Genomic DNA, 129384 nt, shown 5'->3' on the forward strand with positions numbered 1-129384 from the left:
TTTTAAGTTTGAAAGCTGGCTACTTTCTATCACCAGGATCAGAAACACAGTGGCCTAATCAGTAACTGTGGACATTTTGAAACATCCTAATATTTAAAAGGAAATTAAAAGGAAGTCTTGCTTGCTATCATTCCTAAAAATCACAAACAGACACACACATTCTGAGTCACTGTAATAATTCCCTAGTCTTAGTTCACTGAATCTCTGCAGATCTAATTTGGCACCAAATAACAGCCCATTCTTCTCTGCCAGCCTAGTCATTGGGAGCTGATGAGGAGGCAGATAGCACCTTAGCTACAGAGGAGAGAGAGTGCTTTTCAGGTGACAGTTTGTTTTGGAAAAAGTCTGCAAAAGTAAAAGTCTGGTCTGTTTTTTTGTTGTTTTTTTTCTGAGCAACACTAAACAGTATTGGAGAATTTGGTCATGGCATCTTGTATGTATGTATGTATATATGTATTTTTAATCCTCACCCAAGGATATTTCCCCATTGATTTTTAGGGAGAGTAAAAGAGAGAGGGAAAGACAGAGAAATATTGATGTGAGAGAAGTACATTGATTGGTTGCCTCCTGCATGCACCCCGACCAGGGCCTGGGCTGGGGAGGAGCCTGCAACCGAGGTTCCTGCCCTTGACTGTAATCGAACTTGGGATCCTTCAGTCTGCAGGCCAAAGCTGTATCCACTGAGAAAACTGGCTAGGGCCCAAGTTAATTAAATCAACTTAATTAAGTAGAAATTAGGATACCTGAGTTTTCCTCTGATTATGTCCCTGACAATTACAAATAATCACCTTACTGTTTCTCCTTCTATGCAAGTGAAAAATAAAAATGTCCATACCTGTCAAAGGGAATTTCTGAGCCATTGGTGACTGGAGACCAGGAGTTTCAACCTCCGAGATGAAAAGAATGTTCACAATCTTCAGTTCCAGGCCTTATTTTCTTGCAAAAAATGCAAACTGCTCCTCTCAAAAAAGACCTCACTTATGCAAAGAGGACAGCCAGAGGCAGATACCAGATTCACAGTGGGAACCTGGCAGTAATGTCTACAAAAGGAATTAGGTTCCTAGAAGGACACAGTGCACCAAGAGGGATGGATAGCCTTTTATAAGGAGCATGATAAGGCAGTGATGGGGATTTGGCACATCTAATACTATTTCACCTAAAGTCAATTTTTTTTTCTGATGCCAACTTACCTAATTAATTCAGCTAAAATTAACATTTGCTAGAGCATTGTGTGTGTGTTTAATATATTTTTATTGGTTTCAGAGAGGAAGGGAGAGGGAGAAAGAGATAAAAACATCAAAGGTAAGAGAGAATCATTTATTGATTGCCTCCTGCATGCTCCACACTGGAGATCAAGCCTACAACCCAGGCATGTGCCCTGACAGCAATTGAACCATGACCTACTGGTTCCTAGGTCAATTCTCAACCACTGAACCATGCTGGGCCAGGCAAGAGCACTGGTTCTTAATCCTTACTGGATTAGGTAATTCTGACCTAGGGAATTAAAAAAAATCTGAATGCCCAGGCCATATCCCCAAAGATTCAGATTCATTTTGCCTGTGGTTGAGCCCAGGCATTATCAGTAAACAAATAATACAGATAAAACAATAATATTTTAATGTAAATATGTTCCAATTATTGCATGAAACTTATTGCATGAGACACTATAAGAGATACTAAAAATTATTTGCAATTTATCTGAAATTTAATTTAACTGGCTGTTCTATATTTTTATTTGCTAAATCTGGCAATTCTACCTGAGACTTTAGGTTTAGCCAGCATTAACAATCCCACTGTCCTTGTCTTAATATGTTTTTATTGATTTCAGAGGAAGGAAGAGGAAGAGAGAAATAGAAACATAAATGGTCAGAATCATTGACTGGCTGCTCCTGCACGCCTCTTACTGAGGACTGAGCCCACAACCCAGGCATATGCCTTGGCTGGGAAATGGAACTCTGGGTCAACACTGAACCACTGAGCCATAGCAACTGGACCAGGCTTTTTTTTTTTTTTAATCTTCAATCCATATTTCTCTGAACTCTAGACCCATCTATCTGCGTATGAGATACTTTGCTGTGGATGTTCAATAGGCATCTCAAACTTGCATGTCTAAAACTGAGCTCCTGCCAGGCCGGTTTGGCTCAGTGGATAGAGTGTAGGCCTGAGGACTGAAAGGTCCATGGTCTGATTCCGGGCAAGGGCATGTATCTTGGTTGCGGGCATATCCCCAGCAGGGGGTGTGCAAGAGGCAGCTGATTAATGATTCTCTCCCATCGATGTTTCTAACTCTCTATCCCACTCTCTTCCTCTCTGTGAAAAATCAATAAAATATATTAAAAAACAACAACAACTGAGCTCCTGTAAGCTTCCTCATCTCAATTAATGGCAACTCTCTCCTTTCAGTCAACATCAGTAACCCTTGTGTCTTCCTGAGAAAACAAAATCAGACAAATCCATATTGAGGGGAAGTAAGGAGATAAATAAAATAGGACTGGCAAAATGATAATTGTTCAAAGCTGAATCATGGCTATCTGATGGTTCATTGTACTTTTTATTCTAATTTATATATTTGAAACTTTTTATACAATTTTTAAATTCAAAAAAGTAAATAGATGTGATAGACATCCCTAATGAGTGAGGATCAGGTAGAGACTGAAGGATCAAATTATTAGCATTGCCTCAGAATGGAAGGAGTGGAGAAGTGTCATCTTACATCTTTGTAAAGATCAGAAATTCTGACTGGAAGGATCAAAGGACATTCTTCAAAAGAGTTGAACAGTACTTCTCAAACTATCATGACTGTGATAAATAAGTAAAGATCAAGTTATTAGCCCTGAGGGAATGAAGTGAAAAAGAAATACAAAATTATATTACTTTTGGTGTGTGTGTGTGTTTTAAAAATATATTTTATTGATTTTTCACAGAGAGAAAGAGAGAGGGATAGAAAGTTAGAAACATCGATGAGAGAGAATCATCGATCAGCTGCCTCTTGCACGTCCCCCACCGGGGATGTGCCCGCAACCAAGGTACATGCCCTTGACGGGAATCGAACCCGGGACTTTTCAGTCCGCAGGCCGACACTCTATCCACTGAGCCAAACCGGTCTCGGCATGTTGTTGTTTTTTAATTACAAGGGAATGGTTATCTGCAAGTGACCAACTCTTTCTGGACATCTCCCTTTCTGACTAGTAGCCAATAATGTGCATGTTTTCTTGAAGTTAAAAGTTCTTTGAAAACCTTTAAATGTAAGGCAGAAAATCAACTTAACTTACTGTTAAAGCATGCAAATATGAGAAAATAATACATTCAACATGCCCTAAGAAATTTGTTTAATTGGAAAAATTAAATTTTAACCCAAGTAAATATTATGTAGATTCACTTTATGTAAATGATTTATTGCAACATGTTGACTTTCTGAGTTGCTATTGAGTTTTATTTTTTAAATATATCTGTATTGATTTCAGAGAAGAAGGGAGAGGGAGAGAGAGATAGAAACATCAACAATGAGAGAAATTCATTGATTGGCTGCCTCCTGCACACCCCACATTGGGGATCGAGCCCACAACCCAGGCATGTGCCCTGACTGGGAATCGAACCATGACTTCCCGGTTCCTAGTTCAATGCTCAACCACAGAGCCACCCAGCTGGGTGAGAGTTTTAACTATAACCTGATTTTTATTAGAAATGAGAATATGGGTAAGGGTTTAATAAAGATTGTATGGGAAGGAGGAAAAAGAACAGAGGGAAGAGAAAGAGGAGGGGGGGAATGTTGAGGAGGAATAAAAAGAATTAGAGGGAAGGGAAAACACATGAGAAAGAGGATGAATTGGAGAGTTGGGAGGAAAAGAGAAGACAGAAATTAATTTTTAAAAATGGGTTCAGGTGCCATTTTGTCATGTTTTTTTATTTTATTTTTTAAAGGACTTTTAAAAATATATATATTTTATTGATATTTTACAGAGAGGAAGGGAGAGAGATAGAGAGCCAGAAACGTCGATGAGAGAGAAACACCGACCAGCCGCCTCCTGCACACCCCCTACTGGGGATGTGCCCGCAACCAAGGTACATGCCCTTGACCTGAATCAAACCTGGGACCTTTCAGTCCGCAGACCGACACTCTACCGCTGAGCCAAACCGGTTTCGGTGTGTCAGTTTTTTTTTTAAATGGCTCACATTTATTAAAAACTTCCTCTGTCCTAAGATCTTTACAGATATTCTTTTAAATCAGTTATCTCTCCTGGTGTATGATTTAAACAAAATTCACTTTCTTATTATTTACACACATTACCTATTCTTTCAATAAATCTAAGATCCACACAGGACAGGTTCCAGGCCTGAGGGAGTTAGTGAAACTTCTAAACAATTACATGTGGGCTCCTTTTCAGGAAAACCTTGAATGCTCTAGTTTAGTCTCAAGTCACTATGAAGACTGAAGAATTCAACTCTAGAGCAAGGCAACTGGCCCACTATACTCAATGGGTTCTAAGCTTCTGACCTAGCAAGCCCTGTGGGACACAGGCTTAATGCTCCTTCCACTGAAATGTCAAGTCTGCATCTATTACAGTAATGATCCATTGCACAAATATATGGACTGAACATTGATTCTGAGATCACACACTCTATTTAATATATCTACTGAGCCAAACAACACCATCAATTTTTCACGCTGTTTTAAAGCCAAACTTGCTGCTCAGACTTCAAGGCATCTTGTATTCTGGTAAATAATTGACACCTGTTGTGTGCCAGTCTCAACCCATCAATACATATTTTCCGGCGTATAAGACGACGTTGAACCGAAAAAAAAGTCAACCGAAAATCGGGGGCAAAAGACCAAAATTGCACAAAAATTACCTGCAGATCTTGACGGCAAAGTAAGTCTTTTCTTTGAAGTGGGGGGTAGTCTTATACAGCGAATATAGGCCTAAATCTATGTTTTAACTGTAAAATTAGGGGGTCGTCTTATCCGCTGGAAAACACGGTAACCAAAGTTGTGGCTGGGCCGGCCCTTGTGGTTCTTATAATAACAAGATGCCCTCAATAATAACCATCAGGAAACTTTGGGAAGGGGAGTATTACTTACAGATCCTGTAAATTATACAGCGCACCTGGGACCACATGGAGGTTGCAGGAAAAGGGAAGAGAGAAAGAGAGCGCGAGGGAGCGGGAGAGAGCACAGGCCTGGGGTTCTGCTTTTATTGAGATTGCAGGTGAGGGCCTAGGGCTTCATGGGCTCACTGTTTATTGGTGAGTTTAAAACGTTAGAGACTATTTAAAGTGAAAGAAGAGAAAAGGCAAGTGGGCCAAATCAAAGGGTCAGTTACTGAAATCTCTGAAACAGAGGAGCCTGGGGGCTGGAAGGTATGGGGGGGGGGCGGGCGTGGCCTGGTTCTTCATCAAGTCAAGTGGCTGCTAATGTGTTTATTGAGATAGCCATCTTTGAAGTGGCTTTGCTTTGCCAATGGACGCTTAAGTCAGGCACTTGCATTACAAAAAGATAAGCCAACTGTTATAGTTTACACTACAACTCTGTAACGTGCCATAATTATAATCTTCTGATAGAAAAAAATAAAAAAATTGTGCAACTTATGGTAATTAAACACAAATTAAACCACAATGCTTTGCTTATCATATTTTCATAATAATGGCAGATAATATCCATTGTTAGGCAAGGTGTAGAAATTCTCATAAACTATTGGTAGGAGTATACTGTAGTTCCAGGGCCAATTTTGTAATATGCATAAAAAAGTTTAATGTGTCCAAACCGGTTTGGCTCAGTGGATAAAGCGTCGGCCTGTGGACTGAAGGGTCCTGGGTTTGATTCGAGTCAGGGGCCCGTGCCTGGGTTGCAGGCACATCCCCACTGGGGGGTGTGCAGGAGACAGCTGATGGGAATTTCTCTCTCCTGGATGTTTCTAGCTCTCTCTCTTTCCCTCCCTCTCTGTAAAATAAATAAATACATACATACATACATACATAAATACATAATAAAAAAAACAAAAAATCAATAAACTATATATTTTTAAAAAGAATGGTGAACTATGATAAGAAAAATGAACAATAAACTACAAAAATACACCTCACACAGAAATAAGCATTTATATAGGAAAAATTAGGCCTGATCTCCCCCGTAAGTGTGCACACATGAAATCTATTCATTTGAACCTGCAGAAACCTTTGTTCCCTGACTTTCAGATGTCTGATTATTGATGTGGAAGAGCTATAAGAAGACTGGTAACCTGGCTACTTACTTAGAGATCTGGTTATTATTTATAATAGAAATGAGTAAAGAGTTGTGAAACTGATATTACTTATTTTTCTTCAGGAATGGGCAAAAAAGTAGAGGGGTAAAAATATTTTTCTTATGGTCTATGTGGAATTATTTTACCCTCGTTAATAATAGCTATAGATTAAGCACTATGTGCCAGAAGCCAAGATCAACAATAATTAGTATAAATGAGAGAAGTACTTCAGAAGGCTGAATGGGGCTTTTGAAATGCAGAAGGATGAATGTCTGCATTGTTATTACCTGCTGCTGATTCAATAGCCGAAGGCAACCCCCCCCCCCAAACCTGGTGATCTCTTTACTGTTTACTAATCATTACCATTGATATGTCTGTTTGCATTCCTAAAAGGCAATTGTTTATTCTAGTAAATTAAAGGCAGACGGGAACGGAGACTCAGTGGAACTTGGTCCCTTGTACCAAGCTCACAACTGGCTTTCCCCAGAATTTCCAAATTTATATTACTTGTCTTGTGTATTAATTTGAGCATCAACCCTTTCTCCAAGTCTTTGAACTCAGGCCACGCTGGCAGTGACTTCACAACTATGGTGTGCCAGACACCTAAAACCTCTTTGAGATTATCTTACTAAATCTTCCCCACAAATCTATAAGGTCCATACTATAATTATTCTTATGCTAGAAATGGTGAAACTGAGGCTGAAAAGCAGAGTCTCTTGCCCAAGGTCCCCCAGCTAGCAAGCAGCAGATCTATTGTGGTTTATTTCTTTTTTTGTAAGTAGAATCACCATATAGCCAAGTTTGCCTGGAACGGTCCCAGTTTACTTGTATCCTGAAGTAATTATTAAATGGACTCAACAACAAATTATACGGTCACTCTAAAACAAGGTTTCTCAAATTTGGTTCTGAATTTTTGGGCTGAAAAATTATTTGTTATTGGGGGCTTTTCTGTATATTATGGGGTGTTCAGCAGCACTCTTGGCTTCTACCCACTAGATGCCAGAAGCAACTCTCACTCAAGTACCAAAAAACCAAAAATATCTCCAGGCATTTTTCCCTGAGGGGCAAAATTGCTCCCAGTTGAGAATCACTGCATGTGAAACTTATGCTCATGAAAATTTAATTACAAAAGGAAAAGATAGTCAACTTGTTACAGAACATGTACCATGAACTGAACTACCTATTACACTGGCTGGCATATACACTGTATTCAATAAAAGTTTATTTTGGGGGGCCAGGGCTAAAAAAAATAATGAACAAGATGACTGGAGGGCTCTAGTGATAACAATTGGTTTGTTGCAACTCTTATTAGAGAAGACTGACATAATGTGCTGGGAAGCGACCCAGAAACCTTCTGGCTGCCCATTTGAGTAATACTGTGGCATTCAGTTATTGATTTCATTGGGTGTTGTGCCTTCGTAATGAACATAAGAGCCAAGGAGATAGACAAGGAGTGACATGGTAAGTTTCATACTGCAACTTTCCCCAAAAATAGCAGCTAAGGATAATCAGTCTTCTATTTCCTCCTATTCTTATACTTAGAAATGACCACCATTTCTTTCATACCACCATTTTCCATTTATTAGCAATAACAGAGGAAATACCAGTAGCACCAATTAAAAATGAATCCACATGACGTGTTTTATCCTTACAGCTGTAATAACTAGTAACTAACATGGATTGGAAAGCACTTTGCAAAGGTAAAAAGTGCTGTACAGATACATTATCATTATCATCATTAATAAATTAGCCCGATTCTCCTAGTATTCAAAAGGCACGTAAGGTCAGATACATGGGTTTCAGTGGGGCAAAATGATCACAACCTACAATGTAGCAATGGTTCAGACGTGTTGGCAACAAGTTTTACCCCATGCAATCCTGCAGAGCTGAAGTTACACACCCTTCAAAACATGGGAGAATGAAGCTGAAAGTAGAGAAAACAGATTTTTTTTTAAAGACTTACTGCTTTTGTTTTAATAACAGACTCCTACCTCTTTTATGTTAACTTTTAAAATATAATTACTCAAACTTCTAAATTGTACATTTTAACAAAATCAACATATCTTATTGAAGTTGACAGTAAATTTTATTATTCTCTATGAGCTGATATTCCAGACATCGTTAGAATTTCAAAGCAGTCTGCAACTTGAAAGAGGTCAGATTGGTAAATTTTGTGCTTGCATACCCTCAGGGGATATCTTCAGTATTCACCCCGGAATTGTTACTAGAAAAAAACAGCTTTATCCATTCCCTTGCCAGCAGGAGTCTTGGCAAGAGACAGCTCTTGGCTGACCATAAATAAAATTCCTTGAATCACCAATATCTTGATTTAAGAAATAAATTTTACTGTGTCTTACATACACAAAAGCTGATTAACAATGGTTAAAAAAAACATTAGTTCACTTTTCCACAGGTGTACAAAAGGAAATATGATGGAATTACATTCAACAATAAAGCTTAAAGTTCACTCTAGGTAATAGTTGCATTAACATTCACATACACAAGCACAGAGTAGGTATATTTCAGGAGTCTTATAATAGCATACAGCATACATATGGGAGATTGATCTCAGGTAACATCATAGGTGTTAGCAAGGTTAGCAATTCAGAGTGTTAATAGAAAAGGTAAACAAACCAAAGAGAAGGTGTAGGCTAGCGCACCAAGACAAATCACAGAATCAGAGGATTGCAAAGTCTGTTCACTGTGTGTATGAGTAAACAATATTTTTCTTCAATTTCTGGGTCTTGATAGAGTTATTGGCTAGACAAGGTTGTGTATTCAAAGTGCACATAATTGTTTCTTAGAAAAGAGAGAGAGAGAGAAAGATCCTTTTATTTAGTAATTAATACATGCAAGAGGCAGCCCCAGAGTGACCTGAAAGAGTAAAGCTGTGATTGGCAGGTGGCCGGTATAATACAGATGTTCCAGGCAATTCTCTTAAAGCACTTCTGTAGCAGCAATGATCATTTAAATGGCTGTAGTCTGAATTCTTTTTTTTTTTTTTTTTGAGGCGAGTTTAGGGGAATTGTCTTCATAGCTCTCTTTAAAGACTTATAGCTATAGATTTTCTCTGTTTTAAATAAATCTATCAAACAACAAACAGCATCAAGTGAGGTGTTGGGGTTTTCGTTTTTTCTTTTGCTTTTGCATATGTGCTATTGGAAAGGGACCAGGCCTTTTCATAAACACCGTGTGCAAAAGAATTTTTAATAAAGTGATCACAAGGACATGTACAGGAAACACATCAGATCTGCTTCTGTTGCCCTGGCTGGCCCCTGCTACACACTGAACTGTTGACTTACAGATACAATTCAGGTTTTAGGTATAATAACATCACAGCCAACAGACTTTAGGGACTGCTAAAGCCTTGTCCCTGAGGGCAGTTTTGGCTGATAGAAGGTGGCCACCACCTCTTGAGTTGTAAGATTTAGAAAGTCTGGTTCCTTTTAAATTTCGCATTTCCCCTCCTGACTGGTAATTCCCAGGGTTGATTTGCCTTTGTTTCCCAGCCCCTCCTTTCACCAACTAGTTTAATCTGGCCCATCTCAGCCAATGTGGTGCTCACACACATGCCTAATGGCCACAAGCTGCTCAATCTTAAAACCTTTCCGCCTGCCCTGCAAGTGTCATCAAGGCAGGATCCTGGGAGCTCAGGGCAGAGAGTCCAACCTCTCACTGGAGGGGCTGGGAAGCCTCTCCTTTATGGCGGAGGAGAAAGGAAACTTGGGTCTGCTTTTTAGGTTCTGAAAACAAGCCAGAGTGGAGAGAGTTAACACCAGACTTAGTCAAGCTTTTCAGACAAAACCTGTCAAATGAGATCTAGACACACTCAGGGAACTTCCTGCAGATTTCTGAGGTCTATTGAGAGGGTGGGTAAGAGAGAGGTGGGGGAGTTGCTACACGGGAGAGAGTTGCCATTATCACAAAAACTGGCTAAGTGGCTTATTTCCAGGACAGGACCTCACTGGTCACTGTTGTCGGTCGTGCTGTTCCCTTTCTCTTTTTTCTCCTGGGTCTTGTTACCCTTCTTCTTTTTCTTCTTCTTCTTGGTCTCCTCCTTTTTGCCAAAGGTTATGAAGTCACTTTTGTCAATGTGGCTGTTGGCGGGCTCCTGCCGGATGGAGATGATGGCGGGAGATCCTGGGATAATGAATTTGTCTGGCAACTCACTGGGACCAGACTGTTTGGGGTTGCCTGGTCCGTATTTAAAGGTCCAGCTGTTGCTGTTGACACCAGCACCGACTGGAGGGGACACCTCTCCTGCCTCGGGTTCTGAAAGACAAAATATCACAAATCAGTAAGAGAGTCAACACGTGCCTCCCATGCCACATTAGTGGGTAGAATATAGGAAAAGCTACACAGACAGGCCTGGCCACCAAGAAAAAGAGGGGGGCGGGAAAAACACCCTGAGGTCAAGCTACTGTAAACGGGGCATTCCCTGGAGCAATCGGATACCCTGGGACATTTTTTCTTGTAGTTACCTCACAAACCGAAATACCTGAATCTCACCGGATCTCAGGTACCACACTACTGTTTCTTAACCAGTCTAAGGACTGCCAGAGTCTCCAAGTTCTGTCAGAATTTTAAAAAAATACAGGTTCTAATAATGGCAGTAACTTAAAAGGCAGCTGATATGATAAGATTCTGCATCATCTGGATTTAAGAACTGATAGGGGATTTTGGAACCTTGTCTGCAATTGTATTCAAAATGCTTTAATTGTCTTCAGCTAATGGGGAAAAGACACCTAAAAAAAAATACATGATGCAGTTTAGAATGTTTTTTTTTTTAAAAAAAAAAGCAGAATATGTTACTTTTAGTGTATGAATTCAAGAAAACTTCAGCTACAAAATATATTTTGACACCTGTTCTGTCAAAAAAAAAAGAAGAGATAAATGTAGTTAAATTAATTACATTTGAACCTTAAACAACATGGAGTTGTTAAAGGCCCTGAACACCCCCCCCCCCAAGTAAAAATTCAGATACCCTGATTTAACTTTTGACTCCCCAAAAACTTAACTACTAATAGCCTATTAGTATTGTTGACTGAAAGCCTTGCCAATAACATATACAGTGTATTAACACATGTTTTGTACATTATATGTGTTATATAATGTATTCTTATAATTAAGCCAGAGAAAAGAACGTGTTATTCAGAAAAATATAAGGAAGAGAAACTACATTTACAACATTATATTTACTTATTGAAAAAAAATCCACATATAAGTGAACCCATGTGTTCAATCCTGCATGTTCAAAAGTCAACTGTATTTGATCCTAATTCTATCACAATAACCTGTGGGGTGGTGACATGAAGCAGAGGACGGATGGGAATAGTAGTACGTGTGGGCATGGAGGGACACTACACGGCATAAGAGAATGGCATTCCATTGTAAACCAGGCCTGCTTGTTTGGATAAAGCACTGGGAGCCAACCTCACTTGCCAAGTCCAGTCCCCTCCCTCAATGTGCTTACAGTCTGGATGGAACTTACACTTAAGCAATTATAAACCAATTTGGTAACTGTAACAACCAAGGTACATGGAAAGTATTATAGGACTCAAGAGGAGAAGGTTATTAATTATACCTGAGAAAGTCAAAAGAGATGCCAGAGAAGGAGATTAAATTTACGCTGAGACTTGGGGAAGTGATTGTGCGTCCACAAGGGTTTTCAATGCAAGACTTTCCCCAGAGTCTAGTTGGAAGACACACCGTAAAGTACACCCATGACTTCTAGAAGGGGAGAGTTCAGAGCGAGAGAGGAAGAGGAATGGACTGTCTACACAAAGTGATCTCGGTGGCCATGACATTGGAACCTTTGACATCACAGCAGTGTTCTTATAGCTGGCGCAACTCCTTTGCTGGAGTTGTGGAGCTCTCTGGGTAAGAGTGTTGCAAATGTAATTCAAATACCAGCAAGCTGAGGGGGGAGGGAGTAAGAAACTTTCTTTTCTCCCTTAAACTCTTTCCCCTACACCAGGCTTCCCTTGCCAGAGCTCACTGCCACAATAGCTCTTTGGACAGAGGCAATAGATATCTATTCTCAGAGGCTACTTCCTTTGATTCATCTGTAATCAAATCTGCACTTGATCTCTGCCAGGATCTGCCTGTTTACCTTTCAAACACAGGCCCTGACTCTGACAGACTAAGACAAAAGTGGGAAATGTATTTAGAAGCCTCTGATTTGGCATTTGGGGGAACTGGATTTCACTACTCCTCGGTCCTTTATTGCTCTTACAGGAGCCCAGGATGGAAATTTATTTCCAACCATACGCAGAACTCTGCATGTGGCCTTCAGGACTGCCATCTGGAGATGCAGAGCTCTGAGATATCTTTATCTTGCAGAATTGAGGAACATTAATGGCCATGCCTGTTGGCGGAGGGAGCCTCTCACAGCAGGACCACTAAGAGTTAATGAGCAATTTTACCTGTCACTGAGCTTCTCTGTGCTTTGCTGGGAGTCTGAGTTGGGTCTGATTCAACCTAAACTCCAAGAAGCAATGAGATGGCCACTCAGTTGCTTCTGCAGAGCAGAATTAACCCTAACCCTAACCCCTCACAGACCATTATGCCTAACCTGTTCTGGCTGATGAATAAGCAAACACCTCTGATGGCTCTTTCAGGTAAAATAATAGCTTAAGGATTTGACATTTACTGACCTTCTGATCTGAGTCCCTTGGTCAAGAGCACTGAAACCCTGGACCAGCTTTGCCTATAGCTGTGACTCTGGGCAGAATCAATGAGATAACTCCCCTCAGAAAAAGATGAGAGAGACACACCTTTTATGCCCCTAACCCTGGCCCAGCACCTCCGATCCCAGCAAAAGGTCAATCAAGGGAATGCTTTTTCCTTCATTGCTGCCTCCCTTCCCCCATCCTGGGACCTCCCACAAGTCTCCTCCCCTCTGCTCCCAGGCCCTAACTCACAGGCAGACAAAGACAGGGCTGAAAAGCAAGCAGTCAAGACACAAATGAATGGATCGATTAGACTCCTCGAGGATTTCAGACACTCATCAAGCAGGTGTGGATCCCTCACATTCAGATTACAACCCAATAGGATTTTAAATTTTTAATAAAATATGATCATCATAGTAAATGGTTTTGCTTTTTTATTTTTCCACAACAGTTAGGAATACATTTTAAAATCAGAACAGCATATATATAGAACTGCCCTCTGGAGGTAGCTGACCACTTCACTTAATCCTGTAATCCAGTGTGGGCATTTCCCTTAGGCACTGCCCAGGGCATTCTTGGCATCATTCCCAACTTTCCTCTGTCTTGCTAAACTAGCTCAGATGAAGTTCATCTTCCGTGACTGGGAATGATTGGGCTGGAGGCTTTGCCAATGCCAATGCCAGGGAAGGTCCTGAAGATTGTGAAGTATGTGCCAGATTTGTAAACTCACCCCTGTTCTGAACTGCCCTGGACAATCAGCTAAGGCCAGGGGAGGCTTCTCTGATGTGAAATAACTTCCCCTGACACAGCAACACCAAGTCATTCTGGCCACGGAGCTTACTGTCAGGAAAGCTCTTAGAAGGGCTACTGACGGAGGGTATTTTCCTCTCTTTTCCTCTCTTTGTGTTGCTTTGCTCTTCGGAATGTGAGGGCCTGCCCTGGCTCTGCGACTCGATAGTATATAGTCCTGCGCCACATACATACATATCTCTGAGCCTGTTTCCTTATTCACAAAATGAAGATGCTCACCCTTCTGTCTACATCAAGGTTATGGATGTAGTTAGTGTTTACTGGGCCCTTCCTCTGTGTGGCCCCGGGTTGAGCAGATCTGCATGCGATATAGTTTCTCGCTCCTCACCGTAGGAAGTAGATATTGCCATTACCCAGGCATGTTTTATAGGTATATCTGTTTTATATATAAAAAGACTAAGGACCAATGTCACATGGTTATTAAATAGTGAGATCTGGCAACCTCCCTTCAGTTAGGAGACCCACATCCTGAGCTGTATGTGAAGGCTCTCTGAAAACCCTGAAGCATTATACAAATGAGGCAATTACTGTAATTATATCTGTTTCATCACCATGTGGGAAACAGGGATCCAGGCAGGAGCCCTCTGGGCTGGATCCGTTGAAAGGAGCGGAGGTGGGGGGAGGGGTGTGTGCGAGCGACAAGCTCAGGAAAAACACCGCTCAGTCTGCAGGTTCCAGCCCCTCCCCTTCGCTCTTCATTCATCCCTTTGTTACCGTCTCGGGGATTTGGGGGCTAACGTTAATAAAGAGCTTCCAGAAAACTCATCATTTTGATTAAAGCCGGGAACTACTATCTTGCCAGACAGCACTCTGGAGCCCGCCCACCGCCCGCTCTGCTCGGTTGGTGCAGCCAGCGAAGGCTTTTAAAGGATGACCGCCGCTCTCGCCCCGCCAGACAGCTCCCCTGGATGCCGGTTCTGGGGCGCAGATGCTCTGCCTCTGGCGACGCTGGGAAGAGGCAGGACACAGAAGGCTCTGCAGATTCTGGGTTTGCGAGTGAACATCCTGGTTTCTGAGCAGGGACCGCTGCCTCAGCCCCTCCCTTGACTGCTCTCCCGACCCGAGCCAGCCGCCGCAGCCCTTAAGCAGCTCCGATTTCATTGGAGCCTTCTTCGGTTTGAGCAACCATTTCATCTCTCCATCTCCCATCTGCCCTTTCTTCGTGTGTGTGTGTGTGTGTGTGTGTGTGTGTGTGTGTGTGTGTGTGTGTGTGTGACAGGACTGAGCAGATTGTAGAATTACACACGCTCAGCCTAATCAAAGGCAAGAAGCATCCGCCACCAAACCCGCTGAAAGGCCAGGTTGTAAAACATCTCTAGCTCCCTCCCCCTCCCCCTCTCCTGCCGTCTGCGGGGTGTGGGGACTGCTGGAACAAGCTCCGCCTCCCTTCCTCCCTCCCTCCCTCCCTCCCTCAATCCTTTATGAATCGGGCGACGCGAATCTAAGTAATTACAGCCCACAACGCATAGGAGAGCCGAGGTCTGAAACCCAAACCCTGCCTAGATCAGAGAGAGGAGGAGAAAGCTCACACCGCCTGGGCTAGCATTTCCCCCACGGCTTCGTAGTCCTCCGGTTGACAGTGGAAAGAATTTTCCATGGAAACAAGAAGTGTAAAAATATACTTCCTGCTCCCTGTAAGACTTTAAGGTTCTGTAATGAGAATAGTAGGTTTAGATTTAGCTAGTGTGAATTATGTGATGTTTAGAATACGGTATTATTTGATATTTCTGGGCCTCGGTTTTCATGTGTGAAGGGGACAATAGCACCCACCTCATGGGCAGTTTTAGGATTAAATGTAATTTTTTTTTTACATTTAATGTAAATGTCTAATGCTTCAGAGTTTTCAAAGAGCCTTCATATACAGCTCAGGATGTGGATCTCCTAACTGGAGTGAGATTGCCAGATCCCACCATTTAATAACCATGTGACCATTGGTCCTTAGTCTTTTTATATATAAAACAGATGTGTCTATAAAACATGATGGATATTGGCAATTATCCTTAAAGAGCACATAAGGTAGTACCTGGTGCAGAGTAACAACTCATGCATTTTACATGTAGTATGATCAGCACAGCAGCAGATTTATTCATTTGTTTAAGGAATATTGATCCATTACTTATGATGGGTCAGGCACTTTACTAAGCATTTTGCATATGTATGTATTTATTTAAAAATACATTATCTTACACACACACACACACACACACACACACACACACACATATATATATATATAAAAGATTTCCATTTTATAGATAAGGAAACCAAAGGCCTAAATTATAAGGTGATTTGACCTGAATCACAGAGGGATTTGGTAATAAAGCTAAAACAATTATTCTCTCACTGACTCCCCTGCTCTGTAACAGGTTTTTATTTCTTTTTACTTCTTGAAGCTTTGGGGGTGGGGGAGGAGACAGAGCTGAGCTCTATTCACAGGCCTAGTGTTCTGACCCTGGAGCGGCTGGAAAGGGACTATAGAGTGCCTGTGATCAGAAGGCAGGCCTGGTGATGGGGAGGCCAGCATGGTCCCACTCCCCAGGGCTGCCACTCCTGGTGTCTCCCCTCCCCTGGGCGGGCTGAGTGATCTGGGGGAACTTGTGTGGCTGCCTGGTGCCTCAGGCCACAGCTGGGCTAATTTTCAGAAATCTTGGAGAGGAAGAGATAAATACAGTTGCGTATTTTTAAGCCTCAGCTCTTGTTCTGTGCCCAAAATAACTCTGCCATTTCTAGGTTTAGAGTATAAAGACTTCACGGGCTAGGAACCCAGATTCAAAAATCGGAATAGCCTGTCTCAACCTTCCTAGGTCTCCATAGTCAGCTAAAATTTTTTTTTAATGATCACATTCCTTGTTTCTGTGACAACCACAGGGCTCCTTTAAAAAAATCATTAAGAAATTAAAGATAGCTACAGCATAATATGAAGCCACACAGGGCTTTTCTAAGTGCTGGGCAGCCTTGCTTGGACCCCAGCGCCACTGCTGGGTTCCTCCTTCAGCACCAGCTCTTGGCAGTGACTTTTCCCAGGGTCTCACGCTGACTCCCTATCCCACCCAGATCTGTGTATGGCATAACCATTCCACCTGCTTCTGGCTTTGGTTGAGTTTTCAAACTTTTCTTCCCCAGCCTTCTTCCCTTATTCTGCTACAATCTGTGCTTCTTAAATTTGTCAGCAATCCCAGGCTCTGTGCTGCTGTGTCACTTCTCAGCCTCGAGCAACCATTTCTAGACAAGCAGCGATGTCCCTTCACTGAGGGTATAAAATGGAGGAGCTGTCAGAACACTGCAGCCAGAGAGCAAGAGAAACAGTCATGGGCTCCTCATCTCCACCACCCCCCACACTCTGCACTGCAATACCACTCCATTGAAACTGAACAGTTTGAACCTGATTTATCGTGTGCCAGGTATTGTGCTAAATGCCAGAATGTTACATTGAGGAAATGCTAACATGTTTGCGTGCTTAGCATGAGCTAAGCATGTTTGCATCTATTGTCTCATTTAATCCCTCTAGCAGCCTACAGTCTGGCATCTTTCACACATTAATAAACCTGAGGCACAACAATTAAGTGCTACCACGGGGATCTGAGGCACCATGCAATGCCACACTGCCTCCTTAAGCTCACAAATTTAAACAAACCTGCCCTTCACTCTCCATATTTTCTCAGGCATAATCAAAACCAGATCCACAGAATTACCTAAGAAAATTCCCAAAGCCGGTTCTTTTTACAAAAATGCTGCACACACCCCACTTTGGGTGCCACATTTCTAGACACTCAAAGTTTCCAAGCCTTGTATTAAGTAGAGGAAAGCACTAAGTTGATAAGATAGCTCATGAGTTAATCTTCACATATTATAGGTTGTTTTAAAGATTCATAGAGCAAAGGGGGCTTATACGTTCTTCCTTCTTAAAAACTAACAAGTCTTCTAGTGGCTCTCCATGGCTAGCAAATGAAACTACAAATTCTCTAGCTGGATTTTTAAGGAACTACAAAATCTGACGTCAGATTAGCCTTCTGATCTCATTTCCAACAGTCCTTCATCCCTCTCTACTCCTCAGGTGTACTCATTCCATTTACCCAGATTACACACTTCGGATTTTTATTTATTTATTTATTTATTTATTTATTATTTATTTATTTATTAGAATGCATGTATTGTTCCCTTTCCTGGAACTATCTTTTTTCCCCACATCCTACTTGCCATGCTTCAATACCCAAATTACATGTCACATAATCTGACCTGGTCCCCTAAGTCCCCAATTCCATCTTCTGGATTCCCACAACATCCAGTATCCATGGTTATTGCGGGAGCATTAGACCCCAGTGAAAATGATCTGGGGGACTCTCCGGAAAGGTGAACCAGCTTACCATATTTACAGGGGCTTGTTTTTATTACAACACAGATAGAATCTGAGTCCCATTCTGGACTGAGAGGCCTGGTGGCTTGTCTCAGCTTCCTTTTCCATCATTGGCCCTGCCTGTTATGGTCCTTATCGCATAATATGGTAATAATTCTGTTTTATTTCTTTACATTTCTGTTTCCCCACACTATGAAGACAGGACTGTGTTATATTGAATATTATATTTGCATCACCTATAACAGAGATTGGTCTTAAGCAGATGGTTAATAACTATTGGTTCAATAAGTATATACTAGTAGAATATTCCAACAAAATTCTATATTGAAGCCATGCCAGGGAAAATACCTTTGGAATGATATTCTAATATTTTACTTCTTTATGTTTGTGTGTGTATGTGTGTGTGTGTGTGTGTGTATGAGGGAGAGTATATGAATGAATGTTTGAATGAATGAATGAGTGATTTTAAAGAGAATGGTGGGGATGGTAGTGGTTTAAGGAGGAGTTCTAGGGACCTGCCTATGAAGTGGGGTTTGTGAGGATCTTCATAGTGTCCTCCAAATCATTACCGTTTAGAGGCTAGCGTCCTGGAGGCAAGGTTGTGACCCTGAGTGAGAAAGGATCAAAGCAGATAACTTACATCTCTAACTCCCCATATTTAAAGAGAGCTACTGAAGAGCTCAACATCCTTAAAAAATTTCACCAAGGCAGATATTTAGAATCAATTTATATTTGGCCCAATAGAGGGAAGTTGACATGACATTGATCATTGACTAAACAGGACCCCATTCACTGCAGACAACAGGGACAGCAGTTTTATTGACATCTCGATGACACAGGAGCCTGCAGGAGATGCTGGACTCCAAGGAAGCTCTTTCCTGGGTCTCCTGCTTAATCACTGTCAGAGGCATAAGGGGTGGTTTATTCTCCAATCAAAACTGCTGAGAGTCTCCAATCAGATGCTCTAGGTTTTGGAGGTGCCTAGTCTGTTTGGATTCCAAGGAGATAGCTAGTATGAGAATAGTTTTTGTTATGAAAGAAAAAAAAAAAACACCAAAAAAACAACAACAACAACCAAATCCTGAATACATGTATATCCATGGAATTGGCCCAAAATCACCCTCATCCCTAACCCTGACACAGGATGCCTCATTGAGGAAAAGCAAGTGAGATATAAGAATACTGACAAAGCACCTCCTCTGCTCCACTTTCCACAAGCCCCAACACACACACACACACACACACACACACACACACACACACCCCAATCAGGCTCTGCAATTACTTCTTCAGGGAAGTCCTGGGTACATATTTTAATTTGCTTTCACCTAGACAGATACTAGATGCATACAGGACAGGTAATATATGCTGCCCTGTCTCCTGACATCTGGAATGGCATCAATCTCTGCCCTCCTCCTTTTTCTGACTGTGGGTAACAAGCTCCAAGTGCTGAGGCAGAGAGGCTCCTCTCCAATCCACATGCTTCCTTCCAGGCTCCTAGGCCACGAGCTCTCTTCTATGACCCTTCTCTAGAGGCCCATAGTCTCTAGCAGTGCTTGACCTGAATATGTTTCTCCAGATTAGGCAATGACCTTCTCAACTGCAAAGTGACCGCCTCTGTGAAAATAAACGTTTCAAATTCTTTTGGGATCTGGGCCAAGTTCCTCTGAAAATATTTGTCATTAAAGATGCTTGCTGTTGCTGGGACAGGCTTTCACTTCTAGTTTACTAGAATCAGAATGGCTGAGGGCAACAGTTGCTGCAGCTGCAAAACTCAAAGGGATTAAAAGTTATCACTACTCTTCTGCTCTTGATCCAGGTCATAAGTAGGTGCTTCTTGTCCAAGCACCATCAGAAAGGAGCTCCAAACCCACCGATCCCAACAATTCAAATAATCTTTCCTATAGAATGAAGTGTGGAGTTCTACCTTCCTCTTCCTCTTCCCCTTCCCCACAAAGCTCTCACACAGGTAGCCTTTCATCTTTGAATTAAGTCAAGTGGCAGAGTTGGTGACCCCTTTTCCTTTGCCCTTTGTGACACTAGGATCCTCCCTGGAGAAACCTGAATTTCCTTTTTGAGGAGAGGCTTAAAAATTCAGGTGCACAGCATGGTGTGCAGAGAAAGCTGAAGGAAGGGTAACTCAGAATCTTTGCTGTCCCGTGCAACACTCTTAAACAAAAGAAGGATAGGGTGTACCATTTTTCTAAGACATACTCAAAAGTTGTTTCTCATGATGCAGTTTTCAGGGGCCAGCCTGTGCTGCTCCAGTGGTACATTAGAGGGATCAATGATAACTGAAGTAACTGTAATGAGTCTCCATTTCCCGACCCTGCTTTAGCAGCTTCTCTGCATCTGTGGGATTTGAAGGGAACTGCAGACTAAGGGAACAGTTCCTGCTGCCCTTCTCTGCTCAGTCCAGCAGTATGCAGCTGAGGGCACACAGGATTGAATTTTCAAGAGGCACATGATCTCTGTTTTGAACCACTATTAGAGAAGAAATTGATTTATTGTGCATCATGGCCTAAGCCCGGATTGTATTATGCCAGGGCTACCAATTCTGGAAGAGTTGATGCAGGGAAAAATGAGCAAGGTGCATGAACTACAGGGTGGAGAAAAAAATTACCTCATAATCTATATATTAAACAGAAATGTTTAAATTCAGAAAAACCAGAAAGTCCTCACTCTAGTTGTTTATCTCCATGACCATTAAAAATTGAAGGTGTAGCCAAAACTGATTTGGCTCAGTGGATAGAGCGCCAGTCTGTGGACTGAGGCGTCCTAGGCTCGATTCCGGTCATGGGCATGTACATTGGTTGCAGGCACATCCTCGGTGGAGGGTGTGCAGGAGGCAGCTGGTCAATGTTTCTCTCTCATCAATGTTTCTAGCTCTCTATCCTTTTCTCTCCTCTCTGTAAAAAAAAAAAATGAATAAAGTATATTTTAAAAAATTGAAGGTGTAGTGTTCTTCTAAGAAGGAGATGCAGAAAGTTGTGGGTAGATAGCTTAAGTGCAGACTTAAGCTTCATGGCTTCTCCTAGGCAGAGTACTCTAATTCTCCTTGCACAACATCTTGCTCTTGCTCTCTGCAGGCCAAGTCAGAATACACAAAGTAAGCTACAGAGAGAACTCCAACAGACAAGGTGAGCTCCACACCCCACATAGTAAAAGGGCATAGTTAAAGGACTCAACTTTCCTCGAAGCTGTGAGGTGCAAGGTGAGAGGGAGGATACTAGCAGGAGGGAGCTGCCCCACCCACAGAGACTGCTGATCTCATTTCTTTTCCTAATAAGGATATGCACACACCTCCCAGGACTATCATTGCCATGGCAACAGAAATTGAGGGTGAGCGGGTTAGTGGAACAGCGAGTGAGCGAGCGTGATTTCCAAGTTCTCAAACAAGGCCTGAGGCTGCACTTGCTCACGAGGTGGAAAAATTCACGTTGGCAGTTCTAAATGGATTCCAAAATATTAAGGCTCATGACTTCTTACTGGGGAAGAGTCAGAGATGGAGTTTTCGTGGAGGCCCTCGGTGGGGAGTTGATTTTCTCAGAGGGCAAGGAATCTCTAAGACAATTAAGAGCCTGAACCCTCCTTTAAAAGTAGGACACATAAACTCTGTCCATTTTCCACAGAGCAAAGAGACGTGGTAAACCAGGGCAACAACATCCCCCAAGGACACAAAAAAGATAGGCACTTTCAAAAAATATTTTGTATGATAGAGCTTTCCATAGAAGTGACTCAGTACAACTCAGACCTACATTCTGAAGCTGAAGGATACATCTATACCTTGACAAGACATTGATATAGCTACCATTTACTAGGCTCTGTAATGTGTGTGTATTATCACATTTAATTCTTGCAACAACCCTATACAGCAGACAAGGTTATTATCTCATTTTACAGAAGAAACTGGGAATCAAAAAAGTAAAGCAATGGTCCCAGGGACATACAACTGCTGAGTGGCAGAACTAGAATCCAAAGGAGAGTTTCTCTGACCCACAGCCTGAGCTCTTAGTGATTCTCTCTCTGATAGGGAAAAAGGCTTCCTGCTTCTTGCAAGAATCTGAAGCTGATGCTTCCCTGCATAGTTTCTGAGCCTCCAAAGATAGTAGACAACTTTGAGGATATTTACTCTTGACTCTCTAGAGCAGTTTTTAAACTTTAGGGCCCATTGTATCTCATGGAGGGCTTGTTAAAATAGATGGTTGGGCCCCACCATCTGGTTCAGTAGGTATTGTTAGAGATGCTGCTCTGGGAACCATCCTTTGAGAACCACTGCCTAGTCCCTCTCTAAACTAAGGTTCTCTAACTAAGCCTCCCTGCCTTAGTCGCCTCCCCTACCTCACTAATCATCAAGATCCAGTCCTGGATCCCCTGGGGTGTTGCTTGACAACCTATAAAGTTATCTTTGGCAGTGCTGTGTGTTTGGAATTCCCTAAGCTCTTTTGAAAATAGTGAATAGCTCCCACTCCAAAAACAATTTATTTTGCCCTAGGTAAGTCCTGAGCTCCCATGAAATGTAGAAAAAGGAGCCTGGATGAACCAGGGGGAGATGGCAAAGTAGGTTGGCACCCTGAAGCCAGACCAGCTCTCGAAGGCAGGGGCAGTTTTGTTCGTGTGTGTGTTTTTTACAACTTCTTGGGACTTCCTCTAGGAACTAGTCACAAGACTTCATTAAAACTTCTTCAGAGCATTCACATTAAGAAAGTTAGAGTTGTAAACATGAATGGCTGGCCCTTTAATGCCCCTCTCCTCAAAAACACATTCCTCCTCTTGGAGAAGAGACTGTGGCTAAATGCCCTGCACTCCCTATTTAGCCATTTCTTTCTCTGCTCAGTCTCACAGGAATCTGAGTAGAAAGTAAGAAGCTGGAGGGCCAGGTCTGCTTATACAGAGAGCCTGGAGAAAGGGGCCAGGAATCAGGAATAATGGAAGTAATGCTTGAGTTGTTTATCTTGCAGGAAACATCACCTGGTGTTGTCCCCATTGATCCCTGCAGAGCAGGGCCTTTGTGGACTGTGTACATAAATGAACAGTTTAGAGACAAAGCAAAACAATTCATCAATGGAAGAAAAACAACTGCAAGAAACACATGTGAATGGGGATCCCAGCACAGCAGGTCTCTCTCAATTAATGCCATGACTGCAGCTGTTGTGGGCGCCATGAGAAGGTGCTGATTCATGAGGTCTCAGACACCAGAGTAAGGAGATTCAGGAACCAGGAGAAAGCCTTTTGGAAGCAGCTGCATCTTCAACAGGAAACACTGAAGGACAACAGAAGCACTGAAAGGCAGGCTGTACTAGAAACAACCAAGCTTTTTGAAGCATTTTCCTTTTCTTTGGGCAGAATTAATAAATCCCTCTTTCATCCCCACTAGGGTGGCTAGGGATGAATGGACTGTATAGATGTCGGGATGACCCAAAAACTACAGAATGTCTGTTTCTGGGCCTAGAAATGGGAACTATTGAATTCTGGTTACCAGGCTATCAGCCAAGTCCAGCCACATCATATATTGCTCAAAAGTATCTTAGAAAAAAAGAAGTAAAAAGATTAGACATCTATTAATATTATCTGTCAAGCACTATAGTCAGCTCTTTTTTCTTACCATGGCAACTCGATAAGATAGGTGTTATTTTTATACCCAATTTATAGGATAGGTTATTAGGAAAACATGAATTTAAGCAATTTGCTTATGCTCACCCAGCAAGTCAGTTTGGAATTGTGGTGCAGTTCAGATCTGACACCACATCATAATCTTAATCTTTATGCCATATTCCCTCCAAACAGTAAAGAACGTATTTTGAGCCCTAAAACCTAAGAGTACCAAAGGACAAAGCAGAAGGTAGAGGAATATATCTTTAACTTCAGATCTTTGGGATGTAGAGATGTTGAAAAATATGGTTTATGTCACTCAGGGAGTAGCTAGAAGATGTAAGCTCTGTCCAGATTAGTCCATGAGGACTGTGACTCATGAGTCAGCAGCCAAGCACAGTCCTGGAGAAAAGGGATTACACAAGAGGGATTGGGACAGTAGGAAAGGGGAGAAATGGAAACTCCTTCCCTATCTCCTGGCAACAAGATGGGTTCCTAACATTCTTTTGAATCTGAAGGAGAGATCGAGCCATATGCAAATGAAATCATCAGTACACAGTCCCTATTTCACATTTGCCTAGGAATATATATCAACCAGCATCATCAATGAAAGAGGGAATGTATTCAAAGTTAGTTCTTGGCTCACCAGACTGACCTATGAGAACAAGAAAAGCCCTGACATGAAGGTAGCAGGGCATGACTTCGTGTGGCTGCTTTGATTGGGCAGTTCTCACCTTTCCAGAGGCCTCCCCATCCTGCAACACTTGGCAGTCTGAACCCACCTGCTCATCCATCACTTCTTCACTCCATCATTGGCATTGGGGCTACAGATTTGACAATGAATGTTCTTCTCTTGCCATCTGGCAATATTAGCTCCCTAATGAATTGCTTTAACTTGTACATTTGTTTTTTTGACAAATGTGACTTTTAGTTAAATTATGCAACATTCATAAATAGCAAATGCTGGCTGATTAGAATCAATGAAAGTCCTTAGAGTTGCCAGCAAAAATGGGCCTTTAGCTGCACATGTCACTTAGATAGCTTAATCATTTGAAAGGCATCTGAGTATTTTTGGAAAGTACTTTTTACACACAAACTTATGTCATCTATTATGTATGTGAGTATGTACTTGAATTTGGGTACATTTTTGCAAGCCAGCGTGTTCTGAATATAAGTGCTAGATACACTTAACTATGAAGCAAAACACATTTGGGTTTGACTCTACTTCTGACACATGAACCTGGGTATGTTTCTTAACCTCTCTGTGTTTCTGGTTTCTCATATATGAAATCAACATACTAAATCCCCTGCAAGATTGTCATGACAAATAACTGAAATCACATGTAATGTGCTTGGCACTGAGTCTAGGTATATATGGCTCAATAATTTATTAACTAATCATCATCATGATTTTCTATTCATAGAGGATTATAGAAGACACCATTTGCGATCTCCATAACCCTTCCTTTCTGAAAACTGCCACAGGGATGAGCCTCCAAAGCCAACTTTCTGTTATATAACACTGCTTTAGTGATTGGGTAAGAATAAGGAAGCTAAGAAAATGTGACTTGATTCAACCTTGCAGGTCCTTTTTCTTGAAAATTTGAATTAGGAATTTGTCTCCATTGGCCCTCTGAACTAAAAAACTACGAGGCAGTCATGTTTGGCAACATGCATGTTAAGGCAGTAAAGGTCAGTCTACAGAAGGATGTAGTTGCGCAGAAAGAAGCAGATCTGACTTTGATTTTAAGTCAGAGAGTGATGCCTTGGTTCTTATAACTTTCTACTTCCATGAAAAACCCCATTCTATCTATCTATCTATCTATCTATCTACCTACCTACCTACCTACCTACCTATCATCTCCCTTTTGCTCACTATTTTGACTGGGTTTCCATTGTCTTCAACCAAAAGGTCTTTGCTCCCAGTGTCATTTTTGCTCATGAGGCCACCAAATTTCTGTGAAACTCAGAGAAGCTAAACATTTGAAAGTTACCTGATTATTTTAGAAAATCACTCTCACACACATACATACACACACACACACACACACACACACACACACACACACACACCATACACGCATTTTATGGTTATCAAAATAACCATCTATGGAAGGAAGTCATACATGTAAGGAAAAGAAAGAATAAATAGAGAGCCATTAACAATCGTGGTCTTACAAAAACAGGTTATGTAATCGCTTTCCAGAACTCAAGCAAGAAGGGAGGGACACTGGGTCTTTACCTGGTGTTGCACTGGATACTGTTGGCCATTGCTGATCAGCCCCTCCTGGACCAGCCCGTAGAATGCCAGCCTCCTCCAGGTGCACAGAGCTGAGTAAACACATAGACCCAAATAACAATTAGACCATAAATGCCTTTCCAAATCTCATTCCTCCCTCAGAAAGTACTTATACATCTCTGGAGGCAGGGCTGCAGCTAACACATTCTACTCATGCTCGAACAGAAGCAATTACTGCTGAGCAGTCACCTTGCAGAAACTGCAAAAGCATTGCTGACTTACTGCCTGCTATATTTAGGCAATAAGCATGTTTTACTTTTATGGCAATTTTGGTCTTCATTAATGCCATGGTCTTCATTTAATCTAACTGGAAACCCATCAGAGGGCTAATGCTGTCTTAACATCTTAATGCTGAAGCAGATGAGGAGAGCTTGTTCTCAAAAGCACCCAAGCCTCTCTTGCTGGTTCTCTTGTTTCTGGATTCTCTATAGCAAAGAGGAAAACACACAAAAATTATTTGCTGATAACTGTCATATTGTTCCAGTTTGGCTACCCAAGTAATTATTTTTTTTGAATGAATTCCTTCCCCCCCCCCTTCTTTTAAAAAATATATGTTTATTGATTTCAGAGAGGAAGGGAGAGGAAGAAGAGAGATAGAAACATATAAACATCAATGATGAGAATCATTGATTGGCTGCCTCCTAAATGCTCCCAACTGGGGATTGTGCCCACAACCCAGGCATGTGCCCTTTACTGAAATGTAACCTGGAACCCTTTAGTCCGCAGGCTGACGCTCTCTCCACTGAGCCAAACCAGCTAGGACTACCCAATTAATTATTAACCTTATATTCTATTTTACCCTTTCTGTATCTTTTGAAAAAATATTTTTGTTAATTTTAGAGAGGAAGGGAAAGGAAAGAGAAATAGAAACATTAATAATGAGAGAGAATCATTGATTGTCTGGCTCCTCCATGCCCCCTACTGGGGATGGAGCCTAGCAACCAAGATATGTGCCCTGCCCAGGAATTGAACCATGATCTCCTAGTTCATGGGTCGATGCTCAACCACTGAGCCAGTCCAACTGGGCTCTTTTTGTATCATTCATTCATAGACCACCCAACCTACATTTAGGGACTAGAGGAAGGGTAACACCACCACTCATGGATCCCAGTTCAGAAGAGATCAATTCAGCCTTAAATATGGCAGGAAGTGAGACATGAACTGGGAGACTATTAGAAGCAAGCAGAGATAGAACACAAACTGGTCAAGAGTGGAGAGAACATTGTAGTCATTTGTGTATATCTAATGCTAGCACATATTAGACTACCAAATATTTGTAGGATGAAGAAAGAAAGGAACAAGTGGGGCCCTGAGGGTAAAGAAAATCTTCACCAATATTAGAGGACTCTTTTAAACTAGACATTCATTAATTTTGCACATTAAGTTGCTAAAATAAAACTTACACTACTGTTTGAAGGGGTTATATGAGGCAACAGAACAGGTGAACTTAAATTATTGTGAGAGAAGGGCATCAATTAATTTAATATTCTCTTACTCTTTGGGAAATCAATTATTAGGCTCTCACCTGTTGCTATTATTCCCTTCATCTACAACTTAGAATATTCTCTTTTTTCCAAATATTAATATCCTTCAGGTATTCCTGGATTTAAATTATACGGGTTCAATCAGATTCATTCTGAAGATGTAACTACCCTAGAACCAGCTCGGCTCAAAGCAGACTTTTCAAAGTAATAGTAACATGATGCCTGAGGCTGGAAAGGCCAAGCCAAGCACATGCATAACTCTAATATATGGTTAATATGCTATATTGTGAGTAAAAAATTACATTTAGCTTTATTTAATTTTCATCCTACTTAAATCCATATCTTAATTGAAACCTGAATAGGAGCATGTTTGACTTTTTTTTTTCATTTAAAAATGGGATAAGGGTTTGATATGTTTTAGTATTTTAATTTAAATTTTACTTTCTTTTTTTTTTTTTTTTTTTTTATACAGAGAGGAAGGGAGAGAGATAGAGATGCCTCTTGCACACCCCCTACTGGGGATATGCCTGCAACCAAGGTACATGTCCTTGACCAGAATCAAACCCGGGACCCTTCAGTCCCCAAGCCGACGCTCTATCCATTGAGCCAAACCGGTCCCAGCTAAATTTTACTTTTAAAGTGTATGTTATCACTTTGGTACTTTTCAAGTAAAGCACTAACTCAATAGGGAAAGAGTTAGTATGGTAAACCATGCCTTTTCCTATTGCATAGCTCCAACACAATAGCTCAGATGCAGGCAAAAGCATAGCTGGTCTCTAACAAACACAAAAAAATCCTTCTGATATCTACTTTATGGCCTCTGCATAAATGTTTTGGGCCTAAAATTATGACCCAGGTTCCAATGTAACATCTCACCAAGTCAACTACCAATGTTCAGCTCTTCACTCATTGCTTCTCATTCAGAAATAGCAGCCAGTATAATGATTTCTGCTCAATCTGTAATGTTATGTTTAAGAATATATTAATTTTTTTAATTTAATGCATTTTAATAGACTAAAATTAATTTTTCATTAACTCAACATACTTTGTATGCTCTGTCTTCAACAATTGATATAGGCTTGGTGAAGTTGCCCAGAGCCCAGCCAGCATGGCTCAGTGTTTCAGCATTGACCTATGAACCAGGAGGTCACGGTTCGATTCCTGGTTAGAGCACATGCCTGGGTTTCGGGTTCGATCCCCAGAGTGGGGCGTGTAGGAGGCAGCCAATCAACGATTCTCATCATTGGTGTTTCTATTTCTCTTTATCCCCCATCCTCTCTGAAATAAACTTTAAAAAAAAAACAAAACAGAAAAAAAACAAACAGTTGCTCAGCCATAGTTGGTTTGGCTTAGTGGAGAGAGTGTCAGCCTGGGGACCCAAGGGTCCTAGGTTCAATCCAGTCAAGGGAATGTACCTCGGTTGCAGGCTTGACTCCTGACCCTGGTCCGGGGCTAGTACAGGAGGCAACCAATCCATATGTCTCTCACAATGATGTTTCTCTCTGTCTCTTCCCTTTCCTTCCACTCTCTCTAAAAATTGATGGGAAAATATCCTATGGTGAGGAATAACAAAATAAATAAATAAGGCTCCATGGCCTCAAAAACAAACAAACAAACAAACACACACACACACACACACACACACACACACACACAACACACACACACACACACACACACACACACCAACACACACACACACACACACACACAAAAATCAGTTGCCCAGCCCAGCCAGGTGTGGCTCAGTGGTTGAGCACTGACCCAAGAATCAAGAGGTCATTTGTTCACCCTAACTGGTTTGGCTCAATGGATAGAGCATTGGCCTGCTGACTGAAAGGTCCCAGGTTCGATTCCAGTCAAGGGCATGTACCTTGGTTGCAGGCACATCCCCAGAGGAGGCAGCTGATGGATATTTCTCTTCATCAATGTTTTTAACTCTCTTTCCCTCTCTCTTCCTCTCTGTAAAAAAAACAATAAAATATATTTTTTTAAAAACAACACAAAAAACAAAAACAAAAAAGAGGTCACTGGTTCGATTCCAGGTCAGGGCATCTGCCCAGGTTGTAGGCTTAATCCTCAGTGTGGGGCATGCAGGAGGCAGCCGATCAATGAATGATTCTCTCTCATCATTGATGTTTCTATCTCTCTCTCCCTATCCTTTTCCCTGTGAAATCAATAATATATATATATATATATATATATATATATATATATATATATATATATATATGTTTTCTTTTAAACAACAACAGTTGCCCAGATATTCTGAGGGCCTTAAGTTTGAAGTTTATTTTTTCTTTAAAGCAAAATATCTTTGGTAGTAGTGATCACTAGTTTCTTGGCCCTCCCCATTTGGTTTCCAAAGACGCTCACAAATATCATTTCTTTGGCCCCATGGCATAGATACTACATCAGTTCTGGTAATAATGGTTGTTAATCAATTACTGTCAAAGAGACAAAATAGAGAAAGCAAAATTATATTTAATCTGAGTCTCAGAGTAATACTATTACTCTAGATTAATATAAAGTAAGCTAGATTTGGTCTCCAGATATTTAATAAAGGCCCTTCACATGGCTCATCCTCGGAAGAGCCCAAGCCACGGATGGCCATAAGATAGCAACAAGATGGAAAAGATAAAAAGACTCTATCTAATAGGGGTGAACATGAGCAAGAATAATCATCAATTATTGTGGCTGACAGGCCATAACTATCAATGTGTGATAGCAAATCAAGGTAGACAACATGTACATATATATTACACAAAGTACTCAAGTCCAAACATATCAGTATTATTACAAGTTTTAAAAACAGGATAGAGCCCTGGCTGGGTGACTTATGGTTGGAGTGTCATCCTGTACAACAAAAGGTTGTGGGTTTGATTGCCAGTCAGAGTACATACCCAGGTTGCAGGTTCAATCCGCAGTTGGAGTACATACGGGAGGCAACTAATCAATGTTTCTCTCTTACATTGATGTTTTTTTTTCTCTCTCTCTCCCTCTCCCTCTCCCTTCCTCTATCTCTAAAGATAAAATAAAATAAAAACCACACACACACACACACACACACACACACACAACAGATCCTCAGGTGAGGATTTAAAAAAAGAAGAAGAAGAAGAAGTAAAAGAAGGAAAAGGAGACCGAAAGTATAGATAGAGAAGGGATAAAGGAGTTGGAATGATTTCCTCATAGAAATTCTAATGAGAGAATGCATACAGCAGCCTGTCTGCAATTTTACAGGAGGCATTTGCCAGCACTTGAGAGGCATTTGGCACTGACCACTTCCAATGTTTCAAGGAATAGACACAGAGAAAAATAATTGCATTCTCCTGGCAGAGTGTCTAAAGCTTCCTAGTTTTGACAGCTGCTTCCGGAGACAGAGTTTATCTGAGCCATACAAAGTTCAAGGTACCTCTGGGTAAAGGAAGGAGAAAAATACATACCTGTGCATTCCTGCTCTCAGGGAGGCAGAGTAACGCCAGTCAGGATTGGGCTGTCGTGGCTGAAAAATCACAGAGGGAGTTTTTGTTAATATAACCAAACAGTGTTATCTCCCGGTGATGATGTTCATTGATTAGTTGTTTCTTAAATATTTCCATGCATCTAAAAAAATAAAAGTACTGAAGGAGCCATTTCATGTGTCACATTAAGATGATATCCATATATATAACAGTTCAGGAGAAAATTAGATTATCTCGTCAGGGTCCCTGCACAGGCTAAATATCACAGAAAATCAGATTTAACGATGCTGTGAGGACCAGCTTTGGCTCCACCTCACTAAAAACAGGTCTGTATTCTTGAAGCAGCACTTGGGAAGGGCCATCTGTTTTGAGACAGGAAAAGCTTTTGTTACTTTTGCCCTAAACCTCCCATTAGGGGCACATCCCCAGTTTGGCGTTTGAGCTGAATCAGGGCACATGACTACACAGGATCTGCTGGTCTGGCTGGACTGCAGAGCACTGCAATCCGCTGCTGGGTCTGTAAACTGCAGCATGTTTGATCTAGCACGACATGCCCCATCATAATGCCAGCAACTGGTAACTAACTGCCTCTGCTGCAGATTGAAGAGGAAAACAAACCACAGTGCAGTTTGACCTTGTTTTGCTACATAATCCTTTCCATAAAATTCTCTGCTTCTCTGAGTCCTTTACCTCCTCACTCAGCTGCTGTTCCCTACGCTCTAACTGTTTCACAGGGAGTAGCTGACATGTAAAAAGATGGCTCATTCTGCACCACCAAAGTGTTGGAAAGATCTGCTGCCATGTGTCCACAAGCTGTCAATCCAAAGTGGAGGAGACAAAGAGGAAGACATGGGCACATAAATACTGTTTTGGGAATTATGTGCTGAATAGAAGCTACTCAGGAATCAGTGGGTACAAAAATCAATGATCATCACCATAGTGTCAATTCGCAAAAGTTTTATATGAAAAACCCGTGATAGATGTTCCTCTCAAAGTGGCCCTGTCACGAAATACTGAGTTCTATTTGAGTGAAAAGATGAGAGACAGAGATTGTATTTTATATTTTCCTCTGGATTATAATGATCATATTTAGTAGACACAAAGCCACAGTAATACCAATAAACTATTTCAAAATGCCAATAATTCTTGTTCCTATCATTCTTATAGTTCATTCACAGGATGCACAGATTTCATAACCACACTTCTTCCCAACATCTAGAGAAGTGATTAGCAGCTCAACTTCCAGAAAGACTTTGATATGGCTAAATGGTATTCAAAGATTCAGCAAAAGTCAAGACCCAGGAAAAGCTACAGCTTTATGTCTCCATGCATTAACGGTCCTCTCTGGTCCTTTCCAATCTATTGGCAACATATGAATATGCAAGCTTCATCTTCGTTTTTTATTTTAAGTTTACAAAATGCTATGGATGGTCCATATATAGTAGCATAAAACCGCCTACCGACAAAAGAAGAGGGTTCCCATTTATACCAGTGGTGTTAGAAAGAACAGAAGAGAAGCTATTTGCAAATCCTTTTATAAACTTGAAAATAGGACTGAAATACTTTTTATTAATCAGATCATCACCATCTTTGACCTTACTGTCAGCAGCCTTAGCATCAGCTTGTCAGTTGTGAGAACCTTCCTTCAAGAAAGATTTGGACATCTGTTGAATTAATGTTGCCAATTTTTCAATGATTGGGTAACATTCATGATGAAAATTGCTGCAGCTTGATATTTAGAATGAAATCACCAGCCTCATTTTGCTGAATGGCAAAGTTCTAGCAGGACTGACCAGGAAATTCAGTTCATCACACAAACACACTTCCTCAGCAACATTTAATTTGTCATGCTGCTATTTTCTAGAATAGACCATCAGCAGCCAAGATGCTTCTGAACTTCATTTGCCAGAATCATAGTTATGATGGCAGTAAGATCAGGCAGGGAAAAGGTAAGGAAGAAAGCAATAAATGTTTGAAGTATCCACACTAGGCAATGGGATAAGCACTTTTATGTATCATTGCATTTATCCTAACACATTCTTTGTTACACAACATATTTTATAAAGATGATTTATCTGTTTTATTCATAAACCAAAAGTATTCTGAAATATGCATAATACAGAGCTATGTCCTTAAAGCCTAGCAGGATTCAGGTATTTTTAAGTTTTTTTAAAATGTTTTTGAGTAAATAAACTATCATGTAACAATACTGTACTTAAATTATAAAAATGAGAAATATGTTTTAGAGAGATTAAGTTACTTGCCTAATTGATGGATTTGGCTGATAGTTGTTTTAGGTCTCCCTAATGTGAAAGTCTGTGTTTTAAATAAATTTACATGAAATTATATATTTTTTAATTTTTTTCTCTGTTTTACTTCTGAATTTTCCAGATATTGCTTTATATTAACATAGTACAAAATTAGAATGAAATGTATACAGATTTTACCCAATTTTGATTAAACTTGGAAAAATTTCAAGTTGAAAGGCTGATTTCTGATATACTTGACACAGTGAACACATATATTAAGGCCTTGAACTAATTGCCATTATTTAATTCTTGGGTGATACATCACAGGATTATGCTTAATTTCTATTGGAGAAAAGCCCCAGTATGGTCTAATGTTCCAAAGCTTAGTCCTTTAGTAGAATCATGATCACACAATTTCAAATGTGAAGAAACTCAAGTAGGTATTCTATATTAACTGATAAACAAAACTCATTTAAGTTTCTATCCAAATTACACAAAGATTTTACTTATCCTGCAATGATATTTTTTTACTTTTACCATAGCATATTTGATCTACAGAAAAGCGAATCACCTTTTCCAAGACAGATATAAAATAAAATAGGTTAAAAATACCCTATATCTCCTGGCTGGAGTGGCTCAGTAGTTGAGCATAAATGACCTATGAACCAGGAGGTCACGGTTCAATTCCCAGTTGGGGCACATGCCCGGGTTGTGTGCTTAGTCCCCAGTAGTGGGTGTGCAGGAGGCAGCCGATCAATGATTTTCATCATTGATGTTTCCATCTCGCTCTTCCTCTCCCTTCCTCTCTGAAATCAATAAAAATGTATTTTAAAAGTACCCTATGTTGCCCTAACTGGTTTGGCTTAGTGGATAAAGTGTCAGCCTGCAGACTGAAGGGTCCCAGGTTTGATTCTAGTCAAGGGCATGTACCTGGGTTGCAGGCACATCCCCAGTAGGGGGTGTGCAGGAGGCAGCTGATCGATATTTCTCTCTCATCAGTGTTTCTGACTCTCTATCACTCTCCCTTCCTCTCTGCAAAGAATCAATAAAATATATTTTAAAAAAATACCCTATGTCATTCATAAAGTCATAGGTCTACTCAGGAAATAATATGCTTTCTTCTTATCATGAAAATTCATGTTGCAGCTATCAATAAATGGCCCTCTGAAACATGAGACTAGGTAGAACATCTCATTTTCTTTCCTAATAGGACTCTGTTAAGGATTATCCACTGTAGGTTTTTCACAGTGATACTCTGTGAACATTGATATAAACAATGATAGGCAGAATCCTAAAATTGCCCCCCAAGATCCACACACCACAGTGCATATACCTGAATAATCTCCAAGACTGTATATGATGGATCTTACTCCATATTACGTTATGTTACATGGCACAATTGACTTAAGAAAGGAGGATCATCTAGGAGGGAACAGCCTACTCACACGAGCCTTTTAAATCTGGGTCTAGAGATCAGAGACAGATATCAGTGATATTTGAAGCATGAGAGGGATTCTATGTGAGAGAAGATTCTCCACTATAAGATGTTGGGGGCCATGGGCAAGGGCTGGAGAGCAACCTTTAACAGCTGAGAGTGATCTACTGCCAACAGTAAAAAATGGGGCTCTCCATCCTCAAGCAACTGAATTCTGCCAACAACCTGGATGAGCTCAAAAGCAGATTATTTCCTCAAAGCCTCCAGAAAAGAGCTCAGCCCAGCTGCCATGTTGATTTCAGCCTTGTGAAAACCTGAGCAGAGAACCCAGTCACTTCGTGAAGGCCCTGAGATAATAAATGAGTATTGTTTTTAACAATTGGTAGCGATTTCTTACAAAGCAATAGAAAATGAACATACAGACTGTTATTAAGGCAAAAAGGAATCTAACATTTAAAATAACCATTGTAACCTATTAGTTGTCTAGTAAAGCAAAGTAAAAAGATGATAAACATGAGAAGTCTAGGTTAAATATTTGCCTCTGAAGCCATTTACAACCCCCTAATTCACAGAACAGGAAAGTAAAATAAATATGACTTTAAAAGAGACCTAATAGGTTTCAGTACAACAGAAAGTACTAGGTTTGCTTAATTCTGAATGCACAGCCTGCTAACACAGCAGTTACTCTCTCACTCACAGTTTCACTTCCCTGGAGCCCAGAGTTCGGACCCTGCAAGGCCAGAAACAAACTGAGGCTGCTTATGTGCCAAAGGACTAACATTTCTAGTCACCTTTGCAATGTCAGATATTTCTTTGCATTTCTCAAGTCCAAATTCTTGAAAGAAAAACTTGTATAACATTTAGGCTCTCAAATTTAAAACACTAAGAATTTCTGTTGGCCTTTGATTTTTGAAATCATGATTAAAGATTACAATGCTCAAAATGTTACGTGAATAAGCTAAATTTGTACTCACACTATAATATGCATGAGGACAGGTGAAGTCCTACAAAAGTCACAAAGACACCTGTAAATCCCCATTAAATTTAGTTCAACCTCTGGGCATGGTGATGACAATTTTTCCTCAAACATTTACAAACTGATATCATCCTGACCTCCAATTGAAAGCAAAAATTGGTGGCCAACCAAGGCAAGTATCCAGAACTGACTCTGCTCTTCTGTCAAGCAGACAGCATGCCAATAGACAATTTATAATATGCCAGACTGTGTCCCTGCAGAGTGTTCTGAGGTAGACCAGATGCCCATATGACGGCTCACTCCTGGGTCAGAGGAAAGGGTAAGCCAATGACATTCAAGCTACAATAAATAGATTTCTTCATCAGTCAGAATATGTACAAGATAAAGAGACAGAGAAGAGCTCAGCCACAATTCCATCTGGCTCAGCATATCTGCAGAAAAGGGAAAAAGGAGGTAATTTGAAGAAATTATTCTATTATCATACAAAAGAAAATTAGCCTTTTCTCAGAAGAACAGTCCTATAACCAATATGGAAATGGCAAAACAAAACAGCCTCACCCACTCAAGGATGAGACACTAGAATAGAAAGCTCACAGTTACAATTTCTTCGCCTATTCTGCCCATTGTGCACTTCTTACAAATTTGCCACCACAACACTTCACAGTAAGTGTAAATTCTGATCCAGGACAGAGTTACTAGAGAGAAAAGTTAGTCCAGGGGGGAAATAAATTAGGAGCCACTTAACAAAAAGTGTTAATTCTCCAGGTCACTGCATCTAGAATTAAGGTAAATCTGTATACACAGTGGCTGAAATAACTGAAGATTTGGTGACTACTAATTGCTTTGAAAATAAATGAAAATGAATGCAAAATAACTCATTTCTGCTAGTCTTTTGGCAGTTATCACATATTGTACCAACTGGTCCTACTGAGGCCCAGTTAAACAAATCTGCCCAGAGTGCTCAAAGGGATTCAGTAGTAGTCACAGGACCATAACTGCACAGAATTCACCAGAAGATTTTATTCCTTTACTTGGAGACTCTGAAAGCAGTGCTAACCACATTCAGTATCAGGTTTTCAGAAATCTCTGAAGAGAAATTCTTCCCTATTCCCAAATAGTTACTTCAAAAACCTCATTGCACAAGTGGTTCACTGGGGGGGTGAAACTCATCAAGAGATTAGAGTGGGCTGTTAAATGCTGGTGTTTAATAACTGACAAGAGAGGAGTCAGGGAAAGAACCAAGATAAAAGATCTTAATGGGTTGTGCAAATTGTAAAACAAACAAGTAAAAATATATTAGCTTGATAGTAACATTTTTACTCATTGATCCTACCATTTGTGGCCTACTTCTATGCAAGGAATTACTCTTTTTCCAAAAGCAATTAATTTACACTACTAGGTGAACCTAGTAGTAGTAACCTAAATGCCTGAGTATCCCACGTCAGAAGGAGTATAAATATTGGGATTCTTGTAAACTCATGCTATTTCAAACAATATAGTCTTTGTACTCAGACAGACATGAGTTAAAATACTACAAGCAGAGTGAATCATATGTCACAACCTCTCTAAGCTTGCTTCCTCGCGTTATTGATGTTTAATGTGATTTTCAAGTAATGAAACCATACATATATTGCAAAGTAGAATATTTTCATATAGCAGGGTAGTCCGATCCCCATCTGATTTTAATGTAGGCACATGGCCTTCATTGCACCCCAGACTCTCCTGCCATCTGCAGTAACTAGGTATGGAAAAGAGAAAGCCCAACATGGGGATTTAGCAGGTTGATCTAGCAGTGATGGCTTTCAGAGTTGAGTGATTTTTGTTCCCATTTTGCCATGCTATGACAATGCGACACTCTCCCCCCACCACTGCAACAATTTCAGGATCTGTAGGTCTTAGGGCCCTTCACTGGGTTTCCCAGAGTGTCTGGCAGGAATTTGCCTTCATTAAAATCATGCACTCTCCTGCCAAACTCACAAGAGCAAGCACTTTTCTCATAGAATTCACTCCCAAGATTAAAGGGTTTGTAGTCAGACAAATATTTAACACATAGGTCAGTGTAAAACAAATGGTTCATGTAGCCAATTGCCCCCAAGCTTTGAGCCAAGCGATAGAGGGTAAGCATGTCATTCCCTTGAGCTTTCTGCTCACAGCTGGTGGCAAAGCTTGTCTGGCCTGCTCTCCATCCCTCTTCATCATCTGTGGCCTACCCGAGGCCCAAGAGGGTTTCACAGGAATTTGTTAAGCAAATATCTTACAGCATCCTTATTTAAAGTCAATCCCTTTGACATGCTTCCAAAAGCTATGATCTAAAGAATTCTAGAAGTTCCTTGATTTTCCCTCCTGCTTTTCTTAATCTTCAATCTGCCTCCCATGGCTGCTCAGCACTGACTAACATCAGGCTCTTCTGATAAATCTGCCTACAATGTACACAGAAAATTCTCTCAACCCAGCTCTGGTTTGGGTGTGTGTGTGTGTGTGTGTGTGTGTGTGTGTGTGTGTGTGTGTGTGTGTGTTTGGGGGGGGGGAGGTTCTGTATATATGTATTACTTTCCTCAAGTGTAGCATGGATTTAGAATGTGAAACTATGCACATTAAAACAAAGACAGCAAAATGGCAATAAAAATGCATCACAAAATTATAGGAGGGACAATTACTATAAAGTAGTTGTATAAGAAGATAATAATTCATCACTATTTGTGGAGAAATTTCTGGCTTCTGAAATCCAAGTTTAAAGGACCACAAAGCAGATCTCTATTATTTCAGGCATGCTTATTGAGACAAACACCTACGTAAACACATCCACACATGCATGCACTGTCCAATAACTTACAGACATTCTTTACAACAATGAGCAGGCTGGCCTTATGCCCACTTAAAACCACTGTAGTTACAAACACCTGTCTTTCATGTACAGTAAGCCATCCATTTTCCAAGGCATTTGTAGCTATTGCAAATAGAGGCTTCAGAGCTTTTAAAAACCAACACTCCTATAGCATTTCAAAAGAGAACTTTCCCTTTATATAACACTAGAGGCCTGATGCATGAAATTCATGCAAGTATAGGCCTTCCTCCCCCGCCCCCCAACTGCCAGCACCGGCTTCCCTCTGGCACCCATGGCCCAGGCTTCCCTCCAGCCACTGGCACGCACCTGGGACCTGGACTTCCCTCGAAGCCCCCACCCCCACCCCCACTTTGTCCAGAAGGTTGTCTGGAAGGATGTCTGGAAGGACATCTGGTCTAATTAGTATATTATGCTGTTATTATTATTGCTTGGGGGCAATTGGCTACATGAACCATTTGTTTTACACTGACCTATGTTAAATATTTGTCTGACTATAAACCCTTTAATCTAGGGAGGCTATTTCTCCTTGAATCTCCTAATGTTATGCACTATAGCATCATTTTATTCTCGAGCCGATACTATTTCTCTACAGAGCTATATTTTAACATCAAATATTTAAGACTAATCCTTATTTTCCCAAGCAATGTTATGGTCAAGTCTTGATATCTATAAAGAAAATGGAAAGTAAAACAACTGTGTAGGACTACTTTTCTACAGAGGAAACAGCAGATTATAATCAAAGCACACGTGCTATATATATATACTCAGTTTACCAGATAACCCTTGTCCCTGTTTAAAAAAAAAAAAATCACCCATATGATACTGGGGGCCGGAGGGGTGTGTGAAAAACGCATAACTTTATGGAAGACACCCCCCACCCCACAACTACTATCTCACCTCATTTTGAGAAACAGCCTCATTTTTTAGAATAATCAGGTTCCCAGCACTCTGTCCACTTTGGCCCGTGAGGTGCCTGTTGTCATTTGCTGCTGCTTGAGCTCCCCCAGGCCCAGGTCCTGTCTGCGCCCCTGTGTTGTAAAACATGAAAGTGTCACTCCCTGAGCCTGCTGTCAGACAGGCCTTGTAGCAGTAGGTCTTGGTGAGGGAGCCATTCCCTCGCACTTCGATGAAGTGAGGCTGCACTTTGAGGCCATGCGGTATCCTGGCATCAATGTTGTTATTGGCCTGTTTGTACAGTTCTGCAGAGCACCGCTCCCTCACTCCACAGAAGCCTCCACAGCATGGGGTGCCATATGCAGTGTAGCGGTAGCACTTGATGATGCTCAAGACAATGATTGTCAGAAGAAATATAAAAGACACTGTGCTTAGTGCTATTATGAGATAAAGTGTGATTTCAGAGAATGTCTGAGGACCCCTAACACGTCTCTGAGTATCAGGGAGGATTTTGGAAACTCTATCCACCACAGCGACTGTAATGGACACAGAGGCTGACAGGGATGGCTCTCCATTGTCTCGGACCACCACGGTCAGGTTGAAAGTGGTTCCACTCTCATCTCCCATCTTCCTGGTAGTCCTAATTTCTCCTGTGTGCAGTTCTACTTTGAAAAGGTCCGAATCAGAAGTCTGGGCCAGATGGTAAAAGAGCCAAGCGTTTTGCCCAGAGTCTGAGTCCATGGCTATGACTTTGGTGACCAGGTAGCCAGCAGAGGCAGTCCGAGGCACCATCTCAATGGCTGCTGATGAATTGGTTGAGGTAGGGTACAGGATGGAAGGGGCATGGTCATTCACGTCCACCACATACACGTTGGCGGTCACAGTGCTGCTCAGTGGTGGGCTTCCCTTGTCTTGGGCCTCCACGGTCACGAAGAACTCGCGAAACTTCTCATAGTCAAAGGAGTTGACAGCATAAAGGTTGCCACTGGCACTGTCAATGGAGACATAGGAGGTGACGGGCAGCCCTTGAATCTCCCTCTCCAAAAGGGAGTAGGTCACCTCTGCATTCTCCTTCGCATCGGGGTCTGTGGCTTGGACAGTGCAGAGCAACACCCCCGGCAAATTGTTCTCCTGGACATAGATGGAGTAGGAGTCCTTGGGGAAGCTTGGTGGGTTGTCGTTGATGTCGGAGACCTCCACCTGCAGTGTCCTCTGGGACGTGAGCTGTGGCACTCCCCCATCCCTGGCTGTCACTGTGATGTTGTAGGCGGCCACCCGCTCCCTGTCCAGCGGGCCACTCACCACCAGTGTGTAGGAGTTCCCAAAGCCATTCAGTCGGAAAGGCAGTGCGGCCTCCAGGCCCAGGCTCACCTTCCGGTTGGGGCCTGAGTCTTGGTCATTGACGCTGAGGAGGGCCACCACGGTGTTGGGTGCAGCATCCTCGGGCACCGGGCTGTACAAGTCTGTGAGCACCACTTCCGGTGCATTATCATTCACGTCCACGATGTCCACCAGCACCTTGCAGTGGCCCACCATGGGCACCGGACCCCTGTCAGTCGCCTGCACATAGATCTGATAGGAAGAGGCCTCCTCATAATCCAGCGCCCCACTCACCCGCACTTCCCCTGTGCTGGCATCGATGCTGAAGAGCTGCCTCTCCCTGTCAGACGTGTAGCTGCTCAAGGAATACCCCAGCTCTCCATTGGAGCCCTCGTCCGGGTCCGAGGCATTCAGCTTCACCACCAATGTGCCCGGGGGCGCGTCCTCGCGAAGCTGGACGCGGTAGGTGGACTGGTCGAAGGAGGGAGAATTGTCATTCGTGTCCAGGACACGCACGGAGATCTGGGCCGTGCCCGAGCGGGCTGGGCTGCCCCCGTCCACAGCTGTGAGAACCAGGTGGTGCCAGACTGCCTGCTCCCGGTCCAGGCCCTTGCGCAGCACCAGCTCCAGCACCTTGCTGTTCTCCTGCAGGGGTTTCAGGTCCAGCTCGAAGTGCTCGCTGGGGCTGAGCTTGTAGGTCCGCACGGAGTTGGCGCCCACGTCGGGGTCCTGCGCGCTCTCGATGTGAAAGCGCGCTCCGGGAGCCACAGACTCGCTCACCTGCAGCTGGTAGTCGGGCCGCGGGAAGCGCGGCGAGTTGTCATTGATGTCCAGGACCTCCACCTCCACGGCGCTCACCGCCACGGGGCTGTGCGCCAGCACCTCCAAGCCGAGCAGGCAGCGAGGCCGCTGCTCACACAGCGCCTCCCGGTCGATGCGCTCGTTGACGAAGAGCGCTCCGCTGGTCAGGTCCAGCTCCAGGTAGCGCGGGCTGGGCGACCCCAGATGGTTGATGCGCAGGCAGCCGGGCCCCAGGCGCCGCAGCTCCAGCCCCAGCGCGCTGGCCACGTTGCCCACCAGCGCTCCAGGTGCCTGCTCCTCCGGCACCGAGTATCGCAGCTGGGAGGCCGCTGGGCCCGGCAGCAGCAGCAGGAGAGACAGCGGCAGCAGCAGCGGCAGCAGCCAGGACATGGGCGGCTGGAGGCGGACAGGCTCTGTCGCCCCAGATCTGCTGTCCGCCAGCTCCATAGCCGCCGGCTGCGGCGGAGGCAGCCGGGCAGGGCCGGAGGCAGCAGCTTCCCCAGCCGTGCTCCTCGCCCGCCCGGCCCGGCCTCCGCTCGTGCTCCCCGCGGCTCACTCGCTAGCAGACGCCGGGGGCCGCTCCCCTCGCAGGCCCTCCGGAGGGCTCCGCGCCCCGCCGCCCGGCCGACTCCCCGGATCCCATCTCCTCCGCTCGCCTCCCAGCCTCTCCGCTTGGCTTCGCTTCCAGGAGCCACCGCCGCCAAGGGGGAGGGAAAGGAAGCCGAGGGGAGGGGGTAGTGCTCTGCCGGTCCGGGTCCGATTCCACCGAGATAGCGAACGGCGGCGGCGGCAACACGGACGGCTCAGTCGCTCCAGCCACTCCAGCCCCAACTCCCGCACTCCGGACCCAGCGGATCCCAGCAGACCGCGGGGACGTGGCCACTCCCTTCTCCCCGCCCCCACCGCCCTGCTCAGCCAGGCGGCACGGCCCCTCCGCGGATCACCAGGTCTAGTAAGGAGATTACGGCGGGGAAAGCAGTTGTCTCTAGGACTCGGGCTGTCAGCTCCCCTCCTCCCCACCCCCCAGTAAAAAATTTCCAAGTGCAATTTAGGAAAATAAGCGGAAGGCCTTAGCGGAGTAGGGCACCTGGATGGCGGCTCCACATTAAAAGGAAACAAACGCACGGGGGAGGGGGCGGGGGGCGGCGAGGGGAGGGTGCTGGGGGTTACTAATGATGGGGGTTGATTATTCTGCAATACTTAATCGTTTTCCAGGGGAAGTGTTGGGGTCATTTCCCCTGGAAAACCGTAAGTATTGCAGAATGTGTTCAACTTCTAGGGCAAAGGGGGGTGGAGGTGGGGAGAGTGCCGTCTTCTTTCAAACCTAAAACTAGGATCCTGGATTCAGCACTCAGTCTGACCCTAGCCATGACCCTTCCTTTCAGTATGTGCCTTGGCAAAGAGACAATATTTCAGGTTTTAGAATTCTCTCTTTAAAAATTTGGCCCCAGGAAGCTGCAGGCTAAGACTCTTATTTGATCCCCCCCTTTAAAAAAAAAATCATAGTGGGGGGAGGGGGATCTGGTAAAATTTTAAAGAGATTCTTTCCTCAAGTTTTTCCTAATTTTACTTCAAATATTTTTCACTTGTCACCCATGACATTTTCTTTGTTCTTTTCCAGAGTGATTTAGATTTTTTTCTTTAATGGATGACAATGTCCCCAAGAGCTTGCAAAACCATTAAATCAAGAGAGTTACTCTTGATCTCTGGAGCCTGGCTGGAATTCGGGCTCCATTAACGCTTTGCTGTGGAAAGTCCGCTGTTATTAAGCAAAATGTGGAGGCTGGGGTTTATCTTACAATAGCCAGCAATTTCTATAGCTGCAGTTCATCTTCCATAAATACACTCTGAGCTCCCCTCAGACTCCACCATACGTGGCTGCAGAGGCAACAAAAAGACAACTTCTCTTCAGTGAGCAAGGAGGCAGGAGGATCACAGGAAGCCTTTTGCGCTGTGTCATTGCCTCTGCATCTCTGTTCTGAACATACCCTCTACCCAGGCCCTCTCATCTCCTCTACAGAGTGTAAAATCCATTGCCCCACATGCAAAAAGCACTCACTAAAATGTCCTTGCTCTTCTTCATCTCCTAGCATCCTCTCACTTTCAGCATCTTCCTCTGTGGGTCATTTGCTAGCAATGAACTGGAACAAAGCCAGGATAAGACCCGACATTTGGCATCCTTTCCTTCCTGAGGGGATAGCTGAAGAGGCCAAGGCAATGATCCTGACACCCAGATTTCAAAGGCCTGGACTCGCACATCCCTTCCTCCCACCCATCAGGTACCCTCGCTGACAACCTAACCAATTGTATTCTAGAGAAGCTCCCAGCTTCCTCCTATCACTGCTGCTTCTTATTTGTCCTCTTTGCTCCCTCAAGAGAACAGAGTGGGAAGCAACTTCCATCACATTCTATTTCTGTCTTCCTTCTTAGGTCTCTGGCTTCTCCCTTTCTGCTTCCTCCCAAAATGTCCCTACTGTAACTGTGTCTCTGTTTACTGTGGTAATTTGAGCTCAGAAAGCCTTAAACTCTCAAGCTCATGAAATGGCCTTTGTCTTCACCCATCACTTATTTCTGGAAATAAATGGCTTATAAGTGGGATCAAGTTGTAAGTTGTCAGGAAGAGTGACCTTTTCTTCCCTCATCTCCTCCCAGCCCCTCACAGTTGCTGCCTCCCCTGCCCACAACTCAGAAACCTGGCCACTGGATACTGACCATGCATGGACCTGTGCCCCGGGAAAGATCACAGGCACTTAAGGAAGAGATTAAAGTGATAGAGGCTTGGTGGTGTTTTTAATGGAAGTCCTCAAGTGTCACATCTTTGGAGAGAAAACAGGGCTTGTCTTTTAGCCATTTTATCATCTTCCAGCAAGGGCACCTGCCAGGTTGTCCATTTTGATGTGTCAGGGTCATAAGCTTTAACTAGTATTTATTCCCTCAAAGACCGAGAAGGCAAACACTATCCTCATGCTATTGTACTTAGCCTCCTGCCAATCTTACTAGTTGGTGGAATGGGATTGCTTAGACTGCTGGCAAGTGCCCTGTCTACAAATATTGGTGCTAATGCCTTGACTACGCACACCATTATGCATTCCCTTCCCTTGGATATTCAAGAGCTCCCTGTTACAAAGCAGTATAGCTCAGTGATTAGGAGCATAGACTTTGGAGTCAGCCATACCTCTGCCAATGACTAATTATGTGGCCTTGGCCATGTTACTTAACCTAAGCTTCAGTTTACTCATTTTAAATGAGGAAGACAATGTTAAGTAAAACTCATAGGGTCATTATGATTATATGAAATGATATATATGAAATAATCTGCATAGTGACTGACAAGTATAATATTACTATTCTTATTAAAATGCAACACTTTATTATCATCATCAAACCATATCTTAGTTGACAGATACCTATGGCAAGGCCCTTTAGGTATCAAATACAGATAAGCACCTGTAACTATGCCAGATAGGAAGTCAATGGTGATGGGGAAGATGGGCGTGCACCAATGTCATGCTTTCCCAATTATTTTGAGAACTTATCCTATAGTTTGGAAACAAAAATCAGTCCCTTTCTATATTATCAAGCAAAAGGGACTTCTGTCATCAGTATTCCTTCAAGGTATTTATTTCCTCACAAGATATTCACCTTTTAGGATATGTGAAAATACTTTAGCAACAGCTCTGACCAGTTTGGCTCAGTGGATAGTGTCCACTGGCAGACTGAAGGGTCCCAAATTTGATTCCAGTCAAGGGCATGTACCTTGCTTGGTTGTGGGCACATCCCCAGTAAGGGGTGTGCAGGAGGCAGCTGATCAATGTTTCTAACTCTCTATCCCTCTCCCTTCCTCTCTGTAAAAAAGCAATAAAATATATTTTAACAAAAAATACTTTAGCAACAGAGTACAGACAAGTTCCTAAACATGCTATCATCTCCAGCGCCCTGTAGACTTGGCACAGAGATACTTTTTCTAAATACATTTTTATTGATTTCAGAGAGGATGGAAGAGGGAGATAGAGATAGAAATATCAGTGATGAGAGAGAATCATTCATCAGTTGCCTCCTGCATACCCCGCATTGGGAATCAAGCCCACATCTTGGGCGTGTGCTCTGAGTGGGAATTAAACCATGACTTCCTGGTTCATAGATCAACACTCAGCCACTGAGCCATGCTGGCTGGGCCAGAGATTCTTAATTAATGTTTTTTAAACAGAACTAAATTTACATTTTTACTTGTTCATTTCTCTCAAACAGAAATAACTTATTTTCTTTCCCCCTTTCTGAATCTTATGTAGACTTCAAGATCCATCTTCAAACCCACCTAACCCATGAAACATTTTCTGTTTCATGGACTATGGAATCCTTGCAAACAAAATGAATAAAGAAAGACTGTAAGACAGGATAGTTAGGTGATTTTATAATTGTTTGAATAATAATGTCAAAGAATGCTTATTAATGGAATGCTTCAATTTGGAAGGAGAAGTCTAATAGGTAACTGCAGAGATCCACCCACCATTAATCTCATCCATTCAACATTTTATCAATGACTCAAGACAGAGAAGCATTAAGTTTCCAAGCCAATCCAGCAGCAGATTGAGGTCTCTGAAATACAAATAACAACTGCCTAGGTTAAGCCATGTTTCTAATTTACTAAAATTACTACCAATATTCTATTTGAAACTTCATGCATGACAGAAATTTGTAAAGTTTGTATTTCTGGCTTCTAGTATTGCCATTAAAACCTGTTCCAAGTTTTCATTCATCACTTAGGGCCTTTTGTTTTAATAGAAAACTTTGTTTGGCCCTGTTTCTCCTTTGCAATTCTTGGGATTTTAGCCATAGAATAAAATAAGATGGTAAGTTGGCACTAAAGAATGTTCTTGTTCCCAAGTGGGTTTTAGCCAAAGCATTCATTGATTTGAATCATTTTTTTTCCTATTAAAAAAAAAAGTAGATATTGTTAAAGTACCTTGGATTTGAAATATTTTCCAAGATATGACCTCAGGCTAAAGAAGACCATAGTTTCTCCTTTCTATAACCATTGTGCTTGGTGCTTGGGAAAAAAAAAAACTAAACAGTTCTCTACCTTTGCCTAAGAAGGGTCAATGATCAAAAGTTTCTGTTTATACACTCAGTGTATCAAGTAACTGTTGGCTTTAGGGTCCTCCTTACATCCTGATGCCTTAGCACTAACAGTTTTCCTTCTATTTCTATACATATTATTTCATTTAATCCTCACAAGAGCCCAGTGAGGTTAGTATTAATGAAGAAACTAGATCTCAAAAAAAGGCAAAGGAATTTATCAGAATCTCCAGGAAGCTTTTTACCATGTCCCTATTTCTTGAGATTTTAATACAGCATCAGACCACTACACATGTGGTCCTTATCATGAATCATATCATTAAAAAACCAAATCATGTTGCACATCTAAAACTAATATAATGTTGTATGTCAATTATACCTCAATTAAAAAAGAATTATATTAGAGGTCTCAAGCTATTAGTTTCTAAGTATTTTATATTCAACTAGAGGCCTGGTGCATGAAATTCATGCACTTGGGCAGGGGAGGGGGGGCCAGGGGAAGGGTCCCTCTGCCCAGCCTGTGCCCTCTCACAGTCTGGGAGCCCTCAGGGGTTGTCCAACTGATGGCTTAGGCCCAAGTCCCGTGGCACTCCTCCTGTGGAAATGCACTGACCACCAGGGGCCAGCTGCTGCATTGAACATCTGCTCCCTGGTGGTCAGTACACGTCTTAGCAACTGGTCATTCCACCATTCAGTTGCTTTGCATATTAGCCTTTTATTATATAGGATTGTTTTCACAATTTTTAAAAAATACTTCAATAGGATCTTCTATATGTTTTTCTTTTAAAAAAAACATTTTTTAATTGATTTCAGAGAGGTAGGGAGAGGGAGAGAGAGACAGAAACATCAATGATGAGAGAGAATCATTGATTGGCTGTCTCCTGTGCATCCTCTTCTGGGGGTCAAGCCTACAACCTTGGGTATGTGCCCTTGACCGGAATTGAACTTGGGACCCTTCATTCCACAGACTAATGCTCTATCCACTGAGTCAAACCAGCTAGGGTGGATCTTCTATATGTTTTTTTCAATGGCTGACCTTAGCAAAATCATGATGCTAAACAGATTTATATTTCATATCCCAACCTCTTCTTTCAGTACCATCTTTCCACTCACAATATTTGCCTAAGTAATGGGGTTTACAAATGATTTTGACTTTTCTGATATAAATCCCACTCAGGTATTCCTTGTGATAGATTTTGTTACATAATTCCTTCAGCAGTTATGTGTACAATATAAGGTAAAGTATAAATCCTCTAAATTCGCCAAGTAGAGGTTTACTATGTTTTCTGTGAATATTAAAAGTTATTTAAGACATTTTTATGAGGTAATTATTATTAACTAAAACCTTTCTTTACGAAAGCTCATTTTATCGCAGTTATTTAGAAAAGACTCATAAATTATTTAATTTTGTGGTAACCTCAGAATTTTTTTACAATGCATTTTTTAGGTAGTAAGATCTAGAGTTAAATTCCACTGGCAATAACAGGCCACAATCCCACTTCAACGTTTTTAATCACACTGATGCTTAGGTCATGAACCTATATAGGGGCCCCTTAAAGGAATCTCGCTTCACATAAAACCAGACTCAGAAATCAGGCACTACAGTTTATTAATTATGTGTCCTTGGGAAAGTTGCTTAATTTCTCCAAACCTCAGCTTTACAAAATGAGGAAAACATGTACTTAATACAAACAATTGCAGCTAGATATTTGTTGAGATGAAGTATATAAAACTTTCACTATATAAATATCAATAAGAAAGAAAGAAAGTAGTTATTAGCCAGAAAAAAATTCAGATAACATGAGAAGGAAGGAGGGATGAGTAAAAATAAATAGAAAATCCAATATTCTGCATATTCTCTCTCTCTCTCTCTCTGTCTGTCTCTGTCTCTTTCTCTCTCTTACACACACACACACACACACACACACACACACACCTCACACACACATATGTAAAGGAAGCATACTCTACTTGACTGACAGAATTGAAAAGGAAAATCTAGTACTGGCTCTATTTATACAGCATCTCTGAAATAATGGTCTCAACAATTCTTAAATCATTTAACTTGATGTACATACAACTTAAAATTGGTTAATACCAACTTCAGCTTTTCAGTAGTGAATAGGGGGGAAAAATACACAAAACTCCCCAATCAAGTAACGCTTTGCTTTTGAGGTGTGCGTGTTTTTGGTTTTTTTAAAATCTGAATCTATTGGGTAATTCTCCAATAAATCCAGTTAACCCAAGACAATGGGGTATTGCCTTTAACAAAGACATAAAATTGAAGCATAGAATGGTTCAATTGTTTACTAGGAATACAGAGTTGATTTCAGGCAAAACTGGATAAAAATCTCACTTCCTTTCTAATTCAATGTTACATTTATTATAACAGAGTTGTCACCCTAGGATATTCAATATCCTTTATAATTAAAATTTCATCATAGCCTTCCATGATTGGTTTTCTGCAGTACTCTCAAGCTAGACTAGTATTCCTTTGATCCAATTATGATAAGCTCATTTAAAATCTCAAGTGTATATGAAACATTTATTGGTTCATAAATCAATGTATACATAGACTATATTGGACAGCTATGTCTCCTAAGATATGTGGACTTAGTGTGACATAAGCTAGAAGGAATTGTGGGATAAAGGGAATTTTCAAAGTACAAAAATTAATGCTTTGCAAGAGTCAAAGACGATGTGCTAAAAAAGTAACAACCACACTGATAAAGTCAGACTGTGAGTTTTATGGGTACAAGGGTGAATATTGTGTTCCTTGAAAAAGCCAACTATAATTCTGGAAAGTTGACAATTGTAGGTTGGCGGTAGGCACAGAAAATTATCATTGATCATTTCCTATTCTTATTCCCTCACCCCCACCCCAAAAGTCTTTTGACAAGACTCACAGAGGTATTTAATAGTGTTACAACAGGAAATGCCAACTTGAAAATACAGAAGCAAGTAATCACATTCTTCTTCATAATAACTATTTTTAAAACTCTTATATGTTGATCTAATGAAGCAAGATTTAAATTCCAATTCATTAAACATTCATTACTATTTAGTATGTGACAATCCCAGAGCTAAATGCTTTCACGTATGTCATCAAATTCAATTATTAAAGAAATCTTTTCATATTCACCAAGATTATTGAGCCAACATCAAATAACTGAACTCACAGATACAAAGAACAGATTGGTGGTTGCCAGAGGGATGTGAGGACTTGGCAAAATGGATAAAATGTGGTCAAAAGGTACAAACTTCCATTCATAAAATAAGGAAGTCAGGAAAGCTTCCATTCATAAATAAGTAAGTAATGTCCAACATGGTGACTATAACTAATCATACTGTACTAGTATTATTTATTTGAAAGTTGCTAAAGGAGTAGACCTAAACATTTCTCATCACAAGAAAAAAAATGTAATTGTGTGGTGATGGATACTAACTAAATTGATTTTGATGGTCATTTTGCTATATCTATATCTATATATAGATATAGATATAGATACATATAGATAATGAATCAATATGATGTATACTTGAAATAAATATAATGTTATATGTCAATTATATCCCAATGAAAAAAAGTGATTAGATTAAACCCTGTAGACAAGCAAGAGAACTTTATAATTTTCTAACAATTCCCATTTATCTTATAGGCAAAAAAAGTTTGAATGTCTAGATATAGACATTTATATTGTTTCTGGATTTAGATAAATCTAATTGTTTTCAAGCTTTAGTGTACACAATAATTTCCTGGTAGAGTTGTACCAATGCAACTAGGAAAATTGTACTTGGAAACATTTATGTGATTTTTCAAGCTTATTATTACTTAAGTATATTTCACCATACGTACTTACTTTGGAACCTAACCTTTGGGTAATATGTTATTGCATTGTATTTCTCATTTATTTTTACCTTTTCTCTATTTTTTTGTTATTTTGAAATCTCAGGCTTTATAAAGAAAAAAACATTGCCTTAACTTATACTGTCAGAATCTAAATTGCAGAGATAAGTTAGGACCAGACAATTGCACTACATTCTAAAAGAAAACATGTCCTGTGAAAACTAGTTTGGCTCAGTGGATAGTGTCGGCCTGCGGACTGAGAGGTCCCAGGTTCGATTCGGGTCAAGGGCATGTACATTGGTTGCAGGCACATCCCCGGTAGGGGGTGTGCAAGAGGCAGCTGTTTGATGTTTCTCTCTCATTGATGTTTCTAACTCTCTATCCCTCTCCCTTCCTCTCTGTAAAAAATCAATAAAATATATTTTTTTAAAAAGAAAGAAAGAAAGAAACATGTCCACTTTCTGATGCTATTCTTAGAGGTAAGTTTTAGGGAAGAAGGTTGTCATGTTAAGGTAAAATAATAATCCCATTGGAATTTTTATTGACACAGAGTGATAAGAAAAGTGAACAACTGTAGATAACATTTATTATTTTTTAAATATCTTTATTGATTTCAGGGAAAGACAGAGAGAAACATCCGTGTCAGAGAAACACATCAATTGGTTGTCTCCTGCACAAGCCCCAACAAGGGCCCAAGCCAGGTAGGAGCCTGCAACCAAGGTACATGTCCTAGACTGGAATCAAACCCAGGACCTTTTGAGTAGAACCCAGGACTCTTTGATCCACAGGCCAATGCTCTATCCACAGAGCAAAACTAGCTAGGGCTATAGATAATATTTTAAAAAACAAATTCCCTTAGACATTTATGTTGTTTACAAATTTTTCCTATAATATAATGTTATAACAATCATCTTAGTACTTTTAGTTTATATACTGTGGCATTGTTTTGTAGGATCCATGCATAATAGGAATTGTGGATCCAAGTGTATATTTAAATTTTAATAGGTATTATCAAGCTTCCTTCAAAGGGTCTACAATTTCACATTCATTGCAAGTGTTTATTTTATAAAACTTTAAGCTTGAGTATTGTCAGTTTTCATAATTTTTACCAATCTTTATAGGAATGAGGAAATATCTTCTTTTTTAATATTTTAAGGAAGGGAGAGGGAGAGAGAGATTTAAACATCAATGATGAGAGAGAATCATTGATCAGCTGCCTCCTGTATACCCACTACTGGGGATAGAGCCCATTACCCAGGCATGTGCCCTGACCAGGATCAAACCATGACCTCCTGTTTCATTGGTCAACACTCAACCACTGGTCCACACTGGCTTGGCAGGAAAAAAGTCTTTTTATTTTCACTTGTTATATTGTTAGTAAGTTTGGATGTCTTCATTTGGGCCATTACTAATTTTTCCTATATAAATGCTTATTTCTGTGTGAGGTCTGTTTTTGTAGTTTATTATTCATTTTTCTTATCATAGTACACCATTCTTAATGCACATATATATTAATGTAAACAATTTGTGTATCCATATTTTTAAGTCTGGAAATAATTCAAATTATAATAATATCATTAGTGGAATGTATGTAGTCATTAAAATTGTGCTGATAAAGAGTTTATAATAACATAAGACCTTATCTAACAATATTTAGTGAGGAAAGAGCATGAATTTAAAATGTAGATGCTTGCCAAGACCGGTGTGGCTCAGTGCATAGAGCATTAGCCTGTGGACTGAAAGGTCCCAGGTTCGATTCCGGTCAAGGGCATGTACCTTGGTTGCGGGCACATCCCCAGTAGGGGGTGTGCAAGAGGCAGCTGATCGATGTCTCTCTCTCATCGATGTTTCTAACTCTCTATCCCTCTTCCTTCCTCTCTGTAAAAAATCAATAAAATATATATATTTTAAAAAATGTAGATGCTTTCCTAAATTTCACTATCCTATATAATAAAGAGAAAATGTGCAAATTGACCCTCATACCCTCACATCACAAGATGGTCGCCCCCACGTCATCACAAGATGGCCACCCCCACATCGTCACAAGATGGCTGCCACAAGATGGCCACACCCCATGTCATCACAAGATGGCCGCCCCCAAGTGGTCACAAGATGACCAGCAGTGGAGGGCAGTTGGGGGTGACCAGGCCTGCAGGGGAGAGCAGTTGGGAGTGATTGGGCAAAGGGGAGCAGTTAGGTGTCAATCATGCTAGCAGGGGAGGGCAGTTAGGCAATTAGGCAGACAGGCAAGTGGTTAGAAACCAGCAGTCCCAGATTGTGAGAGGGATATCCAACTGCCAGTTTAGGCCTGCAGAGACAGGGCCTAAATTGGCAGTCGGACATTCCCCAAGGGGTCCCAGATTGGAAAGGGTGCAGGCTGGGCAGAGGGACAACCCCTCCACCCCCAAAGCATGAATTTTGTGCACTGGGCCTCTAGTATTCTATAATAAAGATAAATTAACTTTATAATGAAACACAATATATCCTATATATTAAAACCCTAATATGCAAATTGATCAAAGGACTGAATGACTGGTGGAGTGACCAGTCACTATTATGTGCACTGACCATCAGAGGGCAGACACTCAATGCAGGAGCTGCCTGCTGCAGGCGGGTGGTAAGGAGCAAAGGATCCGGACTGCAAGAGCCTCTGGACTGCAAGAAGGCGTAGGCTGGGCTAAGGGACACCCCCCTTCAGTGCACAAGTTTCATGCACTAAGCCTCTAGTTTCTATATAATTACAACTAATTTTAAAAATATACATGGAACATGTTTTTGTGGGGTTTTTTTTAAAGAAGCCATAGAAACATATATTTGTAACTGTACTTGGATATTGGGGTTACGCATAATTTCTTTTCCAAAGATGTCTGCAATGGTAATGTGGTACTCTTTAATGGGAAATTTATCTTTAGATATTTTTTCATCCTTACTGGCTCCCTACTTCTTCATGGTAAAAATTTAAAATCCTAAGCATTGCAATGAAGAATTTTCTTAACCTGATTCTAATGTAGCTTTCTAGCTTCAGCTTCTTCCCTCCTTACATGTTTATAACATGCTCTGGTCAAATAAAATCAATTTTCAACTTTTTTTATGCCTTCTCAATTCTGTAGGCCTTTAGGGTTTTTGATCTGCCTGAAATGTTCATTCTCAACTCTATTTCCATGCTTCCTAAATTGTCCATTAGCATTCTGCTAAACAGACATCTTACATGGAGAGATTTCCTTACCTGCCCCACTCTTCACCAAACACCATGCCAAATCAGTTGCTTCCCTTCTGTGCTTCCTGGAGAGTATGTATTTGTTTCAATTATACCTCAAAACTGATTATATCATAATTGATGGTTGACTTGTTTGTTGTTGGATATCTTGTTATGGATTATAAATTATTTGTTTCCACATTTTGTGTGACTTGTGCTAAAAAATACATTAAATAGAATGACTAGAGAAATATAGAAATTGTTTTATGTCAAGTAAAGCTACAAATACATTTTTATTATCTCTGAATGTTTTACAGAAAGTGTATGCTCTCTTGGTTCAGGGACTAAGTATTTCATAGTAAATATGATCTCTGAATCATTGTTTTCTAAAATTAATAATATGATTTAAATCTCCCCATCAGGCTTTGGGATAAAATTAAGATACTGCTATTTTCAAAGGAAAAATTTTAAAACATACATAGAAGCATTTCTATGTTAATTAGATGTAATCTGCTGATGATAAAACTGTATGATAGGGAATTTCAGGTAATGGCAATTAAATTATTCAGAGCAGCCATCTTACTGAAAGCACCTAAATATTCTGGATAAAATATTAAAACAATTATCTTAAAAGCACTGAAAAATCTGACAAGATAATGGGGAACTGTGAGGACAAATTCTGGTGGGAATTTAAACACAGAGAGGTGATCAGAATATTAAACTTCCTTTTTGTTCTAAAACTATTTGCTGACACAAAGTTGGACGTAAGTTCAGAACTTGAAGGGGGATGATAAAAATTAAGGACCAGGACATACCATGAGATAAAGCAGTGTTTCCCAACCTTCTCTCATGATGAGAATCACCTGGTGGAGTTGTTAAACCACAGATTCCTGAATCCCAACTAAGAAGTGCTAAACTAGAATTTTTGGGAACATATAGGTAAAATTGTATACTTAACTAGTGCTCTAAGACAGAACTTATATACAGAGCACTAAGTTAGGTATGCAATTTTACCTATATGTTCTCAAAAATTCTAGTTTAGCACTTCTTAGTTGGGATTCAGGAATCTGTGTTTTAACAACTCCACCAGGTGATTCTCATCATGAGAGAAGGTTGGGAAACACTGAGATAAAGGAGTCTTACAGTATCTATATTAACTGGGAACCCCAGGACTACACTCTGCAAGTGATGTTATACCAAAACGAAATCCACCTATCCTCTAGCCCAGAGAATGGCTGGGGAGCTTGACTGGGCACCAACCAGGACATAAGGAAAATAGAAAAGTAAAAAAATCCTATAAACTGTACATCCTGCAGATTTTCAGCTGGGTATACACGGTAGTGCAAGTAGACAAAGATCCTCAAGTCTTGAACTTGGTTTAAAGTGGTTTACAACTGGTAGTATTCACATGTAAATAAAAATCTGTCCTGAAGGAAGGCAATTTCATTCAAGATCTCAGGATATCCTGGCAAATATTATTTTCAGGTTAGTGATCATCACAAGTCAAAAATAAAATCTGGCACACATAGAAACAGGGAGCTGTGATCAAAAGCCAGCTGAAGCAGCACACAGGAGAAACATTCTTGAAGACTTTAGACTCTAGGATTATCAGATGGAGATCTAATACACTTAAAGAATTAAAAAGCAAGCTTGAACATATTTAAAGGGAGCAAGAAGTGATTAAAAAAATTTCATAGCAGATGTGAACAACAATTGCTAGAATTTTTAAAATGAAAAATACAATAAATAAATAAAAACTCAAGGGTCATTTTTGGTAGCATATTGGACACACAAGAAAAATGAGAGGTGACAATAGCTAACATCAGAATTGGAGAGGAAAATATTACTGCAGATCTTCAGATGTTTAAAAGATTACAAGAGGACATTATAAACAACTTGAGAACAAACTTTGAAATTTTAGATAAAACTAACCTATTTCTGAAGAAACAAAATTTATAGAAAAAAAAAAGAATAAGAAGATGAATAAATTTTTTATTAATAAAGAAATGTGATATCATCATTTAAATCTTTCCCAAAAACAAAACTTAAAAGTACACAGAGTATCACTAATGAATATCACTAAATATTTAAGAAAGTGCCAAGACCGGTTTGGCTCAGTGGATAGAGCGTCAGCCTGCGGACTGAAAGGTCCCAGGTTCGATTCCGGTCAAGGGCATGTACCTTGGTTGTGAGTACATCCCCAGTAGGGGGTGTGCAAGAGGCAGCTGATCGATGGTTCTCTCTCATCGATATTCCTCTCTCTTCCTCTCTGTGGAAAATCAATAAAATATATTTTAATATTATAAATAAATAAATATTTAAGAAAAAAATCTCACCAATCTGAGCAAATATGTCCTCTAGAGAAGAGAAAAACTTCTAATTTGTTTAATAGGGCCAGCATAACCTTGACCAAACCCTCATAAGAAAGGGAAATGGCAAGCCAATCTCAAGTGATGAATATAGATGCAAAAGTCCACTTATAACATATCTTAATTGGTTGGTTTTATTTTGTATGCACAGTGTTTTGGTCTAAATAAAATAGCTGTATTCTTTGTGCAAATAGATTAATGAATAAGCATAATGCACCTGAGTTCAGAGAGTACATTTCTGAGGGTCTATCATTAGAGCTATGCTATGAAAATAGTATAAATGTAGATGGCAACCAGATGGCTCTGGGAACAACCAAGAATTTGAGGGGAGATACAAAGGTGTTTCTCTTTCTCTGCAGCTCAGAAGACTTTGTGATTACATATGCATTTCTAGGTTCCAAGGTAAGTTCCAAATAAATGTATAATGACCTTCTGTGTTTATAAAGCTTTAGGAGAAAATTATTATCCTAATTCTTCTTCATAAATGCAGTATAAAAGAGACATGTAATTAATTTATTAATATCCCAAACCATCCTCATCTCATAAATTAAAATTAGGAACAACATGAGTAATCACTTTTATCGTTTACTTTTAGATTTTATAGAATAATCCTTGCCCACAAGTCTTCCCATAATACTTTAGTTGAAATCCTAGACTGTGATCCATATTCACTTGACGTGCTGCCAAATGTTATTTCTGATATTCATGTCATATGCATTTGAGCAACGTAAAAACCTTTTAGCGATTTAGTCCACCTTTATCCCAACACAACTAAGTGTTTTTAGTCTTTGAAATATTACTGTTTCCCTCTACTGCAAATACTGAAGACAACAAAAATCAATAGGTCATTAATATTATCAGACGTGTTATTAAAACTTTGCCACTCACACTTTTCCCAGGAATTACTTTTTCTTTCTGTCCACTCAGTTATATAATGCCCTTTTCTTCCTTTTTAATAATTTGAGATTTCTCTATTATACAACAAATACTATTGTACTATCTACATGGTATTTTTTAAAATCTGAATATATTTCATATGCCATGCTTTCTTACAGGACTTTCAACGTGTGGTTATCAGCTTCAGAGTTAAAATAAATATAAGGAAACATCTAACTAGCCTATGGAAAAGTCTACTTATGGAATATTGTTAACAAATAAAAACACAAACAAAAACTTTCTACCACTTGTTAATAAATGACACTGCAAAGAGGAAATATCTTATATGCTCTATATCCTGCAAAAGAAACACCATAATTCTAGAAGAACAATACACTAATATAACACTGGTATGTTCAAGATATCATTTTCACCCTAGCCAGTTTGGCTCAGTAGATAGAGTGTCAGCCTGCAGATCAAAGAGTCCCAGGTTCAATTCTGGTCAAAGGCAAATGCCTGGGTTGCAGGCTCAATCCAAGGTGCAGGAGGCAACCAATCAATAATTCTCTCTCATCACTAATGTTTCTATCTCTCTCTTCCTCTCCCTCTCTGAAATCAATAAAAATATACTTTAAAAATATATGTTCAGGTGCAAATATGAATTCAGTTGTACACCACTGTGTGTTTTGTTACAAAATATTATCTAAAATAATAGTGCCATTTCCAGTGCCAATGGCATTTCCAGTGCCATTGATTTTAAATTCTAAGTAGAAATTTCTATCTCAGAGGCACCATCTTAGATAACTATCTAAAAAAATTAAATTGTTCATCAAGAATCTTAACAGAAAAAAAATTGACATGAGACACATGTTGTCTGCTTGTTGCACAGTGTGCCAATTTTCTTTATAGCTGTTAAATATTATCAATAGAAAAGGCATAAATATAAATCTTTTCAGAACTTTCTTAAACTGATAGATTTTAGTATTTTAAACTAAAATAAGATAGAAAAGCTTAGAATTTGAACAGACTATAAGCACATGAATCAATATGATTCTGTATGACTCAGGCACACATTAAAATTATTACTCCAGCTTTATACAAGTTACTTTACCCATGTTTTATTGCATCACACTTTCCTTATATATCAGGAAATATCCAACCCACAAACAATGTACTGTTTGATAAGTGCAATATCAACAAAGATGGAAAAGACTGTTCCACTGGATGAATGGGGTGACACAATATTCCTGCATGCATGTGTAGTATATTTCTGATACTTAATCACTCATATTAGTAAAAATTTTGTCATGGGGACAGGTATAGTTTTCCTTCTAAGTAGCTGTTTTTCCTTCTAACTTCCAGATCCATTTGTTTTTTCTATCACTTATTTTTATTGCCTTTTGAGTCTAATCAAACTGTGTTTCTCAAACCAGTCCTGACCCCCAAACTTCATAAACATTACTTGTATCCAAATCTCTCTTTGTTACAGAAAGAAATGAAATAAAAGAAATAAATGGTGAGAGTTTGTGCATTAAGTGCTTTGATACTTGAAACATTAACATTTATGCATCAATTTTTCCCTTTAAATTAATTGCATTTAATTTGAATTCATTGCAAATTTCACATGTAATGATGTGCATTCTTACTAATCACTTCGTTATCCACAGAATACAGCATTGAGGTTTTTCATGTTAGCTTTAGAATCATAAAATGCCTTTATGTTGTTTCATTATTATATAAAAGCTAGAGGCCCGATGCATGAAGATTTGTGCAAGAATGGGCTTTCCTTCCCCTGGCTGCCAGCACTGCCTTCCCTCCAGCCAGGAGGCGCCTTTCTGCCTTCTCACACTGCCCAGAGGCCCATATAGCAGCTGAGGTGGTGAAAACATCTGTGTCATCACCATGGCTATCTCCAGCCACTCAGTGTCTGCATATGCATATGCAAATTAACCCACCAAAGATTTCTACTCACTCCTGATTTGTTGGTAAGCTTCGTGGAGGTATGGTCAATTTGTATCTTTCTCTTTTATTAGTATAGAGGATCTTTAAACTATTAGCTATAGATAGATAGATAGATAGATAGATAATAGTATATATATCTATATATACATAATAGTATATATAGATAATAGATAGATAATAGTATATATATCTATATATCTATATATTATAGTATATATATATATATATATATATACATGTAGCATAAATTAAAGTTTTTCCTTCTATGCTGAACAGTGTTAACATCCAATTCATATATGCACAAATTTATTATTCATTCAGCAAGTACTTACTATCATATCATATGTACTGGATTTTATTATATCTTGTGAGAATATTAAATATGCAAAATTATAATGGTATAAATCTATTTTTGCAATTAATATCATTATTTGAAGGAAAATAACATAACCCACTTTTCCCCTTATAACCTGAAACAGTAAAACAAGGATCTTCCATTCCCTCTAATTTCTGCACACCTTTCCTTCTATTCATGATTTCTGTGAGAAGTTAGAAAGAATATTGTAAAACTGCTAGCGCAATTACCATTCCATTTAAAAAGTTTTGTAATGCCAAAAGGCACTAAAGATAAATGGAAGTATTTAAATAATTAAATATTCAAATATCGTATTTATTTATTTCTAAGTATATTGGCTTCTAAAATAATAAGAATAGTAAGTTGAATGGACTTTGAATGGTAAGTGTACCTTCGAAAACACCCGATTTTGACATAATAATTATTCATCTTCCTTGTGAAATCCTATATAATAAAAGGCCAATATACAAATTGTCCTGGGAATTTGACCAGGGGGCAGGGCCAGCCTGTCAACCACCCTCAGCCCCTCCCCAGGCCAGCCTGGCCATTCAGCCTGGCTGGACCCCACCTGCACACGAATTTGTGTACCAGCTCTCTAGTATATCAATAAAACACAAACAAAAAGTTGTCAAGTCCTATACATAATAATGCCATCATCTTTCTATCATGACAAATAGGTGTCCTGAGACATGCTTGTAATTTCTATGGACTTACTCATACCATATGTGAAGCTATTAGCTATGTTGTGAAGTATTGTTCTCAAAAAAGACTACTTTGCCAAAAAGGCACTCATGTAAAGTGCAGCCTGTGCTGCATTTTACTAAATGGTATGTCACTCAAGAATCAATTCAAATGCCATCTCTATCACAAAGACTTCTCTGAACCCTCTACCATGCCCACATGTTTTCTCATGTTCTCTCTCTCCCAACTTTGAACATCCATTGCAATTTATTTTTACATCTTTTTAGGTTGTCATCATTTTTACTCATATATTGTAAAGTTTAAATAAATGTTTCATCTTCCATGATATTAAGCTTGTACTATGCAAAAAACTCACATACTTTTCATTCCCACTTTAGGTATAAAAATGTCTTACATATTTTTTACTCAGAATAATTTTTGAATGAAGGAATATATGTTTTAAGTAATTTCTTAAAGAAATTTCTAAAGGGAATGATTTAAAAACATTTCAGGTCATTTATTATCTATACTAGGTATTTTGGTGCTTCTTATTTTATATCTTTATGCTATATTACTCTTGTTGTTCTTTAATGGGTTTGAATTTCTTACCCTTGTTTCTCAAAAATAAACTATAATCTCCTTGAGGTCAAGAACAGTCTTTTAATACTTTCATACTCCAACAATTCTTAGCACAAGGAGTACTAAGCAGGAGTGTTCAACTCAATGCATCCAATGTTGCCAAAGGATCATCTAATAAACATTTAAAAACATCTGCCAGTCATCTCCTGGCTAAGAAAATCAAATCCCACAAAATTTACTTACCATGGCATTGACATTTACGTGATCTTTCCTATTCCGAATCTGAATACAGGATATTGGCAAATTCAGTCCTACCTCAGTGGCCAGATTTCTCAGGTCAGCAGCACGGTACTCCCCACGCCACAGCAAACTGTTATTATCAGAACCAAGTCCCAGGGAGGCCCAATAGAGATAGGTCTGAGAATGTCTCTCCACTGTAGTGACATCTATTGTGGCTGATGCCATGCAAGGATTCAAAGTCACCCTCCTTCCATTCCTCAGCTCCTCCGGAGAGCAACGGCAGCTCTGAGAGCCATGACCTGGGCTCTGGCTCAATTTGATACACACAAAGAAAAGTAAGCAGCCCAGAAATAAAAAGGAAATACAGGCCAGAGCAATTACTAAATACAGGTTCTGGGCAGAAAGGTATCCTCCTGTTTCCCAGGCATCTTCAAAGTCTGGAAGGACCTGGGGAACAGAGTTGCTCAACAGCACCCCCAGTGTGATAGAGGAGGAGAGCGGTGGGTCTCCATGATCCCGAACCACGACCAGCACCCTCTGCTTCACTGCATCCGTGGGAAGGACTAAGCGAGCAGTACGGAGCTCCCCCATATTGGCCGAAATTCTGAAAAGGCTAGAGTCGGAAGCCTGGGAAATGTGGTAGGAAAGCCAGGCATTGGAGCCACTGTCTGCATCCTCTGCTACTACTTTTGTGACCAAGTGTCCAGTTCTGGCAGAGCGGGGCACGATTTCCACAGGGACGGTGCCATTTCTGGTCACAGGAAACAAGATGACTGGAGCGTTGTCGTTCCTATCGACCACAAACAAGTTCACAGTCACGGTTGCACTTCTGGGAGGAACGCCCCCATCCTGGGCTTCCACTAGAAAGTGAACCTCCTTGAGCCGCTCAAAGTCAAAGGAAGTTTTGGCAGTGATGGCCCCGCTGGATGAGTCTACTGCCACCAAGCTAGCGGCTGTCTGCCCTTCAGAGATCATATCCAACAGTTGATAGAAGACAAGGCCATTCTTCCCTACGTCTGGGTCCTGGGCAAACACGCGGCCTAGAGAGGCTCCGGGGCCATTGTTTTCGGCCACAAAAAGTTCCTGTTGAGGCTGAGGGAAACTTGGTGTGTTGTCATTCACATCAGCAACAGACACGGTCAGGGTCCTGCGGGAGCTGAGCGGTGGCGAGCCACCGTCTGAGGCGGTGATCAGGACCTGGTATTCGCTGACCTGCTCCCGGTCCAGCGGCCCATCGGTCAACAAACTGTAGTAATTGTCCAAAGAAGCCTTCAGCTTGAAAGGGCCTTCGCTGGATAGGCTGCAGATGGCCTTGCCATTGGGACCCAGGTCCTTATCCCTTACACTGAGGAGAGCGATCACTGTGCCCGGGGCGGTGCCCTCGGGAACTGGCCTGGAGAGAGTCAGCAGGCTCACCTCCGGGGCGTGGTCGTTCACGTCGGTCACTTCCACCAGCAACTTGGCGGTGCTGGCTAGACCACCGAAGGAGCCTTCATCCCTCGCCTCGACATACGCCTCCAGCAGCGTTTCCGGAGGACCTAGCAAAGCCGCTACTTGCACCTCCCCACTCCTAGGGTGCACGTGAAAGAGGTGCCGCAGCTCTGCCTGCGTGCTGTTGCTTAAGGAGTACCGGACTGCCCCGTTGGAGCCTTCATCCGGGTCCGAGGCCTGAACTCGGAATAACAAGGTACCGTGGGGTACAGTCTCCGGCACCTTGGTGCGATAGACCGCGCGCTCAAATGCAGGCGCATTGTCGTTTGTGTCCACCACAGTGATGGTGACCTGCGCGTCCCCAGAGCGCGCGGGCCGCCCGCGGTCGTGAGCGGTGAGCACCAGCCGGTGGGTGGCTCGTACCTCGCGATCCAGAGCTTTCTCCAAAACCAGCTCTGGGAATTCGCTGCTGTCGTTGACCCGCGGCCCCACGTCCAGGCGAAAGTGGTGGCTGGGACTCAGACTGTAGCTTAGCGCCCCGTTGCTCCCCTCGTCGGCATCCTGGGCACGGGGGAGGGTAAAACGGGCCCCCGGCGCCAGGAATTCGGGGATGTGCAGCTGCACGTCGCGGGCAGGGAAGAGAGGCGCGTTGTCGTTGACGTCCAGGACGTGGATGCGCATCGTGTGCAGCTCCAGCGGGTCCTCCAGCACCAGCTCGTAGGTCAGGACGCAGGGAGCTTTGGCCCCGCAGAGCTGTTCGCGGTCCGCCGGCTCCCGGACCACCAAGCTACCGCTGGCCAGATCCACCCTGAAGTAGGGCTCGCTGTGGCTGGGAAGGAAGCGAAAGTTCCGCAAGGACAGAACCGCCGCGGATAGCCCCAGATCCGCGGTGACATTGCCTACGGCCACGCCCCGCGGAGTCTCCTCCGACACCGAGTATTCGAGGTGTCCCGCGGCACAGCCACAGGAGACCCACACCCACAGCACCGCCGCCCTCCAGCCCACCACCCTCCCTGCTGGCATCCTCGCTCCGCCAGCGATGGCCCGGGACCATGCTCCGCACTCCCTAGAGGTGCAGAGACCGCCGACGTCCCGCCCTCTGGGTACCGGGATTGCCCGGGACCGGCTGGCTGGAGCGCGCCGGGCTAGAGCCCAGGCTTGGCAGCCGTCTGGGGAAGCGGAGCGGGCCGTGTGCGGAGGAGCGCAGCGCCGCCTAGGGGTGCAGAGACGACGTAACCGGCCCAAGTGAGGAAGCGCCGTCCCCAGAACCTGCCCGCTGGGACCGCGCGCGGTATCCAGGCAGCGGGCGCCCTGCAGGCAAGGAAATCGCTCTGAGAACCTAACACAGCTTCCCTTAATCGGCGTCTCCTAGGACCAGGCTCCGGGACCGCCCCGGCCTTAGCCTCCACAAACTCCGCCTGAAGCCAGCTTGTCACCAGGACTAGGCTCCGTGGGCTTCTCTCGCCATCTGTTAGACAGCGGAGCGTTCAGTCCGGGAACCACGGACCCCCTAAATGCCCTCGTGAGCGCGGAACTTCGAGAGGAACCTCCCTGAGGAGATGAGGAGAGGCGGAACCGTGAACGAACACCCCTTCGAGACTTACGGAAAAACAGCAGCCCCAGTCCTAGTGCTGTGGTGCATTCCGTGCTGGATTCCCAGCCTCACGGCGCAGGTTAAAGCCTCTCCGGCATCTCCGCCTAACCCCAGGGGCCTCCAAGATGTAAACAGAGGCATCCAGCAAGGGGAGCAGTAACCTCCCTAAAGCTTCCTCCCGACTCTCGCTTTGTGAAGCACCAAAGTGGGAGAGTTCACGGCTTACGGCTTCTATGTTCAGCTTTTTGCGGGTCAGCAGTTTCTCTTTCCCCAGGAGACCCTACTGGGAGTGTGTGCTAGCGCCCCGGAGGGAGAGGAGGCCAGGAACCAGTCAATACCAAGCATCAGGCATTCAAAAAGGTGGACAACTCATTCCCAAACAGGACGTGAGAAGTAGAGGAGAGAGGAAGTACTGAGATACTGTCCCGAGTGGAAACTACTCCATGAATATTTTGAAAACAGCAATGAGGCAGGGTAAGAACAGGCTAGATGCCTATACTTGCTCCATCTTCTTCTTTTTACTTACTTATTGATTTGAGAGAGAAACATTGATTTTTGTTCCACTTATTTATGCATTCGTTAGTTGATTCTTTTTTTAAAATATAGTTTATTGATTTTTTTTTTTTTTACAGAGAGGAAGGGAGAGGGAGAGAGCTAGAAACATCGATGAGAGAGCAACATCGATCAGCACTTCCTGCACACCCCTTACTGGGGATGTGCCCGATGTGCCCGCAACCAAGGTACATGTCCTTGACCAGAATCGAACCTGGGACCCCTCAGTCCGCAGGCCGATGCTCTATCCACTGAGCCAAACCGGTTTTGGCCATTAGTTGATTCTTGTATGTGCCCTGACCTGGGATCAAACCTGCAACCTTGGCTTATCAGGAAGTCACTCCAACCCAGCTGAGCTACCCAGCAAGGCCTTCATCTTTGTTTTTGAGCCAGTCTTTTGCATATTAAGTCTATAGCGTTCAGTTCTATTAAAAAAAAAAAAAAACCATCTGTGAGCTACAAATAATACCTCCAAATTCTATCTAGCACCCTACAACCAGTGGTTTTTCCTGAGATGGAGGCGAGCTGAAAAAAGACTGAATTCCTCAACCAAATCCTTCTTTTAATACAGCTGCAGTATTCAAAGTCTTAAGAATGAAAATTTGAAAGACAAAAGCTGACTACAAATCAAGAATGAAGCTTTCAGGGAATTCTATTTTCTGACCAGAAAACTGCCTGAATGTTGTTAATTATTGAAACTGAATGCAGCATACATGGGGGTTAATTACATCATTCTCTCCACTCTAGTGTATGTTTGAATATTTCTAAAATAACTTTTTAACTGCTGGTTAAAATGGCGAGGGTGGGAGAGACCAATCACCTCCCCGGAACATCACAAACTCATCTCTTATCTCTTCCAAGGAAGAAGAGTAGGCTGCAATATAAGGTAATATAAGCAGTAAACGCCCCTATCCAACTTGTATTTCCAAATTAAGGAACCAAAAACTTGTTGACATCAAGTCTTGGATAAAATTAAAGCAGGAAGCATGTCAGCACATTGAAGTATTAGGTAGAGTCATAGGTATAGCCATCTTTGAGGATCTTCATTGGGATGTGAAATAACTGATACAAATTAAATTTATTCTTCACTAAATTTCAGAACCAAAACTAATTGTCTGCTTCAATTTGTTAATATTTGCATTTCCTTATTTTAATTTTATGTTGCTAACCAAGCTAACCTGTTTTGGGGTGAAAGTTGATAATTTTCACTTTTCCCTTAGAATTAGGTGAAATACTCCCGGAGAAGATGTACTCAGCTTCTGGAAGGCCCCAACTTTTAGCATCCACACTCCCAATTCACTGTGTTTAGGAGCTCTGAGCTGCAGCTAGGGTAGTATGTGTGTGTGTGGGGGGGGGGGGGGGGATTAGAAAGAGAAGAGAAGGAAAAACTCATCTTGACAAAAACTCTTCCCCCTTCACACACTTCTCAGACTTTGGGCTTCCCTTTTTCTCACTTCTCTATTTAATCTGGCACTGGTGTCTAATTTTAAAGAAAATAAGAGGATAGCACTCACCTACTAGAATTTGTTCCACCACCTGCCGCCATAAGTTTAGGCATAACTGATTTGTGGGAAAGCAATAGTTACTCAAATACAATGGGATTTGTTGGAAAGAAATATTTAGGAGATATTTGGAAATCCCATAGATGAGAAAGTCTCAAAAATTTTTTTCCTTTTGTATAAGATGACTGGGTAAGCACTAAAACCATGAATTAACAAAATATTTCTTTAGCAGAACCTTTTCTTTCTGACACTTTATTTTGCCATTTTATGGCATTATCTATAGTTTCTCATAATTCAGGCATTTTTAATTTTTTAAATTATGTACAAGTACAACTTTCAGTGAACTTGATGCAAAAATAGAGTCCTGATTTCTGCTAGGGTTCTATTGCCAAGATTATTATTATAAAGCTCTCCCACCAAACTTGGCCTTAAACTGTAAGTTCAAAAGATTTCTAGGCATTTGCATAACCTCCTGTTGGAGATCTTGAGGTCAAACAAACAAACCAAAACAGCAAATATATGCTCACTAAGCATTTGTCAGCAAAAGAATATTATACTTTAAGCAAGATTTCTTAGTGTTTAAGATGACTCCTTGGGATTATATTGTACTTATGAAAACTAAAGGATTGGACATCAGAAATTTTAATCTAATAAAATAGTTTAATGAAGTTTCCAAAACAAGTCTAACAGAGAGGGAATTATTTGTATTAATGTATCATTCTTTATTTTTTTTACTTGAACCCTTTACCAATGACACAGTACTACATAATTTCTCAAATTTCTAGTGCTAAGGAACTAGTTTTTCTCCATGACGGAGCACCATATATTAGTAAAGTGTCTTGGATCTTTCTTCTGAATCTTCACTCTAATTAATTCCATGCTATATTTACTTACTTTTTTTATAATCATGTGCCAATTTTTTTAATTACCCCTTTTCTAAAAATATTTTTCTATTTCATCTTTAAAGTGTAGCCCTCAGAACTTAAAGTCATACTCCAGGTTGGCCAAATCAGATCCAAGAAGAGGCGATCTAATTCATGGATTCTAAATACCACATATCAAGTAATGGAGTCTAAAGTTGCACCTGGGTCCTGGCCAGTGTGGCTCAGTTGGTTGGGCATTATCCTGTGCATCAAAGGGTTGCTGACTCCATTTCCAATTAGGGCACATACCTGGGGTTTCAAGCTTGATTCTGGTAAGGGGTGTGCGGGGGGGGGGGGGGGGGGGGGGGGGGGGGGGGGAAGGGGGGCAGCTAATCAATGTTTCTCTCTCCTCCCTTCCATTCTCTCTAAAAGTCAATTAAAAAGTCAATCACTTTTAAAATTTTATTGATTTTTAGAGAACGCAAGGGAAAGTGAGAGAAAGACATCAATGTGTAAGAGAAACATTGTTGGTTGCCTCTTGCAGGCACTCTGACTAGGGGTCAAACATGAAACCTGGGCATGTGCCCTGACCTGTAGTGGAACCTGCCACCTTTTGCTGTATGGGAATATGCTCTGAGCCACACCAGCCAGGGCTGCATTTGATTCTTAAACAGTTACATCATATACTTCTGTCATGATGGATTGAAAACTAAAATTCACACCCATTTTTTTTCTAGATGCTACTAAACCACACATTGGAAAGGTCCTAGACTTTTATACATACTTTTTTTTTACTTAAATTTGTTTAATGCCTGGTCTGATCACATAATATATTTTACCTACATCCAAATTTCATATTCCTACATATTTGGTAAGCAGTCACACTAGATGTTCTTCTGAGCTACAGATGAAACTTTTCATCAAGTATGGCTGAAGAGAAAGGCCTACAATTACTACCAACCAACCTAAAAATCTGACAAAGATACTAACAGCCTCCAAAAATGAATCTATGCAAATCTCATATAATAGTTTCCAAAAATGCTAAATAAAATATTGCCAGATCACCATTATGATAGATGCTTAAAAGAAATTTGATAAATGAACAATATAAACTGATGAATAAAACAGACTCAGAGACAGAGAAGCATCAATCAGACTGTCAAACCTCAGAGGAAAGGTAGGAGAGGGTGGGGGTCAGGGGTTGAGATCAACCGAAGGACTTATATGCATGCATATTAGCATAACCGATGGACACAGACACCAGGGGTTAAGGGCATGAGTGGAGGGCAATGGAGGGATAAGGACACATATGTAATACCTTAATCTATAAAGAAAATTTTAAAAAAGAAATTTGATAAGAATTTGGTAAACATCACAAAACAATGGCCATCTTTATTTTAAACAGTAAAACACCAGAATTATTCCCATAAAAAATCATGAACATAATGCAGGACACTTCAGGTCACACTTATTCAATACTGACTTGGATACCCTAGTCAAAACAAGATAAGGAAATATGTGTGCATTTTAGAAAAGAGAATAAAATATAATGTTAGATGATAAATTTATAGATAATATAATTTCCTACTCATAAAATCACAGAAAATTACAAAAAATTAATTAAAACTAAAAAGAGTTCAATGAGATGATTATCTTAAAAATAAAAATAAACATAGCTTTTATACATACCTACAATAACTAAACAAAAAGTGGGATTTCTACCAATCATGGATAAATGAAAATGGAAATTTTAATGTCTCTCCTCCATGAAACCAATCAAAAATAACAAAAAGTACAGCCAACACCCTAGCTGGTTTGGCTCAGTAGATAGAGTGTCAGCCTGCAGACCGAAGGGTCCTGTATTCATTTCTGGTCTAGGACACATGTCTGGGTTGTAGGTTCAAACCGCAGTAGGGGGCATGCAGGAGGCAACTGGTTAATGATTCTCTCTCATCATTGATGTTTCTCTCTCTCTCTCCCTCTACCCTCCTTTCTGAAATTAATAAACATATATATATATTAAAAACTAAATAAAATAAAACTTTGCATAAATAAAATAATCTTGTGTGTGTGTGTGTTTTTAAAAAAGAATACTTTAGAAGGAATTAATAGTACGTTAGATAAAGCAGAGGATCAAGTCAGCAATTTGGAAGACAGTGTAGCAAAAAACACCCAATCAGAGCAGCAAAAAGAAAAAGAATTTTTAAAAATGAGGATAGCTTAGGATAGCATAGTTTTTATGTCAAGCATAAAAACATCCACATCATAGGGGTACCTGAAGGATAAGAGAGACAGCAAGGTATTGAGAACCTATTTGAAGAAATAATAACTAAAAACTTTCCTAACCTGGTGAAGAAAAAGACACATAAGTCCAGGAAGCACAGAGTCATAAACAAAATGAACCCAAAGAGGCCCACACCAAGACACATCATGATTAAATGGCAAATGGCAATGACAAAGATAGAATCTTAAAAGCAGCAAGAAAAAGACAGTTAATTACAAGGGAGCTCCTATAAGACTTTCAGCTGATTTCTTAACAGAAACATTTCAGGTCAGAAGGGATTGGCATGAAATATTCAAAGTGATAAAAAGCAAGAACCTACAACCAACACTATTCTACCCAGCAAGACTATTATTTAAAAACTGAATATGAAACAAAGCTCTTCCCAGACAAGAAAAAGCTAATGGAGTTCATTACCACCAGACCAGCATTACAAAAAAATATTAGTCTTTCTTAAGAAAAAGAAAGAAAAGAGAGGGAAAGAGTTATAAAAAATAAAGTGGTAATAAATACCTATCTGCCAGGACCGGTTTGGCTCAATGGATAGAGCGTCGGCTTGGGGACTGAAGGGCCCCGGGTTCAATTCCGGTCAAGGGCATGTACCTTAGTTGCAGGCATATCCCCAGTGGGCGGTGTGCAAGAGGCAGCTGATCAATGACTCTCTCTCATTGATGTTTCTGACTCTCTATCTCTCTCCCTTCCTCTCTGTACAAAAATCAATGGAATATATTAAAGAAAAGAAAAAGAAAGGAAAAAAATAAATAAATAAATACCTATCAATAATTACTAAAATGTAAATGGACTAAATTTTCCAACAAATGACATAGGATAGGTTAAATGAATAAGAAAACAAGACTTAGCTTAATCGAAGATGGCTGCCGATGAGAAGGCAGACTGCAAGATAGTGTGTGAGTGAGAAAACAAAGAGAGAGTGTGTGGTCACACAGGGAGTGTTTGTTGGTGAGTTGAGGGACAGCTGTACTCCAGGAGACTATGGGGGACTTCATAATACCAAAGGGACCAATCCAACAAAAAGAAATAACTCTGGTAAACATATATGCACCCAATACAAGAGCACCCAAATATATAAAAAATAAAAACTCCTGGAGAATATTAAGGGAGAGATTGACAGCAATACCATCATAGTAAGAGATTTCAATACCCCACTATCACCATTGGAGAAATCCTCTAAACAAATAATTAGCAAAGAAACATCAATCCTAAATGACTCACTAGAGCAGATGGAATTAATTGACATCTTCAGAACATTTCACCCCAAAGCCACAGAATATACATTCTTCTCAAGTGCACATGGGTCATTTTCAAAGATAGACCATCTATTGGGTCACAGGCAAAGTCTCTTCAAATTCAAGAGGATAGAAATCATATCAAGCATCTTCTCAGATCACAGTGGCATAAAACTGGAAATCAACTACAATAAAAACTATCCAAAAAATCAAATACATGGAGACTAGCATGCTATTAAACAATGACTTGGTTACCAGAGAGATAAAAAAAATTTAAAAACATCATGGCAACAAATGACAATGAAAACACAACAATCCAAAATCTATGGGACACAGAGAAAGCAATCTTAAGAGGGAAGTTCATAGCTCTACAAGTCTACTGCAAACAAAACAAAACAAAACAACACAAGAAACAATGGTAATAAATTATCTAACCCTACAACTCAAAGAGTTAGAAAGAGAGAAACAAAAAAAGTCCAGTGCAATCAGAAGGAAGGAAATAATAAAGATCAGAGCAGAAATAAATGACATAGAGCAAAAAAACAAAAAACAAAACATAACATAACAATACAAAAGAAACCAATAGCTGATTCTTTAAAATGATAAGCAAGAATGATGAACCTCTAGCCAGGCTCACAAAGAAGCAGAGAGAGGACCCAAATAAACAAAATCAGAAATGAAAGATGAGAAATAACAACAGATCCCACCAAAATACAAAGGATTGTTAATAATACTATGAATTGTTAATAAATACTATTCCAACAAACTGGACAACCTGGAGGAAATGGACATATTCCTAGAAAAAAATACAACCTTCTGAAACTCAATCAGGAAGAATCTAAACATCTCAGTAGGCCAATAACAATGGAAGAAATTGAAGTCATCAAAAAGCTTCCAGCAAACAAAAGCCCAGGGCCAGATGGCTTCACAGAGGAGTTTTACCAACATTCAAAGAACTAAAACCTATCATCCTTAGGCTATCCAAAAAAAATTCAAGAGGAAGGAACACTTCCAAGCTCATTCTATGAATCTAGCATCACCTTAATACCAAAACAGATAAAGACAACACTATGAAAGAGAATTATAGGCCAATATCCCTCATGAACATACATGCCAAAATTCTAGCAAATCAGATTCAGCAGTACATCAGAAAGATCATACACCATGACCACGGATATAAAGATGGTACAATATCTGCAAATCAATAAATGGGATACATTACATAAACAAATTGAGAGAGAAAAATCATATAGTCATGTCAAGTGATGCAGAAAAAGCATTTGACAAAATCCAACATCCTTTCTTGATAAAAACTCTCAGCAAAGTGATAATAGAAGGATCATACCTCAACATAATAAAAAACATATATGATAAACCCACAACCAACATCATATTCAATTGGCAAAAACTAAAACCATTTCCCCTAAGAACAGGAACAAGATAGAGGTGCCCACTCTCAACACTCCTGTTCGACATAGTACTGGAAGTATTAGCCATTGCAATTAGAAAAGAAGGAGAAGTAAAAGGCATCCAAATTGAAAAAGAAGAAGTAAAGCTGTCCTTTTTTGCAGATGACATGATATTATATATTAAAAAAAAACCTGAAATACTCCATCAAAAAAAATATTAGACTTAGAAGATTAATTTGGCAATGTAGCAAGATACAAAATTAACACCAAGAGATCTATGGCATTTCTATACACCAATAGTGAACTTACAGAAAGAGAGGCTAAAAAAGCATCCCATTTACCATCACACCAAGAAATTAAGATACCTAGGAATAAACTTAACTAAGGAAGTAAAAGACCTATATACAGAAAACTACAGGACACAGAAAAAAGGGATAGAGGAAAACGTAAACAGATGGAAGAACATACCATGTTCATGGATTGGTAGAATCAACATAATAAAAATGTCCATACTACCCAAAGCAATCTATAGATTCAATGCATTCCCCATTAAAATACCAACAGCATATTTCACAGACATAGAAAGAACTCTCCAAAAATTCATCGGGAATAAAAATTTTTTAAAAAGACCCCAAATAGCCACAGCAATACTGAGAAAGAATAACAAAGTAGGTGGAATCTCAATACCAGATTTCAAGCTGTAGTACAAGGCCACTGTTCTCAAAACAGCCTGGTACTTGGACAAGAATAGACATATAGACCAATGGAATAGAATAGAGAACCAGATATCGACCCAAACCACTATGCTCAATTAATATTTGACAAAGGAGGCATGAACATACATGGAGTCCAGACAGTCTCTTCATATTCTCAACCAAAAGTTAATAAAGGAATATTTTCTATAAATTTGACTTGGGATCCTTTTTCATTTTTTGCCCAAATAATTTTCCTCTGGCTTGTTTTGACACCTTGTATGTTTTTCATGGGTGTCTTGCTGTTAGCATTACAATTAATTTTCTAAAGTATAAATTTTCTAGATGTAATTTACTTACAGGATATTTTTCCTTACATGATATTCTTCTATTTTCCCCCTTTTTTGATTTAAATATTATGAGGCTTTTGAAATTTTTATAATGTAGTCTTGATAGCTTTTAAATTTTAATTTTTGCACTATAATATGACTGCTTTAGGTACATTACATGTTATGCAACTTTATCATGAGATGAACTACCAATAAAAATTTTAGTTAACACTTTAGGAACAGCTTTTTGTCCAGTAACTTTTGGTCAAGAATATGTTTGTATATTTTCAGAAAACAATTCCGAGACCATGTGGATACCAGCAACAAAGAGGAAGTGACAGGACTACTCCAGCCATAAAGACAGAAAAGCAGTCCAGAGATGGAAGACGCTGACGTTGCCCTGCCATAATAACAGTCAGCAGCTGTGTGTCACTGCAGGTTGCCCAGGACCAAACCAGAGAGGGTTGGACCAGCATTACCACCATTTGTCCACCATCCAGAACTGAAATCTCATTGCTGACACGTACACACAAGGAAGTGTTTGACACTGAAATTGGGTCTCAAAAGAACTGTTGGACCAGAAAGAAACTCACTACAGATTCATTTGCCTTTCAGCATAACCATTATTGCTTGTCTCATTTTCAGTTCTTATAAGTGTATTTCCAGTAGGACATGATCTCACTCATCTAGGGGAAATGATGAACAACATAGATTGATGAACAAGAACAGACCCAGAGACAAGGAGGCATGGATCAGACTGTTGGACCTCAGAGGGAGAGTGGGATAAAAGGGAGAGATCAACCAAAGGACATGTGTGCATACATATGAGCCTAACCAGTGGTCAAGGACAACAGGGGGGTGAGGGCATGAGTGGGGAGGGACGGGGGATGGGAATGGGGCATGAGGACAAATATGTGATACTTTAATCAATAGAGAAATTTAAAAAACAAACAAAAAAACACACAAAAAAACAGTCTCTTCGCCGGGACCGGTTTGGCTCAATGTATAGAGTGTCGGCTTGGGGACTGAAGGGCCCCGGGTTCGATTCTGGTCAAGGGCATGTACCTTGGTTGTGGGCATATCCCCAGTAGGGGGTGTGCAAGAGGCAGCTGATCAATGACTCTCTCTCATTGATGTTTCTAACTATCTCTCTCCCTTCCTCTCTGTACAAAAATCAATAAAATATATATATATTTTTTTAAAAAAACAGTCTCTTCAATAAATGGTGTTGAAAAAATAGGGCAGATGCATGCAAAAAAAAAAAATGAAACTAGATCACCAACTTACACTATACACAAAAATAAACTCAAAATGGATAAAGTACTTAAACATACAATGGGAAACCATAAAAATACTAGAGGAATCCACAGGCAGATAAATCTCAGGCATATGCCGAAGGAGTTTCTTCGCCAATACCACTCCTAGGGCAATTGAAACTAAGAGAAAATAAACAAAGGGGACTACATCAAAATAAAAAATAAAAACTTTGCACAGCAAAAGAAACCATCAACAAAACAACAAGAAAACCCACTTTATGGGAGAACATATTTGCAAATGTTATCACTGATAAAGGTTTAATCTCCAACATCTACAGGGAACTTACACAACTTAATAAAAGAAAGATAAATTATCCAACAAAAAAAAATGGGCAACGGACCTAAATAAAATATTTTCAAAAGAAGGGAGAAGGAAGGCCAAGAGACCAATGAAAACATGCTCAAAGTCACTAATTATTTGAAAGATGAAAATCAAAACGACAATGTGGTACCATCTCACACCTGTCAGAATGGCAATTATCAACAAATCAACAAACGATGAGTGCTGGCGAGAATGCAGAGAAAAAGGAACCCTTGTGCACTGTTAGTGGGAATGCAAAATTGTGCAGCCACTATGGAGAACAGTATGGAGTTTCCTCAAAAAACTAAAAATGGAACTCCCATTTGAGCCAGTAATACTACTTCTAGGAATATATACCAAGAAACTAGAAACACCAATCAGAAAGGATATATGCACCCCTATGTTCATTGCAGCACAATTCACCATAGCTAAGATTTGGAAACAGCCTAAATGCCTATCAGCAGATGAATGGATTAGAAAACTATGGTACATCTACACAATGGAATACTATGTTTCTATAAAAAAGAAGGAATTCTTACCATTTGAAGCAGCATGGATGGACCTGGAGAACATTATGTTAAGTGAAATAAGCCAGGCAATGAAAGAAAAATATCACATGATCTCACTCATTTATGGATAATAAAGAAAGGCAGTAAAGCACTGAATAGACTGTCAAATTACAGCAGGAAGGCTGGGATGTGTTGGGGACAGGGGAAAGAGATCAACCAAAGGACTTATATGCATGCATATAAGCATAACCAATGAACACAAGACACTGGGGGGGGGGGGGATGAGGGCATGTGACAGGGGGTAGGGGAGGTTGGGGGAAGGTCAATGGGGAAAAATAGATATATGTACTACTACATGTAAGTTTAAACAATAAAAAATGTCAAAAAATAAAATAAAAGACTGTTGTAATGGGTGGGAAAAGGAAAGAAAAGAAAAGAAAAGAAAAGAAAAGAAAAGAAAAGAAAAGAAAAGAAAAGAAAAGAAAAGAAAAGAAAAGAAAAGAAAAGAAAAGAAAAATAGAGCCGAAACCAGTTTGGCTCAGTGGTAGAGTGTCGGTCTGCGGACTGAAAGGTCCCAGGTTCGATTCTGGTCAGGGGCATGTACGTTGGTTGCGGGCACATCCTCGGTAGGGGGTGTGCAAGAGGCAGCTGGTAGATGTTTCTCATCGAAACATCGACGTTTCTAGCTCTCTATCTCTCTCCCTTCCTCTCTGTAAAAAATCAATAAAATATATTTTTTTAAAAAGAAAGAAAACAAGACCTAAATATATGCTGTCTATAAGAGACCTACCTCAGAATGAAAGACTGAAAGTGGGTAGAAAAAGATATTTCATGCAAATGGAAATGGGGGAAAAAGGCTGGGGTAGCAATACCTATAACAGACAAAATAGATTTTAAAACAAAGACTATAAGAGAGAGAAAATGATATTACATAATAAAAGGACCAATTCAAGAAGAGAATTATAACCATTGTAAGTATTTATGTACCCAACATAGAAGCACCTAAATATATAAGGCAAATCTTGTTGGACATAAAGGAAAGATTAACAGTAATAGAGTCATTAAGTATATTTAACACCCCATTGAGATCAATGAATAAATCTTTCAGGCAGAAAATCAACAAGGAAACATCAGTCTTAAAGGACACACTAGAGTCTAGTGACTAGACCAAATTCTATTGATCTTTTCAGAGTATTTCACCACAAAGCTACAGAATATACATACATTGTTTCCAAGTGCACCTAGAACATTTTCTAGAATAGACCACATGTTAGGATACAAAACAAGTCTCAATAAATTTAAGAAGATTAAAATCATGTAAAGCATTTTCTCCTACCACAATTATATAAAACTAGAAGTCAATTACAAGAAAAGAACTGAAAAACACACAAACACATGGAGGCTAAATAACATGTTACTAAACAATGAATGGGTTAACATTCATTTCCCTTTTAAAAGAAATGAAAAGGTAGCTTGAGACAAATGGAAATGAAAAGCAATAACCCAAAATCTGCGGAACCCAGCAACAGCAGTCCTAAGATAGAAATTCGTAGTGTGACAGGCCAAACTCAAGAAATAAGGAAATTTACACCTAAGTGAATGATATAACTTTATATCTAAAAGAACTAGAAAAGCAATAACAAACAAAGCTCAAAGTAAATATAAGAAAGAAAATTATAAAGAATGGAAATAAATTAAATAGAATCTAGAAAAGTTACAAAAGAGCAATGAAAACAAGAGCAGGTTCTTTGAAAACATAAACTAGGTTAATAAAAAACATTTAACCAAACTCATCAAGAAAAAAAAAGAGAGAGAGGTCCCAAATAAATAAAATAATATATGAAAGAGAAGTAAAGCAAACACCACATAAATACATAGGATTATAAGAAAATATTACAAATAACTATATGCCAACAAATTGGACAATCTGGAAGAAAGGATAAACTCCTAGAAACATACAATTCTCCAAAACTGATTCTAGAGTAAACAGAAAATCTAAACAGACCAATTACAACTAACAAAATCTAAGCAGCACTTAAAAAACTCCCAACAAACAAAAGTCTTATGGTACATATATACAATGAAATACTACCCAGTCATCAAAACAGACATTTACAACAGCATGGATGGATTTTGAGAGTATCATTATCTCACTCATATGTGGAATCCAATTAAGAAAATGAACTGTTGAACAAAATAGATCCAAAAACATAGAAGCATAGAACAGACTGTGGAATCTCAAGTGGAAGGCGGGGGTGAGTGAGGATGTGGAAAGAGATCAACCAAAAAACTTGCATACATATATGAATAACCTAGGGACACAGATAATAAGGCGGTCAAGGACTGGGGTAGGGGTTAGGGGGTGGGCCAGAAGAGGTTAATGCAGGGGTGGAAGAAGGGACATATGCAATAATTTCAACAATAAAGATATTTTTAAAGATGTAAAATACATGTAGAATTAAAATAAGTGACAATAGCAGCATACGGGTTGATAAGTTGGCAAATGCATTATCCAGGGTTTAAAAAAACATATATAATTGTTCCATTATTTGTATTATTTATCCAATAATAATATAAAATATTATAATGGTGAAATGCTTATACACGTGCCAATGAAATGTGAAAGGAAAATCACATCAGATATGAAAACCTGACAGGGAAATGCTGATGTGCCTAGAGGAAAACGCGGCGGGATCATCACAAGGCTTTTTGCTTTTGGTTTCGGTTTCGGTTTTTAATACATTTTTATTGATTTCAGAAAGGAAGGGAGAGGAAGAGAGAAATGGAAACATCAATGATGAAAAAGAATGATTGGTGACCTCCCACAGGCCCCCTATGGGGAATCAAGCCCAAAAGCCAGGCTTGTGCCCTTGACTGGAGTCAAACCCTGGACCTTTCAGTCTGCAGGCTGATGCTCTATCCACTGAGCCAAACCAGCTAGGGCAAGGCTTTTTTCTTTTCTTTTTTTTTTTTTTTTTAAGCAGTGATGGTGGGTAGTTACATCTTTTTATTTTTTATTTTTTTATTTTTATTGATTTTTTTACAGAGAGGAAGAGAGAGGGATAGAGAGTTAGAAACATTGATGAGAGAGAATCATCCATCAGCTGCCTTCTGCACACCCCCTACTGGGGATGTGCCCGCAACCAATGTACATGCCCTTGACCAGAATCAAACCCGGGACCTTTCAGTCCACAGGCCCATGCTCTATCCACTGAGCCAAACCGGTTTCGGCAAGGCTTTTTGCTTTTTAATGCCTCTCTTAAAAAGATGTTTATTTTATACTCTTCAAAATAAAACATGTATATGGGTATATTATAAATGTCTTAAATAGGTTTAAATATTTTAAATTGTGGTTAGATTCACTTAAATTAATGTTTTCTAAATGTTCAAGTATTCACAATATGTTGTTTCTTACAAATGCTCACATACACAATTTGTACCATCTATTAAGAATTCTTAAGATTTCTGAATGAAGAATAAACTCATATGTCAATAACACTCATTAAATACCATAACGACGACCAAAAAAATTAAAGAATAACCTTAAAATTAAAGATTAACCTGAAAGCAAAAGAACTGTGAGGAAGATAAAAATAGAAAGACAACTTTACATACGAACTCACCTCTTTCAAATGTCCTAAATCTGCTTCTCTTTCACCTGTTCCCTCTGAAGAAATCAGACAAGGAGGAAGACTGGGGCTGAAGGCCATCAGGTCTGTCTTGGGCTGCCCTTCCCCAGAGCACACCCTCTGCCGCCTCTGCTGTGAGTACAATAAGCTGCCCACCGCGCTGGAGCACACCAGCACCGGCTTCCCCGACCCGCTCCGGCCCACGGTGGGAGGCTTTAAGAACCGCAGTGCCAGGTACAGGATCAGCGTGAGCACCAACAGGCTGGACACCGCGCAGATAGCGATGATCAGGTAAACGTTCACGTCCACCAGCGTCAACTTTGGGTCCGTGGCCCCCGCTGACATTCCCGACGAGGCCTTGGGCGCCTGGCCGCTGTCCACCAGCGACAGCAGCACGGTGGCCGTGACCGCCAGCGCAGGCTCGCCATGGTCCTTCACCAGCACCAGGAGGCGCTGGCGCGGCGCGTCCGCCTCGTCCAGGGCGCGCGTCGTGCTGATCTCGCCCGTGTACAGCCCCACGCGGAACGGGCTGCGCGCACCGCCCGCCGCCGGCAGCAGCTCGTAGGACAGCCACGCGTTGTAGCCCGAGTCCGCGTCCACCGCGCGCACCTTCGCCACCACGTGGCCCGCGCCCACCGCCCGCCACACCAGCTCGCCGCCCCCCGCGCCGCCCCCGGCGCCCGCCCCCGGCGGCAGCAGCGCGGGCGCGTGGTCGTTCTCGTCCAGCACGAACACCTGCAGCGTCACGGCGCTGCCCAGAGGAGGCACGCCCGCGTCGCGCGCGCTCACCTGGAAGCGCAGCAGCTCCAGCTCCTCGTGGTCCAGGGGCTGCAGGGCGAACACCCGGCCGCTCTCCGCGTGCACCGACACGTAGCTCGACAGCGCGCGCTCGCCCACCCGCCGCTCCACCAGCGAGTAGGACACCAGCGCGTTCTCCTGCGCGTCCGCGTCCCGCGCCGACACCGTGAAGATGTGGCAGCCGGGCGGGTTGTTCTCCTTCACGAACACCGTGTACTCGGGCTGCGCGAACGTGGGCGCGTTGTCGTTCACGTCGGCCACCTCCACGGACACGCTGGCTGTGGCCGACAGCGAAGGCGAGCCCCCGTCCCGCGCAGTTACTACTATAATGTAGTTCGCCACGCTCTCGCGGTCCAGGGCGCTGTCCAGCACCAGCGAATAGTAATTCTTGAAGGTGGACACCAGCTTAAAGGGGACATGCGGTGTCAGGGTGCAGGTCACCTGTCCGTTAGTGCCAGAGTCACGGTCGGACACGCTGACCAAGGCAATGACGGTGCCCACCTGAGCATCCTCTGGCACCGGGAGTGACAGAGAAGTGATGGTAACTTCTGGAGCGTTATCATTTATGTCTAGTATTTCCACCAAAATGGTACAATGACCCGCCATGGGAATATTCCCCTGGTCAGCTGCCTCAACGGATATTTCATAAAATTTCTCTTCTTCAAAATCCAGTGTACCTTTTGTCCTAATTTCTCCACTGTTGGGATTTATGATAAATGCATTCAATATTGCAGGCGACACAGGCCTTCTAAATGAGTAGATTATGTCTCCATTTATACCATCATCAGGATCTGTGGCATTTAGCTTGAACACTAATGTTCCATTAAATGCATTCTCTAAAACTTTCACCTTGTAAATGAATTTGTCAAATTCTGGGGCGTTGTCATTCACATCCAGAACTGTGATCAGTAGCTGAACTGTGCCGGTCAGCGCGGGTTTACCTCCATCTGTGGCTGTCAATAAGAGCCTATGTTCCTGAATTTCCTCTCTGTCCAATGACTTCCTCAACACAAGTGATAAGGAAGACGTTTGTTCACGGTTATGTTTTGTGTCCAAAGCGAAATAATCGCTGGGATCAATTTGGTAGGTCAAAGCGGAGTTTGCTCCAACATCTGCATCGGAAGCGCCATCTAGTGGAAACCGAGTTTCCGGAGATCTAGATTCTGCAATGATTATTCTTTTCTTATTTTCAGGAAACACGGGCGGATTGTCGTTAATATCTTTAACCTCCACCTCCACATGGAAGACCTGCAGCGGCCTCTCCACCACCACCTCCAGGTGGATGCTGCACTCCACGCTCCGCCCGCACAGCTCCTCGCGGTCGATCCGAGAATTCACAAACAAAATGCCATTCTGCAGATTTACCTCCAGGAGGTCCCCGCGGCCCTCGGACGCCACCCGGAACAGGCGCGGCACCAGCTCCGCCAGCTCCAGCCCCAGGTCCTGCGCGATGCGGCCCACGAAGGTGCCGTGCTTGGCCTCCTCGGGGACCGAGTAGTGGACCTGGCAGCTTCCTGTCTTCCAGGATGCGAGGAGCAAAAGCGAGAACAGCAACCGTCGGGTTCTTGGGCCTCCTCGCCGGGAAAACAGCATGGTACAAAAGGCTTCAGAAATATCTGGAGTATATAAAATACCTCACTTCAAACTGGCTCTCAAGGTCCAATTTTACCTCCTTCTATCGTGGGAGAACTCGCTAGAGGTTTTCCACTATATGCCAAATTTTCTGCAGGCGGAAGAAGCGGAAGCGCTTTCTCAGAGGAAACGTTCTCAGTGAAGAGCGACACCATGCGCATGAAAGTGTAATTGTAAAAATGATTCTGTCTCCATATTTTCCATTTTGGTAGGGTGTTTTGTTTTGTTTTTGTTTTTACATTTTGTGACTTTTTCACTGCAGATAGGTAACTGTTTTTCTTTCCAAAAGCAGTAAGTCATTGTATTATGCTCAGCATTTGTTGTTCATTGAAAAATGGTTGATGAGTTCCTTTTTTCATAAGTATATTTTTGCATGTGTAAAAACTTTCATGAAGAATTTTAAGAGGGGGAATATTGTACATTGATCTTTGGAAATCAGCCTCTACTTCTTTGAAGCTTTGTAGGTTTTGGTGAGAATGTCATTTTCCTGTAATATTTTTTGAAATCTACTCAACACTACAGCCATATCAACACTCCAAATGGAAATATAATCAATCCCATAATAAAACGTATGAACATGGAAAATAGTCACAAGTAATAAAACAGATTTTAAATAAACACATCATGTTTATGAATTACCCCAAATATGACCATGAAATGGGGCTAAAATATTTTTATTTTAAGTGAGTGTCCAGTGTGTGTAGGAGTTTACATGTGAATGTGTATGTGGGCATAATCACAACATTTTAGGCCATTTAGATATAACAATGCTTTAAAGTTCTGGATTCTCTTTGTATAAAACATGCCAATAACTAGCATGCCAAGAACTATGTATATGGCGGAATACAAATTACTTATCAATAGGTTAAACTTCCCTTCCCGTCTTACACCATCACTGGGGAAAATCTTACTCTCTTTTAAATTGACTGATTTTTCAAGCAACAACAGGTTGACACAGAAGTTAACAAAAGGAAGAGAGGAAGAGAATATTACTTTAACCTATTGCTATAACTATCTTTACCAAGCCTTAAGTTCCGGTCCAAATAGTGCTATGAAAGATATGGAATAGCTCCAATAATTCTCTTGCCTGTTCTATGCAAAGTGCAGGAAATAATAGTTGAGATCATTTCTGTATTTTTGTTCCACTCTGAAAATTTGAGTAATGTATTTGGTATTCTCTTATCTTCATCTTTATCTTCCTCTCCTGCTCCATGACTTTTATTAGCATAGCTTTATTGTTTTAAGATTTTTTAATTGAGTTTTAGAGAGAGAGGAAAGGAGAGGGAGAAACATTAATCAGTTGTCACCTGGATGCCCCCTATTGGGGATCAACCCAGCAACCAGGTCATGTGCCATGAGTAGGAATTGAACCAGCAAGCTTTTGGGTGCATGATATTATGGCCAATCAACTAAGCCACACTGGCCTGAGCAACATAGCTTTTCTCTTACAGTGAGAATAACCCCTTGATTCTTTTTAATTTCTCGTGTTTATCAGGCCCTAACTTGTTTCAGTTACCTTTCTACCTAATCTAGTCTGCATAGTCAAACATTTAAAACATACCCTACCAGACACTCACCTACTTATACTATTACACCTCTAATATTTTTTAATATATTTTATTGATTTTATACAGAGAGGAAGGGAGAGAGATAGAGAGTTAGAAACATCGATGAGAAAGAGTCATCGATCAGCTGCCTCTTGCACAACCCCTACTGGGGATGTGCCCGCAACCAAGGTACATGCCTTTGACCTGAATCGAACCCGGGACCCTTCAGTCCCCAAGCCGAAGCTCTATCCATTGAGCCAAACCGGTCCTGGCTATTTTCTTTTTTTTATTTCATTCGTTAGTTTATCCTTTAGATAATAATGAATGAAACAGTAAAACTACATGTAGAATTTTTTAAAAACATTAATTATTAAGCCCAATGTCCATTGCTAATATTTCCTTTTCTGAATATTTTTAACATATCAATAAAATGATTTGTTAATATCAGTTACATTAAATTAATAGCAATATAATTTCGAGTCCGTGTTTTTGTTTGTATAGGATAAATACAAATTACTTAATCAACTCTAATATTTTCTCTAGCTTCCAGCACACAGCCTAACTACCCCTTTTCTCCATTCCTCCTATAGAGCTTCTCAGTAGAACATAGTCATTTAATCATGAGACTTTATTCTCTATAGGTTTACTCTCATTTTTACTTCAATTGGGCCAATTAGCATATGTTGCAGATATTATAAGCCTATATACATGCTTTTAGCAAATTTGAATGTCTTGATTGCATAGTGTAAATAACCTTATTTGCCTAGTTTACTTTGAAAGCATAAATCTAGTTCTGGTTGAGTATATAATAAATAAATCTCTACCCATTTCATGGAACAAAATAAAAATGAACAGAACTTTCAATTATATTATTTCAATGAAAGAAGCATACTAGAATGTAAGACTGCATTTTTAATGCAAATAATATTAGAACAAGTTTTATCTTATCAGTAGTAAAACTTAATGATTATCTAATGAGCAATAAATATATGATTAATGTTTAACACCTCAGAAAAAGAAAGATAAATTCTTTCCATCCTAATAAAGTGTTCTGTCATTGATAAGAGCCCGAAATGAGAAAAGTCAAGTAATCTAATAATATGAAAATATTAAGGCAAAAATTGTTAAAAGATGAAGAAAATGGGAACCCATAGTGATTATTTACATTACTGAGGATTAGAAATAAAAGTTATCTGAGTAGATCAATGATAATTAGAAATATTTCCAATAAAGTGATAATGAGAAAGACAACCTTATATTTTCTAACACAACATTAGGAGAAATAGAACACTTAATGGCTAAAAAACTGAATTCTTCATATGATGTCAATTGTATTGGCCTGGCTCATTAGGTTAGAGTGTCATCCCAAAAAGTGGTGGGTTTGACTGCCAATCAGAGCACATACACAAGTTCCCTTTTGATTCCTGGTTGGAGGAATTTGGGAGGAAGTCGACCAATGTTCTCCTCTCTCTCTTTCTCTCTCTCTCTCTCTCTCTCTCTCTCTCTCACACACACACACACACACACACACACACACACTTTCCTCTCTGTAAAACTCAATTAAAACATTTTAAGTCACCTTGATTTTTTAATGGTATCATGGCATTTCATTAACATTGTTATTTAAAAGACTATTCAAAATACACAGGGACCGGTTTAGCTCAATGGATAGAGCGTCGGCTTGGTGACTGACAAAATACACAATATTCATTAAAATTGTCAATGAAATAAACTGGATTTTTAAAAAGTTAACTTAGCCCCAGCTGTTTTGGACCAGTGGATAGAGCTTCAGCCTGCAGACTGAGAGTCCCGGGTTCAATTCAGGTCAAGGGCACATGCCCAGTGGGGGGTAGGGGCATGCAGGAAGCAACCAATCATTTATTCTTTCTCATTGTGTTTCTATCTCTTCCTCTGCCTTCCTCTCTGAAATCAATAAAAATGTTTTTAAAAATAAATTAAATTAAAATTTTAACTTGGGCCCTAACCGGATTGGCTCAGAATATAGAGTGTAGGCCTGAGGACTGAAGGGCCACCAGTTTTATTCAGGTCAAGGGCATATGCCTGGGTTGCGGGCTCGATCCCCATTAGGGGGTGTGCAGGAGGCAGCCAATCAATTATTCTCTCTCATCACTGATGTTTCTATTTCTCCCTCTCCCTTCCTCTATGAAGTTAATAAGAATATTTCAAAATATAAAAATTTAACTTAGACTTCAAAATAGAGAGAACCTATAGCACTCACCGGCTCAAGATGATTTGACTCTGTCTCTTGCCTTCCCCCTCCATCTTCTTTATCCAGACCTGGAGGAAGACTGGGACTGAAGGCCATGAGGTCTGTCTTGGGCGGCCCCTCCCCAGAGCACACCCTCTGTCGCTTCTGATGTGAATAAGACCAGCTGCCCACCGCGCTGGAACACACCAGCACTGGCTTCCCCGGCCCGCACGGACCCTCATTGGGCTGCGCTGAGCACCGAAGAGCGATGTACAGTATCAGCGTGAGCACCAGCAGGCTGGACACCGCGCAGATGGCGATGATCAGGTACACGTTCACGTCCACAAGCGCTGACTCCGCGCTCGCGGTGCCAGAGGATGCCCGCAATGAAGTCTTCGGCGCCTGGCCGCTGTCCACCAGCGACAGCAGCACGGTGGCCGTGACCGCCAGCGCAGGCTCGCCATGGTCCTTCACCAGCACCAGGAGGCGCTGGCGCGGCGCGTCCGCCTCGTCCAGGGCGCGCGTCGTGCTGATCTCGCCCGTGTACAGCCCCACGCGGAACGGGCTGCGCGCACCGCCCGCCGCCGGCAGCAGCTCGTAGGACAGCCACGCGTTGTAGCCCGAGTCCGCGTCCACCGCGCGCACCTTCGCCACCACGTGGCCCGCGCCCACCGCCCGCCACACCAGCTCGCCGCCCCCCGCGCCGCCCCCGGCGCCCGCCCCCGGCGGCAGCAGCGCGGGCGCGTGGTCGTTCTCGTCCAGCACGAACACCTGCAGCGTCACGGCGCTGCCCAGAGGAGGCACGCCCGCGTCGCGCGCGCTCACCTGGAAGCGCAGCAGCTCCAGCTCCTCGTGGTCCAGGGGCTGCAGCGCGAACACCCGGCCGCTCTCCGCGTGCACCGACACGTAGCTCGACAGCGCGCGCTCGCCCACCCGCCGCTCCACCAGCGAGTAGGACACCAGCGCGTTCTCCTGCGCGTCCGCGTCCCGCGCCGACACCGTGAAGATGTGGCAGCCGGGCGGGTTGTTCTCCTTCATGAACACCGTGTACTCGGGCTGCGCGAACGTGGGCGCGTTGTCGTTCACGTCGGCCACCTCCACGGACACGCTGGCTGTGGCCGACAGCGAAGGCGAGCCCCCGTCCCTCGCTGTCACCACCAGCTCGTAGTGTGACAGCTTCTCGCGGTCCAGGGCGCTGTCCAGCACCAGCGAATAGTAATTCTTGAAGGTGGACACCAGCTTGAAGGGAACTTCCGGCGTTAGAGAGCAGATCATCTGTCCGTTCACACCAGAATCGCGGTCAGATACACTGATTAACGCAATGACAGTACCAGGCGGAGTGGCCTCTGGTACTGGGAGAGACAGGGAAGTCACGGCGATTTCAGGCGCATTATCGTTGGCATCTAAGATCTCTACCCAGACTGTACAGTGACCTGCCATTGGAGGATTTCCCTTATCTGTGGCCTGTACTTCAATTTCATAAAATTTGTTTTCTTCGTAATCTAAAGTTCCATTGACCCTCAGCTCTCCACTATTTTTCCCTATTGTGAATAAGGGTTTTCCATTGGGCTTAACGGACAACAAGGAGTATGTTACCTCCCCATTGACTCCTTCATCTAGATCTGTAGCGTTCAACTTTATCACAAACGTTTCTTTAGCTGCGTTTTCCGTTAATCTCAGCTTGTATTCTGGTTGCTCAAATTCTGGTTCATTGTCGTTAGTATCCAAGATGCAGATGAAAAGCTGAACCGTGTCAGTTAGCTCGGGCTTTCCCTGGTCTGCAGCCGTCAGCAGCAAACTAATTTCCGGAGTTTTCTCCCTATCCAGAGACTTCTTTAATGTAAGTGATAGTCTATTAGTCTGCTTACTATTTCTTGGTAATTCTAATGAAAAATATTCATTTTGACTTAGTCTGTAAGTCAGTTGCCCATTCTCTCCTATATCCGCATCAGAGGCGCCCTCTAGAGGAAAATGAGAGTCAGGTGGCTTAGATTCCGGAATCAGCACCTTTTGTTCTCTCAGAGAGAACACTGGCGGGTTGTCATTAATGTCCTTCACCTCCACCTCCACATGGAAGACCTGCAGCGGCCTCTCCACCACCACCTCCAGGTGGATGCTGCACTCCAGGCTCCGCCCGCACAGCTCCTCGCGGTCGATCCGAGAATTCACAAACAAAATGCCATTCCGCAGATTTACCTCCAGGAGGTCCCCGCGGCCCTTGGACGCCACCCGGAACAGGCGCGGCACCAGCTCCGCCAGCTCCAGCCCCAGGTCCTGCGCGATGCGGCCCACGAAGGTGCCGTGCTTGGCCTCCTCGGGGACCGAGTAGTGGACCTGGCCGCTCCCAGCCTCCCAGAACGCAAAGAGCAAAAGCGACAGCAGCAGTTGCTGAGTGTCCAATCCTCCTCTTTGAACCCCAAACATTGCATACGACATTAACTTGTAAAATAAGATTCTTTACACTTACAGTACTAGAGACTCCAGTTTCGGTTTTAAATCTCGCTGAATATTTTAGAAGCTTTGTAGGATCCGTTAACAGTAGCGACCGGCATGATGGAGTCGTTTGATATGGGGAGTTCCTGGATAGTCAGACCAACCCTTGAAGGAACCATTTTCACCAAGCAAAGAGCGACACCTTGTGCCTGAAATTGTGAGTATTGTGCACTACACTCAATATCACAGAATTTTAAAGAGAAAAAATAATTAATTTCTCATGTTTCCTGATATTTTTTAAACCCAATGTATTATTTTCAAAGTACTTATTTATGGAATATTCAGATTTTAAGTCATGTTAAAATTGATGGCATGTGGGAAATGGCATTTTAGTGTTGACTAACATCAAATTTAAATTCTTGTTCCTATGTTTGATTTAAAGTTATGAAATTATTCTTTTACTCTTCTACATATATACAGAGAGATCAATTCTAAGAATAACTTTATAAAACTATGGTTAAACACTTCCCATGGATATCATCCCTCATACAAATATGATCAAATTTGAATTGTTTTACTCCTAGTCTCCCTTGTTACTTTGGCTGCTAGGAAACTCAAAGACAAAATTAAAGTTTTAATAAAGACTATTCTTAAATGCTGCATATTGGGTTCCCACCTATGTGCACTTGCCTTCTACTCATATTTTCCTTAGTTCTGATACAATTATGACCTTCTATAAGTTTTATTTTATTGTTGACAGTATTACATTTAATTGTGAACTTATTGTAAACACCTTTATATCTATTGAAGAACAATAAGAAAAACAAAAACATTTTTTCAAATTTGGCAGTTTAAAACAGAATTCACAAGGGAGACATTTATTGATGTAAATTAAATTTATATTTCATGTAAATTTTATATGATCATGTAAGTTGCAATGCTCACAGTATAATATGAGGTATCAAAATGACAACAGTGACACAATCAGTGTCAATGATATGACAGAAGTCAATTTTTCAATGATGAATTTCATTATCATTTAATGAAATAAATAAAAACCACCATGAAAATGTCTATACCATATTGGTATTTCTAAGTTATCTAAAACCAATATAGATAACTTAGAAACACGATATCTATAAACTAATATGGTATTTGTAAGTTATCTATATTGGTTTTTGTATATCTAGTTAAAATATATTCATGAAAATAGCTGACCTGCTTCTTGTTAAAATAATTTTGGGTTTAAGATCATAATTTTATCCAAAACGAAGTAAATGACATCTAAATTAAATGACATCTCCTTTATGTGCCTAAAAGTACACTAAAAAATAAACAATCTAGCCAAATGACAAATAACTTCTGCAATGGATGGAGAAGTGTAGAAAGTGATTCAGAATATATACACTGTAGCTTTAATATTTTGTTGTATAGTTTTGATGGTTCATCTCCAATCTAAAAATAATGCAATGACATATGAAGAAGTCACTAGCATATTTATTATATGTTAATATTTTTTCTTTTCCTTGAATATACACACATGTGTATAAGCACAGGGTGAGGCAAAAGTAAGTTTATAGTTGTTTGTATAAAATAATACAATAAATAATAATACAAGAATAAACTCTTGCCAAAACCGGTTTGGCTCAATGGATAGAGAGTCGGCTTGGGGACTGAAAGGTCAAGGGCACGTACCTTGGTTGCGGGCATGTCCCCAGTAGTGGGTGTGCAAGAGGCAGCTAATCGATGACTCTCTCGTCGATGTTTCTAACTCTCTATCTCTCTCCCTTCTTCTCTGTACAAAATCAATAAAATATATATTTTTTAAAAGAATAAACTCTTGTGTTTTTCATACTTAACAACTGTAAACCTACTTTTGCCCCACCCTGTATTATTCTGAAATTTCCAATTCAGATATTGTTCCACTTTTTTCAAATTTACTTTTTTTCTGATATTATCATTTTGCTAGAACTCTTATAAAGTAAAAGCATATTCTTTCTAAAAAAAAAACTAATAAAGCAAATTCTCTGTCTTTTATGACACTGAATTATGTTACACATCTATAAAAGACTCATATGGACCTCTCATCAAAATTTAACATTATACTAGATAACAGTAGATTTAACATGATATTTGAAGCCTGTCAGATTTATTTTAGGGGGAAAGGAAGCAACAGATATTCAACCACTTCATTATGAAAATTGGGATTGAGAAGTGACATGCAATGTAGAGTCTTCAAAAGTAGAGATATGGAGAAAGTTTACCCAAGGGTAATGATGATATTACATGTCTGAATTAAAATGAGAAATTAAGAATTACTAGCAGATGCATCAAGTTGGAATTTTTCTAGAATATAAGTATGGACAGATATCATTCTATGATGTGACAAAGAGACTCCTCATTTATAATTTCTCAAAGGAGCTCTCAAGCCTATATTTTCTCTTTGTTTCCCAAATGAAGGTACAAATTCAGACTCTCTTATTATCTGCCTCCCTGAAGTTTTCTTCATTTAATGTTACTGTTAGTCCTCAACCTTCCTTGGTGTGAAATTTAAAACCACAAGATACTCAAAAGTCTAGGGCATGACTTTGTAAAAGAATTTTTATATATTAAGTAATCTAATAAAATATTTCTGGTGCTTGAAAAAATAATTACTTTCTAGTAATGTGGAATTTTGTGAGTATATGAAGTGAAACTGGACAAACACCAAATCATCAAAGAATTTAATATATTGTATGAACCAATGACTCATCTTTTGCATTTTGACTGTGATATTTCAATTATCACCATCTCAACTAGCCCCTTTAGAAGAGATTATGCTACTGTTGAATTTACCTTTGGGAATTGGCAAGAGATCTGGTAATAGGCTAATGCCAAGAAGTCACACATCAATATAATTGATAAACTGATTTTGTAAAATCATTGAAAAGACTGAGGAACTTTGTGCCCTACCCTTACTAAGCAAATCTGTTCGTCTAAAATTCCAAAAAGATACCTTGCTAGTTGTGTATTAGAGTGCATGGTTTAATGTCTACTAGTCCTCATCATCCACTAATCATTATTTTATATATATAATTGATTTTGTACAGATAGGAAGAGAGAGGGATAGAGAGTTAGAAACATCAATGAGAAAGAGTCATTGATCAGCTGCCTCTTGCACACCCCCTCCTGGGGATATGCCCGAAACCAAGGTACATGCCCTTGACCTAGTACTATTACTTATTGAAATCAGAAAAATAAATCTTGAAGTCATTCTTAGAAACCCAGGAAGTTCTTGAAAATCAATAAGTAGAAGTACTATTCAAAATTGTATTAACAAAATTATAGGATAAACTCAGTGATGTTCACTCTGCCCTACCGTGACTTATTCAAGTATGTAGTTATTAGATCACAGATTATTTGTTCAGTTGGCACAAATCTCTCAGACAATAATAAGACTGAAGAAGATTGAAATCTGAAAGACCTTAATACATTCAAAGATTTCCACAGGCAATGTATACTATTAAAGTTATATTGAAGTATTAAAGCTGTATTTAATTTTGGAAACATTTACTGAATCTTTGTTTATGTTCTGGATCCCAGAAATAATTACATCACTACTTATATTTGTCCACAACATGATCCTTATTCACAGTGTTAAAAGGACAAGGTCATTTTCAGATGTGTCATTTGGCTTTGGTGTTCTGCAAGAACATTGCAAACCACCGTCTTCTGATTTTTCTCATATATTAAATGATTCTTATTCATATCACTTCCAAATAACTGGCCCATAGTCGTCATAAAACAATTCTTCATTATTTACCAATTGAATAATGTAGATACCTATTTTAATAGTATTGACATAAATGATAATAATGATCATGAACTCTTCTAAGAAAAAAATCATTTAACATAAGAATCTTAATTCCTATGGCATTGTACAAAATTAATCATGAAGATAATGGTGCAGGTTTTTTTCTAAACAAAATAGAGGATTCACCTATATACAGCTGTGCTGTTTTTCTAGCCAGAACTATGTCTAATCAAAGGAAAGATTTACTGCAGAAAGATCTACAGTGAATAAAAGATTAGGTCTAGAATCTAAAAGATATGCATTTGAATATCATCTTTATCATGTACTAGCTGAATGGCAGTAGACAAGATAGATATCTCACCACTTCTTATATCATCTTTAAAATTCAGATAGTCACATGTAATTTACATGCTGTTATAAGAAATAAATGAAATTATGCATTTTAAGCCCTTCCAACTCACTTCATGTCTAACAAATGAAATAGCTCACATCGTGGGCTATATTAATATAGCTAGTGACCAATGTTTGCTCTTATTCTACTCTATAGTAAGGATAAAGACAATTCCAGCACAATAATTAAGGCATGGTTTTTCCTTTTCTGAAATCATCCTACTTTTTAGGCAGAAAATGACCACTAATGCCTTCTCAGCATTTCTATTAACTTCACCCTATCTAACATGGTTTCCTCCCATATGTAAATTAGCATATACAATTTATTTCTTCAACAATCTAATTAGAGTGTTTTTAATTTGTATTCAGGGGTCAAAAACAAACAAACAAAAACCTTCCACATTATTTGATTCACAACCTTACAGCTTGAAAAAGAAGTTTTCTGTGATCTTTTTGAAGAAAATTCCCATGAATGTAGCTTTGTAACCAAAAAAATGTTTGCATCAAATGTATCTAAAGTATACAATGTTAAATTCTGAAATGCCATCAGCAACATCATTGTCAAGTATTAGTGCCAAGTGGACCTGTCAAGTAGAAGTTCCACAATTGTTATGCTTAACTTATTTAAAGACATGTTATTTTGAGGACCAACTGGCTTCGGGAACACAGGCAGCAGAATCCACAATCCCCAATGCATGAGAAGACTCTATCAAACTCAAAGCATAATGAAGTATAACTTTTCCTACCCTAAGATACTTCCACACAATTTGATGGCAGGTGCCATGAATGAAAGAAAGTATAATAAATGCTCAAATCTTCCAAATACAATAGAGGAGCTAAGTGAATTAATCAGGAGGATAACAGCAATGAGTTCAACGAGCAATTAGCAAACTGGACTTATATTAGAAAATAAAGGAAAAACGTCTAAAGCAGCTGAAGACTATGAAGAAAATGAGCTTGAAATTATAGGAGATTAAAGACAGAGGAGTAAAATCATCACCAAAGTCAAGGAGAAACTCCACCCACTATTTCAAAGAAGCACAGAATTGATTATAAAGAAACAAAATGGAAAGAAGGATCCTTTACCATTTGAGACAGCATGGAGGGACCTGGAGAGTATTATGCTAAGCAAAATAAGCCAGTCAGAGAAAGACTAGTAGACCACAATCTCACTCATATGTGGAATCTGATGAACAAAATAAACTGTTGAACAAAATAGATCCAGAGACATGGAAGCATGGCCCAGACTATGAAATCTCAGAGGGAAGGTATGGGAGGGTAGCTTGGTGGGAAGAGATCAATCAAAGAACTTGTAGGCATATCCCATGGACCCAGACAATACAGTGGTGGAGGCCTGGGGCAGTGGACAGGGGTAGGCTATAAGGGGTCATTGGAAGGAAAAAAGGGACATATGTAATACTTTCAACAATAAAGATTTTTTAAATTTTTTTAAAGAAACAAAATGCTTTATAAAATGAGGCCACCTCACCAGCCCATGCCCATTAGTAATATAGGTGAATTTATGGATTATAGGAAGGTAAGAATTTAAACATGTTAAACTCAAATTAACTAAATTAGGAAGTTATACATTATTATGGCAATGCATAAACATAACGAGTGGAGGACACCACTTAGAATTTTTTTTAAATGGGTAGGAAGAATGAACTTGCTGCAAAATTGGGAAGTAGAAGATTAGAGATTGCCCACGCCCTTCACTTCTTATCAGTGAACCATGCCTCGTTCCAGGTAACTTATGCATTCACAGGAAGCTTTAGCCACCTATTTCATTGTTGTTATTACTGAGTGGAGTTGTGTCCATGAAGACTGTAGTGATAAAAATAACTGGACTTTCTGTCTGCTTTAAAATAAGCCATCACAAGAGAAAGGACAAAACAAATAAATTAAGCAATAAACTTTATATTAAATATTGGTGAACTACTATGTGGATGACATGAATAGCCATGAAATACATCCCAGAATTACTGTACTTACATTCCCGCAAATCTCCTGTTGTTCTCCGTTATCTCTAGTACCAGGAGGTACACTAGGACTGAAGGCCATGAGGTCCGTCTTGGGCGGCCCCTCCCCAGAGCACACCCTCTGCGGCTTCTGCTGCGAAAATGACCAACTCTCCACCGCGCTGGAGCACACTAGCTTGGGTTTCCTTGGTCCGCACCAGCCCTCGGTGGGCGGCGCTGAGCACCGCAACGCTGTGTAGAGTAACAGCGTGAGCACCAACAGGCTGGACACCGCGCAGATGGCGATGATCAGGTACACGTTCACGTCCAACAGCGCTGTCCCTGAGCCCTGGACATCCAAAGAAGCTCGCGAAGAGGCCTTAGGCGCCTGGCCGCTGTCCACCAGCGACAGCAGCACGGTGGCCGTGACCGCCAGCGCTGGCTCGCCATGGTCCTTCACCAGCACCAGGAGGCGCTGGCGCGGCGCGTCCGCCTCGTCCAGGGCGCGCGTCGTGCTGATCTCGCCCGTGTACAGCCCCACGCGGAACGGGCTGCGCGCACCGCCCGCCGCCGGCAGCAGCTCGTAGGACAGCCACGCGTTGTAGCCCGAGTCCGCGTCCACCGCGCGCACCTTCGCCACCACGTGGCCCGCGCCCACCGCCCGCCACACCAGCTCGCCGGCCCCCGCGCCGCCCCCGGCGCCCGCCCCCGGCGGCAGCAGCGCGGGCGCGTGGTCGTTCTCGTCCAGCACGAACACCTGCAGCGTCACGGCGCTGCCCAGAGGAGGCACGCCCGCGTCGCGCGCGCTCACCTGGAAGCGCAGCAGCTCCAGCTCCTCGTGGTCCAGGGGCTGCAGCGCGAACACCCGGCCGCTCTCCGCGTGCACCGACACGTAGCTCGACAGCGCGCGCTCGCCCACCCGCCGCTCCACCAGCGAGTAGGACACCAGCGCGTTCTCCTGCGCGTCCGCGTCCCGCGCCGACACCGTGAAGATGTGGCAGCCGGGCGGGTTGTTCTCCTTCACGAACACCGTGTACTCGGGCTGCGCGAACGTGGGCGCGTTGTCGTTCACGTCGGCCACCTCCACGGACACGCTGGCTGTGGCCGACAGCGAAGGCGAGCCCCCGTCCCGCGCAGTTACTACTATAATGTAGTTCGCCACGCTCTCGCGGTCCAGGGCGCTGTCCAGCACCAGCGAATAGTAATTCTTGAAGGTGGACACCAGCTTGAAGGGGGATTGGGGTGTTAATGAGCAGGTCACTTGCCCGTTGACACCAGCATCATGGTCAGTGACACTAATCAAGGCGACGACGGTCCCCAGGAGAGCATCCTCGGGAACAGAAAGTGAGAGTGAAGTCACTAGCAACTCCGGAGGATTATCATTGATGTCCATGACTTCTATCAAGATGGTACAGTGACCAATCATTGGGGGATTTCCATTATCAACTGCTTCTATTTGAAGCTTCCATAATTGAGTTTCTTCAAAATCTATTTTTCCATTTACTCTTATTTCCCCAGTAACTGGTTCTATGAAAAAAGTTCTTTCTGTGTCAGGGGAGACATCTGTTGCAAAGGAATAAAGAATGTGGCTATTTGAACCCTCATCCAAATCCGAGGCGTTAAGTCTAATAACCAGTGTGCCATTCCTTGTATTTTCCAGTAATTTTACACGATGGATTGCTTTGTCAAATACTGGGGCATTGTCATTTACATCCAGCACTGTGATCTGTAATTCTACAGCACCTGTCAGCTCAGGTTTGCCCCCATCTGCTGCTGTAAGCACCAAGTGGAGCTCCGAAGCGACTTCCCTGTCTAAAGGTTTTTTTAGTATCAGTTGAAGTGGTTTTACCTGGTCGTCGTTGGCCGGTGCTTCCAGAGAGAAATATTCATTGGGGCTCAGTCTGTAATTCAGCAGAGCGTTGACCCCGATATCTGCATCAGAGGCGCCCTCTAGTGAAAAATGAGAGTCAAGAGCCCTAGTTTCGGAAAGAAACAGATTTTTGTGTGTCGCTGGGAACACAGGCGGATTGTCGTTAATGTCCTTCACCTCCACCTCCGCATGGAAGACCTGCAGCGGCCTCTCCACCACCACCTCCAGGTGGATGCTGCACTCCAGGCTCCGCCCGCACAGCTCCTCGCGGTCGATCCGAGAATTCACAAACAAAATGCCATTCTGCAGATTTACCTCCAGGAGGTCCCCGCGGCCCTTGGACGCCACCCGGAACAGGCGCGGCACCAGCTCCGCCAGCTCCAGCCCCAGGTCCTGCGCGATGCGGCCCACGAAGGTGCCGTGCTTGGCCTCCTCGGGGACCGCATAGTGTACCTGGCGGCTCTCAGTCTCCTGAGGAGCGTAGAGCAGAAGCGAGAGCAGCAAAAACCGGGCTCCCTCGTCACCGAATCCTGAAGCTAACATCATGCCTTGATTCTGGTTAGTAAATCAACATTTCACGAGTAGAAAGGTGTAGTCCTTTTGAGATATTTCTTCCACGTCTTTATTACTGATGTCCCAGATGATCTTGACAATATGAGTGTGCTTGTAGTCTTTAAAGCTCCTGAACGGTGGAGAATCTTTCTGATCCTGGGAGTACTGGGTAATTTTCTTTGTTAAAACAATCCTCTCCTTGGAGAACAACGACATCCTGTGGCTCAAAATGGAAGTACATTTCCGTTTATACTAGTATTTCTTTGACTTATATTGTTTCTTCTGTGATTCCTTCATTTTGGTCCATGTTTCTCTTTGTGGGCCCTTAATCCTTTATATATTACTTGTGTGTGACCACTAGGTCTTTAAAGGTGGGTTTGTCTTATAAATTAGAATTCCATGAAGAGTTTTATCTTGCATATGGACATGTAAGAGAATGTGCTACCACACAACTATATTATCATATATATGAACATGAAAACTCCATATTGTAGGTTACTAATGATACTGGTTTGTTAGACTTTTTAGAAATTGATCTTTTTGGAATTCGTTCTTATTAACTTTACTCCATTGCTAATATTCTATAATTTTCTATTGTTTAATCTTTATACTATGTTAAATTATTCTAAACATTTAGCCCATTTGTGTAGAGCAGTGTTTCCCAAACTTTTGACATATGTGTACCCCTTCTATAATTTTTGTAATGCTGAGTACCTCTTGTACTCATGAGAACGTAGAATTAGGTGTAGCTAAAACGGTGCAATGCATATCCCCACCAAACTCCGGTGCAACGCGTAGCCCCACTAAACTCTTCCCATACCCCCATATGTGTACCACACTTTGGGAAACACTGGTGTAGAGGATAACTCAAGATGCAAGTTCTCTAAGTTACCTCTTTAACATAATGATATTTCAAATATGTAAGCTACTTATCAGTTCACCCAAATATTTCATTGCTTTCATATTAATGAATTTACCAAGTACTGGTTTTTGGAAATACAAAGTATACTTATATTTGTCTCATTTTAAAGCTTTTTTCCAATTCCTGTATCTGCTCTGGATGAATGTTATTGTCTCCACCCTAAAGGACAATTTAAATTTGCATTGCATCTATTGCTATTTGTAAAGATAACCTCTTTCTAATTAAACACACACACACACACACCACTGAATCACAAATTCAAGTTATAGTTGCCTGTTTGTTTATACCCATTTTTATTCCAGAATTGGCTTCAGGAAAGTATGGTAGAAAGGGTATTCTAAATTCCATTCATTCACTCAATTTTATTTTCCTGTTTTTATCTCAAGTACAAAAAAATACATTGAGATTTTCATAACTGTTATTAATTACAATAAAGTTTATCATGTTGTCTTTTAAAATAAAATATTTTAATCATTATCAAGGCTGTTAAGGAAAAACTATTCAATATTTGAAATCTGTCACTAAGATGGCAGCCATTGGGAAAATCCCAAGTTTTTCTACTAACCAAAAACATTGTATGTGGACACCCAAGGGAATTTAAGGTTTTATGTAAAAGTGTAGTCTTCATTTGAAACACTTATTAAAGTGCTGATTCAATTAATCTATGCCAAAGATTTATCATTCAAACTACTTCTAATTCTTTTTTAATTATGGAAGTCATAAGTTCTAGACCAACATATTTGCCCTAAAGAAGAGCAAGAAAATTTTAGTACGTGAAAGTGAGGAAGGGAGAGAGGGAGAAAGATAGAAACATCAATGATGAAAATCATCAACCTTGCCTCCTGCATGCTCCCCACTGGGGATTGATTTAATTCCTTGACCAGGAATCAAACCACGACCTCCTGGTTGATGGGTCAATGCTCAACCACTGAGCAATACCAGCCAGATTATTATGCTGCTAGATGAAATCCTAACTTGTTATGTTAATATTTTTGTGAGTACTTGTATTTTTAAAGAAAATATGTCTAAAAGAATGCAAGATAAAACAAATAGCACTAAATGGTAAACACGTAATTTTATATTTCATTAATACCTCACATCAAGAGTTATCTTTAGACAAGACTTTTCTGCAGAGGGGAATACTGATATAAAGATCTGAAAGAGAAGGCAGATATAAGAAGAAGGAATTCTATACACAAGTTGAAATACTCTGCATAACTTACCATCTATAATCTCTAAAAGTTGGAAAATATTAACATTGAAGACAATGTCATTCTTAAATTTCTGCCACAATTCTCTTTTAGTGTTCCTAAACTTCAACAGAGATGTCAAGTTTTATTAGAAGCTATTTATGATGCACATAGAGTTAAAATTAAATCTGCATACAGAAAGGAAAAGATAATTGCAAAAAAAAAAAAAAAACAGGGTCAAGATGTATTACTATTTGGTAATACTGAAATTAATAAAAATTTTAAAATAAAATTATAGATACTGGGTAACAACCAGTTTCAGAAAGGCATAATTAATAAGGTAGCATTGGCCACCATACAATTTATTTATTTTATTTTTTATTAATTTCAGAGAGAGGGAGAGAAAGAAATAGAAACATCAATGATGAGAGAGAATCATTGATCTCTGCCTCCTGCACACTCCCTACTAGGGATTGAGCCTGCCATCAGGATATATGCCCTGACCAGAATTGAACCTCCTAGTTCATAGGTCAATGTTCAACCACTGGGCCACACCAGCCAGGCAATACAATTTAATTGTTTTGCATTTCTGAGTCTATATCATCCCAACACAACCCTGTTTAAGATGACTAAAGATTTATCAAACTAATTTGCACTATGTGATATCAGAGCAGTAAAAAAAACATTCTACAAAGATAATTCCATTTTATTTTGAAATTTCTAATATTATTTTGAATGAAGTCATTTTCAATCTTCTAAAATAAAAGTTATCTTCAAATGCTCTTCATTAGTTAACATAATCATAACTCCTTCCTCAAAGTGGAAGAGCTAATGCTTGATATGATAAGCAATGCCTCATTCTGCTAAACAATAGGATACTGGGTGAAATTATATAAATAGCCGGGACCGGTTTGGCTCAATGGATAGAGCGTCGGCTTGGGGACTGAAGGGTCCCGGGTTCGATTCCGGTCAAGGGCATGTACCTTGGTTGCGGGCATATCCCCAGTAGGGGGTGTGCAAGAGGCAACTGATCGATGACTCTCTCATCGATGATGTTTCTGGCTCTCTATCTCTCTCCCTTCCTCTCTGTACAAAATCAATAAAAAATATATATTAATAAATAAATAAATAAATAAATAGTAATTATTTTCTGCTGCTAAAATAAGTACTAAATGGTAAACACGTAATTTTATACAACTAGCATGGGTACCATCACTCCAGAATAAAAAAAATTTTAAACAAAGTTAAAAGCTTAAAACACAATTTAATTTCATAGATTAGATCATTTTATGAATGAACTTCCTATTTTCATATAGTACTATTAAGAATAAAGTATAAATTTTGAATATTAAAGATATATTATGCAGTATAAGTTATGTTACACTACTACACATATTCTTTATTTAGGGAATAGAAAGCACACTTTTACCAGGAAGAAAATTGATCAGATCAATCTTTTTGTTACTGTAACATGGTCATTTTAATTTAGATTTGAAAAATAAGTAGACTTGTGAATTAAAGTGCTAATCCTACAAACATTTATAACATTAAAAAGTTAAAGGCTTATTTTAAAGCCCACAAAAACATTAAATATTTGTAGTAAAAATATAAATAAGTTCAGGATAAATGAAATATTTTTTAAGTTGAAGTAACCAGCAAAAGTTGATGCACAGGGTACAATAGACAAAATATAAAATCAACTTTTAAAATAAACTATGCTACAATAGGTATTTCTGGATATATTGTATTTAAGGCATAATAGAAGGATGCTATGCAGACAGAGGATGAAGATATTCCAAGACATGTATTTGACGAGGTTGTGAAATAAAATATTATTCACACAAAAAAAATTTAAAAAGTAATACCCACCTTCATAGAGTGGTCTCCTCCAATAGACTGTTCTTCCGTTTCCACCTCTCGTACTGGACACGGAGAAAGACTGGGGCTGAAGGCCATGAGGTCCGTCTTGGGCGGCCCCTCCCCAGAGCACACCCTCTGCTGCCTCTGATGTGAGTATGACAAGCTGCCCACCGCGCTGGAGCACACCAGCACCGGCTTCCCCGGCCCGCACGCGCCCTCCGTGGGCGAAGCCGAGCACCGCAGAGCCGTGTACAGCAGCAGCGTGAGCACCAGCAGGCTGGACACCGCGCAGATGGCGATGATCAGGTACACGTTCACGTCCACCAGAGCCGTCTCCGCGTCTGCAGCGCCAGAAGATGCCCGCAATGAAGTCTTCGGCGCCTGGCCGCTGTCCACCAGCGACAGCAGCACGGTGGCCGTGACCGCCAGCGCAGGCTCGCCATGGTCCTTCACCAGCACCAGGAGGCGCTGGCGCGGCGCGTCCGCCTCGTCCAGGGCGCGCGTCGTGCTGATCTCGCCCGTGTACAGCCCCACGCGGAACGGGCTGCGCGCACCGCCCGCCGCCGGCAGCAGCTCGTAGGACAGCCACGCGTTGTAGCCCGAGTCCGCGTCCACCGCGCGCACCTTCGCCACCACGTGGCCCGCGCCCACCGCCCGCCACACCAGCTCGCCGCCCCCCGCGCCGCCCCCGGCGCCCGCCCCCGGCGGCAGCAGCGCGGGCGCGTGGTCGTTCTCGTCCAGCACGAACACCTGCAGCGTCACGGCGCTGCCCAGAGGAGGCACGCCCGCGTCGCGCGCGCTCACCTGGAAGCGCAGCAGCTCCAGCTCCTCGTGGTCCAGGGGCTGCAGCGCGAACACCCGGCCGCTCTCCGCGTGCACCGACACGTAGCTCGACAGCGCGCGCTCGCCCACCCGCCGCTCCACCAGCGAGTAGGACACCAGCGCGTTCTCCTGCGCGTCCGCGTCCCGCGCCGACACCGTGAAGATGTGGCAGCCGGGCGGGTTGTTCTCCTTCACGAACACCGTGTACTCGGGCTGCGCGAACGTGGGCGCGTTGTCGTTCACGTCGGCCACCTCCACGGACACGCTGGCTGTGGCCGACAGCGAAGGCGAGCCCCCGTCCCGCGCTGTCACCACCAGCTCGTAGTGTGACAGCTTCTCGCGGTCCAGGGCGCTGTCCAGCACCAGCGAATAGTAATTCTTGAAGGTGGACACCAGCTTGAAGGGAACGTGTGGCGACAGAGTGCAGGTCACCTGTCCGTTGGCACCGGAGTCCAGGTCAGACACCCTTATCAGGGCTATGACGGTGCCCAGGGAAGCGTCTTCTCTTATTGGGAGTGACAGGGACTTGAACTCCATTACTGGGACATTATCATTGGTATCTTCAACTTCCACCATAACTGTGCAATGGCCAGCGAGTGGAGGCTGTCCCTTATCAATGCCCTCTACAAGAATTTCATAGGATTTGCTTTCTTCAAAATCGATATGTCCCATTACCATAATTTCTCCAGTAACTGGATCTATATGGAACTTGGATTTCACGTTTGGTAAACTATCAGTTGATAATGAATAAGTAATATCTCCATTCAAGCCTTCGTCTAAATCTGAAGCACTAAGTTTAATTACCAACGTTCCATTAGGAACATTTTCTGGTAATTTCACTACATAGAGTGTTCTGTCGAAAGCTGGGGCGTTGTCATTGGCGTCCAGCACTGTGATATGTAACTGAATGGTGCCCGTCAGCTCAGGTTTGCCACCATCCGTGGCCGTGAGCACTAAAAAAATCTCTGGGGCTTCTTCCCTGTCTAAAAGTTTCCTTAATACAAGCCCAAGACGTTTTACTTGCTCACCTTTGGAAGGTTTTTCCAGCGAGAAATATTCATTGGAGCTCAGTCTGTAAGTCAGCAGAGAGTTCTCCCCGATATCTGCATCCGAGGCGCCCTCTAGCGGAAACCGGGAGTCAAGCGGCCTGGATTCCGCGATATACAGATTCTTTTGTGTTCTGGGGAACACAGGAGGATTGTCATTAATGTCCTTCACCTCCACCTCCACATGGAAAACCTGCAGCGGCCTCTCCACCACCACCTCCAGGTGGATGCTGCACTCCACGCTCCGCCCGCACAGCTCCTCCCGATCGATCCGAGAATTCACAAACAAAATGCCATTCTGCAGATTTACCTCCAGGAGGTCCCCGCGGCCCTTGGACGCCACCCGGAACAGGCGCGGCACCAGCTCCGCCAGCTCCAGCCCCAGGTCCTGCGCGATGCGGCCCACGAAGGTGCCGTGCTTGGCCTCCTCCGGAACTGAATAATGGATCTGGCCGCTCCCTACCTTCCAGGTGGTGAAGAACAGAAGGGAGAGCAGCAGACGCCGGGATTCCTGGCCTCTTCCCCAGGAAATCTCCATCTCATTAAGGGATCTTATTTCAAAATCAAAAGATATCTTCCGACCATTCAGACCAGTGTCGCTGCATCCTCCATTTTCCAGCATTCGGATAGTGGATGCAGCTTCTTTACAATCACAATAGAAGGGATTTTTTTTTTTTCTTCCTGTCTCTATCAGATCATTTTATGGTACAGAGCGACATCATGTGGCTCCAAACCGTAAGTAACCCATTCTGGAAATTCATCCTCTAAGCTGCTATTAATATCTTGTTCTTTCAGCACTCCCTGCCGACTTTGACGCTTCTCAAGAAAAGGATCACATTTTGCACTACTGAGGTACACATTTTGTACCACTGATTGAGTGTGATCCCTAGTTTCACCAAAGAGGCAGCTTTTAATTTCTGAATTCCGGTTTCTTGAAATTTTCTTACTTGGAAGAAGTGGTGATTTAACCAATCAGTAAAAAGAGAAAGGTAACTTTAGCACATGATTCACTGCTCAATATATGTAAGATGAGGCAATAAAATGTTCCAAAGATCTCTGTGAATTCAGTGACAGGCATGAGTTCTCTGAGCATTTGGAAGTTGAGCAAAGAAAGTCCATGGGAAAAGGTTGAATTTACAGAGGTAAGAGAATGTCCAAATTTTTGTTTATAATCAGACCCTTTTTAAATGGAAGCAAACATGTGAATTAAGTAGGAAAATTTTTTCATACTAGTTTTTTTCTGTGTACTTATTGAATGCAAGCCGGGATTGCAACTTACTCATATTTTATTCCTATTTAGAACAGAATGACTAATCAATGTTTTAATGAATAAATAAGTAAATCTTTTAAATTAACTTTGTCAAGTAATATAAGTAATCGGGTAAGTTACAGTAATAATATTTGTTAATATCAAATTTACAAATTTCTAACTATTGTACAAGGTCATGAAAAATAAGTTAAGTAAACATTTAATAATTATTTTGGAAAAGCAGGGACCTAGGAAATAATTATAAAGATTAAGATGCTAGTTGTTTGATAAATCTTGAAAAGTAGTGAGTTTTTAAGTGAGAAACAAACTTAAAAATTTTTAAACATCATGTACTTCATATTAGTTATTATATGATGAATTGACAACTTATTGTAATAACATACATTTTATGACATTTAAGAGTGAACTGATGCAACTTAAGGAAAATGTAAATAAGGAATACGAAACACTAAAACTTACCTAGCAAAAAAATGTGACTCCTGGAGGTGTGGGCACACTTGGATATAGTTTTAAAAGTTTGCCATTGAACCACAGTAGAAATGTAGTGGCCAGACCTCCAGCAGGAAGAACTGCACCTGACCATTCATACATTCAACTCACAAGTCTCAAGGTGGTGTGTAGCTATGATATTTTACACATATGATTCTATACAGAATGATTCCTCCCCCAAAAAAGCTTCTTCCTTATTTGTTCAAGCTACTTGTTTTTCTCTGTAAATATATAAAGCCTTCTATTAACTTTTCTGATTCCCGGGAAACATATACTCTGAATTTTGAGGCTTATCAATGATAAGAAACTAATACGTTTCCTGTAGAAACAGACTATCCTTAAATGTAACTCAAAATCTCCCCAACAAACTACTCAATTCCTATAAAAGAATATCCCAGATGGAAGTTGATATTCTGGCCTATCTGGAAGGGGCTGTGACTAAGATCACTTTTTGGAAATTATTTCAATGATTGATCAATAACCACATACATTGGGGGAGAGGGGAGAATCAGCAAATAACTAAGACCCAAAAGTAGAACACTATTTTATTTCACCCCAAGACATCTTCCTTTAGATAAAAAAAATTTTAAATTTCATTTCCAAATGGATTAAAGATGGATTCAGTGACAGGCATGAGTTCTCTGAGCATGTGGAAATTGAGCAAAGAAAGTCCATAGGAAGAGGTTGAATTTACAGAGGTAAGAGAATGTCCAAATTTTTATTTATAGTCAGACCCTTTTTTAAATGAAATCAACCAAACATATGATTTAAGTACTAGAAAAAAGTATTTTATACCAGTTTTTTTCTGTGTACGTAAGCAGGATTGCAAATTACTCATGTTTTCTCATTCATATTTAGAACAGAATGAATTATCAATTAATGTTCAATGAATAAATAAGTAAGTATTTTAAATTAACTTTGTCAAGTAATATAAGTTAACAGGCAAGTTACACTAATAAATATTTATTAATTATAATTAAAATGGGGCCTATTTTCTCAATAAACTCTCTATTGTGCCTTAAAACTCCCAGGATTTTGCAAGTGTGAAATCTCTATCCCAAGTAACCATTTATTTTACTACTGAAAGCCATACAAAGTGATGCCATGGGTAGTAATGACTTATAATAGATAATTTTGGAGGACCTATCATTAAAAGATCCATTAAAGCTGTTTTCAAACACAAGGAGGAAAAAAACTAATTTATGAATTGTTTATACAGGTAAAGGGAAATTAATTCTTTTTTCTTAAACCTGCATCTCATGGATGCATGCTGAGAGCCCTTTCGAACTGCATTTCAAACAATTCCATTTTTTAATATATTTTATTGATTTTTATTAGAGTGGAAGGAAGAGGGATAGAGAGCTAGAAACATCGATGAGAGAGAAACATCCATCAGCTGCCTCCTGCACACCCCCCACTGGGGATGTTCCCTAAGCCAATGTACATGCCCTTGACTGGAATTGAACCTGGGACCCTTCAGTCCGCAGACTGACGCTCTATCCACTGAGCCAGACCAGTTTAGGCCAAATTAATTCTTGATTGAAATAATAATTGAGGACATGTCCAGATATATAAGATAGTCTTATTTCAACATATTCTTATAGAATATATGGATGTATACTATGGAAAATGTATTATATAATCATAGACTATACATTTCTTACACTTGGGATTTTTAACTTGAGAACAAATATTTACAGGCAATACTAAGTTTTCACATTTTGCTCAAGTGTTTTTTAATCCGTCAAGGCCTTATTATTCATGGAGAGGTTCAATTATGTAAATGCCAAAAAAAAAAATCATCTCTGATCCATTCCATGTGCTGCACATTAAGATAATGGTATAAAATAAAGACAGAGCTTTGAGTAGAAATAATACACTCATAAAGAATTAAGGAAATAAAACAATTTTACAACTGACAGAAAAAATATTTAAAAACTCACCTTTCCTAAGTGTTCCGAATCTGAGGGTTGTCTTTCTTCGGTGGAGCCAGGACCCTGAGGTAGGCTGGGGCTGAAAGCCATGAGGTCCGTCTTGGGCGGCCCCTCCCCAGAGCACACCCTCTGCTGCCTCTGATGGGAGTAAGACCAGCTGCCCACCGCGCTGGAGCACACCAGCACCGGCTTCCCCGGCCCGCACGCACCCTCCGTGGGCGTCGCCGAGCACCGCAGAGCCGTGTACAGCAGCAGCGTGAGCACCAACAGGCTGGACACCGCGCAGATGGCGATGATCAGGTACACGTTCACGTCCACCAGCGCCGCCTCCGCGCTCGCGGGGCCAGAGGACTCTCGCAAGGAGGCCTTAGGCGCCTGGCCGCTGTCCACCAGCGACAGCAGCACGGTGGCCGTGACCGCCAGCGCTGGCTCGCCATGGTCCTTCACCAGCACCAGGAGGCGCTGGCGCGGCGCGTCCGCCTCGTCCAGGGCGCGCGTCGTGCTGATCTCGCCCGTGTACAGCCCCACGCGGAACGGGCTGCGCGCACCGCCCGCCGCCGGCAGCAGCTCGTAGGACAGCCACGCGTTGTAGCCCGAGTCCGCGTCCACCGCGCGCACCTTCGCCACCACGTGGCCCGCGCCCACCGCCCGCCACACCAGCTCGCCGCCCCCCGCGCCGCCCCCGGCGCCCGCTCCCGCCCCCGGCGGCAGCAGCGCGGGCGCGTGGTCGTTCTCGTCCAGCACGAACACCTGCAGCGTCACGGCGCTGCCCAGAGGAGGCACGCCCGCGTCGCGCGCGCTCACCTGGAAGCGCAGCAGCTCCAGCTCCTCGTGGTCCAGGGGCTGCAGCGCGAACACCCGGCCGCTCTCCGCGTGCACCGACACGTAGCTCGACAGCGCGCGCTCGCCCACCCGCCGCTCCACCAGCGAGTAGGACACCAGCGCGTTCTCCTGCGCGTCCGCGTCCCGCGCCGACACCGTGAAGATGTGGCAGCCGGGCGGGTTGTTCTCCTTCACGAACACCGTGTACTCGGGCTGCGCGAACGTGGGCGCGTTGTCGTTCACGTCGGCCACCTCCACGGACACGCTGGCTGTGGCCGACAGCGAAGGCGAGCCCCCGTCCCGCGCTGTCACCACCAGCTCGTAGTGTGACAGCTTCTCGCGGTCCAGGGCGCTGTCCAGCACCAGCGAATAGTAATTCTTGAAGGTGGACACCAGCTTGAAGGGGACATGGGGTGTCAGGGAGCAGGTCACTTGCCCGTTGGCCCCTGAGTCGCGATCGGACACCATAATAAGGGCGATTACTGTGCCCGGCAGAGCGTCCTCTTGAATCGGAAGTGAAAGGGATGTTATTGAGACTTCTGGTGTGTTGTCATTGATGTCCACAAGTTTCACCGAAACTTTACAGTGCCCAGTCATCGACGGAGTTCCATTGTCATATGCAAGGACTTGAATCTCGTAGGATTTCATTTCTTCATAATCTAATTGTCCCTTAGTTCTGATCTCCCCTGTGCCGGGGTCGATTTTGAACTTTGTGTTTATAGCAGAGGGCACATCACTACTAAATGAATACACAATCTCGCTGTTTGATCCTTCGTCCGCATCAGAAGAATTTAGTTTAATCACCAACGTTCCGTTTGCGGTGTTCTCTAACAACTGCACTTTGTAAACTGATTGGTCAAAAGTAGGTTCATTGTCATTCACATCCAGTACATTAATATGCAATTGAACGGTGCCTGTGAGCTCAGGTTTGCCGCCATCCGTAGCCACTAATAACAAATTAACCGCGGCAGTTTCCTCTCTGTCCAGAGATTTCCTAAGCACGAGAGACAAAGACTGGCTTAGTTCATCGTTTGTCTGTATGTCTAGAGAGAAAAACTCACTGGAGCTGAGCTTGTAGGAAAGAAGAGCATTCACTCCGATATCTGCATCCGTTGCTCCCTCTAGAGGAAACCGCGACTCAAGCAGCCTGGATTCGTGAAACCCGATAGTCTTGACCAACATTGGAAACATAGGAGGGTTGTCGTTAATGTCCTTCACCTCCACCTCCACATGGAAGACCTGCAGCGGCCTCTCCACCACCACCTCCAGGTGGATGCTGCACTCCACGCTCCGCCCGCACAGCTCCTCCCGATCGATCCGAGAATTCACAAACAAAATGCCATTCTGCAGATTTACCTCCAGGAGGTCCCCGCGGCCCTTGGACGCCACCCGGAACAGGCGCGGCACCAGCTCCGCCAGCTCCAGCCCCAGGTCCTGCGCGATGCGGCCCACGAAGGTGCCGTGCTTGGCCTCCTCCTGGACGGAGTAGTGGACCTGGCCGCTCCCGGCCTCCCAGGCTGCCAGGAACAGAATGGAGAGCAGCAGACGCCCGACCTCCGGGTCCCTCCTCATAGGAGACACCATTACCAATCCTCAGTGAGCTGATCAAATTAGAAAATCATGTTTTGTAAAATCCGAAATATTCTCCTCTAGTCTCCTGCTTCTCTTATTGTTCCGCTTCTCTGGAGTGACAATGGGGCTCTGGGTATTTTTCTTCCTAGAGAACACTCCGTGGTAGACAGCGACATCATGTGGCCAAAAGGTAGGCTTTACTGCTTATCCTATATAGATTTAAAACTAGACTGTCTGGTCTAAGTTCATTCATAACTTTCATCTTTGAATATGAATAATTTCATGATTAATTATTTTAAACTCTGGAATATATATCATTTCCCCTTTTTATTGGGTTAAAAGACATAAAATTTACCATCTCAACCGTTTTTAAGTATACAGTTCAGTATGTTAAGTATACTCCTATTGTTGTGAAACAGATCTCCAGAACTTTTCACCTTACAAATCTGAAACTCCATATTCACTAGACAACTCCACTTCTCCACAAAATACCCCCACACACCATTCTACTTTCTGTTTCTAAGAATTTAATCACTTTGGCGCCCTATATTAGTGGAGTCATACAGTATTTGTCTGTGACTGGCTTATTTCACTCAGCATAATGTCCTCTAGTTTCACCCTTGTTGTAGCATGTGATGGGTTTCCTTCGTTTTTAAGACTGAATAGTATTATAATGTGTGTACATACCACACTTTGTTCATCCCCATGTGTGTATATGCCACATTTTGTTTGGCTATTCATCCACCTGTTCATGGATATTTGGGCTGTTTCCAGCTCTTGGCTATTGTGAACAATGCTGCTATGAAATGGGTGTGAAAAAAAATCTATATTTTATAAAACCCTGCTTTTAGTTCTTTTGGCTACATTATGTCTTTTTTAACCATTTTTTAAAATGATGCACATAGGAATCAAAGGTTACTTCAATCAATTGTTATCTTTTGTGATTTAACTTCGTTTTCTGTACTGTTTGCAGATGTTTGAAAGTTAATAATTTCTCACTTGAAAAATGTGTTCTTGCTCTAGGAATATTCCATTTTATACTACATTTAAATATTCCATTTTATACTACATTTAAATATTTTATACTACATTTAAATATACTACATTTTAAAAAAAGTATAATTGATCCTTTTCTTAGTGCTAGTGCTTTTATTAATTCTTAATTGGCCTCTTAACACACAAACAATATAAAAATAAGATAAAATAACATAGGGAAGGAAATAAAATTAATTTAGGGGTGGGCCAGTATCCAAAATACATAATAATCATTTTCAGTTACTCTAAGGTCACAAATTTTGTTTTTAGAAATAGAAAAAAGTGTCCATAAAAGAAAAGCAAGCCAAAGCCAATTTGGCTCAGTAGTAGAGCGTCGGTCTGCGGTCCAAAAGGTCCCAGGTTCGATTCCGGGCAAGGGCATGTACATTGGTTTCGGGCACATCCCCAGTAGTGGGTGTGCAAGAGGCAGCTGGTCAATGTTTCTCTCTCATTGACGTTTCTAGCTCTCTATCTCTCTCCCTTCCTCTCTGTAAAAAAAATCAATAAAAAATATATATATTTTTTAAGAAAAGCAAAAATATTTTCTAAAGAAAAACTAGCTTTTTCTGGTGCTAAAAATCAATGCTAATTTCTCTCTTGAGTCCTATCTTAAGAAACTTATTCACACCCTGTATAGAAGTGTGTATTTATTTTAATCATACTCTAGTAATGAACTGACTGAAGAAAGCAGAACATCACTTACTGTCTTATACATGGAAATTGACAATTATTTACTGGTTTCAGGCAGAGCTGTGTATAGACACTTTATTATCTCCATATTTATGCTTTATTTTCCTCTGCTGACCTTCTTTCTCAGGTAGGCTTTTCCCATGTGATGGCAAAAAGGCCAAAGTAACTTTTAGTCTACATTTAGTGACTCTCAATAGAAAGTGCCCTTTTCCTAATAGCCCCAGCAAAAATCCTAAAATATCACTTCCTTTGATCCAGTTTAGATGGCTTATCTTTCCTTTAGTCAATAGTTGTGATGGTCCTCACTTGGCCAGATGTGAGTCACATATTCATTGTTGGAGCCGGGAGATGAAATAAGCCGTTCCTAAGTCCTGTGGACTGAAAATGAGGAGGTTGCTCTTGTGAAGGCAAGTGCAAGACCTCGTGTAAGCAAATTCTTTTGGATCTTAAACTGATTTCACATAGCTACAGACTGGCCATTATATCACTCTGTAGTTGCACTGCATGTTTGTAATACTGGGTAATTTTGACATACTTATCAGTGGCCAACATTATGGCTACGATTGACATATTAAGAAATTATACCAGATATTAGCTCTTGGAAACATAGCTTAGTTAAGGTAATTTTTGTAATCCCTTATGGTAATTTTGCTGAATTTTCTAAATGACATGGCTGGGGGTATGAGATATAGAGTGTCAATGCCAGAAATCCAAGCACATTTCCCCCAACGGGGAAAAAAGAATGAGAAGGCATGCTGAGCAAATAACACCCAGCTTGACATCTCTTGATATCTGTAGTGGGTTGAATAGTACACACACAGATCCTTAGCACATGACTTTATTTGGAATAAAGATACTTATGGATATAATTAAGGTAACTCTAACCCCTAACATCATCCTGGATTAGGGTTAGCCATACAGCAAATACAGAAAAGATACAAAGAGACACAGAAAAGAAATGTGAGGCAGAAATTGGAGTTATGTTGCCACAAGCCAAGGAATGCCAGGAACCACCAGAAACTGGAAGAGACCAGAATGAATTCACCCCTAGAGTCTTCAGAGGGACCATGGCCCTGACAAAACACCTTGATGTTGGACTTCTGGCCTCTAGAACTACAAGAAATACATTTCTGTTGTTTTAAGCCACAAAGTTTGTGGTAATTTGGTGCAGCAATACCCTTTGCACTTATCAAAATGAACTGTCAGTTCCCTAAGGTTTATGTATCTGAGCATTTATTCTTGCAATATCTTCATCTCAGTCTTTCACAAAACTGAAACAAAGCCCTAGAAGGAAAAAAAAGGGGGGGAGGCGAGGAATGGATACTAAGCAAGACAAGATGAAGACAAAGACGAAGACGACAATGGCAACAACGAAGAAGAAGAAGAAGAAGAAGGAGAAGAAGAAGAAGAAGAAGAAGAAGAAGAAGAAGAAGAAGAAGAAGAAGAAGAAGTAGAAGTGCCTAAAACATTTTAAATATTTTTTTAATGATTTCACAGAGGAAGGGAGAGGGAAGGGAAATGGAAACCTTAATGATGAGAAAGAATCATTGATTGGCTGTCTCCTGCACGCTCCCTACTGGGGATCAAGCCTGCAACCCCAGCTTGTGCCCTGTCCTCCTGGTTCATAAGTCAATGCTCAACTATTGAGCAACACTGGCCAGATCCTAAAACATTCTAAATTGTTTATTTTTTCCTACCTTTTATAAAAATAAAAGAAACACATAATTTTTTCCATGGGATCCAATCTGCTTAATGGTCAGATACCTTAATAAAAAATAAAAAGTCAATAATAGCGCTGACCAGTCACTTAGTGGTTAGAGCATCCTCCTGCAGACTGAAGGATCACAGGTTCGATTCCTAGTCAAGGGCACATACATACTTCTGCTAGGAAGTGAGACATATTCACATTTCATTGGTCAAAGAAAAACACACCTCAAGGTAACAGGGAAGGGAAATCCTCCAGTGTTCCCAGAAGGAACAGAACATAAATATTGTTACCAAAATAAATAACTATTCCTCATTCTTATCTATTTGTATTCTTTTTTACATATGTTTTTTTTTATTTGAGAGAGAGAGAGAGAGAGAGAGAGAGAGAGAGAGAGAGAGAGAGAAACATCAATTGGCTGCCTCCTACATGCCCTGTACTGGATTGGGAAACAACCTGCAATCTGGGCACGTTCCTTGACTAGGAACCGAACTGTGCATGGCCACCTGGTTCATAGTTTGATGCTCAACCACTGAGCAACACCAGATGGGCAATATCTTACTTTCTAGTCACATAGTTATACCAGAAAATAGAGTAACACTTCTTGGAAAGGAAACTTTTTGTTTTTTGGGTTTGTTTTGCTTTTTTTTAAGAGAAGGGGCATATATATCAAGAATTCTTCTTCTCAAGTGCCCTGCCTTGCATTTTAGGTGATGTAAAAATAACACTTTCAGACAAGTGAAATCACACTGGTATCATCATACCAAGGTAACTTGAAAACAAAATTATAATTCCTCAAATCATAGTCATGAAAAACTAATTACCGAGATTGAAGAATTTTAAGAAAGACAATAACTTATGTGGTTAACAAGATTTTGTTTCCCTTGGGGTGTTTGAAAATTGGAGCCTCCATAGAAACATGAGAATAACTGCTATTCTCAGTATGTACAGCATGGTGATCTTTGCCTAGTGTTTTCAGATAGACAACAGAGCTGTGAAGCTACTAACTTTAACATTAACCAAAATGAATCTAGTTGCATAACAATGATTATTATCTGGTAGAAGATCTCATCATATAAAACTTCCTGTTCTGAGGATCTGACCATTCTTTAGTCAGTAAATTTCCTAAATGAATGATTAATTTGAAATGTAAATATACCATGAAATAAACACTAAAGAATAAGTTTTGTTATAAATCTATATTATTCTGTGTTTTTATTAATACTAAAATATTGTATGAATAACCCATTCATTAATCATAGAAAAGAACAAGTGAAAAAAATAAGAAAATAAAGCAATGGTTCATCTTTATAAAAAAGAGGAATTGATATAATACATTTCCTGAAAGAAATCTTATAAAGATAGAACTATTGAAAGTTCTGTTAACTACTCAAAAATTCTGAATGAGATGAGAATATTAATTACCAATGGGAATTCCATTCATATTTATTTATGTTCAAGGAAATACTAAGTAACAAATCTCTCCACAATAATCTTTTTCTCCATTCCAGAATTACCTTTTCATTAAAAAACACGTTTTTAAACCTACTTCTTTTAGTTTAGTGATCATTAACCAATATTTGAGATTTATCTTCAAGTTAATATCTTTAACAAACCCAGAAGAGTTTTTACCTTTACAATAATAATCAATATATAGAAAGAACTGTTGAGCATCAATCTAATTTTCTTTTTGTCAGCGATCCCAAATGTATTTATGCGAAGGCATGTCTGAATGTCTTCAGGCCAAATTCAAAAGGCTATTGGTATTCATTAAATGACACTCAATTCCATTAACAATCTTATTGTTGACCTCTCTGTGAAATATTATTAGATAACTCTTTTCAACCTATATAAGTTCTTCAAGAAACAAATTGTGCCAGTTTAGATTCAAATGCCAGCTTGTAACTCAAGTTTTTCTGGCTTGATAGGAGAAAATGTATGTTTACGCTTTCCATACTATTTGTGATTTTTTTAGTTCAGCTTCAAAATATAGTTTTCTCTATTCATCCCAATTGTTTGATCATTTTAATTCACCTTTCCAGGACATTTTCCTCTACTTGACTATATTTTGCTTTGGCTGATGCAATGAGAATTACATACATTTTCTGAGTACTATTCACATATATAGGGGAAAACCTTCATCAGCTTTGTTTTTAAGAAAGCTTGCTGATAACACTCAGCATTTTATTGCCTCTTTTTTAAAAAGTCACGAATAGCCCAGCTGTCATGGCTCAGTGGTTGAGCATCGACCTACAAACCAGGAGATCATGGTTTAATTTCATGTCAGGGCATATATGGGCTTGATCCCCAGTATAAGGCATGCAGGAGACAGCCCATTAATGACTCTCATCATTGATGTTTCTCTCTCTCTCTCTCCCTCTCCATTCCTCTCTGAAATCAATAAAAATATTTTAAAGTTATGAATAGAACAACATCTCCCTTTATAAACATCCTTATACAAAAAAAAAATAGAAAAAGCAATATTATACCAAATCCAAGTTTTTTCATAACCCAATTGTTATTTTAAATAGGTAAAAACAGATTTAAAATTGTTATTTTTAAATACAATGTGTTTCCCCTCCTCCCCAAGCCAGAGGCCTTCCCTATCTTGTTTCACTGTTGCTCTGTCCCTAGGTTCTACAGCAGGGCTTAGTGTATAAGAAGGTTCTCCGTTTGTGCTTGTCGAATGGATCCATAAATAAATATTGAGTGTCTATGGAAGAAATCCTAAGCCTGCACATTAGGAAATAATATAACTATGGGAACATAGTAATGCGAATGGGCAAGAGAAATTAATTTTTGCCAAAGACTTGACATTTCACTATAAGATTAAAGTAAAAAAAAAAAAAACTGAAAATGTCACTGTAATTGACTACGTTGAAATCCTGTGTTAAACATAATCAAGAATATTTAGTATTTTCTGTGTGTGTTCTTTTTAAGTAGAATGCTTTTTCAAAGAATACGTCAATTTGTCCCTACATTAGTTTTGTTGTGCTTATTGTTGACCTCTCTGTGAAGTATTATTAGATAACTCTATGTTCCATTCAAGATGCAGCAGTAAACAATAAAATAAATACCTGTATTGAATGGTAAGATTTCTTTCAATTTTAGTGAACACTTTGAATACCTTCTAAAATGTCACATTTTAAAAGTTGGTTATATAAGTTAAATTTAAAAACATCAAAGGCAAAGGTTGAAAGATGGACTTACGTTACCAGAATGTTCCGAATTTCCTTCTGGATGTTGATTTTCTTCCGACATGTTCGGACCAGGAGGAAGACTGGGGCTGAAGGCCATGAGGTCCGTCTTGGGCGGCCCCTCCCCAGAGCACACCCTCTGCCGCCTCTGCTGCGAGTAAGACCAGCTGCCCACCGCGCTGGAGCACACCAGCACCGGCTTCCCCGGCCCGCACGCGCCCTCCATGGGTGACGCGGAGCACCGCAGAGCCGTGTACAGCAGCAGCGTGAGTACCAACAGGCTGGACACCGCGCAGATGGCGATGATCAGGTACACGTTCACGTCCACCAGCGCCAACTTTGGGTCCGTGGCCCCCGCTGACATTCCCAACGAGGCCTTAGGCGCCTGGCCGCTGTCCACCAGCGACAGCAGCACGGTGGCCGTGACCGCCAGCGCAGGCTCGCCATGGTCCTTCACCAGCACCAGGAGGCGCTGGCGCGGCGCGTCCGCCTCGTCCAGGGCGCGCGTCGTGCTGATCTCGCCCGTGTACAGCCCCACGCGGAACGGGCTGCGCGCACCGCCCGCCGCCGGCAGCAGCTCGTAGGACAGCCACGCGTTGTAGCCCGAGTCCGCGTCCACCGCGCGCACCTTCGCCACCACGTGGCCCGCGCCCACCGCCCGCCACACCAGCTCGCCGCCCCCCGCGCCGCCCCCGGCGCCCGCCCCCGGCGGCAGCAGCGCGGGCGCGTGGTCGTTCTCGTCCAGCACGAACACCTGCAGCGTCACGGCGCTGCCCAGAGGAGGCACGCCCGCGTCGCGCGCGCTCACCTGGAAGCGCAGCAGCTCCAGCTCCTCGTGGTCCAGGGGCTGCAGCGCGAACACCCGGCCGCTCTCCGCGTGCACCGACACGTAGCTCGACAGCGCGCGCTCGCCCACCCGCCGCTCCACCAGCGAGTAGGACACCAGCGCGTTCTCCTGCGCGTCCGCGTCCCGCGCCGACACCGTGAAGATGTGGCAGCCGGGCGGGTTGTTCTCCTTCACGAACACCGTGTACTCGGGCTGCGCGAACGTGGGCGCGTTGTCGTTCACGTCGGCCACCTCCACGGACACGCTGGCTGTGGCCGACAGCGAAGGCGAGCCCCCGTCCCGCGCTGTCACCACCAGCTCGTAGTGTGACAGCTTCTCGCGGTCCAGGGCGCTGTCCAGCACTAGTGAGTAGTAATTCTTGAAGGTGGAGACCAGCTTGAAGGGGACATGCGGTGTCAGGGTGCAGGTCACCTGTCCGTTGGCACTGGAGTCCCGGTCGGACACGGAGACGAAGGCAATGACGGTGCCGAGGGGGGCGTCCTCCCCGACCGGCAAGGACAAGGACCGGACCGCCAGCTCCGGAGCATTGTCATTTTCATCCAGCACTTTCACAAAAACCTTGCAGTGATTTGACATCGGAGGACTTCCTTTATCAACTGCCTTTACCTGGATTTCGTAGGATTTCGTTTCTTCATAATCCAGTTTTCCAAGCAGGGTAATTTCTCCTGAGCCGGAATCAATGTTGAAGTTCTTTCTAATGTTGACAGGAACATCGCTGCCAAAGAAGAAGGCAATTTCTCCATTTACTCCTTCGTCGGCGTCAGAGGCGTTTAGTGTGGTTACTAATGTTCCATTTGCTATAGTTTCTGATAGATGGACTCTGTACACGGCCTGAGAAAACACCGGGGCGTTATCATTAACGTCGAGCACCGTTATCAGCAGTTGAACCGTACCTTGCAGCTCAGGTTTGCCCCCATCAGTGGCTGTCAATAATAAACGAAGTTCTGGCGTTTCTTCTCTGTCCAAAACTTTCCTCAATTCAAGCGCAAGTGACTTACTCAGTTCATCACTTGCCTGTATATCCAACGAGAAGTAATCACTGGGGCTGAGCGTGTACGTTAAGAGAGAATTAGTGCCAATGTCTGCGTCAGCAGCGCCCTCTAGCGGGAAGTGCGATCCCAGCAGTCTAGATTCAGGAATAAATAACCTTTGTTCTCTCTCTCTGAAGACTGGTGGGTTATCGTTAATGTCCTTCACCTCCACCTCCACGTGGAAAAACTGTGGCGGCCTCTGCACCACCACCTCCAGGTGGATGCTGCACTCCAAGCTCCGCCCGCACAGCTCCTCCCGATCGATCCGAGAATTCACAAACAAAATGCCATTCTGCAGATTTACCTCCAGGAGGTCCCCGCGGCCCTTGGACGCCACCCGGAACAGGCGCGGCACCAGCTCCGCCAGCTCCAGCCCCAGGTCCTGCGCGACGCGGCCCACGAAGGTGCCGTGCTTGGCCTCCTCGGGGACCGAGTAGTGGACCTGGCTGCTCCCCGCCTTCCAGATCGCAAGAAGCAGAAGAGAGAGCAGCAGGCGCCGGGCTCCCTTGCCTCCTCGCCTGAGATACAGCATCGCAAAAGCACTACACTTTTCGTACCTCTCTCACCTTACTTCAAAATCATATCTCTTTACTTCATATTTTTAGTACTTTCTCTCGGCGTTTCTGTCTTCTCTCGGACGATGACAAAATGGAGCTTCCTCCTTTATTGTTGGCGATCAGTACATTTCCATTGACAAGACTTTGTGGTATACAGCGACATCATGTGGCTGGCTGTAGATTTTAGATCCATTCATTGACTTCCAAGATAGCCTCATATTCATTTGCAATTTACGCAAGGCAATCATTTTCAATTTTATATCCTTTTAAAGGCCCAGACATTTCAAATGTCACTTTAGAGAGTATGTAATTCAATATTTTCCTTTAGCTGTTTTCACAAAAATATTACAATTGCATTTGGGAAAATCACGATATGCATAAATAAGTACATCTTTTTATTTAAAATAATCTATCAGCTCATATCTTTTTTATTATTAAATATTTTAACTGCACACTTTAGTTTTAAAATAAGGTACTTGGACCACTGAAGTTCACCTTATCCTAGGCTAGTTTGGGTGTTTATTTTTTAAATGGTATAACATTACCAAGCAGTTACATATGAAATATTTAGAAATTTTGATGAAACATACTTAAGATTCCTTCAACATTGTATAAAAACCATTTGTGACCCGGCCAAGGTGATTCAGTAGTTGAGCATAGACCAGGAGGTCACGGTTGGACTCAAGGCACAGGCTCAGATTGCAGATTCAATCCCCAGTGTGGGGCATAAAGGAGGCAGCCAATCAATTATTCTCTTTCATCACTGATGTTTCTATTTCTCTCTCCCTCTCCCTTCCTCTCTGGAATCAATAAAAATATTTTTAAAAAGCCATTTCTGATACTTTAAATCTTACAATAATGATATTTGGAACATTTCTCTTTGTTGCTTATTATATAACATCAATTTGGAATGTTGACTTTTAACCTCCAAATGTCATTATTCCAAATTGAATTAGTATCCATTGGATCTTCCTACAAGAAATTTTAAGGAAATTATATTATTTTTCTTTTTTACATTAAGGCAAAACATTGTCATATTTCAGTTAAAATAATATGAATATTGAATCAATATCAAGAACACTTTATCTGAAAATTTTTTAAATATATTTTATTGATTTTTTATAGAGAGGAAGAGAGAGAGATAGATAGAAACATCAATGAGAGAGAAACATCAATTAGCTGCCTCCTGCACACCCTATAATGGGGATGCGCCCGCAACCAAGGTACATGCCCTTGACCGGAATCAAACCCAGGCCAAACCAGTTTCGGCTTATCTGAAATTTTGATAATAATAATCCATCATCAATATTTAAATGTATTCAGAAAAAAACTGAGAAAAACATATTAATAAACTTTTTCAACTTCAGTCCAATTTATAAAAATAGGCCCATACCTAAATCAAAATTTATGTATGTGGTCATAAACCACCACTAGTTAATTTTTAAAAGAATGTTCTTAACATTTCTATTTTAAGTATTATGGATTTTTAAGGAGATTAATATTAATAAGAATTAGTCTATTGTCTTTCTAATAAAAAAGCCCAAATCATTGTTTAAATTGATCATTAAAATATAGATGAAACGCATTATTTTATTTTTCAAAAACAAGCATATAATTTCAATAGTTCAGTGTAATAATTACTTCAATACAAAATATACAGCAACATAATATACATCAATATCCTCTAATCTCAAAATGAAGCAAATTCTATGCTGAAACCGGTTTGGCTCAGTGGTAGAGTGTCGGTCTGTGGACTGAAAGGTCCCAGATTCGATTCTGGTCAAGGGCATGTACATTGGTTTCTGGCACATCCACGGTAGGGGGTGTGCAGGAGGCAGCTGGTAGTTGTTTCTCATCGACGTTTCTAGCTCTCTATCTCTCTCCCTTCCTCTCTGTAAAAAATCAATAAAAATATATATTTTTTAAATGAAGCAAATTCTAAATTTATAACTTTTCTAAATAACATTTAAACAATACTATCAATACTTGAATTAATATTAAGAATATGTAGAATAAATGCTAATCACAAATTACTTTACATTCAAATATCTTGAACATAAAACAGTAAATGTCAGAAAAAAATTTCCTCATGCTTCTGGCAGTGGCAGGGGAACCAGAATACCTACAACAAGATAAATACACAAAAATAAATTGTAGCTTCATAAACTAAAAATGAAATAACAAGACCACTCCACTTTTATTAACAAGGCCTTCACTGAGGGGAAACTAATTAATGAGAAGCTAACCTGTTGGTTTATTATCAGAGCCTAACTAGCCTGAAATAAAGGAAAATATCAAGCTCCAGCATGCTCTCACCTCCCATGGGGGAGATGGGAAATACCCAACTCCAGTGAATGCTGGTTGTCCTGTCCCACCTAATGGGGGAGAGAAAAAACTGAGAAATACTTGTAAAATTTACAGTACAAAAGCATAAGCTTATTAAAAAACGGAGTAAATCATAGGATTATAGAATGCTTTTTCTCTTCCCACACTTCATTGCCACATTATTACAGGGCTGTTACAGTAGTTCTTTATACCTGGTACATCATGTTCAATATGCAAGAAAAAATTATGAGACATACCAAAAGTGGGGGAAAAACACACAATTTGAATAGACAGAACATATATCAGGACCAGACATCTCAGAAATGTTGAAATTATTATATGGGGAATTTAAACAACTATAATTAACATACTAGAAGCTCTAATGGATAAGTAGACAGAATGCAAGAATAGGTGGACAATATAAACAGAGAGATGAAAATACTAAGAAAGAATCAAAAATAAATGCTAGAGATAAAAACCACTGTAACAAAAATAAAGCATGTGTTTAATGGGCTCGTTAGTAGACTGAACATGGATGAGAAAAGAATCTCTTAGCTAGAGGATATATTAATAGACTCTTTGAAAACCAAAAATCAAGGAAAGTAAAGACTGAAAAAAACAGAACAGAATATCCAAGGACTGAGTGAGAACTATAAAATATATAATATGCATGTAATGGGAATACTAGAAAATACAATGAGAAAAGAACAGAAGAAATATTTGAAATAATAATTGAGAATTTCCCCAAAAATTAATGTCAGATACCAAATCACAGATTCAAAAAGCTCAGATAACAGTAGGCAAGATAAATTCCAAGAATAATTTACACCTAGGCATATCAATTTCAAACTAAAGAAAATCAAAGTTTTTTTTTTTTTTAAATCCTGAATGAAGTCAGAGGAGGGGTAAAACACTCCTCCTATAGAGGAACAAAGAGAACAATTATATCTGACTTCTCTTCAGAAACCATCAGAACTTCCTCAGCTTGATAAAGAGCATTCATAACTGAGCTACAGCTAACGTTCTACTTAATAGTGGAGAATTAAATGCTTTCGCTCTATGACTGGGAACAAGACAAAAATGTCTGATCTTTATTTAGCATAATGCTAGAAATTCTACTTTGTGCAATAAAGCAAGAAAAAGAAATAAGAGACATACAAGTGAGAAAAAAAGAAAATTATCTCTACTTACAGATTACCCCTACTTAATGTACAACTGCTACATTAAAAGGAATAAAAAAACAAAAACCTCCTAGATAAATGAGTTAAGCAATGCCACAAAAATAAGATAAACATGCAAAAAAAATTGTATCTCCATATACTAACAATAAAAATATACATGCCAAAATTAAATTTAAAATACCATTTACATTGTCTCAAAAAGAGGTACCTAGGTATAAATGTAACAAAATATGTACAGGACTTATATTCTGAAACTACACACCACTAATGAAAGAAATCAAAGGCTATCTAAATAAATAGACACACTCTGTGGATTGGATGTCTCAACATGTTATATAAATATCAATTTTCCCTGAATAAATTTATAGATTTAACACAATTATTACCAAAGTTCCAGTAAGATTTCTCTATAGATATAGACAAGATTATTTAGAATGTCAAAGAAACCAGAATACCTATAACAATTTTTAAAAACAAGAAATAAGTATAAGTAATCCATTATCCTATTTTAATATTTATTATATAGATACATAAGTCAAGACTATGGTATTGGCAGATGAATAAACATATAGATCAATGGAATAAAATTTAAAATCCAAAAATAATCACATATAAATGTGCAGAACTTAATTTTTACAAAGGTGCAAAAGCAGTAACATGAAGGAAAGAAAGCTTTTTCAACAAATGGTGTTGGTGCAATTAAACTTTGTTGGGGGGAAAAATGAAGTAAAACCTTCTCTTACCTAAATCTCATATCTTATACTAAAATTAACTCAAAATGGATGGCAGAGACTTCAGTGATTATACTCAATGATAAATAGTCTTTTTTAAAGTTTGCATGTCTCAAAACAAAAAGTCTATCACAGCCTTCAACATTAAAATAAAAAACAGCAAACTCTTGGGAAGGGGTGAGGAATAATCTAATTCCATAGCTACTACATAACAATAGGTGAATGACCAATTTTCAAAAAAATTACAAAGCAAACAATGAAACATAAAAACATGTCTTATTCAAAAGAACAAAGTTAATAGAAAGAAATAATTCTGAAGAAGTGTACATATTGAACTTCTTGAACAAAGATTTTAAAATACCTGTCTTAAATATGCTAAAAAAAAAAAAAAAAACTAAGTGAAAACATGGATGAAGAAGTAAAACAAATCAGGAGAATTATATGTACAAACTGAGAATAACAACACAGAAATAGAAACTATGAAAAGGAACCAAACAAAACCTGGAGCCTAAAAATACAGTAACAGAAATGAAAAATTCACCAGATGCTCTATCCACTGAACCAAACCAGTTAGGGCTTGAATTTTTTTTTTTAAGAGACAGTGGAAGAGAGACAGAAAGACAGAGAGAAACATTGATGTGAGAGAAACACATAGATTGGTTGCCTCCTGCATGAGCCCAGACCAGGGCCTGGGATGGGGAGGAACCTGCAACCAAGGTACATGCCCTTGAGTGGATTCAAACACAGGACCCTTTGATCCGCAGGCGGATGCTCTATCCACTGAGCCAAACCAGCAGGGCAACTTACTTACTTTCTAACCATAAGTCTGTACTTCTTAAATCTGTACCAGCCTGGCCAGTGTGGCTCAGTGGTTGAGCATAAACCCATGAACTAGGAGATTAAGATCCCATTCCCAGGCAGGGCACATGCCTGGGTTGTGGGTTTGATCCCCAGTATGGGGTATGCAGGAGGCAGCTAATCGATGATTCTCTTTAATCATTGATATTTCAATCTATCTCCCTCTTCCTTCCTCTCACTAAAATAAATAAAAACATTTAAATTTCTTTCTAATGTAACCAATTTCTGAATATTAATTTAAAAAAACAATATTATTGTAATTTTGGTTGGAACTCCAATTTTTGTGTTCTATCGATACTTAATTTAAAAGACAAATATATAAATATAATTTAAATCTATCTTATTGGGCACACAATGTATAAAAGATGTAATATGTGACATCAAAACAAATGAAGGGGAATAGAGGTGCATAGGAGTAAAATTCTTATATGTAATTGAAGTTGACTTGGTATTGATTCAAATGAGAATGTTATAATTTAAGATGCTATATGTAATCCCCATTGTAATCACAAAGATATCCTTAGAAAAACACAGAAGGAAATTAGAAGGAAATCAATACACATGTCTAAAAAAAAAAAAATTCAACTAAACACAAAAGAAGCTAGTAATGGAATATATAAGGGACCCAAAAAAAGCTATAAGACATACATTTAAAAAATAGCAAAATGAAAAAAAGTAAATAATGCATTATCAGTATACTATTATCCTAATTGTAAATGTTTTAATTCTCCATTCAAAAGGCAGAGATTGGCAGAATGGATTTTAAAATGATTCAATTGTAGCTCTCTATAGAGGACAAACTTTAGATTCAAAAACACAAGTAGGTTGAGCCTGGCCAGCATAGCTCAGTGGTTTAGCATCAACCTATGAACCAGAAGATCGAAACTCGATTCCTGATCAGAGCACATGTCGGGGGTTGGGGGCTTGATCCCCAGTGTGGGAGCGTGCAGGAGGCAGCCGACCAAGATTCTCTCTCATCATTGATGTTTCTCTCTCCCTCCCTCCCTCTGCAATCAATTTTTTAAAAAGACACAAGTAGGTTGAAAGGAAAGGACTGGGAAAAAGTATATCATGCAAATAGTAACTATAAATCAGACAAAGTAAATTTTAAAACAAAAATGTTACTAGAGCCGAAACGGATTTGGCTCAGTGGATAAAGCCTCAGCCTGCGGACTGAAGGGCCCCGGATCCAATTCCAATCAAGGGCATGTACCTTGATTGTGGGTACATCCCCTGTAGGGGACATGCAAGAGGCAGCTGATTGATGACTCTCATCGATGTTTCTAACTCTCTATCTCTCTCCCTTACTCTCTGTAAAAAATCAATAAAATATATATTTTTTAAATGTTACTAGAACTAAAGAGTGACATATATATATTTAATCCTCAGCCGGGGATATTCTTTCCATAGATTTCTAGAGAGCATGGAAGGGAGGTAGGCGGGGAAGACAGAAAGAGAGAAACATTGACATGAGAGAAACCCATCGATTGGTTGCCTCTCACACATGCCCCTATCAGGGCTGGAAACCTGCAACTGAGAATCAAATCCATGACCTTTCAGTCAGCAGCCAACAAGGAGGGATATTTTATATTGATAAAAAGGTCACTCCATCTTGAAATTATAAATATATATCCACCTGACAAAAATATCCTGAAACACATAAAACAAAGACTGATACAACTGAAGGAAGAAATAATTCAACAACTATGCAGAAGATCAACAAGGAAACAGAAGACCTGAACAACAGTCTGTACAAACTGACTTTTACAGAGAACTCCATCCAACAATAGCAGAATATAAAATCTTCTCAAGTTCACTTGAGACATTCTTCAAGCTCTAGTGCTAAGCACCATATGCTAGGCCATAAAGCAAGTCTCAAAAAATTTAAAAGGCCCTGCTGGTGTGACTCAGTGGTTCATCATCAACCTATGAACCAGGTGGTCAAGGTTTGATTCCCAATCAGGGCACATGCCCCAAAAAAGAGAAGAATCAAATTACTAAAAGCAGAAATGAAGGCGGAGACATTAGTTGTATGTATTTTTTATCTTATAAAAATAAAAAGAATGATAAGATTATATTATGAACAACTGCAGGCCAACAAATTATATACTAGTAATGTAGATGAAATTTTAAAATTCCTGGGAAACAAACTACCTAATTGTGTCAGGGAGAAATGTAAAAATCTGAATATACCTATAATAAATTAAGAGATTAAATTAGTAATAAAAAAAGCCCTGGCTGGTTTGGATCAGTGGATAAAGCATCGGTCTGCGGACTGAAGGGTCCCAGGTTTGATTCCGGTCAAAGGCACATGCTAAGGTTGCAGGCTCAATTCCCAGTGAGGGGCATGCAGAAAGCAGCTGATCAATCTCTCATCATTGATGTTTCTATCTCTCTCCTTCTCCCTTCCTCTCTGAAATCAATAAAAATATATTTTTTAAGTTAGTAATAAAAAAATTTGCACAAGGAAAAGCCCAGAACCACCTCATTATTTAAAGAAGAATTAATATCAATTAAAAGAATTAATATCACAAACCCTACCAAAGAACAGAAGATTTTAAAATAAAAATGTTACTAGAGCCAAGACTGGTTTGGCTCAATGGATAGAGCATCGGCTTGGGGACTGAAAAGTCCCGGGTTCAATTCCGGTAAAGGGCATATACCTTGGTTGCGGGCATATCCCCAGTAGGGGGTGTGCAAGAGGCAGCTGATCGATGACTCTCTCTCATCGATGTTTCTAACTCTCTATCTCTCTCCCTTCCTCTCTGTAAAAGATCAATAAAATATATATATATAATGTTACTAGAGCTAAAGAGTGATTATATATATATATATATATATATATATATATATATATATATATAAGCTCCAAAGAACAGAAGAGGACAAAACACTTCCCAACTCATTCTATGAGGCTATTGATATTGTTAAAAGATCATGAATCATGGTTAGTGGTTACTTATTCCAATAATATGTCGTTGTTTTATAAATTAAAAATCAATTTATGTAATACTCCATATCAATAAAAGACAAAAGTCACATAACCATATTGATAGACATTTTTCTTTTTGGGATATGATGTGAATTAAAAGAAAGGTGAAGGAGCAGTAAAGATAAGAAATAAATGAGAGCTGAACAAGGTCCTGGAAGTGAAGGAGGATTAAGGAAAGAGTAAAAGAGACAGGGAAAAGACTGTAATAAGTTTTTCTGAATCTAGAAATTAGGCAGCTATAAATCTACCATATTTTTAATTTGTTTTAGCTAAGGAATTATTTAGTAAGGCAATTTTAATTCCAATTTCAAGTTGGCATACTCCTATCAATTGAAGAAAGCATACCTTTGGGAAGTAGAAATATTATTTCTTTTTTGTTCTAAGGTGCCTCAAAATGTACAATCATCATTCTCCGTTTTTTTTCCTACAATGGATATTCTTATATTCTGCAAACAAAAGCATAAAACATGAAGGTTTTACTAGTTAATTAAATTATTTTATAAATTCTCTCATGCTGACAAAGATGTAAATGTTGCTTAAAGGCCTTCCGACATTTGTTATTACCAGAATGAATCTATATACATAAAAGCCTAAGTGACTTTTACAACTGGTCAACTGCTAGACCAGTCGACCAGTCACTATAACGATGCACTGACCACCAAGGGGGAGACACTCAAGGCAGGAGCTTCCCACTGGTGGTCAGTGTGCTCTCACAGCCAAAAACCCTCCTGTGGCCAGCCAACCTCCCCTGGTCCCTCCCCCTGGCTGGATGGCTCCAATAAGCCCCAATTGGAATTGGGCAAAATGGCCCAATCAGCCCTGATCGCTGGTCAGACCGAGGGACCCCACCTTTACACGAATTCATGCACCAGGCCTCTAGTTATTTAATAAAAACTAAGATCTTTTAACATGAATAAAGATCTTCCCACACACCTTGCACTTATGGAGTTCCTCCCCTGTATGAATTCTCTGAGGTGAGTACTATGATAGCCACTACTTAAGGTCTCTTTAAATATTTTATATTTATACTAGTGGCCCAGTGCATGAAATTTGTGCATTGGGGGGGGGGGGGGTCCCTCAGCACAGCCTGCACCCTCTGCAATCTGGGACCTCCGTCTCCTAACTGCTCATCTGCCTGCCTGCCTGATCACCCCTAACTGCATCTCCCTGCCTGATTGCCTCTAACCCCTCCGCCTTCCTGCTCATCACCCCCAACTGCCCTCACCTGCCAGCCTGATTGCCCCTAAACCCCTGTTAACCTGATCTTGAGCCCAACTGCCTTCTTTTACTGACCTGATCACCCCTACCTGCCTCTGTCTCGTCCCCCATGACCATGGCTTTGTCTGGAAAAAAGTTGGATGTCCAGAAGATGGACTGTCAACCTAGCATATTACCCTTTTATTGGATAGATAGATAGAGTATATAGGATAGTATTGCTTAAATGGGTCAGGAGGGAGCATTTTTCAGCAGGAGGAGATGCTCTTGGCAGACAAAAATACATAATCCCTATATCTGGACTGATAGCTAGCCATGTGCACTATACTGCCAAAATAGACATTAAAAAATTGAACTGCTTTCTTAAACCTTACACCAAATAGCTGTTGCCCTTTAAACCCCCTCCTCAGCCCCCACCTTAGGTTTTGTCTTTGCAGTTCACCCAGATTTGGTTGTGATTGGTCAGTTTCTATGCCAGTCAGTGTCAAAAGCTTCGCCTCCTAGGCAGCCATTGGCTTCTCTCAGTTCACCGAGATTTAGTTCTGATTGCTCGGTTACTATTCCAGTCAGCGTCTCCAGGCCTATCTGCAGGCCTGATCAAAGAGGTGGGGATGATCAGCAGCTCCCATGGCTGCTGGTGAGGCCCAGGGAAAAAGAGAGGCAAGGGCTGATCAACAGCTGCCATGGGGGCTGTGGGTCAGAACCTGCTTCTCTCTCTCTCTAGGCCTCTCTCTGGGCCTGATTCACAGTCTCCTCAGTAGTCAGTGCTGGGTTGCCACACCTGACTTCCAGTGTTCGGTTTTCCATTCAGTGGGTACAGAACCTGGTTCTTTAGATAGATAGATAGATAGATAGATAGATAGATAGATAGATAGATAGATAGTTTTCAATAGTAAGATTCTCTTTTGCATATTAGAATATCTAACCGACAAATGACTTTTTCACATTCTCTACAACCATTATAATTTACACCAGCATAAATTCATTAACATATATTAAGATAGGAATTATATCTAAAAGCCTTCACGCATTCTTTGCATTCAAATGATTCTTACCAATATGAATACTATGTTCTTATGTGCCTAGTTAATATCTAGTAATTGTTTTCCCACTTTGATTACTTTAATAGGTGTTTTTTAAGCCAATAATACTTGATCTGATGTTGAGTAAGTTGTTGATACAGAAAAGTCTTTAATGAATTTCTTATATTCTTAAAGCTTCTCAGCAGTATGAATTCTCTAATATATAGTAATTCTAAATGTCTTCCCACATTTATTATATTAATCAGACATCTCACCAATATAAATTCTCTGATGTTAAGTCACTTGTCCAGATACAATAAAAGCTCTCCCACATTCCTTAAATTTATAATTTTTTAAAATATATATATTTTTTATTTCATAGAAGGGAGAAAGGATAGAAGCATCAATGATGAGAGAGATTCATTAATTGGCTGCCTTCTGTACATCTATCTACTGGGAATCAAATTATCAACCCAGGCATATGCCTTGACCAGGAATTTAACCGGAGACCTCTTGGTTACTGGGTTGATGCTCAACCTCTGAGCCATACCTGGCCAAGCAAGTTTATAAATATTATCATCAGTATGAATTCTCTGGCTTGAAGAAAATATTCAATTAGGTCTAAAGGCTTTCCCACATTTTTTATATTCCTGAGTTCTTGTCTATATGAATTCTCAGATGTTTACCAACTTGTCCATACATGGTAAAGGCTTTCATTCATTCATTATATTCATAAAATTTATAGCCAGTATGAATTCTCTGGCTTGAAGCTAGAACACAATCAGGTCTAAAGACAATTCCACATTCTTTATATTCTTATGGTTTCTCACATATATGAATACTCTAATGTGAATAAATTGTCCACATAAAATAAAGGCCTAACTGCATTTCTGATGTCCATAAGCACCTCACCAGTATAAATTCTCTAAATATATAGTAAGAACTAAATTAAATCTAAATATCCTTCTACACTTCTTACATTCATCAGGTTTTTCATCAGTATACATTATTGATGTTAAGTAACTTGCCCACAAATAATAAATGCTTCCCTACATTACTAATATTCATAAAGTTTATTATAAGTAAAAATTCTCTAGGCTTTTTTTTTTTTTAAAGAACTCAATTAATTTTAAAAACATTCCTACATTTCTTATCTTCCCAGGATTTCTCACTAGTATGAATTTTCTGGTGTTCACTAAGTTATCCACATAAATAATTACTTGCTCACATTCTTAACATTCATAAAATTTCTTCACTAGTATGAATTCTCTATGGCGTGGCAAGGACTGAATTAAATGTATTTATTTACTGTTTGTTGGTTTGTTTATTTATTTATTTATTTATTTATTTATTTATTTTAGAAGAAATGGAGAGAAACCTATAGAGAGACACAGGGAGAGAGAAACATCAATTAGTTGCCTTTCATACATGCCCTGACTGGGAATCAAACCTGCAACCTAAATATGTGCTCTGAGCAAGAATAAAACTCAAAATCTTTTGGTATATAAGACAATAGTCCAACCAACTGAGCTACCCAGCCAGGACAGAACTGAATTGAAGTTAAACATTTGTTTACATCCCTTACATTCATTATGTTTTTACCAGTATGAGTTCTCTGACGCTGAGTAAATTGATATTCATTACTGAATGTCATTGATTTTTTAATATTGATTTTTTTAGAGAGAGTGGAATGGAGGGATGGAGGGTAAGAGATAGAGAGAGAAACTGATGTGAGAATGTGAGAGAGAATGGTTGCCTCCTGTAAAACTCCAACAGTGCTTGGGGATTGAGCTTACACTCCAGCTACCTGCTCTTGATCAGGAATGGAACCCATTACCTTTTACTGCACACGCTGATGTGCTAACCACTGAGAAATACTATAAAGCATCTAGGAATTAACTAAATATACAAGATCTCAATGAAGAAAAATATAATATGCTTTTAAAGTACAGAGAAGATTATAAATTGAGCAACATTCTTTAGAAAAAACATATATCTTTTTATTGATTTTAGAGAGGAAAGGGACAGGAAGAAAAAGATAGAAACATTAATTATAAGAGATAATCATTGATTGGCTGCCTCCTATATTCCCCCTACTGGGGACAGAGTCTGAACCCCAAGCATGTGCCTTGACCAGAAATCAAACCATGAACGCCTGGTTCATAGGTTGATGCTCAAACATTAAGCCACCTAGCCAGGCTATAAACAGAGCAACATTTAATACTTACAGGCCATTTGTTAATATAATATACCATCTATCAAAGTCAAACAATAAATTAAAAATAATTGACATCAAAATTCCAGTTGGATTTTTAAGGCAACTAGATAATCTGAAATTTAATAGAAGAATTTTTAATGAATCATCAGTTTACTTTATTTTAAATCAACACAATAAAAAACATTGGCTCATGTGATGATGTAAGTTGAAAAGTCCCAAGATATGCAGTCTAAAAGGGCTGAGAACCTTGAGAGCTGTTAATAGTGTAAGCTATATTGTGTGTTAGAGTGGCGGTGCATATTATTCTTTTATTATAGGATAGAGGCCTGGTGCATGGGTGGGGGCCAGCTGGTTTACCCTAAAGGGTATCCTGGATCAGGGTGGGGATTCCCTGGAGGCGTG

General features: G+C 40.8%; 2 protein-coding genes across 8 annotated transcripts; both read right to left on the minus strand.

The window, feature by feature from the left end:
• Positions 1-7797: 7797 nt before the first annotated feature.
• Positions 7798-117149, minus strand: LOC118711012 (protocadherin alpha-C2). 7 transcript variants are annotated; one of them, XM_036423896.2, is made up of 4 exons: positions 114019-117149; positions 30896-30954; positions 25909-25997; positions 7798-10511 (listed from the first exon to the last, which is right to left on the minus strand). In XM_036423896.2, the coding sequence occupies exons 1-4, from the start codon at positions 116413-116415 to the stop codon at positions 10201-10203; spliced, it is 2856 nt and encodes a 951-aa protein (XP_036279789.1). In that variant the 5' UTR covers positions 116416-117149; the 3' UTR covers positions 7798-10200. The 7 variants fall into 7 exon arrangements, with proteins under 7 accessions (XP_036279789.1, XP_036279794.2, XP_036279785.1 ...); XM_036423901.2 differs by lacking the exon at positions 114019-117149 and adding an exon at positions 104994-107535; XM_036423892.2 differs by lacking the exon at positions 114019-117149 and adding an exon at positions 99433-102057.
• PCDHAC1 (protocadherin alpha subfamily C, 1) lies at positions 60399-63068 on the minus strand. Its single transcript, XM_045576370.1, has one exon. The coding sequence runs from the start codon at positions 63066-63068 to the stop codon at positions 60594-60596; it is 2475 nt and encodes an 824-aa protein (XP_045432326.1). The 3' UTR covers positions 60399-60593.
• Positions 117150-129384: the final 12235 nt, after the last annotated feature.

Source organism: Pipistrellus kuhlii, unplaced genomic scaffold, assembly GCF_014108245.1.
Source record: "Pipistrellus kuhlii isolate mPipKuh1 unplaced genomic scaffold, mPipKuh1.p scaffold_m20_p_8, whole genome shotgun sequence".
NCBI classification, from domain to species: Eukaryota; Metazoa; Chordata; class Mammalia; order Chiroptera; family Vespertilionidae; genus Pipistrellus; species Pipistrellus kuhlii.

Excerpts from the sequence above, each read along its gene's own strand:
- LOC118711012 (XM_036423891.2), bottom strand. The coding sequence starts at position 41,880 with ATGGAGCTGGCGGACAGCAGATCTGGGGCGACAGAGCCTGTCCGCCTC. Across the intron at positions 30,955-39,315 it reads AGGCTGTTTCTCAAAATGAG|CCACGACAGCCCAATCCTGA; the intron begins GTGAGATAGTAG and ends GTGATTTTTCAG. Across the intron at positions 10,512-25,908 it reads AGTATCCAGTGCAACACCAG|AACCCGAGGCAGGAGAGGTG; the intron begins GTAAAGACCCAG and ends TTTGTCTTTCAG.
- PCDHAC1 (XM_045576370.1), bottom strand. The coding sequence starts at position 63,068 with ATGCCAGCAGGGAGGGTGGTGGGCTGGAGGGCGGCGGTGCTGTGGGTG.